The sequence below is a fragment of the Loxodonta africana genome, chromosome 1 (assembly GCF_030014295.1).
Source record: "Loxodonta africana isolate mLoxAfr1 chromosome 1, mLoxAfr1.hap2, whole genome shotgun sequence".
NCBI classification, from domain to species: domain Eukaryota; kingdom Metazoa; phylum Chordata; class Mammalia; order Proboscidea; family Elephantidae; genus Loxodonta; species Loxodonta africana.
In genome coordinates, this window is record NC_087342.1 from 98,461,435 (window position 1) to 98,605,613 (window position 144,179).

The window sequence follows — 144,179 nt, forward strand, 5'->3', positions numbered from 1 at the left end:
AAGCAAGTGAGGAACAATGACAGAAATGAAAGGTAGGTTAAGGTAAGGTGCAGTCCTGGCACGCACCCAGGAAACAGTGGGAGAGCCTCTTGCCCATTCCTTGGTCTCTAGGATTTTGCCCTCCTCCAGTCAACTGTCTGCTGGGCTTCCTCAGTGCGCTTAGCCTGGGAGCTTATTGGTAACAGTGACCACCTCAAAGGGTGCTAAAAGCCAACCTGCACCTCCCAAACAGGCCTCCCTTTATCAGACAGACAGCACAAGGGATAAGAACAACACATCCTGAAGACAGATGGCCTATGTTGAGTATTTTGTGCCAAGCATTGTTTGGCCACAGATACATGCCATCAGCTCCTCCTTCAAGGGTCTTTTATAATCATATGGAGCAGAAAGACATATGAACAGTCCAGGTCACTCAGGAAACCCAAAGGGATAACCAGTTTTTGCTGTGAGGAGTAGAATAGAGTTCACAGAAGGCTTCTAGAAGTTATGCATGAGCCAAACTGTGAAGGACAAATACTAGGCGGTTTGGTTCCACGGCGTGAGGGGAGATGTTCCAGGCAGACTATATGAGCAGTGATGTAAAAGTGACATGATTGCTTGGGTGACAAGGAGATAAGGCCATGCCAGAATAAGGAAGGACTCTTGCAGCTCAGACAAAGGTGTTCAGACTGTACTATGTAAACTGCTGGGAGCCCTAATGGGGAGAATGACATGATCAGACTTGAAATTTAAAAGAACTTCTTGGCAGCAGTGAGGAGGACACGCTTAAACAGGGAAAAAGACCAGAGATAAGATGGTCAGCTAAGAGACCACTGCAATGGACTCAGCAAGAAATGATGAAGGCACTGGTAGAAAGGATGGCCATACCCTGGAGTTTGATGGTACATGTAAGAAGGCACTAAGGTTTCTGCCTTGGACAACTGGGTAAAATGAGCTAGAAAAAAGGCTATGGGGGCAAGAGGAGTTCCATTTGGTCTTCAGTTTGAGCCTGTAGGAGGCCTTGTCCAGATGGTGATTTCTAGTAGGCACTTGGCTGTATGGAATCTAGAATTCAGGGAAGGGGTCGAGGTCGGTCAGAAGGACTTTGAAGACCTCACCACAGAAGTGATAGTTGAAGCCACCAAGAGATCACATAAGTGACAAGAGAGCAAAGGCAGAGAGCTCCAAGCAGCACCAGCATTTAGGTAGTGGACAGAGCAGTCATCAAGAAGGAAGTCAGAGAGGTGGGAGGACAGTATAAAAAGTCAACAGTGTCAAGTATAGCAGGTTAATCAAGTAAGATGAAGACTGAAGAGAATCTAGTGGATAAGGCAGTTAAGATACTGGTGACCAGAGGAATGATTATAAAAATTTACTATATACATGGGATAATGAATACTAACATGTTTCGCACATGGGAGAGATACTAGACTGGAGTGAGTTGTAGTGGGAGAGGGAAATGAGGAAGTAACAGAAGTGATTGCAGAGTGTTCCTTACCGCATTCTCCACAAAGTAATACTGTTATGGATTGAACTGTGTCGCCCAAAAATGTGTAACCATTTGGCTAGTCCATGATTCCCAGTACAGTGTGATTGTCTACCATTTTGTCACTTGGTGTGCTTTTCTTATGTGTTGTAAATTCTACCTCTATGATGTTAGTGAAGCAGGATTAGAGGCAGTTATCTTCAAGAGGCAGAACTCAATTTACAAGATTAGGTTGTATCTTGAATCAATCTCTTTCGAGATATGAGAGAGAGAAGTAAGCAGAGAAAAACGGGGACCTCCCACCACCAAGAAAGCAGAGCACGGAGCAAAGCGTGTCCTTTGGATCTGGGGTCCCTGCACTAAGAAGCTCCTAGACAAGGGGAAGACTGGTGACCATGACCTTCTGCCAGAGTTGGCAGAGAAAGCCTTCTCCTGGAGCTGGCACCCTGATTTCAGATTTCTAGCCTAAACTGTGAGAGAATAAAATTCTGCTAAAGCCACCCATTCGTGGCATTTCTGTTACAGCAGCACTAGATGACTAAGACAAATAGTTTTAACTCCACCCCCTTATCCACAGCACCAGGCCAGCCTCCAAAACTCTGGGCTCACTTTTTTTCCCTCTGCCAAATCACTGCTACTTAAATAAAAACATCCAGGAAGCTTCCTAAGCCCCTCACAACTCTGGATTGGCTTGTCAGTACACTAACACAGTAACTTGTCAGTTGGTGCTGCGTTCTATTAAGCCACTTGGTGGGTGTTCTCTCCTCAAACCTATCTGTAGTTCAGAGCCACAGCAGGCTCCCTAACGCATCCCAGAGCATGAGATATTGAGCTCAGTACATTATAGGTGCGTAAATGTCATTTGGGCAAGATGTTTTTGTCTGAAAAAGGATCTTGGAAGCTGTTCTGAAGTCAAAGTTGGCTTTGATATTTGATAGAGCAATCCAGAGATACAAATGCTACCTAAGAAATGAAAGTATCATTCACTGAATCCTTCTGAATTCAATTTAAAGTGTAATTTGAGTTATACACATAGGTCCAGGAAGGCCAAACGGGACAGGGTGATTCAGGAATGTGCTTTCCAAGGAAATGATTCAGAGAAAACGCATGAGAAGTTGACGGCAGGGGACTTCTATTGTGCCACAGGGATGAGTTCTGAAATTAGCAACCTGCCAGACTAGAACCTGAATATTTCGAATGTTTCAAACCTGAGCATGAGTCCTGAATAATATTCTAATGTAGTCCTGAGTCAGGAAGAGGCTGAGTGACACTCAGTACCCACTTCCATTTCAGTAAGTGCTAGTTTCAGTTCTATCACCTTCTAACTCCCCCAACTGGAGGAAGGAGTTATGTGTCAACAGTATCAACACTGAGCCTCTGTTTCTCAACATGTTTCTTGGGACCCATAAGCCTTGAAAAGACATTACCTACTCTGGCTAGATTTAGCTTCCCTCTGCCTGTGCCTCCTACCCTCTGTGGTCTTTGACACCCCTCTTCTTGCGTCTGAGGCTCCTCTCCCAGCCAGAAAAGGGGCTAAGTGGGACACAACAGGACTTCTCCATTACATACCTCAGAGACAGAACCCTGCTCTGGTGGGCTGGGAGGGCTGAGAAGTCCCAGCCTGTGAGCTCGTGAGATACCTACTTGACCCCAGGATGGGAAAAAAAGGGGGCTGGGCTGGAAACGGCTGTACAAAGAGTCCACCAGGTGACAGCACATGTCAGCTGTCTCCTCTTGGTCTTACTGCAAGGGCAAGGGGAGGGCCCACTGCCTCAAGCGTGTGGGACTAACATCAGTCTCTTTACATGGACAGCAGTCCAGAAGACTGGCTTCCTGGGAACAAAAGAGCCCAGTCCAGCTTGCCTGAGTCAGAAAAGAAGCACCTTCCATAAAGATAGTGATGCAGTGTGCCCCTGGTTTACAGACAATGGGGTTAAAAAAAAGCTACCAGCACGGTGCTCTTTGAATTACAAGCTAAATGGCTTTAAAAACACACTTCCACTACTGTTTTCATACAGTTTATTCAGAAGTTTTAAAGTTAAAATGCGGGCATTTTCCCCTAAAACAAATTATCCCTGCCACTCCCCCACACACAGACTTGACTACCACTCCAGCTACTTCTCTCTACCCATGCTTACCACACACTCTTGCAACACACCCAGAGGTCAAAACCTGACTATTTGGTAATACAAAAAGACTACAAAGTTACACAAAAGAATCCCATTTACTTCCTTTTCACTAAAAGGCAATGAATGAAAGATTAAGGGGCAAACACATTACCTTCATCCAGAGTTAACCTTCCCTACCATTCTTTTTTCTTCCTCTAAGATGTAAGCTAGGACATACTTTCCTTTCAAAGCTGACTTAACAACCTCAAGCCTGGCAGAAAGCAGTCTCCCAGCTGTCGCTTGGCCATGACTCTCTGCAACAGGCAAAGTTACCAACACAGGTGCAAATGATGCTTTAAGAGTTATCAAAACTTAAAAAAAAGTAATAATGCATTAAAAGGGAGCCTCCACACTTTCCTGACACAGCACAATTCCCCTAGAGGTGGTGGCAGCTGTGAAAGAGAAGGCACTTTGTGCTAAAATTCAGAGGGTCTTTGTGAAAGAACGCTGCAGCAGAGGCCCAAGCTGCAGGCGACCCCTTAGGGTGGGGAGGAGTATCCCCCAGGAAGGCATCTGCAAAGGAAAAAAAATTTCAATCATGATTCCAAGGCAAAATGGTTACTTAAAGTTAGGGGAGGAGAAATACCAAGAGAAGAGAAAACACAGTTGCACCAAGGATTAAGGACTCGGTGGCCGGCTCTGCACTTTGTACTGGGCTGGTTCCTTCACCGTGCCCAAGGAGGTGTGGGAGGCTTTGCAGAAGCAGGAGCAGCAAGCACCTCAGCCAAGTGTCCCAGGCTTCCTGCCTCTGCCTGGGCTCTCCTTGTGTGAGAAATGAGTTCTTGTTGGCAACGCTTGTGGGTACTGCTGGACCACAGCAACATTCGCCTTAGGGATTTTCCGATGCAGCCGTGAAGAAAAAGTTTGGGTTTTCCACATGGTCCAAGACTCCTTGGCAATACCCAGTGGCTTTTTGAGCCTTCTTGAGCAACAGTGCACCAAGCTAGTATCCTCCCCCCGCCCATCAACACTCAGAAAAGCAGCATGAGCATTTCAGATGGGAGAAGGGCATATATCAGTGGATTCAGGGTCTTTATCCTAGTACCATAAATAAAGTGCACCATGAAGGGAGGCTATAAAAAGAGCCACTCGCCAGAGGCCGAGGTATGGGGAGAAGCGACCATCGCCACCCCTTCAGAGGATGGAGGATCATTTCCTTCAGCCAGAATGCTGGCTGCTTTATCTCCTTAGTACTATTATTGCTTTATTTCCATAGTACTATGGGACTTTAACTATTAAAAAAAAAATACTCGGTAGGCTCGGCGGATAACACATCACAAAATCACAGGAACTGGCTGATATCTGACAAGTATACATTACAATCCCAATGATGCTGGATGATGGCTGTTTTTCCCCTTCATTCTGATGAACTTAGGAAAACATAAGTTTGTTTTTTGTTGTGTTTTGTTTTGAATACCTATCAAATTGGCTCATGAAGCTTCTAAAGAAGCAGACCAGCTATATATGGCTGATGTAGTAGAAATAGTTGTCTTTGTTCTTAAAGTTTTCAGATGCACCATGGAAGAGAATCCACTTACTATCACGTTTCAGGAGACTTTACCATGGCAACTGGTGAGTTTCATAAAACTTCTTGGAAGCTCTTTTAAAAGTGTGTAAGAGGAAAACTGTGACGTTGTACGAAGAACTCTGCTCAAGATCCCATGTCAAGAGTACTATTTTGCTGCTTTCATGTAGGAAGGTATTGCCCCCCGAGCAGTCAGGCCTTCAAAGCGCTTGTACGTGTAATTGATAAAGACCCAATCTTTGTTCTTGTAGTCACTCTCGGGGTGGTTACTTGTGGCCACTGGGAAAGAAACAGATGTGAGAGTTGATTTACTGTCTTACTCCAATGGTAAGAACGTACCACAGTTTCTATGTGGGGAAGGTTATTTTTCACCAAGAATTTTTTTTACATTTGCCTGCCTATATTTTTTGAATTTCGTATTTCTTCACAAATATTTTTTGAAGTTTTATTTTCCCATTCCTGTCATTTTGGGTTACCTAACGTTTAATTTAAAAAATAACAACAAACTGATCTTTGTGACTTACCGAACCAGCTGAGCAGTCTAAATATGGGGTTTTTATTCATTTTCCATTCAACAAGGTCTCACCACTACCCTGCATTAGCACTGGAAAAATACTAAAAGAATCCGAAGAAAAGAAGTTCCTCTTCGTGTTCTCCACCCTGATTGGGGGAAATAATGTGCTTAGAAGGCAACAGAAGGCGGTATTGGTGGTATTATTACCTGTTGGCTTAAGAATATCAGATTCTGGAAACTCATCGAAGTTTGAGGTATCATCAATGCTTTTGATTTCAATAGATATTGCAGCAGGTCTTTCTCTGCCAAGAACAGACACGCCAAAAATTACCATGGTTAATAAATATATGGATCATACTAATCAAGTCTATCTCCAGAAAGGATCTCTGGTTTGATGTGGGGAAGACTGTTCACCAGCAGGTAGCATTTCTTTTCTTGAAAAAGCTTGTGACTCTGACAAGCTGAGAGCCAACTGACTACACACAAACTAATAAAAGTAACTCAATCATGCATAGGTAGGAAGAAAAACAGGGATAATAATAAGAAACTAAAATTCAAAGTTACTATACTCCCCCGAATGCCTGCTCTGTCTGCTAAGAAGAGAAAATGGACCTCAAAGTGTTCCCTCGTCTATGGCTCTGCCCTTCCACTGGAGGTGCCAATGAGTAGGAGGGTAGCTAAAAAAGCAGCAGTAAGGATGCAAAGATAAAATCAACATGGTTATGAAATGAATGAAAACTTCATCTTCTGTTTAGCAACCAACAAATGCTGAGTGAGAAGGCCTAGGGCCACAGCCGGTGTCCAGGCTCTCACTGCCGTTGGCAGAACTCTACCACCGTAACAATTTTCTTTCTCCATGTCTCTATCTCCATTCTGCTCTACGCTGCCCCCAACCCCAATCCTTCTTCCACTCCTTTTCACCCTTCTCGATCTCCCAGTGACAGCCCCCAGCCTGTGGACAGGAAGAGTCTTGCTGAGGGTCCCCAGTGATAGAGAAGCTGTGGAGTTTTAGACAAAAGCAAGGGCAACAGGCTTCTTAGATGCTCCCTTCACTGTGAAACCCACATTCCATTTCACTTTGCAAACAGCTGCTGGCTTCAACTGACCCCAGAGCACATGGCTGACAGGAGTCCCAATTCCCAGTCCTGACCATGAATCAATGAGAATCAGGAAAAGACCTAAATGCCTAAGAAGCTTTCTTCCCTTACTTGGCTTGACAATAATGGTGCTTCCAAATTAGTATTAGCCAAACCATAGACTTTCTGAAATAATGCTGAAAGCTCTCATATGGATATACCTGATATGTTCCCAGTCAACACCTTCAAAAAAAGAATTACTTTTGATTTCCTCAACTCCAGGGGCTCCAATTCTATGTTCCCATTCACAGCAGAATCTGGAAAAGACAGGTCTTTCAGCAAACCTCAAACAGTCTCTTCAGGAAAAAAAAAAAGGAATAATACCTTTTAAAAGAGGGGAAAGGAGCCCTGGTGGTTCAGTGGTTAAGCAAAAGGTCAGTGGTTCGAACCCACCAGGAGCTCCATGGGAGACAGATGTGGCAGTCTGCTTCTGTAAAGATTCCAGCTTTGGAAACACCCTATGGGGCAGCTCTCCTCTGTCCAACAGGGTCACTATGAGTTGGAATTGACTCCACAGCAACAGGTCTTCGTTCTGTTTTTTTTTTTAAAGCAGGGGGAGCGGCGGGAATAGGAGGAAGGAGGGGCAGACTCAAGAGATAACTAAAACTTAGAGAAAAAAAACGATTCCTTCAAGTCAAAAAGGCTGGGTTGGGGGTATTCTCTGACTGATACCTCAAAATTAGATCCTTGGCTTTCTCAGAGATGGGAACTTCTGGAGGAAAAGTCAAAGTTTCTTTCCAGTTCATCACCTTCTTATATGTCTCTTGAGGGGTCTCAGAACAGAAAGGTGGGTAGCCTGTAATAAAGAAGGAACTTCGGAGCTTTTACACCCCAGAACTTTGACTGAGATTATTCTCCTGAATATAATTTTATAATCTTTTTAATGGCTGCTGGATACCTCTATATGGCCTTCCCTCCATGACAGGGACAGGATTTCCACTCATCCCAAAAAAACATCTAAACCAACCTTTTATTTTCCCCAAACTCCTAAACCCAAAGTGTGCCTCGGTACCACTACAGAGTCAGCTAACAGCTGGAGCTGGGGAGAGGAAGGAGAGCAGGAGTAGAGTTGCAGATGCAGGAATAAGTGTGCCCAAAGATTAGAAATGAAAGGATGAAACACCATCATTATGAAGACTCCATTCTAGGGATATCCTTATATGGGTAAAGTGCTAAACAAGTTGAGTCAGAAGAAAGTATAGGTTTTGAAAGAGACTACGACGCCTCTTTTTGACAACTCTAGGCAAGAGGATAAGCACTCACACACAGTATTACCCCATCTGCCTTCCACTCAGGGTACATCCACCTCCACAGGCATCCATCCAATGTTCCTGAAGACAACACAGCCAAATACCACACCCAGTCATCCACACAGGTTCACTCGGTACTACCATGGATATACTCATTTTAGTACTCGCTGGCCAATGGCCACCCCCACAGATATGTCCCCTAAATACACAGACACACCATCAAACAAGGAGGAGAGGGGTTAGAGGGTTCCATGCTTTGAAGGCTTTGAGAGAGGAAGGGGACAGCAAATTAGAAATGTAAACTGAAGAACGCAATGCCCAGTTAAAGTGTGTGGCATACAACGGATGTTTAAAAAATGCCAGTGACTAAAAGAATTGCTAGATGGAGAGGACAAAAGAGTAAATGAAAGAAAAACATTATAAATGATCGACAAAGCAACCACAGGATGCCAGTAAACCTGAGAATCTAGTGGGATACGTTTGATGACAAGAGTTGTCTACCTAAGAAACTTCACTTTTAAAGGCAAGGGAGAAAAAAATGCTTGGCCCACCCCCAGTTGAAACGGATCCTAACTATCAATTTTGGGGTCTTCCCTGGCTGCACAGAAAAGTCCTCGGAAAGCACGCAACTTACCGATCAGCATCTCATACATGATCACCCCAAGCGACCACCAATCACAGAGCTTGTTGTACCCGGTCTGCATGAACACCTCGGGAGCAATGTAGTCAGGAGTGCCTACTGTGGAGAAGGCCTGAAACATGTACCACACGTTAGAGAGGCCCAGGCAGGCAGAGGGTGCCCAGAGTCCTTTCAGAGGCTAAAGGCTGCCAAGACCACCTGGGGACACCCGCAACCTAAACAAGTACAACTGCCCGGTAGCTAACACCCAGCTGATCTGCCAGCGAACCTTCCTTTTCCGGCCTGAACAATGACGGTTTGTTACTGAGGTTTCTCCTAAGTACAGCCAAAGCCCATAGTTCACTGCGCCAAATCTCTATCATAACAACTAGTACCATAATTTACTGAGCACCCATTAAGTGCCACGCTCTGTTCTTGGATATGTGCATATAAGCCTATTTCATCCTGACAAAACTTCTGCAAGGAAGACCTTAGCAAGCCCAGCTTTGTAGATTAAAAAAAATGTGATGCCCAAAACGGCTACAGGATTTGCCCAAGGCCTCAGAACCAGTGATCAGAGCCATTCTGGAAATTAAATACCTTGCTCTCAATCATCCCTCTTTCTACCATATATACTCTTTAATTTGAGAAAATCCAAAAGGTAAGCTTTACTATTAAAAGCTAGGTCAAAGGTTTATAACTCACTTGAAGAAATGGCTCTGAGAGGCATACTTTCTACACTCCAGGAATTTACTCTCACAGACCAGGGCTACAAAACACTAGGAAGATGTACAATCAAAGCCCTCTAATGTGTTAAACATATGAGGTTTTACCACATGTAAGGCTCTCATCTAGGTGCTTTAAATGTTGTATGTTTTAAAATTAAAAATTAGGGCTGTGCTGTCTTTTTAAAAAATATTCTGAAATATTACAAACATACAGAAAAAAAGCACAGGCAATAAACACACCGAAAACAATTAAAGTTCTGCCCCATATGACCCCTCTTCCTTCTCCATGGAGGGGCACACACTCCCCTGAAGTTGCTGTGCTGGTCTCCTATGAACAGCTCATAATAACAGGCTCCTAAATAACATGTTACTTTGTATATATTTAAAGTTTTAATGAAGGGTTTCTTACTGTAATGCATGTCTATAATGCTATATTAGGATTTTGAGATTTATTCATATAGCTCTAGCTCACCCATTGCTCTTCTGTACTACACTATTCTGTTATATGAGGAAGTCACAATTTCATTATCCATTCTCCTGTAAATGGACACCTACATTGCTTCCATGTCTCACTATTACAAATAACACCTGAAAAAACATTTTTGTAATACCTCCTTGGAAGCAGTATTGCTGATCTTAAATTATGAGCATCTTCAACTTTATCAGATAATCTTCCAGTTCTCCTCCAAAGTGGTTATACCTATTTTAACTACCCTAGTGGGGGTGAGCTCCTAATGCTCTGTATCTTACCAACACTTGGTTTTGTCAGATTTTAAAGTTTTTACCAATCTGATGAATATGTAATGGAATCTCCTTGTTGTCTGAATGTGTACTCTCTTATTTCTAGGTTGAACAGTTTCATACGTTAATCAGCCATTCAGGTTTCTTTTTTGTGAATTCTCATTCAGATCCTTTGCCCATTAATTTTTTCAGTTGTACTTTTTGATTCATACAATTTCACTGTAAATTCGGAACACTAATCCTTTGAAGTTTTATATATTGCAAATATCTTCTTCTAGTCTGAGGCTTAGCATTTTTATTATGGTTCTTTAAATGATGTAATATTTGTCATATGCCAAAAAAATGTGTAATTTACGGAACTATGAAGTAGAAAAATGCAAATGAATACCCATGAGTTCAACTGAAGAGCAAAATATTGCCAATACCATTGAAGCTACACGTGTACTCCTCTCCAGTGCCTTCCCCTAGGCCGCTCTTCCTAGCCACTATGCTGAATTTCATCTTTATCATTTTCTGCTTTGAAAAAGAAATTTAATTTTGCCACCTCTCTCTAAATGATATATAATTTTGCTTATTCATGAACTTTAAAAAATGGTATCGTTCTATATAAAGGTTTCTGCTATTTGATTCTTCCCTTCAACATTACATTTCTAAATTTGATCCATGATGTCACGCGTACCTGTAGTTCAATTATTTTCACTGCTGTAAAATATTCTACTCCACAATGTAACCATTTTCCTGTTGACAGACACTGGGTCACTTCCAGGTTTTTGCTATTATAAAAAATGCAAGGAACATTCTCATACACGTCTCCTGGTGTACAACTGCAAACTTTCCAGGGCACACAAGGAGGAACAGAATTCCTGGGTTGTAGCATGCACCTGAACTCTGTAAGGCAATTCCAAAGTAGTCGCACCATGTGGTTGTCTTTTCATTTTGTCTTTTGACATACACAAGATTGTCTTCCTTCACAGTAGTGGCATAAATCAAGTTTTTGTTTTACAGTTTGTACTTTTTGTATCTTATTTAAGAAATCCTTCTTTATGCTGAGGTCACAAACATATTGCCTTATATTTTCTTCTAAAAATTTAGAAGTTTTATTGTCCACCTAGAATTAATTTTTGTGTACACTATGAGGTAGGAATCCATTTTTTTCCAGAGATAATTGTACATTGTTGTCTTTTAGATACAAATATTAACATAAACACGAGATTTTTTTTTTTAGATTTTTAGAGCTTTAAGGTCCAACACACGGATTAGGCCCTCCCTAAGACAAAGAAATATTTCCATTCTAATCGTAAATGTTAGGAACTACAGACACCCTTCAATTTAGAGACTAGACTTACTCCAGCAAAGCTGTGTGTTAAGTAAATCCTATTTGTTCAAAGACTTATATTACAAAACCAGGAAATCTATCTCCACAGGAAAATAATTCCTTCAAGATAACAAGATATTAAAAAACTCTCATACAAAACTGACTTGATTTGTAAATTTCCACTTAAAGCACAATTAAAAAAAAAAAACTCGCATACATATATAAAGTAAGCATGGTCAAAACTGGGATGTAAGAGTAGGCAGTGCTCTCACTCCGGGACCTGGGGTCCCTCCATAAGAGTGTACTTTCATTTGACTTCACTTTCAGGGCAAGGTGGTCCTTCCTAATCTAGGTACTCCCCCTCCCCAAACCTCTGTTTTCCATACCAGTGTTTCCTCCAACTCCAAGCTTTTAATGCCTCAAATCCTGTACCTTTCTTTTTCCTTTTGTTCTCTGGGTATTTACAGTATCTACTACAGCTGTACTCTAAAAGAGCTTTCCGGTTCGTTGACAGTCATTTCAACCCACGATGTGCTCTAGTCTTATCATTTTAGAGATTTAGGGGAAATAAAGCAATTTAATTCCTACTTAATCATCTTCTGTAATTCTACATTTTAAAAACAAACAAAAAAACTACATAAAATAATACTCGGGAAAAGTGTGCTTCTTAGTTCAAGTAGATATTCAAGACTAAATGGGCAGTTCCTGCCTGGAGGCAGGATGAGAAGGCAGAAAGGGATAGGAGCTGGATGAATGGACACAGAGTGGGAAGGGGAAGTGTGCTGTCACATTATAGGGATTGCAACTAGGGTCACATAACAATATGTGTATAAATTTTTGTTTGAGAAATTGAGTTGTAAACTTCCACCTAAAGCACAATTAAAAAAAGAAAAACCTAACAACGGTCGGATGCCTATGTGTACTTCATCCCTCACCTCTGTGGTTTAATAACTTAAAGCAGACTCATACCTATTTCCTAACCAATTACTGGGGCCTAAGGTTACTCCGGACCAGCAGCTATTTAAAACATTACAATATGATGTAAGCAGTCAAGGAATAAAGTTAAAGTCTCGACTTTTTCCAACGTTTCGCAACAGTCTGAAAAGTAATACGATAAATGAGCAACTACATAGGTTAGGCTTAACCCAGAGCAGTGAATATCTATTAAGCATTAACTAATTGTCAACTTTCATCTTGGTACCAGACAAATGAGATCACTTTTGAAAGGCCAAAGGAACACAGCTAACTTACTTTTTGAAGACTGATACCAAACCCATTGCCATCAAGTCAATTCCAATTCATAGTGACCGTATAGGACAGAGTAGAACTGCCCACAGGGTTTCCAAGGTTGTAAATCTTTATGGGAGCAGACTGTCACATCTTTCTACCATGAACCAGCTGATGGGTTCGAGCTGCCAACCTTTTGATTAGCAGCCAAGCACTTAACCACTGTGCCACCAGGGCTCCTTTGAATACTGACTAAGTGGCATTATTTTCTTCAAGTTTTATCAAAAGGGGTAATATGAGGATGACCTTAATATCTTTCCATGTCTAGTGGACAGAATAAAAAAGCAAGGGCCTTAATCACAGCATGAGGGTCTTAGCTTATTTAGATTTTTTTAAAAAAACCTTTTCAATTATTAAAGCCCATCTAGCTAACGCCAAACCTAGAAATGGTGAAATCTCCTTCCTCGTAGATCTATAGGCAGTTCCTAGTAAGCCTGACATGACTCTCTGATGCGTGTCAAAAAGCACAATGCTTGTCCCAGATTATGAGGATAATTTAAGGCACCTAAGCTTAATTACCTACAAAATAAATGTCAAACAGTAACCAAAGATTAAATCCTGGCCTGCTTTTAAAAAAAAAAAATCACAAAAGCTTTTCTTACCTTTCAAAACAGTCTCCCCAGTGGAGAGTCTCAACCTTGACAACGCAGGAGAATCACCCAGAGTCCTTTTAAAAGCCAGATGCCCAGATTATACCCCAGTCCAACTCAATCAGAATCTCTGGAGTTGGGACCCAGCTATCAGCCTTTTTTTTAAGTCCCCCAGGTGATTCTGATGTGCAACCAAGGTTGAGAGCTATTGTTCCATGGAGGGCCACACTAGAAGCATGTGACCAAATTTGCTTCCGACACTCCCTAACCCTCAACAAGCCATGTAAACAGGTTTTCGGTCACATACAGAATGTAGATGTCTGAACGGTATCAGAGGGCCTGAGGAAAGGAGACTGTGTTGTCACTAACTGTACCAAACGTAAGTATCCCCAAGTGAATTCTGGAAAAAGACATCAAAGATTCATTTCAGTTACTGCATCTCCAAAGGTGCCTGGTTTAACTTAGTGCTTCTCCCAGGGACCAGGTCTGACACAAAAATCCTAACACTCAAAGCACAGGGCTCAGGGCCACTGATGGGCCTCAAATAAATTTTAAAAAATACAAGCCCTTCCTTTGATTCTTTCTTAAACAATCTCACAGGCTTCCATTTCACACAGGAATGGCAGTTACTTACTAGCAACCTACTACTATGTGAGTTATTAAAGGCACTAACTCTTTATACTCTAAGTTAAAATTACCATGTTACTTGAGTTTATAGAAAACTCTCACTCAGTATTTTGGTAAGAAGTCTGGCTGAAGCACAGTATTTGGCAGACCTGCCAAGTTACTACTGTCTACGCAGACGAGACGTGCCACGGTCTACACGTAAGTTTTATCTGTGCATGACCGTCATTCTCAGTCACAGGTTCCCGCTGCTGCGCTTCTTGCTGTCTCACTGTCCTCTGTTAGTTTAGCTTTACCGCAATCAACTTCATTTGCTCTGGGTTTCTGGCAAAGCCGAAGTACGTAGTGATAAGCATTTTTATTATCTCTGGCCAGTAATTTGCCAACAACTAAATATCAGGAAATGTATGCTGTACTTCAGATATGAACCAACTAATCGGCTCTTGTTAAGAATAAGAGTCTGCCTAGATGGTGATACTTCACTGGTGAATTTGTACTGTTTAAATAACTTCCAATGTATTATCAAGGTAAGTGCAATAAAAGCACTTATTTTTAAGCTTGTGGGGCATAATTTTATATGTGTATATACTCAAAAACACTTATAAATAATAAGCATTTCCCTTATATTTCTCTCCAATTTTTATCACCAATTTCTTTATTCCACTGCAAAGTAGGGAAGTATGGGGCAGGAGAACTGAGTCTTGACTTGCCTAAGTGGATCAAACCTGTAAAAGTTTGAGAACCACCACCATCAAGCTCTAAGTAGGTATTTGTATTTAGTTTCATTCTGAGAGTCCTTCAGCTTAACTGTATAACCCCTTTATGATGATAAAAATAGAGAAAACGTCAAACAGGGAAGAAAAGAGTTGTCACCAATGTAAAAGGTCAGAGTGAAGTCATCCATTGAAAATGTCATGACCAAGGCAACTTAGTACCTGCTCTCCTTCAGGAGATCCCTTTTGGTGCTACCAACACAGTGACACTGTTCTATTAATCTCGCAAGAAGGGATACGCTACAAACACTCATCAAATACAAACTTACATACTTTTTTTAACTTATTTGGTTTGTAGTATTTCAGAAGCTACAGGTATTACTTACTAGCTGACGTCTATTTCTTTTCCAGGTTTCTGCTTTTCTTTTGGAATTCATGTTCTGGAAAGCTGAAAGTAAAGAAAACAAGTTGTAGTCCAAGTTCAGACAGGAATGGTTGACTATTTGTCCAGGCTCTGGTTCAAGCTACATGAAGTCTTGCTTTTCTGTCAGTAATTCTATCAGTAATTCATCATGACACATTTCCCAGCAAGTCAACAGGCCCAAATCACAGACTCCAAGCCTTAATTTAGAGAATCATACCACAGAGTTCTAATTAAATAGCACTTCCAAGTGGGTCATATAGCCTGACAGGAGATGGAAAAGCTTAATCAGAACTACAGGACATTCAGTCTATATCAGAAATAAAGGTCCCAAAGTTGACCTAAAATATTCATATTTCCTCAAACACAAATTTCAAAGAGTAGTAATTGTTGTATTTCCAGGACTGCTGAACTGATACGTTTTTTGACACAGGCTTCTCTAAGACGACCGGTAATGTTATTACAGTTTCTATAGTTTGATAGTGCTCAAGTTAAAGTATCTTTAAGAACGTTAAAGATAAGGTTCTTTCTGCCATGATAGAAAAACACCTACGGTAAATCTAGTCTGGAGCTGTTCCCCGGACTTCTACTTTTGCTCGCCCCATATTCATCCCAAGTAACCTTCCCAGCAGAGCTCCAAATAAAGCTTACTCTGACTTCTGCCTTAAACACACTCAGCAGCACTCATCTTGCCTCACCAGGCAACACAGGTCAGTCAAACCTGGGAAGGCATTTTTATTCTCTGAAGACACGTGCTTCTCCTAATCTGTCCTGCTTAGTTTGGTTACCAGGGGAATGGCTCTCCCAGGCCCACTTAAGGGACAAAAAGGCCAACACCACTGTCAACACTTACTGAAATCACTGGGGAGGCTGTGGTTCAGATTCCTATAAAATTCTGTCCTATGTGCTTTTTTCAGTCCTGTGCAAAGGCCGAAGTCCGAAAGTTTCACATGGCCCTACAGGGAAAAAGAAACAAGATGATGGGTGGGCGAACATTCACGAATGTGGAACAGTAGCTTTTCCAGGCTCCTCCCAGACTCCGTGACATTTCCACAGCCTAAGTATACTCCCCCTTTTTTCTTTTACTACAGGGAAACACAAGTAAGAGAAAATAAATTTTTCAAAGATCACCCCAAATCCTACCATACTAATAAAACTATTTTCATTTTTGCGTTATCTTTATCTTTGTCCAAATACACACTTTTAAAAATAGCTGGACGCTCCATAACATCTAGACATAAGTTTACTACCTCTTAAACTAATTCAATCAAATCGTCCTCTGTGTTTCTAGGTGTTCTTCAAAATTACAATTTTTAATGTTTTACACAATAGTCAATAAACTTAATACATTATTGTTTACCTACCCACCCCCCCAATCCTGGATGTTTACTCTATTTTCAATTCTTTGCTTTCACATCATGAATGTCAGCCTTGGGAACCCTATGGGGTAGTTCTATTCTGTCACATAGGATCGCTATGAGTCAGAATCCACTTGATGGCACACAACAACGTGGCTCTGATTGCCCCTGTGACAGAGTGGGCCTGTCTAACCACACCTGGCATAGAGGAAAATCTTCATAAATGCTATTAAATGACGAGTAACTTAACAAATCTTTGTTCATAAAGGTTTTTCTCCTTTTGAATTATTTCATTAGGATAAATTCCAAGGAGTAGACTACTTCAAAGACAAAGGGAATAAGCATTATTCTCTATTTTGTTAAATGCTGCCATACAGTATTCCAATTATAAGCCTCTGGCTTTATAGCTGTCTTTACAGAAAACTCACACCTCCTAGGAGTCAAGCACCACAGTCAGTGCTTCAAACCTGTTGCCTCATTTATAACTCTGAAGCCACAAATCGCAGGCTCAGAGAAGTTAAACAGCTTGCTAGTGAAATGGTAGAACCAAAGCCAGAAACCAGTCTATGCTCTTTCCCCCCAGGCCAGAATCACTTCTTCTCTCCAAACCTCCCTTCCCTTATCTGCAAATTGGGGATAATAACATCTTCCTAGCAGGAATGATGAGAATTAAGGCATGTGAGGCTCCTAACATAGTGCCTGGCACACAACTAGCCCTAAGTAAGAGGGAGGTGTCCTTGGGGTGCTGAAATCTGAAGTAGATGAGGTGGTGAAACAAAACAGAGAGAAGGAATCCTGATGTTTATGGATCTACATTGCTCGTAGTGGTGGTGTTGTTAGGTGCCGTTGAGTCAGTTCCGACTCATAGCGACCCTACGCACAACACAACGAAACACTGCCCAGTCCTGAGCCACCGTTACAATCATTGTAATGCTTGAGCTTATTGTTGCAGCCACTGGGGTACTCATCCCTCCAGACAACACGTCCAACGTATGTAAGACACAGTCTCGCCATCCTTGCCTCTAAGGAACATTCTGGTTGTACTTCTTCCAAGACAGATTTGTTCATTCTTTTGGCAGTCCATGGTATATTCAACATTCTTCACCAACGCCACAATTCAAAGGCATCAATTCTTCAGTCTTCCTTACTCATTGTCCAGCTTTCACATGCATATGATGCGATTGAAAATACCATGGCTTGGGTCAGGTGCACCTTTGTCTTCAAGGTGACATCTTTGTTCTGCAACACTTGAAAGAGGTTCTTTGCAGCAGATTTACCCAATGCAATGCATCTTCTGATTTCTTGACTGCTGCTTCCACAGCTGTTGATTGTGAATCCAAGTAAAATGAAATCCTTGACAACTTCAATCTTTTCTACCTTTATCATGATGTTGCTCACTGGTCCAGCTGTGAGGATTTTTGTTTTCTTTATGTTGAGGTGCAATCCATACTGAAGGCTGTGGTCTTTGATCTCCGTTAGTAAGTGCTTTATGTCCTCTTCACTTTCAGCAAGCAATGTTGTGTCACTTGTGTAACGCAGTTTGTTAACGAGTCTTCCTCCAATCCTGATGCCCCCTTCTTCTTCATATAGTCCAACTTCTCGTATTATTTGCTCAGCATACAGATTGAATAGGTATGGTGAAAGAATACAACCCTGACGCACACCTTTCCTGACTTTAAGCCACTCAGTATCCCCCTGTTCTGTCCGAACAACTGCCTCTTGATCTATGTACAGGTTCCTCATGAGCACAATTAAGTATTCTGGAATTCTCATTCTTCATAATGATAATTTATCATGAACCACACAGTCGAATGCCTTTGCATAGTCAATAAAACACAGGTAAACATCCTTCTGGTATTCTCTGCTTTCAGCCAGGATCCATCTGACATCAGCAATGATATCCCTGGTTCCACATCGTCTTCTGAAACCAGCCTGAATCTCTGGCAGTTCCCTATCAATATACTGCTGCAGCCGGTTTTGATGATCTTCAGCAAAATTTTGCTTGCATGTGGTATTAATGATATTTTTCTATAATTTCCACATTCAGTTGGATCACCTTTCTTGGGAATAGGCATAAATATGGATCGCTTCCAGTCAGTTGGCCAGGAAGCTGTCTTCCATATTTCTTGGCATAGACGAGTGAGCACCTCCAGTGCTGCATCTGTTTGTTAAAACATCTCAACTGATATTCCATCGATTCCTGGTGCCTTGTTTTTCACCAATGCCTTCAGAGCAGCTTGGACTTCTTCCTTCAGTATCATCGGTTCCTGATCACATGCCACCTCTTGAAATGGTTGAACATCGACTAATTCTTTTTGGTATAATGACTGTGTGTATTTCTTCCATCTTCTTTGGATGCTTCCTGCGTCATTTAATATTTTCCCCATGGAATCCTTCACTATTGCAACTCGAGGCCTGAATTTCTCCTTCAGTTCTTTCAGCTTGAGAAACACCAAGCATGTTCTTCCCTTTTGGTTTTCCATCACTCTTTGCACGTGTCATTATAATACTTTACTTTGTCTGCTCGAGAGGCCCTTTGAAATCTTCTGTTCAGTTCTTTACTTCATCAATTCTTCCTTTTGCTTTAGCTGCTCGAAGTTTGAGAGCAAGTATCAGAGTCTCCTCTGCCATCCATCTTGGTCTTTTCTTTCTTTCCTGTCTTTTCAGTGACCTCTTGCTTTCTTCATGGATGATGTCCTTGATGTCATTCCACAACTCGTCTGGTCTTCGGTCACTAGTGTTCAATGTGTCAAATCTATTCTTCAGATGGTCTCTAAAATCAGGTGGGATGTACTCAAGGTCATATTTTGGCTCTCATGGACTTGCTCTGATTTTCTTCAGTTTCAGCTTGAACTTGCATATGAGCAATTGATGGTCTGTTCCACAGTCGGCCCCTGGCCTCGTTCTGACTGATGATATTGAGCTTTTCCATCATCTCTTTCCACAGATGTAGTCAATTTGATTTCTGTGTGCTCCATCTGGCGAGGTCCATGTGTATAGTTGCTGTTTATGTTGGTGAAAGAAGGTATTTATAATGAAGAAGTCATTGGTCTTACAAAATTCTATCATTTGATCTCTGGCATTGTTTCTATCACCAAGGCCATATTTTCCAACTACTGATCCTTCTTCTTTGTTTCCAACTTTTGCATTCCAATCGCCAGTAATTATCAATGCATCTTGATTGCATGTTCGATCAATTTCAGACTGCAGCAGCTGATAAAAATCTTCTATTTCTTCATCTTTGGCCCTAGTGGTTGGTGCGTAAATTTGAATAATAGTCGTATTAACTGGTCTTCCTTGTAAGTGTATGGATATTATCCTATCACTGACAGCATTGTACTTCAGGATACATCTTGAAACATACTTTTTGACGATGAATGCAACACCATTCCTCTTGAAGTTGTCATTCCCAGCATAGTAGACTATATGATTGTCTGATTCAAAATGGCCAATACCAGTCCATTTCAGCTCACTAATGCCTAGGATATCGATGTTTATGTGTTCAATTTCATTTTTGATGATTTCCAATTTTCCTAGATTCAAACTTTGTACATTCCAGGTTCCGATTATTAATGGATGTCTGCAGCTGTTTCTTCTCATTTTGAGTGGTGCCACATCAGCAAATGAAGGTCCTGAAAGCTTTACTCCATCCACGTCATTAAGGTCAATTCTACTTTGGGGAGGCAGCTCTTTCCCAGTCATCTTTTGAGTGCCTTCCAACCTGGGGGCTCATCCTCCAGCACTACCTCAGACAATGTTCCACTGCTATTCATAAGGTTTTCACTGACTAATGCTTTTCAGACGTAACATAGACTGCCGGGTCCTTCTTCCTAGTCTGTCTCAGTCTGGAAGCTAAGCTGAAACCTGTCTTCCATGGGTAACCCTGCTGCTATCTGAATACCCGTGGCACAGCTTCCAGCACCATAGCAACACGGAAGCCCCCACAGTACGACAAACTGACAGACACATGGGGGCTACATTGCTCAAGGTTACACAATTACAAGTGGTGGGGCCCAGGCTTGAGCCCCAGTGACTTCACCATCTGTGGTCTTTCTGTGAAACCATACACACTGCCTCCTTCAGGAATCCTCAGGCTTTAATGAGCAGGGTACAGGAGCCCTGCTCAGATGCGTCAGGTGTTGTTTTGTTTTGAAAGAAATTCCATTAGGTTGGCTATATGTGTGCAGCAAGGTAAGCTGCCACACAAGGACAGTTTAGAGCTTACTAACTTGCTTATCATTTTTTCAGAATTTGCAAATAACTTGTTCTACAAGCCAAGAAGAGAGTTTAATTTACAGTTCTCATGATTATATATTTTACTTGGATATCTCTAAGAAAGGATTATGTCTTAAAAAACAGCCCCTGGAGCAAATGCTACTTAAAGTCTAGACTTTCAGGGAGTTCTGTAGTTATTCTGAGTAATCAGCAGGAACTCAACACTTATTCATTTTCACTTCTACAATCTATGTGATTGAACACATAAATGAGGTTGCTCGTGAAGAGAATTTTACTTTAAGTCTGGGTTAGCGTATTGAAAAGGGCAAATCTACAACTAACAGGGTCCCCCACTCCCCCTCAGCCATGTTGAGTCCCCAAATTCTTGGCCTTCAATATGTTTGTTGGACCAGAGCATAGACCACATTACGGCACCTAGGGCATCTAAACTCAAGACCACATAAAGTAGGGCTAGTGGTTTATTAAGATTATATTTAAAAAAAAAAAAAAAAGAATATATTGGGACTTAATGAACAGAAAAATATTCTTTTTATTTAGTATTCAGTTTTTAAAAGCAGAGTTGCTTTTAAAGCTATTTACTTTTTGGATGCTAATTTATATAAATTATTAACACAAAAAGTACGGATGCTATTATGACAAAGTCGTGGTTATCTTTGAGAGATGAGATTGTAGGTGATTTTTCTTCTTTATGACTGTTTATATTGTTCAAATTCTCTTTGTATATGCATTATTCTTATAATAAAGGAAAAAGCTATTAAACAGAAGAAACTGTCTGACAAGACTTCTGCCCTCTTGAAACAGAAAGATAAAGGTTTTCAAAAAAAGCAGGCAAAAGAATTCAGGTATTTGCCTATAGTTACCAAAAAGACAGCAGGAAAGAAAAACACCCTACAAATTAAATTTACTTTTCTATTAAAAAGAAAAATCCAGTCAAGACAACAAGTGTACATAACAGAACATTCTAGAATTTTGGTGTTGGAAGGGACTTCATAACATCTCTTGATCAATATATTCATTTTATAGATAAGATAGGTCCACTGGGTGAAGAGATTTGTCAAGTGCTATCCAGCAATTTAGTCTGCAGCACATGAATTCCCTACTAATTCACTATAAGCTTAGGAACCAAACAACTAAGCATACCTACATGTCTAAAGATAACTATAAACAGGCCATTACAGAGGCGGAGCTGACTCTTCTTTAAGCAAAGGGCATCGGATTTGGAATCTAAACTTTTTTTCTTTTTCTCTATTGAAAAATTGGGGGGCTATGTTTTTTTTTAAGCCTCACTTCCTGGTCCTCGGTTGGGTTCCTCACCCACTCAGGAGGTGGCCCAAGAGAGGGGCTCTCAACAGGCGATGCATTAGTAGTTAATTACACGCTAAGAGAAGATGACTATCTTTGGCTTTATTACAAAATAACCTTCTAAATCAATTTTGTTCTTGATCATTTTCAAGAATTTATTTTTAAGCGCAACGTTCAATCAAATCATAAAATCACAGTATATCATTCAAGCCTTTCAAAGAAAGGAAGTGAGAGCAAACTTACCTGTAGAAAAAGTAAAAAATATAAAAGGCAGCTTACAGCTCCACTCCTGTGATTACCAAAGGGGTGCAGGTATTAAAGCAGAGGGTGCTCTGTTCAGTAAATGCAAACTGTTCCTTCTTGCTACCCCTGCCCTCCCTGGGGATACCTTGCTGTCCAGGAGAAGGTTGTCTGGTTTGATGTCTCTGTGGATGAATCCAAGCTGGTGAATGGAGTCTATGGCTAATACTGTTTCTGCTATATAAAACTGAGTCTCCTCTTCGGTCAGGGTGTCTTTTTTCATCAATAGGGTCATCATGTCCCCTGGAGACAAAAAGATACAAAGCCACCACACACACACACACACACACACACACACACAAACAACCCATGAGTAAGTGCCAGTTTTCAGTTAAGTCTTCCCTAACTGCCAACATAAGACAGGACTAAGAAGCAGGCCTTTGCTGTGTTCCAGAGACTGACCCACACTGCCAATATGGAGGGAAATGGTAAGTGGCTTCTAACACTTGAGAGGTGAAAATCCAAGCCCTAGGAAGCAAAGCGCTTTCTCACACCTAAGCTGGCTGATGCTGACCACAGAGCTGTGATTTACATTTTACTTGTAGAAAAAAAGGAAATTTCTCTCATACCAGAAAAAAAAAATATATATATATATGCATATACATACATATATGTACATATGTGTATATGCAGGATATATATACGTGTGCAAGATTTGCTTCAGACTGGGGAAAAAGCTGCTTTTCATTTTCCACAAATATCTATAAACCTCTCTCTTCAGAGCTGGAACTAAATGGCACTTCTGAATAGGTTGTATTGCCATTGTTAGAGAGAGATGTTAAAACGTCAAACAAAAATGTAAACGTTTTAGGGTTGCTGAAAACAAGCTCTTCAATTTCTGTTTACAAAACACAAGAACACAAACAAACAAAAAAAAGATGGGAAATACATAGCAAAGTGTTAGTCAACAAAAGCTAAAATGAACTGAAAATGCTATATACTAGAATGTGTAATAGCTGTCTCCCAGAAGTGCACACTGATATCTCCCAAGATCAGTGTTCTTTTTCCTCCAGTGTTTTATTAAAGATATTTAAATGTACACAAGAATGTTTGATGTAACTTTTAGAACACAATATCAGTATTTTGGCAGTTAAAATTTAAACTCTTTAATTTTCTGCAAAGTCAAAATTTAGTTCTTTCTACTTAATACCAGCATATAAGATGGGAGAAAGATTCTGACCCTAACTCAACAGTTAATACAAAATTAAAGAACGCATTTATAAGTAGTTTAAAGCTAAGAGAACAGGAAAGATTTCACTTTAGACTATACATTTAGACTATACGAAGCATAGAGGCGCTTATGTTAGAAACAGGAAAAAGAGAAAAGAAACCTCAGATTTTAACAAAGCATCATGCTACTTTTTGAACTTCATTTCATCTATAACTTTGGGCGAATTTTGTATTCTTGGAGAAAAGTATTTTTCCCTCAGGCAAAAATTAAACCGTTCATTAAAATGCTCTCTTTTTTGGCCCAAGACTTGAATCACTCCTGGCAGCCACACATTCAATCTGGAGGCACACTGGGGAGTTGGGGACGGTGCACTCCACGGCTCTAAAGAGCTGTGTGGCATTAGTTCCGTGCCCAGGAGAGCAGCCAATGGCCTCACCTGTGAGCATTCCCAGATGATCAGAGAGCTCAGGACAGCTGGTCTCTGGCTCTGCAGGCCAGTTTCACCAAGTGCAAGGGGCAGGGTCCAGGAGACATGAGGAGAAGCTATAGAAGATGGTACAGGTAAGGCCTGAGGAGACACATGTCAAAGGGCTCGTGACCAAGCTGGCTCCTTCTCCTATTTAAGAAATGGCACCTAAATGTTAAAGGTTTCTCCTCGTTCTATCAGCTAGACTCTTTTCTAACCTTCATCAATTGTTACTAAAAAATTCCTTATGACCCTAAGTCTAATCTGAGGGTTATCACAAGGTCAAAATATTATACTACAATTATATTTGCTTTCCTTTAGAACCAAAAAAGAAGAAGTTGGGTTTTTTTTTCCCCCCTCTCCCCACCAGCGTTTGCTCAAAGTTCAACTGCATGCTGGGAAATAGACTGTGTTCCCCAGAACAGATGGTACGTAATGTTCTGGGTTTTCTCTGGAGCTTTCTTAGGAGATGCCCAAGCTGAGTTACGTAAAACTTGAAATCTCAGAAATGAGAAACTGACTGTGGCTACTACTATAAAAAAAATGAGAAATTCATTCCTTATTAATACAAGTTATAGAGAAACAAAAACGGTTGATGCAAAGAATGTGAGAGTTTCAATTTTGCCACTTGGGTAACTCATTATACATGATTCCCTCTGACAGGAGAGCAACAGAGTCTCCTAGTTCATTCCTCTATGTTGAAAAATGAACGTCCATCTGAATTCACGAGAGTGAATGAGAAGGTAACTTTTACAGCATTAAGATTGTAGAAAGGCACCCCAGCACAAGACACATGACTGACCTCCTTTACAGACCTAAAAAAGATATAGAAAGCAACTTTGTGAGCACAATCAAAAGTAGGAAGGAGGGTTAATTATTGATGTGAGAGAGAAACCACAGAACAAGAAGAAATAATGACCTTTCATCAGCAAGTAATTACCTCCAGGCAGGAACTCCATGATTAGGTAGAGGTTTAGCTTATCCTGAAAACTATAGAACATTTTCACAACCCACAAACTGTCTGCCTCCACTAGAATGTCACGCTCCGCACGAATGTGGCCAACCTGGAGGTATATGCATTTGATTAATGACAAGCCTTGCTCTGCTTTATTAGACTGTATATTTGTTTAAACAATTTAAGCACTGTTTTGAGTATTTAACTGTGAAGATGCAAAAGAGATCTAATTTCTGCTTAGGCAAACCTACTAACTCAAAACTAAAAACATTTGACTTGAAGGTCTTCGGTGATAAAAATTTTAATGAGAAAAGGCTAAAAAATTTCAAAATCAATGGCTTTAATGCAATGGCAACTTAACGGTGCTATAAATTGAACCTCTGATTAGCTAAAATTACCATTTTTTCATATTTTTTAATTATAATAAACTTTTATGATGAAAGTAAGTCCTCAAAATGAGATTCTCTAAACAAGTCCTATCTTGGGTCTGCAATGATAACTGCAATAACAGTGACCTAGCTTACAATTCTAGAAGACTATGATGCCACAGCACATAGTTCACTGCTGTGCAAAGTATGTCCTCAATCAGTTCTCACTGAATTGCAACAGAAGAGCACCAAAGAAAAGTTATAGGTACAAATTAACGATATTCCCAATTTTATATCTTTACTGAAATATCCAGCTCAGGAAGCCAAGCTATGTAAGGGGGGAACTGGCAAAATTACTTAATTAAAAGTTAAAATACTTCATTAAAATAATGTTTTGTAATAAAATTTACCATATTTACTCTAAATAAATATCAGTAATCAAAACATTGCTGCATATTATCAAATCCTGCTCTGTACTCCCTTTTTATGTGTCACAAGATCCCAAGTTGGGCCGAATCAGGTCTGAATTTAAGAAGACCTAGTCCACGCCCTGAAGAGAGGTTTTAGTCTTAACATATGCTACAGATCTTCAGCTTCACAATATGTTCTGAGGTAAAAGATGTACCAAGGTTCACAGACACTTCTGTTGGAAAATTCAGCCCATGGCTGTGCTCTGTTTGATACAATGTTGTGTGTGCTTATTTGCTTTTTTGGAATGTTTTTGGCAAAGCCAGGCACTCTTTCCGTTGAGACAAGGACCCCACCCCTCTCTCCTGTCTTACACCTAATCTGCTTCATTCTTCCTGCCAACTCCTGGCGCCTGGAGGCTTCTGAGTTTGCATATTTGAGTTTTCAATCTCTACCAAAATTGGTCTTTGGAGAATTTTTAATCGCTTCGATGTTGCAGAAAACTTACACCTCTGCGTATGACATGAGGGTGGGGAAAATGGAAGATAAGAGTGATAAGGTAAATGCTATGAAACTGCCAGGAAGCAGAGTACAGCATCTGCCTTTATTTCACCTTAACATAAATGTGAAGCCTTTGGGAAACACTCAGACATTAGCTGCTGCTAGCTGGACTGCAGCGTCAGCTATGACCTAGTCACTTCCAAACACTAAGACTATAGAAGGCAGAAGGCTGGCCTCCGTGCACCTCGGTTTCCCCCAGCTCCCTTCAGGCTCTACCTAATTCAGGGAGCCAAAGAAAAGGGAAGGCACTACTATTGCCACTTGTCACTCACACTGGAGGACAGAATGGTGGCTGCAACATTCCCTGTTTATCAACGGGGAAGCTACAATCAACTGTTGAGCACATCCTGCCCTTCTCTCCTGGAGCTGAAACAGCAGCTAGGAACCTCAAGATCTAGGAATGGAGTCACGTGAATATAGGGTAAGTGAGGGAGGAGCTAGAGGTGGAAGTCACACCAAAGGGTTCCCTCTCCCCGGTTCCACAAATATTTAATGAAGTCAGGGATTACATGCTTTTTGCTATCCTGGGCAATAGGAAAGAAGAGATAAAAGCCAGTCTTTTGTTCTACCGTAAGACTATACTAGCATCAGAACTGGAGGTTTTCCTTTTATACTGGAAGAGTAACATTAAGAAACTGGCTAAATGCTGCTCTCTTATCCTTTAATATTTTATTTTCTAAGTAGCAGAAATTTCACCCTGTGGGACAGGATAACAACCTGAACTCTCCATGCGTAGCTTTAATTCCTACTCAGTTTAATAAAAACAAACAAAACTCTTCCTCTGGATAAAGCAACTAAACCTACCAAATCTTAATATCTCTGAATCTAAATTTTGTTACCTCTACCCAAACATAAGAATGGATTTGTACTGATCTACTTCCAATTCCCACCTAGCACAAACCCACAGCATGCTTCCTCAAGATCGCCAACCCAGGTAAAGTCTGTGGCCAGAGACTTTAAATAGATCATACTGAGATCAAACCTACAGACAGCAAGGTGAGCTAAGCAATTAAGTCAGTCCATCATTTAAAATCCTAATTCTAACAGACATGTTCTTTACTTTCATTTAGAAAATTCTTACACATGTTCTTCACTTTCATTTAGAAAATTCTTAGAAATTGCTTTTGAGGAAGGCACAACATTTGAGAAAATGTTTTTACACAATATGTTCGGATCACTCTCCGTTACCATGCCAGGCACCTGGCATGTGCTACACAGGATAAATAACTGCGGATCATGATGTGTGCTTCTCTTCACAACTGTACTCTGCATGTTAATTATTTGACAAAGAGGGGTTTTGAGTCTTGGTTGAAAGTTGTGAGAAGCATGTCTCATAAAAATAAAGTTTATGGAATGCAAATATACTGACTACTCAATACAGAAGCTTTACCTTTTCCTTCTCAAGATAACTGACACTCTTTTAGTAACTACACACCCAGACCACATACTAAAGTTTAGATAACAGATAAATAGGGCCATTGTGCACTTTGAATAAGTTTAGTGTTGACAAACTATAGTGTTGAAAAATTTACAGATGGGGTATTTCACATTCTAAATCAAATTTCTTGAGAGTCTAAAGCGTCTAGGCAACACATGAAAATTAAAGAGAAAATAAAAATTCCAAATTTTGAAATGGCACTTAAATGAGGGCAGAGAAGACTTAGAGATTACACTTCCTTTCTAGAGGCAGAAAGTACTGGGTGTAGGGCCAGGCTCCACCCCCAGCTTTTGGGCTCCGTATCGGGTGCTCTCCTTGCCGCTGGGTGGGTTTCTTTGCCCTCCTGTAGCATCTGACCTTCTACAGGACATCTGCTGTCATCACCAATGCAGCCTGTTCTTAAGTAGCCAGCTAAATTAAATTATATTTATAGAAAACCTGCACTCTTCCCTTTTTTTAATATAAAGTCTAATACTTAAAATCTCATTTATTTTATATAAAGTACTTATGCTTATCATAAATTTATTTGCAAAGTGTGTTTGGGTTTTAGAAAAGTGTTCTTAATCATCAAAGGAGAATCTGCACTGCTCTGCCATTTGCATTATATTTTTCTCAAATTCATTCAGAAACTGAAAGACTGGTCTCTTTTAGGTAGTACTGAGCTACCTGGTTTGGTCTACAGGATGCAAACGTATTAAGGCACATTTTATATGTTAAATCCCAAATTCTAATTCCTGGGCCCCAGTTCCAATTTCTCTCTCTCAACATTCCATAAAGACCATGCTACCACAGTAAGTGTGACCTCAAAAAAGGCTTAGAATCAAGTGGGTGACACAAATGACAGATGCTTCTCTAATAGGCTGCCAACTTTAAAACGATTGCATATAAACCATCAGCATTATTTGTAGTTTTAAAACACATGTAAGTGCTTCTTTGTTGGGAAAAAAAAAGTAGTATCATACGTATAGTCATACATGACAGAGCTAAAGGAAACTGTAATAAGATTATAAATTTCAATTAAGCAAAAAGAACCATTTTAGGAGACAAAAAAAATTCAAAACTTGACTAAAAGCACTGCTACAGTTGGGCTTTACCTGCTCTTTTTCAAGCATATCTGCTTTACGGAGTATTTTCATTGCATACACATGTCCTGTATCTTTCTTCTGAACAAGCCGCACCTAAAAGTTATTTAAAAAATGCCCAGTCAGAAGTTCACACTGCCATGCTAATGCTTTCAGGGGTTACTGCAAGGGATACTTAAAGTGAAAAGGTGTTACAGTTTTAATATAAGCAGCTAGCAGTTAACAGAGCAGGAAAAATGCCTTTCAGTGTTCCAAAAGGAACACATTACACAAAGCAAAGTCAATGCTAGAAACATCCTCAAACATCTCCACATTTGCGTACCCTCGGATCCCTATCTGAACAAACCAATCTAGTTAAAAATCTTCAGTTTGAACGTAAGGACTCATTACACCCCCGGCACGCTCATTCAATCAGCGCAGAAAAAAGTTAAATCATTACAACAGCATTCGAAACAAAAGCAAAAGCTTACACATAGGAAAAATGCCTGGAAGGAAAAAAACCTAAAATGTCTAATTAGAGAAATGCAGTATGTATGTGTATAACGTGTAACTTGGAATATGCCGTTTTCCTTTCTGTTCTTTTATGTTCCAACATTTTTAAAGAAAAGAGATAATTTGATGATGCAAGCCCCCATACATCCTGCCCTCCTCTCCTAAGATAATTGGGTATCCTTCTCCCCACACAGGCTGTCTTCTTTTTTTCTCCTGAGTCCCACATGGCCCTTCCCCACTGAACAAGCAAAAGGTCGTACTGTACCTTTCCCTCTCTCTCCAGGGGCCAACCCAGGGATTCTCAACGCTGGGATCAATTTCATCTTTCACCTGTGCCTTTGAACATGTACTCATATTTCCCCTGACTACTGGTTTTTAATAACATGCTGCTCCTTTTATACAAAGATGACGCAACCATTGCATCAGTAGCTCCTTCGCTTGGGGAGCTTTCCCTCAGCGGGAATGACCCTGCGCGGGCTTATGCAAACCCTCCCCAACAGACTGCTCTCGTGACCGAACAAGATGCATTTGCAGAACTAGCTCAGACAAGGTGCAAATGCTTTCAACTCTCCACCACTACCTATATAACTCCCTTCTATAAATTCGGTCTCCTAGGGCCATCTTTTCAGAGCTATGCCAATCTGGTGGGAAGAAATAAAGGATGAGACATGCTGTTGGTTTGTTCGTGGAGAGGCAGTGTGGTACTGGAAAAGCAGGGCTTTAAGGTCAGGAAGGCCTGGGCCAACTCCTGATCTCACTTCTTAGTGGCTGTGTGACATTGGGACATTATACAGCCCCTCTTAGACTTCATTTCATCATCTGTAAATTAAATTATTGCCAGGATTATAGGAGAGGGGCACTCAGTAAATAATCAATGTTTGTTTTCTTCTACCTTTCAACTCTCCCTCTAAATCAATACTTAAAGCACCAACATCATCTCTCGCAAAACAGAGACAAGCAATCAGAGATCTGGGACAGTGGAAAACGGAAGAGAGGACGAGGACAGAAAGAGCAGTCAGGACGTGGGCCTGACATACCTGACCCCCCCAGCCCCCGTATTTTTAACTGTATCAATAACATGAGCTCATGGTATGTCAGAAGCTTCAGAGAGTTCTGTGGTATTTTGCATCTGATAAGTAGATCTGGTGGTTTTTACCTCACCAAATGCGCCTCTGCCTATTACTTTTAAGGACTCAAAATCTTCCAGTCCAAGTCTTGTTCTCTTCAGACGAAGAAATTCTGTTTCCTTCCGAGCATGTGCTGATCTCCTGAGTCGTTTCTACATGTTTAAACAAGGAGGGAAGGAGGAAGAAGGAGCTGAAATTCTGAAACTGCAACAAAGTCATATTTATGATTTGACCCAGCTAGAAATCGGGGTCACACTAAATGAGGCAAAATCCTTTCACCCATGAAAGCACCACAAAACCAAAAAAAATCAAACCTGTTGCTGTCGAATCGATTCCGACTCATAGTGACCCTATAGGACAGAGTAGAACTGCCCCACAGGGTTTCCAAGAAGCAGTAGGTACATCTGAACTGCTGACCTTTTGGTTAGCAGCTGAGCTCCTAACCACTGCACCACCAGGACTCCTACAAGGTCACTTCACCTTTCCTTGGCCTTCAGATGCAATAACCAAGCCTGAACAGATGGAGACCTCCTCTGAGGATTCTGATTAACCTACTTCAGTAATCCTTTAACTTTTCTAATGAAGGGGATAAACAATCAACATTTATTCTCCTTTAACCTTTTCTATAAAGTACGGCTTTCTATTGCCCTTTGAGTCTTTTACACATTGCAATTCATTTTATGCTCTACTATTCCTACAAATCCTGGGTATTTTTCACCATCTTCCTGGGTTCCGTGATTCATTCCTAAGGCACACTGCCACTACCATTTCAGCTCCTTACATAGTCCCTTGTTAACTATATCTTCTCCTACAACATCTGTGGGCACTGGGAGGAAGGGGTGAATCCACATGGGTATGTTGCCTTGATGCTGATTTCAGAAATTTCATTCAGAAATTTGCCCCACGTCTCATGGGGTCTTTTCAGTGAGTTCTCTAAGTATGCTACAATTTTCCCTTTTAAATTTTAATTTGATTTCACACCCCCCCTTTTTTTTCCCTTAAAATTCTAAATCTAATTAACTTATTGTAACTATGCCCAGAGAAGTCTTCCACTCCCAGGTAGCTAATAATTAACTTCTCCCTCTGCATGAGTGCCTGAATTCAGACGCGAGTAAGCCCTCGTAAATTCCTCTATCACAAAGCCAAAACTCTTCTCCTGGGCACCAAGGCTAACAACTTGCTGGACAAAACATGACCTGCCATGCTGGGTTTCAAGGAAAAATTTCCAATATTAATTACCTCTTCATCTTTTAAGCCTTCTTCTTCCATCACTTTTTCTAACTTCTTTTGTCTACAAAAAAAAAAATGCGGAATAACATTGGAATGATACCTTTCTGAAAATTCTATACCGGTATCTGATTGTTTTTTGAAAAATGAAAAAAAAAACAGTAAATCTCAAAATGTTTCATTACAACAAAATTACAATTACTAATACAAGTGAAAAGATTCCCATTCTTTGTTAGTTCTACATCTTGAAAAAGATTATATAAGATGTTAAGGCAATAAACAGTCTTGTTTTAAAATGAAAAGTTCTCTCTCTCCCTCCCTTTTTTCATTTTCTTCAGCATTTCCTCCTGACCAAACCACGAACAGCTGGTATTTGATAACCTCTTACATAGAATGTTTCTCTCCCTCTCTCTGGTTGAAATCTACTTCCTTTGTTTGTACATCTTACTCCCCCTGCTTGCCACAAGCAAAGGGCAATAAACAACAAAGGTAAAGGCAGAATCTGGAGATTCAAGGGGAAAAAATGATCAAAAAAGGTGACTGGCACCACTATCAAAACTTAGGACTCCACGTCCTTGGAAACATAGCTTTAGTTTAACAAACTTCATCCAAGAATATTTTTGATCTGCAGTCTCATACTGATTTGATATAACTAAAAGAAACAAGTAAAACGCTTCATTACAACCAGCTCCACAGGACCTTTGTGTATTCAGCATAATACAAATCCAAGTGCATGGGCTGGAATCTCCCCTGCACCACTTACCCGCATTCCAGACAGACAGAACAATGTGAGCAAGCCAGGGAAGAGTAAAAGCCTGTGGAACGCTGAAGCAACAGCATGGAGTCTCGTGTGGCTGTGGCACACGGCAGGAAGGTTAGATTAGCTCCAAACTATGGAGGACTTCAAATGCCACACCAAGAATGTTCATCTTATTCTGTAGACAACTGACAGCTAACATAGGCTTGTGTGCAAAGGAGCGATGTGATGAGATCTCTATTTTAGAATGATAAGCAGCAGTAACGAGGATTTGAGGGACTGGCAGGGAAAGCAAGTGAGAAAGAGCTGGGGCCAACTGAAAGTTACTGTAACAATTCACATATACAGCAAAGATCTGGAACTAAGGCTGGAAAACTGGAATGAAGTGAATGGAGCCATTGCAAAGATGAACAACTAGCAGTAGATGTCAAGGGGAAAGTCTCAGAATTTCTCGTCCAGGTAGATAATGATGCCAGTAACTAAGACAGGAAACATAGAGAGAGGAACATGGGAAAATAATGAGTTTCATTTTGGCCACTGAATATTTATTGAAATAATGTTGTTGTTAGATGCCACTGAGTCGATTTCGACTCACAGCGACCCCATGTGACAGAGCAGAACTGCCCCACAGTGTTGTCTAGGTTGTAATCTTTACAAGAAGAGATAGCCAGATCTTTCTACCACGAAGCGGCTGGGTGGGTCTGAACTGTCAACCTTCCAGTTAACAGCTGAGTACTTAACCACTGTGCCACCAAAAACTCATTGCCATTGAGTCTATTCTGACTCATAGCAATCCTATAGGAGAGAGTAGAACGGCCCCATAGGGTTTCCAAGGAGTGGCTCATGGACTAAACTGTCAACCTTTCGGTTAACAGCCAAGCTTTTAAATCACTGCACCACCAGGGTTCCACTGTACCACCAGTGCTTCTTATTACAATAATAGTATTTAGTTAAAACAAACATATTGTTAGAAATCATATTACAAATCCACAAGATCAGACAATGAATAAGAATTTGTGTCCAAACTCTCAAGTAATGAAAAGAACTACCCTGATTCTTATGGAAAGAAGAAAGCACCTACATGGCTCCCAGTCTCCCTGCTTTTCTTCTCCTAGTTCTAAGGATATTTTGGTATATGCATCCATGTGAGCACATGTATTAGAGGGAGAAGGCTGCACTGGTACTTTCAGGAGTTTACATTAATTCCCTTTCAGGTTTAGGATAGGTGAAACAGGGAAGAGTGGGATGAGCAAAAGCATAATATCATGGCAAAAACCAGTACAAAGAACTAAAGTATGGTCGGCTCTTTTTGTGCCTTTAGTCTCAAACGCTATCATACCTTCTGGCTACTTTTACGAGTGATCACACCAGGCTGGGCTAGAAGTCCATTGTGCCACAGAGATGTCTCATTCTGACTATATTTTAACTCTAAATATAAACAGAGAAGTTTCCCGCTACTTTACTGCAGGTATAATTAAGTTAGTTCCTGTAAAACACTTGTCTAGGAATGCAGTTATCAGAATTAATTTCCTGAATACAATCAGATTCTTTCATTACAGAAAATATTCAGGAAAAAACCTATCATGTAAAATTATCCATAGTAAGCAAAGGAGAATGAAGAACACTAAAGACAGAAGGAAAATATTAGCCCAAGAGACAAAAGGGCCACATAAACCAGAGACTCTATCAGCCCGAGACCAGAAGAACTAGATGGTGCCTGGCTACCACCAATGGCCACCTTGACAGGGAACACAGCAGACAGTCCCTGATGGAACAGGAGAAAAGTGGAGTGCAGAACTCAAATTCTAGTAAAAGGACCAGACTTAGTGGTCTGACTGAGACTGAAGGAACCCCAGAAGACATGCCCCCAGACTGTCAACCCAGAACTAAAACCATTCCCGCAGCCAACTCTTCAGACAAAGAACAGACTGGGCTATAAGACACAGAATGATACTCGTGAAGAGTGTGCTTCCCATTAGTTCAAGCAGACACACAGGACTAAATGGGCAGCTTCTGTTCAGAGGTGAGATGAGAAGGCAGAAAGGGACAGGAGCTGGTTGGACGGACACGGGAAATCCAGGGTGGGAAGGAGGAATGTGCAGTCACATTATGGGGATAGTAACTAGGGTCACATAACAATGTGGGTATAAATGTTTATATGAGAAACTAACCTGAGCTGTAAACTTTCACCTAAAGCATAATTAAAAAAAAAAAAAAATTATCTATGGTACCGATTTACTAGACCAGGTCAACAAAGACTTCAAGGGCACTAAAAATAACAATTACAATTTAATAAAAGTAAGCTTGGATAATACTTAAAAGTGACCCCCCCCCCCGATGAGATGACACCAAGGAATTACTGTTAATTTGGTTAGCTTCAAGATGGCACTGTGGGTATACAAGAAAACATCCATTCGCTTCATGTATAAACTATCACATGGGAAAGTCATTTGCTCTTAAACTTTCACCTAACACACAATAAAAAAGATTTTTTTAAAGAAAGAAAACATTCGTATTTTTAGAGATGCATACTAAAGCATATAGGATTGAAACAATGTTTGGAATTCGCTTTAAAACACAATAGCAAGGTAATTATGAGCCCAAGAGACAGAAAGGGCCACATGAGCCAGAGACTACATCATCCTGAGACCAGAAGAACTAGATGGTGCCCGGCCGCAACCGATGACTGCCCTGACAGGGAGCAGGAGAACAGTGGGATGCAGACCCCAAATTCTCATAAAAAGACCAGACTTAATGGTCTGACTAAGACTAGAAAAATCCTGGCGGTCATGGTCCCCAGACCTTCTGTCGTCCCAGGACAGGAACCATTCCCGAAGACAACTCATCAGACATGGACTGGACTGGACAATGGGTTGGAGAGGGATGCTGATGAGGAGTGAGCTACTTGCATCAGGTGGACACTTGAGGCTATGTTGGCATCTCCTGTCTGGAGAGGAGATGGGAGGAGAGAGGGGGTTAGAAACTGGCAAAACGGTCACGAAAGGGGAGACTGGAAGGAGGGAGAAGGCTAACTCATTAGGCGGAGAGTAAGTGGGAGTATGTAGTAAGCTGTATATAAGTTTATATGTGAGAGACTGGCTTGATTTGTAAACTTTCACTTAAAACAAAATAAAAATTATTTTTAAAAAACACAGTACCAAAAAAATAAAAATAGAATGAAAGAGATGAAGTAAATGTAGCAAAATCTTTGTAATTACTGAATCTGAGAAAGAAATGTATGGGAGTTCACTGTATTCTTGTTTCTACCTCTGTATGTGTTTAAAATTGCTCATACTGAAAAAGAAAAGCAGCCCCTGCATTTGGCGTGGTCTGCGGTCTCAGAGCCAGGTGAGCTAACACTCCAGCCTTTGGAGGAGGAACGCCTCCTTCCATTCAACTCCAGTGCATCAAACCAGAACCCTGGGGGACAGAGAGACACTTGTGTACTTAGAAAGCATACCCAGCCTCGACCCGCCAATGCCTCCCATTCACTCCAAGTAGTAGCTGCGTGTGTGCCCATTTTCCATATGAGATAGCAAGTTCTTCTGAAGGCAAGGCCCCATGTGAATCCCCCTTCTCCACTAGGCATAGTGCTTTGTACACAGCAAATGTGGAAAATATATGTTGCTAAAAAAAATTTAAAAACTCAATCCATCACAATGCGCAATGAATGTTCGTAACTACTGCTTATAATCAATCACCCACTTCCCCTTTCAAAGCCTAGTTTAGGCTCTCCCTCCCAGCACAGGCTGAGTCAGAGGCAGGCAGGATGAGAGAAAAGGTTAGTCCACTCTACAAGCCAGGTGAGTTGACAGTATTTCTACTTTCTATTATAGGCAGGGAAATCCTGGTGGCATAGTGGTTGAGGGCTACGGCTGCTAACCAAAAGGCTCGCAGTTTGAGTCCACCAAGCACTCCTTGGAAACCCCATGGAGCAGTTCTACTCTGCCCTATAGGGTCACTATGAGTTGGAAGTAACTCGAAGGCAATGGGTTTGGTTTTTGGGTTTTTATTAAGGCAGTCCCCAGGTTACGAATGTCCGACTTACATACAACCCGTAGTTATGAACCAACCCCTGTAAAGCCTATTATATTAAAAATTTGAGATACGTACAATGGTTCATAATAACAAACAGCGCTACTTTGTGTCATGCATCAAAACATCATTATTACTACATTATGTTAAAGATTTTCCAGTGTATCTGTGTTTCTTTAACATTTTTTATGCATAGAAAGGTACACTATATACTATATAAACATTTGACTAATATCAGATACTAACCATACCTAACTGTTCCGATTCACGTACAAATTTGACTTAAAGACAGGTTTAGGATGGAACTTGCTTGTAATCTGGGGACTGCCCATAATTAGACACTTACGTATCTATGAGGTTTCCACCTATCACATAAAAAAGCTTGAAAATCCTTGCTTTGACAGTTCCAGTTTTAGTTTACTTACTACTGAAGTGCTCTGTCAGTTACTGGGGGGTTTTTGCCTAGCAATAATAAAGCCTAAAATAGTCTTATCAAACTGCATTGAGAAACCAAAACAGAACTATCAACTCACATCTACAAGAAAGGGCACTATAGCTCCTGTCTGGAGGGGAGATGAGAAGGCAGAGGGGAACAGAAGCTGGTTGAATGGACATTGGAATACAGAGTAGACTGAAGGAGTGTACTGTCTTTTTTAGGGGGAGAGCAGCTAGGGGTATATAGCAAGGTGCGTGTAATTTTTGTATGAGAGACTGACTTGACTTGTAAACTTTCACTTAAAGCTCAATAAAAATTTTTTTTAATTAAAAAAAAAAGAGCACCATACAACTATGCCAGAAGCTCTGATATTGAGAGTAGCTGTATTTGAAAATAACTACAGATATTCCCTGATTCATGACCTATTCAAGTTATAACAAGCCACACTTATGACCCTCAGGGGTTGTTTTGTACATGTTACTGTTAGTAATATATACCACATACAATACTGCAGCTTGTAATTTCCTGATATTATCAATTTCATGATTTACTAAAAACACTGCCACATAGATTTAGTTTGCTAAACTAAATCAGGAGCTTCAGTTGCTTGAAAGCATGGACCCAAAAGCTGACCACTGTCCTAAAGTCAAGAGGCGGATTAGGGAAGCAGTGAGATTTTACCGCGTGTCTTAGTTATCTAGTGCTGCTGCTACAATAGAAAATACCACAAATGAATGCATGGCTTTAGCAAACAGAAATTTATTTTTTCACAGTTTAGGAGGCTAGAAGTTAGAACTAAGGGTGCCAGCTCTAGAAGAAGCCTTTCTTTGTCAGCTCTGGGGGAAGGTCCTTGCTCATCAGTTTCTGTTTCTTGGCTCCTTAGAGATCTCCTTGTGTCTTGGCATCAATCTTCTCCCATCTCTCGTCTTGCCTGCTTCCTTAAACTCTTTATATCTCAGAAGAGACTGACTCAAAATACATCCTACATTAACCCTGCCTCACTAACATATCAAAGACAACCCATTCCCAAAAGGGATTATAACCACGGGCAGAGAGGTTAGGATTTACAAGACATATTTTGGGGGGGACATAATTCAATCCATAATACTGTGAAATATATGAAGGAAAAAAGAAAAGGACCATACAGACAACTCTAATTTTCTGACTAGAAACACCATCCCCACTCCTAGGGATAATACAGAAATCCAGAACCTTCCACAAGCATAGTTATTACCGCAACTGACGAAATGCCAACATCGTCCAATTCTTTTTCATCCTTGAAGTAAATTTTCATGATTTGTATATTTTTTATGTATTAATTAAAATGTATTTGTAAGTTTATATATAATGTTTCCAGTCCCCAAAGACAAATAAAGATCGGATTTATAAAGATACTGATAATAAAGCACAATAATAATGAAAACTAAAAAAAAATTTTTAAAAACATGAGGTATTCAATGTACATCAAAACCAACCTACAACAGAGTTGTCAGAACCGAACTCCGTCGTAAGTTGGGGACTACCTGTATTCCCAACAGAGTTCACATTCCTGGAGGTATACTGTGCAATTTTATGTTTGAATTCCCATGGTCCTGACACAGGACACGGTGCAGTCAGTGAACAGCAGCTGGGCACCACCAGGTATAAAATGCCTTGCTATTCTGCATAAGCCCATTGCTGTGGAATGATTCTGACTCATGGTGACCCCACCACGTATGTCAGAGTAGAACTGTGCTCCATAGAGGTTTCCATGGCTGATTTTTTAGAAACAGATTGCCAGATCTTTGTTTCAAGGCACCTCCGGTTGGACTTGAATCTCTCAACTTCCTGTTAGCCGCTGAGCGCGTTACTGTTTGCACCACCCAGGGAATCCATGTTTAAGTTCAAATTATATCTCTCATGCAAATTATGATTTACACCCTCATGAGGAATGTGGATGCAAAAGCCCTAACAAAATATTGTCATACTGAATCCAGCAATAATAAAAAAGTTAATGCATTATGACCAAGAGGGTTTTATTCTAGAATTGTAAGGTTAGTTTGGAAACCCTGGTGGCGTAGTGGTTTAGTGCTACGGCTGCTAACCAAAGGGTCGGCAGTTCGAATCTGCCAGGCGCTCCCTGGAAACTCCATGGGGCAGTTCTACTCTGTCCTATAGGGTCGCTATGAGTCGGAATCGACTCAACAGCACTGGGTTTGGTTTGGTTTGGGTTAAGGTTAGTTTAACATTAAAAAATCAGTTCAGGTAATTCATCACACTAACAGAATAAAGGAGAAAAAAACCTATGTTCGTTTCAATAGGTGCAGAAAAAGCATCTGACAAATTCAGCACCCGCTCATGATAAAAACTTGCAGTAAAATGGGAACATTAGAGAACTTCCTCAACTTGACAAAGGGCATCTTTGAAAAACCTACAGCTAACATTATAACTAATAGTGAAATAGTGAGAATTTCCCCCCTTAAACTGGGAATAACTACTAGCACTTCTATTCAACATTGTACTAGAAGTCCCAATCAGTACAATAAGGCAAGAAAAAGTGAAAAAAGGAAAGGAAGAAGTATAGCTATCTCTATTTGAGTATGACATGATTGTCTACATAGAAAATCCTAAGACATCTACAAAACAACTACTAGAATAAGTAAATTGCCAAGCTGCAGGATACACCGTCAATATACAAAAATCAACCGTATTTCTATATACTAGCAAGAATCAACTGGAAAATGGCATTTTAAATATTCATTTACAATAGCATCCAAAAATAGTTAGGGGGAACCTAAGGACAAGAAGGAAGAGTGCTGACATTTCATGGGGTTATTAACCAGTGTCATAAAACAATATGTGTACTAGCTGTTTAATGAGAAACTAGTTTGCTCCGTAAGCCTTCAACTAAAGTACAATAAAAAAAAAAAAAAAGGAATAAATGAACAAAAGACACGATACTATTACAAAGTCCATCCTTCCCAAGTTAATGTATAGATTCAACGCAATCCCAGTAATAATTCCATCAGGCTTTTCCATAAAAACTGAAAACTGATTCTAAAATTTATATGGAAATGCAAAGAGCCTGGAATACAAAAAGCAATCTTGAAAAAAAAGAACAAAGTTGGACGACTTACTCTACCTGATTCAAGACCGACTTACAAAGCTTTCAAGACAGTGTGACATGTCATAAAGACAGACAAATAGATCAATGGGACAGACCAGAGTCCAGAAACAGATTACCACATACCATCGCTTGATTCTGACAAAAGTGCTTACGCAATCTAATGCAGAAGGGAAAATGGTACAAATGGTACAGGAACAACTGGTATCTATAGGAAAAAAAGCAATCTCAACCTCCACCTAATGCCACATGCACTTATTAATTCAAGATGGATCACAGAAATAAACATAAAAATTAAATCGATAAAACTTCTAGAAGAAAACATAGAAAAATATCTTTGTGACGTGGGGGAGGCAAAGGTTTTTTAGAGAGGTGACAGAGTGTAAAAACTTTAAAGAAAAAAATGCTAAATTAGGTTTCATCAAAATTAAAAATTTCTGCTCATTTAAAGACACAATTAAAAAAATAAATAGGAAACCCACATGCTAGGTGAAATTATTTGTAATGAATATATACGACAAAAGACTGATACCTACAATATACAAAGAACTACTCAATAATAAAGATAACTCAATTTTTTTTAATGTTCAAAAAAACTGAATAAACTCTTCAGGAGTTTAACATTTTTTATGCATAGAAAGATGTACAAATAGCCAATTAACACAGTAAAAAAAAAAAGTCAACAACACTAATCATCAGGGAAATGCAAATTAAAACCACAGTGAGATACCACAAAGCATCCACAAAAACAGCTGAGGTTAAAAGGCTGACAAAACAAATGTTAGCAAAGATGTAAAGCAACTAGAACACGCATACATTGTTCCCAAGACTGTGGAAAAAACGTCTGGCAGTTTCCTATAAAATTAAAAATATGTCTATATAATACTGTAATGGTAGACACATGGCATTAAGCATTTGTCAAAATCCATAGGGCTGTACAAGACAAAGATTGACCTAATGCAAACGATTGACTTTATTTAATAAAAACGTATCAATGTTGGTTCACCAACTGTAACAAATGTACCACAGGAACACAAGATGTTAATAGAAAGAACTTGTTGGGGGGAGGTAGTATATGGCAATTCAGTGTACTTTCTGCACAATATTTCTGTAAACCTAAAACTGCTCTAAAAAATAAAATCTATTAAAAAAATATACACCCCAAATAAGCAAAGCACTACTGAAGAAGAACAAAATAGGAGGCTTTCCACTTCCTGATCTCAGAACCCACAATATGGTTATGGTAGTCAAAACCGCCTGGTACAACAACGGACACACAGACCAATGGAACAGAATTGAGAGCCCAAAAGTAAGTCCATCCACCTACGGAGAACTGATCTTTGACAACTGGCGGAAATTCATAAAATGGGTAAGAGACAGTCTCTTTAACAAACGGTGCTGGCAAAACTGAACATCCATTTGCAGAAAAATGAAACAGGATCTATATCTCACACCATATATAAAAACTAACTCAAGATGGATCAAAGATCTAAATGCAAAATCTAAAAGTATAAAGATCGTGGAAGAAAAAACAGAGGCAAACCTAGGAGCCTTAATTTATGACATAAATAGACTATCAAACATAACTAAAAATGCACAAACAGCAAAAGATAAACTAGGCAACTGAAACCCTAAAAGTTAAACACCTACGTGTATCAAAAGACTTCACCAAAAAAGTAAAAGAGAACCTACAGACTAGGAAAAAATTTTTGGCTATGACACATCTCACAAGGGACTAATCTCTAAACTTTATAGAAAACTTCAACACCTCAACAATGAAAAGACAAACAATCCAATTAAAAAATGGGCAAAGGGTATGAACAGGTACTTCACCAAAGAAGACATTCAGGTGGCCAACAAATACATGAAGAGATGCTTGCAATCATTAACCATTAGATTGATGGGAATCAAAACAACTATAAGGCACAATCTCTCCCTGGCAACAACCGCAATGATCAAAAAAAAACAGAAAATAACAAATGTTGGAGAGGTTGCAGGGATACTGGAACACTTATACACTGCTGGTGGGATTGTAAAATGGCAAAACCACTATGGAAAACGATACGGCATTTCCTTAAAAAGTTAGAAATATATGGAGATACCAGATGATCCAGCAATTCCACTACTAGGTATATGGATCCTAGAGAAATAAGAGTGGTGATATAAATAGATACATGTACACCCATGTTCCTTGCAGCACTATTCACAACAGCAAAAAGACGGAAACAACCTAAGTGCCCACCAACAGATGAAAGGATAAACAAATTATGGTACATACACACAATGGAATATTAACAAAAAAAAAACCGAAACCCACTGCCGTCAAGTCAATTTTGACTCACGGCAACCTTACAGGACAGAGTAGAACTGCCCCACAGGGTTTCCAAGGAGCACCCAGTGGATTCGAACTGTGGCCTTCCGCTTAGCAGCCATAGCTCTTAAGGACTACGCCAACAGCGTTTCCAATAGACTACACAATGATAAAGAACAAAGATGATTCCGCAAAACAACATGGATGAATCTGGAGGGCATTATGCTGAGTGAAGTAGGTCAATCACAAAAGGACAAATACTATGAGACCACTATTATAAAAACTCATGAAAAGGTTTACACACAGAAAAAAAAAAAAACAAACTTTGATGGTTACGGGTGGGGTGGGGGGGAAATCATTAACTAGGTAGTAGACAAGTGTTAACTTTGATGAAAGACAACACACAATGTAGGGGAAGTCAGCATAACTTGACCAAAGTAAAGCCACAGAAGCTTCCTAGACATATCCAAATACCTTGAGGGACCGAGTTACCAGGGAGGAGGGATAGGGAAACTCGGGGAACATCTAAGTCAACTGGCATAACATAGTTCATAAAGAAAATGTTCTACATCCTACTTTGGTGAGTAACATCTGGGGTCTTAAAAATTTGTGAGCAGTCATCTAAAATGTATCTATTGGTCCCGTCACATTCAAAGCAAAGAAGAATGAAGAAATCCAAAGACAAAAGGAAAATATCAGTCCAAAGGACTAATGGACCACATAAACCTGAGCCTCTACCAGCTTGAATCCAGAAGAACCAGGTGGTGCCCAGCTACCACCACCAACTCCTCTGACAGGGATCACAATAGAGGGTTTCACACACAGAAAAGAAAAATGTAGAACAAAATTCAAATTTACAAAAAAAAAACAGACCAGACTTGCTGGTCTGACAGACACTGGAAGGACCCCTGAAACTATGGCTCCTGGAAACCCTGCTAATACAGAACTGAAGCCACTCCCAAAGTTCATCTTTCAGCCAAAAATCAGAAAGGCCTATAAGACAACACACCAGTGAGGAACATGCTTCTTAGTTCAATCAAGTATAGGAGACCTAATGTGCTACACCTGCTCAAAAGCAAGGAGGAGAAGGCAGGAAGGAACAGGAAATCTGGACAAATGGACACAGGAAACTTGGAGTATAAAGGGAAAGGGGGAGAGTGCTGACACACTGCAGAGATTGCAACCAATGTCATAAAACAATTTGTGTGTACATTTTTGAATGAGAAACTAATTTGCACCGTAAACTTTCAGCTAAAATAAAATTTAAAAAATGCTGGCGAGGGTGTAGGGAGACTAGAACTCTCTTATATTGCCGGAGGGATTGTAAAATGTTAAAACCACTATGGAAAACAGTATAGCGCTTCCTTAAAAATTTAGAAATACACAGAGATACCAGATGATCCAGCAATCCCACTACTAGGTATATGGATCCTAGAGAAATAAAAGCAGTGACATAAATAGATACATGTACACCCATGTTTGCTGCAGCATTATTCACAACAGCAAAAAGATGGGAACAACCTAAGTGCCCAGCAACAAATGAATGGATAAACAAATTATTACATACACACAGTGGAATACTATGCAGTGTTAAAGAATTATGACAAATCTGTAAAACATCTCACAATATGGATGATCCTGGAGGACATTCTGCTGAGTGTAGTAAGTCAATCACAAAAGGACAAATATTGTATGAGACTACTATTATAAAAAGTCAAGAAAAGGTTTACACACAGAAACATTCTTTGATGTTATCAGGAACGGGAGGGAAAATCACTAACTATATAGTGGACGCATTAACTTGGGCAAAGGAAAGGGCAACACACAGTAAAGAAGTCAGCACACCATGACCAAGGCAAGACGACAATGGGAGGTATGCAAGAGTAAAAAGTAACAAGGGTAAATACTATTGCACACACAATTCTGCAATAACAGTAACAAACAGTAATTTATGACTGGATACAAAGGTAGATATGTAAGCTGAACAGGTGTGGGACAGCGTATGGGAGTACACCCACAAGCATATTGTAAGTCTGGCAGAGGCATTTCCATATGCATATCTGCATATGCTGCAAGATATCCATGTATATAGTAGAGAACACAGGATAGGAAGTTGGAAAAGCTTCTTAGGCATAACCAAACACCTTGAGGGACTGAGTCACTGGGCTTGAGGGCTTAGGACCATAGTCTCAGGAGAGATCTAGGTCAATCGGCATAACCTAGACCATAAAGACAATATTCTACATCCTACTTTGGTGGGTAGCGACTGGGGTCTTAATAGTTCATGAGCAGCCGTACAACTACGGCCTCTTCCGGTCCTCAGCAAAGATGAGTGAAGAAAATCAAAAACTCAAGGCATCAATTAGTCCAAAGGACTAACAGACTACACGAACCACAGCCTCCACAAGCCTGAGACCAGAAGAACTAGATGGTGCCTGGCTACCACTACTGCTGGAGATCATAACAGAAGTCCTGGACAGAGTAGGAGAAAAATGTACAACAAAATTGAAATTCATAAAAAAGACCAGACATATTGGTCTGATAGAGACTGGTGGAACCCCCAAGACTATGGCCCACAGACACCCTTCAAATCTGGAACTGAACCCACTCCCGGAGATCACCTCTCAGCCAAATAATAGACAGGCCTATAAAGTGAACGGTAACACCCGAGGAACGTGCTCCTCAAAACAATCAAACGTACAAGACCAAAAGGGCAGCACTTGCCCAAAAGCAAAGTTCAGAACACAGGAAGGGGCAGGAAAAGATGGGCAAATGGAAATGGGGGACCCAGGTGGGAAGTGGGCAGAGTGCTGTCACATTGCAGGGGTTGCAACTAATGTCATGAAACAAAATGTGTATAAACTGTTGAATGGACTAATCTGCTATGTAAACTCTCACCCAAACCACAATAAAATGTTCAAAATAATAATAATATACAAAAATTAAAATATGGTATACTTCTCCAAATGCAAAGATGTCACTTGAAGGACTAAGGTGTGCTTGACCAAAGTCATGGTGTTTTCAATCGCCTGATACGCATATGAAAGCTAGACAATGAATAAGGAAGACCGAAGGAGAATCAATGTCTTTGAATTATGCTGTTGGTGAAGAACATACCATGGACTATTCCAACAAACAAATCTCTCTGGGAAGAAGTACAGCCAGAATGTTCAATAGAAGCAAGGATGCCGAGACATTGTCTCACAGACTTTGGACAGGTTATCAGGGAGACCAGTCCATGAAGAAGGACATCATGCTTGGCAGAGCTGAGGGTCAGCGAAAAAGAGGAAAACCTCAACAAGATGGACTGACACAGTGGCTGCAACAATGGGGATAGCTTCCAAAAAACAACCCTACAGCAAACATTATACATGATGTTAAAATACCGACTTTTTTTCCCTTATCAATCAGAAACCATATGGAATCAGAGAACTACTGTGACCATCTCTTTTCACCACTGTGATGGCGCTCTTGGACAGTACAGAAAGGCAAGAAAAAGAAACAAAATGTCTAAGAAGTGAAAATGAAAAATGAATACTATAATTATTTACAGACTTCACTTTATGCATCTCTTCATTTGTATCCTTTCTTCTATAACAAAACTGTAACAGAAGAAAATATATATACACACACACACACATACACGTACATACCTAACTATGTATGTTTATGATCCAGCAATTCCACTCCTAGGTATTTACCCAAGGGAAAAGATTTGTACATAAATGTTCATAGAAACTTTACTCAAAATAGCTAAAAACTAAAAAAGCCCAGATGTTTATCTACAGAACAGATAAACTGAGGGACAGTCATAAAACAAAATACTACTAAGCAGTAAAAGGGAACTAATGATAAACACAATAACATGGATGAGCCTCAGAAACATTATCCTGAGTGAAAGATGCCTTACTCAAAACAGTACTTACTATACGATTCCATTTACATGTTTCATTTATATGCAATAAGCAAGACTAATCTATGATAGAAAAAAATCACAACACTGGTTGCCTGGGGTTAGGAAGTAAGAGACAAGAAAGAACTTTCTGGGATGATGGTAATGTTCTATGTCTTGATAAGGGTTTGAGTTGTACAGGTGTGTGCTTTTCTAAATGCTCATCAAATGGTACCCTTAAAATCATGCGCTTCATTGTATGTAAATTTTACCCCCCATCATGGACTACGGCCCTGGTGGTGCAGTGGTTAAGAGCTCAGCTGCTAACCAAGAGGTCATCAGTTCAAATCCACCAGCCACTCCTTGGAAACCCTATGGGGCAGTTCTACTCTGTCCCACAGGGTCACTACGAGTCGGAATAGGCTCGACGGCAACGGGTTTTTATTTTGTCATGGATTGCATTGTGTCAAGCAAAAATGTAAGTCAACCTGGCTAGGCCATGATTCCCAGTATTGTGTGGTGGTACTCCATTTGGTGAACTGATCTATTTATCCTGTTATGTTGTAAATCCTAACCTCTATGATGTTAATGAGGCAGGATTAGAGGCAGTTATATTAATGAGGCAAGACACAATCCACAGGATTAGGTTGTATCTCGAGTCAACCTCTTTTCAGATATAAAAGAGAGAAGTCAGCCAAGAGGAGAGGGCCCTCATACCATCAAGACAGAAGAACCGAGAGCAGAGCACACCCTTTGGACCCGGGATCCCTGCGCTGAGAAGCTCCTAGTCAGGGGAAAATTGATGACAAGGACCTTCCCCCAGAGCTGACGGAGAGAAAAAGCCTGTAGCTGGCATCCTGAATTTGGACTTCCAGCCTCCTAAACTATGAGAATAAATTTCTGTTTGTTAAAGCCATCCACTTGTGGTATTTCTGTTATAGTAGCATTAGCTATCTAAGACACCCTGCCAGAAGAATTTACAAATATTGAACTAATTAATGTTATACAAGCGAAAATACTCAGAAGTGTACTGATGTTTGTAACATACTTTGAAATACTGTAAAAAATTAAGATGAATTAATGAGCGGGTAGGTAGATATGTGATAAAATGGTAAGTACAGAATCTGGACGATATGCACATGGATGTTTAGGCTGTACAAGTCTTTGAACTTTTCAGTATTTTCTAATGAAATGTTAAAAGACGTTGTAATTATGAGTTACTACATGAGTGGTATACACCAGGTCAATAACACTAACAACAGCTGCCAATAGCACCATTAACTAAGCTATCGCCATCTGTGAAGCACCACGGTAGATACTCAGGTATGTTATATCTAATCGCCACAGCAATCCTGCAAAGTAAGTATCATTATCCCCATTTTCCAGATTGGGCAACTGGAAAGTAATTTGTCCAACCTCATTCAACTAGTAAGTGGTAAAGGGAGAATTCTAAACCCAAGACTGACTGCAAAGGAGGTGCTCATTCCATCACACCATGCTACCTTAACAATGGCCTAGTTATTACACCGGAATGGAATTCTGCGCTACCGGCTAGTAATAGAAATAGTAAGCTAAGGGTAGGGGCTTTAGAAATCCATTATACTGTCATTCCATTGTAATGGAATATGCTACAACACAGCTGCTATTCTTGTCTCCGTCTCCTGTCGACAAAATTATGAATGTTTTGGGATGTTAGACATAAATACCACAACCATGACACAACTCTCTCAAACTGAATCCTTTACCTCATTTCTCGTTCTTCATGTTGAGCAATAAGGTTGCTATAAAAATTCTCCAGTGTCACTTTGGTCATAGTCACCCTTTCCTTTGTGTGGTTACTCATGGATGAGCAAGGTGTTGAGCCTGTCATTGCCATGGCTGCTAGAATCAAAGACAAGGAGAGGTATTAGTTTTGCAATTAGAATCCACCAGTTACATACTCTCCTACCTTACTCTAGTGACAGGGATGTAAGCTAGTACATGTTTTCTGGAGGACAAACAGGTAGTATATAGCAAAAATCAAACTGAATTCTAGTACTTAGAGAAAATGGCTATACATTACGTCCTCTGACCCAGAAATCCCAGCCCCGTGTACAAAATCTAGAGAAACTGTCACACAGGCCCATAAAGAGACGTGTACAAAGATGTGCATTAGAGAAAGGATGCTCCTTATGCCATCACTGGTGGTATGGGGAGCTGGAGACAATTCAGTAAGGAAATGAATAAATAAAATGTTGTAAACGCAGCGGTCAGGAGCAACTATGCCTACCTACAAACAACATGAACATATCTTTAAAATAAAGTGTTGCCTTTTGAAAAAGGAAGAGAACGAGGTCACCATACCATATGTGTACATTAAGAATATATAAAAAAAAAAAAATTTTTTTTTATTTTATTATAATATAGTATAATTCTAGGAATCTACCCTGAAGAAATCAGAGGCCCACAAGTATTTATACACAGGGGGTTCAAGGCAGCATTGTTAATGACAAAGGAAAACTGGAAATAATTTGAATATATAACAACAGAGGACTGACTAAACATGAAACAGTCCTACAATGAAATACTGAGCAGACAATTAAAATACGTTAAAATTTTTAATGTCAGGAGAAATTTCCAATTTAAGTAACAAAATCAGATTGCAAACCAGAATGTACACCATGATCTCAATTTTATGTGTGTACTATATGTGTATGATATCAGAATTAGAAATATATATATCAAAATGTTATTAGTGGCTTAACTCTAGGCAGTGAGAAGGCAATAGATAATTTTATTCTTGTTTGTGCTTTTTCATGTTTTCTATATTTTCTTCGTTGAGCAAGTGCTATACCAATAAGTTACCAATAACTTCTAACTTCAAAATTTCTGTTAAAAAAAAAAAAAACACGACAAAAATGCTGATCTACAGGTACATATGTGTTCTAACACAGGCCTATGGTATTTGATATATGTTTACTGTTTATTCTAAGTTACAAGTTCAAATAAAGACCTATAATGGAAACAATATCACAAAGAAAAAACCTGAATCATAATTCTAGTGATGGATGAAAGCAGAAAAGCAAAGAGGCCCAAATGAAATCCTGATAAAAGCTACAACATGGATGAACCTTTAAAACATGCTGAGTGAAATAAATCAATCACAAAAGAACAAATATTACATGATCCCACTTATATGAAATATCCACAGAATAGGCAAATGTGTAGAGACCAAAGTTTGTTAGTGGGAAGAATGGGGAAAGCAGTCATTGCTTAGGGGGCACTGAACTTCTGTCAAGCATAAAGACAAAATATAGAAAAAGTGCTGATGGCTGGACAACATGATGAATGAATTAATGTCACTGAATTGTACATGTTAAAAAAAATACTGAAATGGCATATGTTTTGTTAATTGTATACCTAACCAGTTGCTGTCAAGTCGATTCTGACTCACAGACCCCATGTGTGTCAGAGTAGAACTGTAGAGTTTTCAATTGCTGACTTTTAGGAAGCAGATCGCCAGGCCTTTCTTCCAAGGTATCTGTGGGTGAACTTGAACTGCCAACCTTGCAGTCTGCAGCTGAGCGCATGAGCCATTTGTACCACCCAGGGACTCCCATATTTATATACTCACCATAATGAAATAAAAAACAAGGGACCCTAACTCTCTTATTTTACATATGAAAAAACTGATAGCAAAGAGTTTAGGTTGCTTATTGTTTTTTCCCTAAATGTAACACCTCATTTTTGCCCAGGTATTTTTGCCAACCTATATTGTCACACTTGACCAAACTGTTCATCAACCCTGACTTCCTCCAGCATTGGCAATAAAAACTAAACCACACCCATTGACATAGAGTCAATTTCAACCCAGAGTGACCCTACCGGACAGAGTAGAACTGCCCCATAGGGTTCCTAGGCTGTAATCTTTAAGGGAGCAGACTGCCACATCTTTCCCCCATGAGGCGCTGGTGGGTCAGATCTGCCAACCTTTCGGTTAGCAGCCAAGTACTTAACCACTGCGCCACCAAGATATTCAGGCAAAAAAAATCCCTGCAAAAAAAAAAAAAAAGAAATAATCCCTTCAAAGCAAAGAGAGTCAATATCAAGGCTCTGCTTCAGAATCAAGCATTTTGATTCATGATATGCCAAAATGATTCATAATGACAAATTCAAGACATTGCATTTGAAGCTATCTTACTATAAAATATCGTTATTTTTTATGAGGAAGTTTCTAGTGATACCAACGCAAACTCAAATGTTTTTAGAGTATCAGTAGACGGAAGAATTTTTTTAAAAAAACTCTGGTTTATGAAGCTTGGGTGTGGTTCCTTATTTGTCAGCCTGTACCCCCTCCACCCACAATGAAAACCACATGCACTTTAAATGCGTTTGATGAAGAAATTTTCAACCCAAATTTAAAAACAAGTCAGAGGCAAGTGAGGGCTTTGTATTCCTCCCCTGGATGATAATTTCTGGAGACCCTTTACATATACATATATATATACTCCAGTTGTTAAAATGTAATTTCAGCTTTAAAATGTAAATACATGTATTTACAAAAACTAAAATTACTTCAACATAAAAATACAACAACAAAATGAGATCATTTGCACCATATATCAAGCCAACAAATATTCTAAAAGAGTGGTTTTCAGCCTTCACATACAGGCTCTAATGTGCAAAGATTGCACTGTCCTTCCCTTTGACCTTTCTTCAAACTTCCTACTCCTCCTCTCATAAAATGTTTAATCTAATTCTAATATCCTTTAATCAAAACACACAATTACTATTGCCCTGTAGTGATTCACAGGTTTGCTGGACCAACAAAGTACTTCTTATGTCAGGGCTTTTGATAATTCAAGCCTTCACACCGTGACCTACACATTACTGGAGGCCATTAACCTATTGGTTTCATTCTCCTTCAACTCTGCAGAATTAGGAAATAATAGGTGAGAAATGTTTAAAACTTTAAAAATTTAACAAAAGGAGGTGGATGTGATCCCCATAAAAGTCAGGGGTAGGGATCACGAACACAAAAGTAGGTCAAATGAAACCATTGTTTTATTCATTCTGGTAGTTGTGACTGGTCGTCTGCTTGGCTTTATGATGGTACTCTGTTATCTCAATAAACATGCTTTCCCTCACCAATATTTTATTTCTTTGTAACTGACAATCTAATACTTCTTTTGGACAATTCGACACTGGAGCCAAGACTCAAGAGTCACAATCTCCTCTACCGGGCTATAAACCACTGGAAAGCAAGCACTCTGTCTTAGACTCTTTTTAATATCCTTATCCCAACTCATGCTCAGTGCCATGCACTTAATAAGCACCTTAGAAAATATATTTACTCGGGAAAAAACTCATTTTTGATCTCCATTGTAGGAATTGAGAGTACGTATGTGTGATGAGGTGTAGGGTTGTACAAAGTTGGAGAAAAGTCCTTTTCCTCTTATTAGGAAGCTGATAAGTAATGTTTGGGGTAAGAAGAGGAGCCTGTAATTGTGGCTGTTGTTTTATGCTTGGGGAAACCACATCTACTGCTTAGCTAAATCAGAGGCAATTGAGCTGAAAGGGAGAGGAGGCACAGGGACTACTTCATTCCAACCTTCCTCTGTACATTTGAAAAAGAACAAGTTTCTCTTCGTATCTTTCAGTTATTTCACAAGTGCAATTGAGATATGTGGTCTCTCTGCTAGCCGTTCTGCGAACTACCTGTGACACTGACTTTCCTCTAAATCCTTATGGACTTTTCCCTTTCCTCTAGCTATGTTCCTTCTCCACTCCCTTCTTAAGAGTCTGCACTGCACTTTCCTGAGATCTTAAGACTATCTGAAGCCCAGTATCCTAAGACTAACCGGGGGAGGGAGGAACACTCAAAAGTACCAGACCCCATGTGCGCTTTCCACCTTTCTGCCTGGCTCCCAGATTCCTGGCATCTCTGCTCCCAGGTTCCTAAATCCCAGGAAAAGGAAAAGGAGGTGCAAATTGGTGATGACTGTGTTCCCGGAGGGGTCGGAGCGGTGAAAGTGAGCAAACAAAGCTGGCAACACAGAAAGGAGAGGCTGGCTCCCCGCCCCAACTGCACGGAGGAAGAGAAAGGACTGGGTGGGAAAGCGTGGAGAGGCCCGACAAAGGGCCTCTGGAGGCCGAAAGGAGGGAAAAAGACAGGAGGCTGAGGAGATGGGCTGCGGGGACAAGAGGACACGGCTAAAAAGAGGGCGCCATCGAGAAGGGTCATAAGGTCGCTAGGAGTCGGAATCGACTCAACGGCAACGGGTTTGCTTTTTGTTTTGTTTTGTTTTTTAGCGAGAAGAGGAGATGAAAAAGCCTGGGGTGGAGTGGAGGCAGCCGCAGCAAGACACTCACCAGATCCCCGGGCAGAGGCCGGGCTGCGGGCGGCGGGAAGCCCAGACGCCGGTCCCGCCAGCGGTCTCGACGTGCGGACAGGCGAAGCCCCAGCGGCTGCAGCAGCGCGCTGGAGGAGAAGGAACGCGCGAGGGACTCTAAGACAACACCCGAGGAACGGTTGCAAGTGAGGACAACAGGAAGCGCCTCAACTGCCGGAAAAGACGGCAAGGCGGAGGGTCCAAGGCAGCCCTGTCCCCCGCTGCGGAGAGGGGCTGCCGCGGCGGCCAGGAGCCGGGGCTGCGCATGCGCGACTTCCCGGCGGCACAGCCCGGATTGCCGGCCTGCGCGTGCGCGGCCTCGCCCAACCCATCCAGGCAACCTCCCCTCTGTCCCCCTGCAGATGAGGTGTGAAGTATGGGGCGGTCACCGGCTGCGATGGGCTGGGAAGACGTTCCTCTTGATTTCTGTTTTTAAACTTTTTATTTTGAAATAATTATAGACTCACAGGAACTTGCAAGTTTAGTAAAGACCTCAAACCCATCACCCACCCAGCTTCTCTTTATATCTTATGTAACTATGCTACCTTCTCAAAACAGGAAATTGGAACAATTAACCAAAATACAACTAACTAGATTATCCCCTCCCTCGGACTTAACCAGTTTTTCGTGCATTCATTTGTGTGTGGGTGTGTATGTGTATAAGTCTGTAAAATTTTATCACATGCGTAGTTTGTTACCCCCCTTGATTTTTGGCTATTGTAGCAACTGGTCTGCTGAAGACCTTGGCCCCACCTACTCTATCTAAAAGTAAGGATTAACACACTACCTGGGATCAGGTGAGCTCTCATATGTTTGGACGTCTGTCACCTTGAGGGTGTCCCAGTGTGCATAAAAGAGCTTGCTTTTCAAGGCCTCCCAACAGCTTAGTATGTACTATCTTTAGGGGTAGAAAGGTCCTCAAGTTGACTAGCCTTTGAGTGCTCACCCATTCCTTAAAAATGGAGCACAGTGCCACAGACGTGGAAGTGTCAGGTTCCTGGAAACAAAGATGAGTAAGACATGATCCCTGTCTGCCTTAAAAGGGGCCGAGTAGAGAAAAAAATAAGCTTCTGCACAAATCATTTGGGTATTCTGTGATGCTGTGGTGCCTCATGGAAACCCTCGTGGCATAGTGGTTAAGAACCATGGCTACTAACCAAAAGGTTGGCAGTTCAAATCCACCAGGAGCTCCTTGGGAACCATGTGGGGCAGTTCTACTCTGTCCTATAGTGTCACTATGAGTCTGAATAGACTTATAAAAATAGACTCATAGCAATAGATTTTTTGTTTTAATGGTGCTTCATGCTCTTGTAACTGTGTGTGAAACCACAGGGCTTGATTTTTATCCATCGAGTTTGGAGTCCAGGCTTTGTTTCTTTAGTGATCTTAAAACAGAGGCCTGCCTTGACTGCTTTCGTCTTTCTAGACTTCAAAGCCCCAGTTTCCTTTTGTTTAGCCTCATATAGTAAACTCTTCACCTTTCATTCTCTCTATCCAGAGGCCCTTCTCCCCCAAGGCCTTTTGACAAAGTCCTACCATCCTTAACAACTGAATAACAGTGTGAGATGTTTGCATAGTGATTTACAGTTTGCAAACCCTTTTCACTTGTTTAATCTCAGCTCTTTGGCAGGTCACAGGTGATGAGATTTTAGAGATAAAGTAACCAACACTCAGAGAAGCTAAGTGACTTACACGGCTAGTAAGCTGAGTAAGAGTGGAGTACTGATGGCACAGTGGTTAAGACCTCAGCTGCTAACCAAAAGGCTGGTGGTGGTCAAATCCACCAGCCGCTCATTGGAAACCGTATGGGGCAGTTCAGATGGCAATGGGTTTGGGTTTTGGTTTTTTGGGGTTTTTTTTCCTCCATTGGTAACCAAGCAGGGAACTCCATTTCCTGATTGCAAATCCAATGTTTTTTCTGCTTTTCCTGGATTCTTCCAAAGCCCAGCTCAAACCTTATCTTTTCCTGGGATTCTCTGCAGTTTCAGAAGAAGCGTTTCACTCTCTCCCCTCGAGACTACTAACCCAAAGATTGGCAGTTCAGCCCCATCCGTTCACATCACAGAAGAAAGGCCTGATGATCTACTTCCATAAAGATTACAGCCAAGATAACCCTATGGAACAGTCCTACTCTGTAACACATGAGTCTTCATGAGTCAGAATCAAATAGAAGGCAATATTTTGTTTTTTCTTTATACTCAAATTGTCTGTACCCTACTCTCATAAACACCGAGGTTTTCTTCAAAATAGCTCAACCAGAATATAGTGGACCCAAAGGGTGACATTTGACTATGATTCCAGTAAATGGACTGGACATTTCTCACTGTTTTTGGCCACCCAATATTTGAATCCCCTTCATGTGTGTAGGGGATCTACTTACGAAGTAGAGCCCACTTTCTATTAACAAAACCTCCAGATATCCTCTCTCGTAGACTCCCTCGCAGCCTGGTTGTGGGCACAAAACCTAGGTGCTACCGATCCCTTACACCCACTCCAGACTCTGAGGTGGAAATGAGGATGATCCAACCATGCACTGGTACAATTCGCCCTCATTTGCCTCTGCCTACTCTTGGTCCTGTAGGATCCTGCCTTTATTTTAAACTTGAATATTTCGAAATAGATTTTTTGCATTAATTTTACTTTTTTGAAATATTGCTCTAAAATATTGTTTGATTACCGAGTTGTTTGGTGCCTCCTTAAATCTCACACCCAAGATGAGTGTCTTGCTTCCCTCACTGATGTCTCCGCCTGGAAGGACTACTCTGAATTCATTCTGGAAAGGTTGGTGGCTGTTCCATACACTTTCTAGAAGCTGATATGGCTATGGCTTTTTTTTTTTTTTTTTTGGCTGGAGCTTCCACCGTCAGTGGTATTGACTACACCAGTTTCAAGGTCTGGACCCAGAGGTGGGTACAGTAGTTCCTTCATTGGACCAGGCTCTACAATGTGACTTCAGGCCTTGTTCCTGCATGCTTTGTCGCTTAGCCTGGCTCTCTGGCTATCCCCAGCACTTTTTTCTTCTTCTTCTTCTTCTTTTTTTTCAATATCCTTTTAATTGGAGTCCCTGGATGGTGCAAAAAGTTAATGCACTGTGCCACCACCCCGAACGGTCTCAGAAAAAGGGCCTGGAGATCTACTTCTGGAAAAACAGCCATTAAAAACCCTATGGAGCACAGTTCTACCCTAACACATAAGAAAGCTAACTCAAAAAGGGTCCCCATAAATTGGAATAAACTTGAAAGCAACTGGTTTTATCCTTTTAATAATTTTTTTTCTGCATAAATTGGCCAGAGTTGGTTTCTGTGATGTGCATTAAAAACTCTAACCAATGCAATATACTCTCGTTACCTTTGCCCCAGGGATTCTGAAGGTAAAAATGTATAATAGGAGGCAAGGTGATTGTCTTAGTTACCTAATGCTGCTATAACAGAAATATCACAAGTGGGTGGCTTTAACAAGCATTTATTTTCCCCAGTTTAGGCAGGGTGCCAGCTCTAGGGGAAGGCTTTGTTCTTCTGTGGGCTCTGGGGAAAGGTCCCTGTTCCTTGGTTCCTGGTTATCTTCGTGTGGTGTGGCATCTGTCTTCCCCCATCCCTTCTGGCCTTTTTATGCCTAATCTGCTCTTTTTATATCTCAAAGGTGATTGGCTTAAAACACATCCTATACTGACATAGTCTGTTAACATAACAAAGAAAACCCGTTTGTAAATGGGATTATAACCGCAGGTATAAAACCAAAACCCATTGCCACTGAGTCAATTCCAACACACACCGTATAGGGGTTAGGATTTACAATGCATTTTTTGGGGGGACACAATTCAATTCCTGACAGTAATATTGCTTTATTTTTATTCATTGTACAGATTGTATGATAAAGACATGCAGACTTCAAGACTTCACTTCAGTGCTGTCGCCAGGAGTTACAGCCATAGACTCACCAAACTGTGCATAGAATTTCACCACTCTAAAATTCCCACACTGACAGGGAGCACAACAGAGAACCCCTGAGGGAGCAGGAGATCAGTGGGATGCAGACCCCAAATTCTCATAAAAAGACCAGACTTAATGGTCTGACTGAGACGAGAAGAATCCCGGCGGTCATGGTCCCCAAACCTTCTGTTGGCCCAGGACAGGAACCATTCCTGAAGACAACTCATCAGACATGGAAGGGACTGGACAATGGGTTGGAGAGAGATGCTGATGAAGAGTGAGCTACTTGTATCAGGTGGACACTTGAGACTGTGTTGGCATCTCCTGTCTGGAGCAGGGGTGGGAGGATGGAGAGAGTTGGAAGCTGGCAAAATTGTCACGAAAGGAGAGACTGGAAGGAGGGAGCGGGCTGACTCATTAGGGGGAGAGTAAATGGGAGTATGTAGTAAGGTGTATATAAGCTTATATGTGACAGACCAACTTGATTTGTAAACTTTCACTTAAAGCACAATAAAAATTATTTCAAAAAAAAAATTTCCACAGAATTACCCATCAGAGAAAACCCTGGTATCATTTAACATAAAGGACTGCCCGCTACGCATCAGTAGTTATATCATTTGGAAATGCATTTCCATGCAAGCAACGGATAACTTATAGTGACTTAAACAAATAAGGATTTGTTTTTCACAAATACCAAGAATTTTGGAGGTATATGGCTCAATGCCACAATAGTTAAGAGCTCGGCTCTGTCCTATACAGTTGCTATAAATTAGAATGGACTTGATGGCAACAGGTTTGGGTTTGTTTGTTTTTGTTTTATGTGTCAACGGTATCAGGGTTATCTTTTCTGTGATTTTCTTGGCCTTTGTCTCATGAACACAAGTTAGCAGCCTCAGCTGCAGGCATCATGTTTGCCTTCAGTGAAAGGGATTAGGGCAGCACCAGCTTTGTCTTTCCCTTAAATCAATACACCAAAACCAAATAGGACAGAGTAGAACTGCCCTATAGGGTATCCAAGGAGCAGCTGGTAGATTTGAACTGTGGACGTTTTGGTTAGCAGCCAAGCTCATAACCATTACGTCCCCAGGGCTAGCAAGTGCTTTTTCAGAAGATACCAGTACACTTCCACTGAAGTCTCATTGGCCAGAACTGTGTTACATGACCATCTGTCATGGATTGAATTGTGTCCCCCCAAAATATCTGTCAACGTGGCTAGGCCATGATTCCCAGTATTGTGTGATTGTCTACCATTTTGTCACATGATGTGATTTTCCTATGTGTTGTAAATCCTGTCTCTATGATGTTATGAGATGCGATTAGTGACAGTTATGTTAATGAGCCAGTACTCAATCTACAAGATTAGATTGTATCTTAGTCTCTTTTTAGATATAAAAGAGAGAAGCAAGCAGAGAAACAGGACCTCATACCACCAAGAAACAAGCGCCAGGAGAATAGCACATCCTTTGGACCCTGGGACCCTGTACAGGGAAGTTCCTCGACTGGGGAATACTGATGACAAGGACTTTCCTCCAGAGCTGACAGAGAGAGAAAGCCTTCTCCTGGAGCTGACACCCTGAATTTGGACTTCTAGCCTACTAGACTGTGAGAGAATAAACTCGTGTTTGTTGAAGACGTCCACTTGTGGTATTTCTGTTATAGCAGCACTAGATGACTAAGACACCATCCTTGCTGGGAAAGCAAGTACAGTACTCCCCTTTTTTATCCTCTGTAATGGAAGCAGGCAGAGAAGAAAGGGGTTGAATATGGTTGCTGAGTTATTTGGCCAATAATATCTGCCACAATCATATGTATTACTTTGCTGTTCTCTTTTAGTTAATCTAACTAACCTATGTGGAGAACTGACATGTAGCAGGACCCTTATTAATTGGACTTCTGATTAATCAGGACACTGAACAAAGGCTGTCCCTTTGTATTTTCTATTCTGTATTGTTTCTGTCCTTATATAATTACAACATAACTCACCTAATCTGAGCTTCTCTGTTTTATAACAGTTTTCTCTAAGGTCTTGGTTAAAAAAAAAAAAACAACTTATACTGTACAAGGTTATTCTTCATTCCCATGGGACTTGAGTTACTTGAATATAGCATTTTTTGTCCTGCTCTCTTCCCCAGGTCCAGACCCAATAACCTTTCCCTTCTCTTCAGATGTTGCCCCAAATTGTTCTTTGTCCCAAGGGAATCACCTGCTTCTCCATCAGGCTGACTTGCAATTCCTTCAAAGAGTTGAGGCTCAGGCTCTTGGCAAGGACCACAACCTTCCAATGCACAAGCATCTTACCCCTTGGCAGTGTGTGCCCCATCCACTCGGGGCAACCACATCAGTTGCATCACACGCTGAATACTCTTCCATACAAGGACAGGAACTGTACTTGGTGCCTGCCAGCCCAGCGGGCCTTTAATCTTAACATGCATACAAATCCACTCAGATTCTGCTAAAATACAGACTCTCATTCAGAACATGGAGCTGAGATTATGCATTTCAAACAAGCTCCCAGGTGATACTAAAGCTGCTAGTCCAGATACTACATTTAGAGTAGCAAGGAACTTGAACATTTATCTAAATGAAAAATAAGAAGGGAAAAGCTCCCATAATCCAGCAAGCATGGGTTCTTCGGAGCACCTAGACTAGGAGGAGGCAAGCGAGGCACCTAGGGCGTAGAATTTAAGGTGTCTCCATCTCTCAGGGGCCTCCCCTACACTTGCATGACCGCCAAAATTAGTGCCTCCTTAAATTGTGCCTCACTAGGTGCCTCACTTGCTTCACCCTAGTTCCAGCATTGGTCACTACTAACATTTTGGTGGGTATCCCTCCAGACTACTCTCTAATACACATATAAACACATAATGGGATCATACTAAATATGAATAGACTATATGTAATTAAGCTTTATATTTTTAAATCTTCAAACTCTCACAATTTAATCTCAATCAACAAATTCATTGAATAATACTGCCCCTCCAAACTGTGCACAGTGGCTTTCTCTGAGTGGAAGAATTATGAGTGGTTATTATTTTCTCCTTTTATTTGTTGTACTTTCCAAATTTTTCACCTTGGGCACACATAACTTGTTCATTTTATTTTTATCAAACTAATGCATGTACTACTTGAAAAGATCAAACGATCTACAAGACATAAACACCCTGCCCCACCCATTCCCACTGGATTTACTCAGCAAAAGCAGCTGCTTTCAACACTTTATTTGTGTCTTCTGCTACTTACCTAATTTTGAAATAACATTGCTATCTCTTAAATTTTCTGTTTTAGATTTTTTTAAATTCCTAAATGAAGATGAGGATTTAACTCTCTTACTCCATGACTTGCACATAAAGTCTTCCATCACTGCCATCCTTCCAGTATACCTATTATCTTCTGTAAGACAATACTCCGAATCTGTGTGGCACTCACAGGTTGTATCCAATTTCTAGAGAGCCAGGAAGCCATTAGAAAAAGGGCATCAATAACTAACATGGTTTGCTCCATAAAAATCGCATCCTTCTGATGATGTTAGCACATGGAATGCGGGGCTTCCCATCAGTTCAGTCATGACCTACAAAGCAAAACTGGAACAGACCCAAATTGTTATTAATTTGGGGAGCCTGGAAAGATAACCAGAATGGGAAAAATTACACGTTAAAGCCCTGGAATGGGAAACTAGGAAGAGGCGTAGTGAGCCCTTTTAGGAGCCTGATGAGTGAGGTTGAATTCCTGGCAGGCCTGTAGAGAACGACATACATTCAAAACCGAGCATCAGCCACCACCTTTGAGGGGGTACTGCTATTTCGGACTCTGCTCAAAATCCTGTGGAAAAGAGATTTGGTTGCTATGCAATGCCTATGCTGCCCTTGTTTTCTAAGAGGGAGATTTAAGTTTCTAGCAGGGCTTCTACCTGTAATTTTTCCTGTTCGGTGATCTTTCCAGATCACCCAAATTTTAACAGTTCAAGTGTGTTCCAGTTTCACTTCCTCAGCCTTTACTGGACCGGGAAGAACCGGTCCAAAGCCCTGATGGAAAGTAGTTTTCATTACTTACAAGAATCAAACAACATACAACTTGAAAAGTTCCGTAATGAGCAGTCCCGCCTAAAAAGCTGTGTGGGTGGTGTGACCCTAATACCTCGCGGAACGTTTTCTCCTTTTCAAGGTGGGCGATTGAAAGCTTGACGTAACTAACACTGTAATGATATTCTAAGTAACCTATAAGTTTTTTTTAACTGCATCAGCTGGGTGTGGGGTCTTCTCGGCTCTTGTGGCCTTGGTCTCCCTCCTCTTCTTTGTTCTCTTGGGAGATGGCCTTCGCCTGCAAGATGGCGGCTAGGAAGGCTGGCTACCTGGAGCCTTTGGTCTGTAACTTCCTTCCTGCTGCTTATCTCAGTCAGACCAAACTTGGCAGGCCAGTTCTGAAGCCGCCTTGGAGGCTTCCCCGCTCCACCGCGGGAACCGCCTCCCGCCCCCCGCCCAGTTCTCCCGACCCTCGCCCGGTAGTCAGGCAAGCCGAGGTTTCTAACCCTAACCAGCTTTGAATTTGGAGCCAGAATCCCGCACAGGCTGGAGCCAGGATCTTGGCGCATGCGCACAGGACCTGAGGAACCATGGCCCTGAACTTGACCCCAGACTTGAACATTGCAGGAAAGGAAGATATTTTCCACCACATCGCAGTGCCCCAGCCCATGTGAAAAGCGAAAAGCCCTTTCCTTTGCAACAGGAGGACTCAGCACCTGAATCTCCTAATTTGGGCATGGCAAGGTTCTGAGTTTCGGATTTCAGGCGCCAATGCCTGCCCCTGGGGACTTGAAAACATAAAAGCTCCCAGGTCCCCTGGGTTGGGGAGCTCGTGGTCTTTCGGCCATGGGACCCCGACGTTGCTCCTAATTTGCACAAACAATACATTTCCACTGTTTCCCTTGCAGCTGGTCACGTGGCATCCTTCTCATTTTGATCGACTAATAAGACAGGACAAGAGCCCATGTTTGGTTACACTTCCACTAGTGAGAGATTTTTATATAAGTTTTTTTTTTTGCCTCTTACAAACATACAGATTTAAGTCCAGATGTCTAGCATGCATATCTTTAGTTTAATAAAAGTTTCTTTTAATCATTTTGTGATGTAAACTCATCCAACCATCTGTGGGCTACGTAATCCTTGCAAAAATGATACGTAAACTCTGATGTAGAAATTGCTTTTCTAGACTCCATAAAGATAGCTTGCTTTGCTGCAGTACTCTCCATTGGTGTCATCTCCTAATAAAGTTTCTCTTTCTGACTTGGAGTATGTTTCATTGGTTCGACTGCCCCGGGGCACGGACCCCAATCAGGTAACAGTAAAAATGATGACTCTTCCTCACATACCTCATATTGTGCTATGGGCTTAAATGGGACCCTAACTACTGCTGGTCTTTCCCTGGCCAGGTAGGTCCACATAGGTGAACCATAAACTTACAGTGCCCTACCTACACCATAGCTGAGGAGACCAAAGAAGACGTCCTCTCCCAGCTGTTTTATATCCCCAGCCTAAGTGACTAATTGTATCTTGTTAACCCCTGCTAACAACAATCCTACTGCAACATGCCCCCTGACTTCCAGAGGAGGGGACAACAATCCTACTGCAACATGCTCCCTGACTTCCAGAGGAGGGGAGGTGGTTAGTCCAGAATTGTATCTTTTTAACCTTGCTAACAAATATCGGGCCTCAGTGGGAGTGGTGATTTGTTCTGAGGCCTAAAGATGCCCCAGGGAGAGGTTCAGAGAAAACCTTGGCTGCGTGGCTTGTCCGAAGGATTTGTACCTCACACCTTCCAGGAAGAAAATCAGGTTCCATTCCTGACCAATCCGCCCCATGCACAGCCACCAACCATCCCTCAGTGGAAGCTTGCGTGTTGCTATGATTCTGAACTGGCTTCAGCGGCACTTTCGCGCTAAGACAGACTAGCACAAAAGGCCTAGCAGTCAGCCGGTGAAAACCCTGTGGATCCCAATAGTCAGATCCACAAGTGAACAGGGAATGGTGCAGGCCTGGGCAGCAGTTCATTCTGTTGTGCATGGGGGCTGACTACCAACAACAATACAGTTAAGCCAAGTGGGACAACATAATTACACTCTACCACATTTTATTTTCCTTGGAGTTCACAATTGCTTTGATTTTTTTTCTTTGCATAGTTCTGTTTTAAAATGCTTATAATTCATTTATCTCCAGGCTGTCTGCCAAAGCCGGAAAACTTCTTTCAGTATGGTCAAACTCGGTTAGTCTATCAGCTACGTTTTTTTCTCTGGGGTCATTCCTCCTGGAGCCCCCCTCCCTATTCTCCTAAGTAATAGGATCTGCTTGTTTATCACTCACCCACCCTGTCCTCCTCCTCTTTAGTGTCCTCTTTCTATTTTACTCTGTGGCCCTCCCTTTAAACATCAACCATTGTTGTTGTTGCATGCTGTGGAGAGTGGAGTCCAACTGAGAGTGACCCCATATGACAGAGCAGAATTGCCCCATAGGGTTTTCTAAGCTGTAAAGCAGATGCCAGGCCTTTCTTCCACAGAGCCGCTGGGTGGATTTGAACCACCAGGGCTACTTAAATATCAACCATTGCATTCAGCAAATATTTCCCAGATGAATTAGGCAACCCATCAGGGAATTGTGCTAGGGTTTTTAAAGTGTTAAAAGAGCCATACAGTGGATGGAAGGGTCAGCAGGTACCTCCTCCACCCCCATCCAGCTGCCTTCTCATTGCCATTTCTTTCCTATTGTCACAGGGGAGCAGGAGGGGTGCTGAGTCCAGGCAGCATATATTCCCATGGCAACTGCCAACAGCCTAGCTAAAAAAGACTCTATTTGCAGTTCCAGTCCTTCAGGGGAAGCATTAGTATAATTAGCTGGGCCTGCAACAGCTGTCTGGCTGGTCATTTTTATCCTAATCCTTAGGCCACAAGCCTAAAAATCTCAAAGTAAAGAAAACTCTAAATGTAAAAGTAGCTTTTCCTATTGTCTCTCGGGTTCGGATTTACAAATATGCCAATACATAGCACAAAGATAGCTTTGATGGGGCAGTTCTACTCTGTCCTACAGGGTTGCTATGAGGCCATATGTGTTTTTGCCTACTTAGAGCTTTTTTATTTTCTTTAAGCTGCAAGCTTAACAATAGGACCAAAATAATTGGGAAGTCTTATGAGACACAGATTTAAAATTAATTTTTTCCAAATGACTGCGTTTGTGTGTCATGATGAGTCAATGTCTCTTTGGGAATCGAGGGTGAAAAATCTCAAAAACTAATGAGGGATGTGAAACGTGGCAGGTCAGTACCCAAATGACGCATAAATTTTTCCCACCTACTCGTTTGGGAGTGAAAACATGAGGAGGGAGGGAATTATACAAGCAAATGTGGTCTGAAGGTCTCATGGAGGGAGGAGGAAAAGAGAACTATAATTTCTGAATAAAAAGAGTGATTTAAAAAAAAGTTTCCAAAAGCAAAAATAAATCTGAAACCCAGAAGTGGAAGAAATTTAGAAAAGAAAGTGGAAGGAATAAGAAGTCCACTGATCTCATTGTGCTTAGATGAGAGCCTTTCTGTAAAATAAGGCAGTTTCTAAGGCTTTCAAGTTTCTTGCCGGTGTTTTGTCAACTTTTTTTCAACTGGTGGGGTGGGGCGCTGCGTGAATCACAAGTCACTCTGAGGCTCCCTCAGGAATGTGCTAAATCTTCCCATATTTGCAGAGGCTCCAGAACTGTCCTGTCTGCCAGCTGATAGCTGACCTCAGAAATTCCCTAAAAACTGAGGCCCCTGAATACTATTTGTTCTAAATAGAGGTAGTGGGACACACACGTGCATACACACACACCCGGAAGTGTTCTGTATAATACATTTGGAAAATGCTGGGTTGCATAAAGGTATATGGGTTTCTTTATTGCAGAACTTCATAAACCCAAACCAAACCCACTGCTGACATGTCGATTTTTACACATAACAACCCTGGAGGACAGAGTAGAATTGCCCCATAGGGTTTCTAAGGCTGTAATCTTTATGAACGCAGACTGCCACATTTCTCCCACGGAGTGGCTGGTAGGTTCGAACCACTGACATTTTGGTTAGCAGCCAAGTACTTAACCACTGCACCACCAGGGCTCCTAGGAGTCTTAATAGCTTGTAATGTTCTATAAGGAACATCTATTATGCAGGGTTTCCCAAATTTATTTGAGATGCTTCATGAAGCACTGCTTAACATCTCCCAAAAGTAGTTGTCATGGATTGAACTGTCCCCCCAAAATGTGTGTCAACTTGGCTTGGCTATGATTCCCAGTATTGTGTGGTTGTCCACCATTTCGTGATCTGATGTGATTATCCTATGCATTGTAAATCCTAACCTCTATGATGTTAATGCCCCCAAGTGTCTGTCAGTTTGTCGTACTGTGGGGGCTTGTGTGTTGCTGTGATGCTGGAAGCTATGCCACCGGTATTCAGACACCAGCAGGGTCACCCATGGAGGACAGGTTTCAGCTGAGCTTCCAGGCTAAGACAGACTGGGAAGAAGGACCCGGCAGTCTACTTCTGAAAAGCATTAGCCAGTGAAAACCTTACAAATAGCAGCGGAACATTGTCTGATACAGTGCTGGAAGATGAGGCCCCCAGGTTGGAAGGCACTCAAAAGATGACTGGGAAAGAGCTGCCTCCTCAAAGTAGAGTCGACCTTAATAACATGGATGGAGTAAAGCTTTCGGGACCTTCATTTGCTGATATGGCAAGACTCAAAATGAGAAGAAACAGCTGCAAATACCCATTAATACTAGGAACCTAGAATGTATGAAGTATGAACCCTGGAAAACTGGAAATTGTCAAAAATGAAATGGAACGCATAAACATACATATCCTAGGCATTAGTGAGCTGAAATGGACTGGTATTGGCCATTTTGAATCAGACAATCATATAGTCTACTATGCTGGGAATGACAACTTCAAGAGGAATGGTGTTGCATTCATCGTCAAAAAGTATGTTTCAAGATGTATCCTGAAGTACAACACTGTCAGTGATAAGATAATATCCATATGCCTACAAGGAAGACCAGTTAATACGACTATTATTCAAATTTACGCAGAACCACTAGGGTCAAAGATGAAGAAATAGAAGATTTTTATCAGCTGCTGCAGTCTGAAATTGATCGAACATGCAATCAAGATGCATTGATAATTACTGGCGATTGGAATGCAAAAGTTGGAAACAAAGAAGAAGGATCAGTAGTTGGAAAAAATGGCCTTGGTGATAGAAACAATGCCGGAGATGGAATGATAGAATTTTATAAGACCAACAACTTCTTCATTGCAAATACCTTCTTTCACCAACATAAACAGTGACTATACACATGGACCTCGCCAGAGGGAACACACAGAAGTCAAATTGACTACATCTGTGGAAAGAGATGATGGAAAAGCTCAATATCATCAGTCAGAACGAGGCCAGGGGCCGACTGTGGAACAGACCATCAATTGCTCATATGCAAGTTCAAGCTGAAACTGAAGAAAATCAGAGCAAGTCCATGAGAGCCAAAATATGACCTTGAGTACATCCCACCTGATTTTAGAGACCATCTGAAGAATAGATTTGACACATTGAACACTAGTGACCGAAGACCAGACGAGTTGTGGAATGACATCAAGGACATCATCCATGAAGAAAGCAAGAGGTCACTGAAAAGACAGGAAAGAAAGAAAAGACCAAGATGGATGGCAGAGGAGACTCTGAAACTTGCTCTTGAGCATCGAGCAGCTAAAGCAAAAGGAAGAGTTGACAAAGTAAAAGAACTGAACAGAAGATTTCAAAGGGCCTCGCGAGAAGACAAAGTAAAGTTTTATAATGACATGTGCAAAGAGCTGGAGATGGAAAACCAGAAGGGAAGAACACGCTCGGCATTTCTCAAGCTGAAAGAACTGAAGAAAAAATTCAAGCCTCGAGCTGCAATAGTGAAGGATTCCATGGGGAAAATAGTAAAGGATGCAGGAACCATCAAAAGAAGATGGAAGGAATACAGAGTCGTTATACCAAAAAGAATCAGTCGATATTCAACCATTTCAAGAGGTGGCATATGATCAGGAACCGATGGTACTGAAGGAAGAAGTCCAAGCTGCTCTGAAGGCATTGGTGAAAAACAAGGCTCCAGGAATTGATGGAATATCAATTGAGATGTTTCAACAAACAGATGCAGCACTGGAGGTGCTCATTTGTCTATGCCAAGAAATATGGAAGACAGCTTCCTGGCCAACTAACTGGAAGAGATCCATATTTATGCCTATTCCCAAGAAAGGTGATCCAACCGAATGTGGAAATTATAGAACAATAACAGACGCAAGCGAAATTCTGCTGAAGATCATTCAAAAACGGCTTCAGGAGTATATCAACAGGGAACTGCCAAAAGTTCAGGCCGGTTTCAGAAGAGGACGTGGAACCAGGGATATCATAGCTGATGTTAGATGGATCCTGGCTGAAAGCAGAGAATACCAGAAGGATGTTTACCTGTGTTTTATTGATTATTCAAAGGCATTCAACTGTGTGGATCATAACAAACTATGGATAACACTGCGAAAAATGGGAATCCCAGAACACTTAATTGTGCTCATGAGGACCCTTTACATAGATCAAGAGGCAGTTGTTCAGACAGAACAAGGGGCTACTGATTGGTTTAAAGTCAGGAAAGGTGTGCGTCAGGGTTATATTCTTTTACCATACCTATTTAATCTGTATGCTGAACAAATAATACAAGAAGCTGGACTATATGAAGAAGAATGGGGGCATCAGGATTGGAGCAAGGCTCATCAACAACCTGCGTTATGCAGATGACACAACCTTGCTTGCTGGAAGTGACGAGGACTTGAAGCACTTACTAATGAAGATCAAAGACCATAGCCTTCAGTATGGATTACACCTCAACATAAAGAAAACAAAAATCCTCACAACTGGACCAATGAGCAACATCATGGTAAATGGAGAAAAGATTGAAGTTGCGAAGGATTTCATTTTACTTTGATCCTCAATCAACAGCCATGGAAGCAGCAGTCAAGAAATCAAAAGACGCATTGCATTGGGCAAATCTGCTGCAAAGGACCTCTTCAAAGTGTTGAAGAGCAAAATGTCACCTTGAAGACAAAGGTGCACCTGACCCAAGCCATGGTATTTTCAATAGCATCGTATGCATGTCAAAGCTGGACAATGAGCAAGGAAGACCGAAGAATTGACGCCTTTGAATTGCGGTGTTGGCAAAGAATATTGAATATACCATGGACTGCAGAAAGAATGAACAAATCTTGTCCTGGGACAAGTACAACCAGAATGCTCCTTAGAAGCAAGGATGGTGAGAGTGTCTTACATACTTTGGACATGTTGTCAGGAGGGATCAGTCCCTGGAGAAGGACATCATGCTTGGTAAAGTACAGAGTCAGCAGAAAAGAGGAAGTCCCTCAATGAGATGGATTGACACAGTGGCTGCAACAATGAGCTCAAGCATAACAATGATTGTAAGGATGGTGGAGGACCGGGCAGTGTTCTGTTCTGTTGTGCGTAGGGTCGCTATGAGTCAGAACCGACTCGACGGCACCTAACAATAACAAACAATGTTAATGAGGCAGGATCAGAGGCAGTTACGTTAATGAGGTAGGATTCTATCTACAGGATTAGATTGTAACTTGAGTCAACCTCTTTTGAAATATGGAAGAAAGAAGTGAGCAGAGAGGAGAGGGACCTCATACCACTAACGAGAAGAGCCCAGAGCAGAGTATGTTCTTTGGACCCGGGGTCCCTGCACTGAAAAGCTCCTAGAACGGGGGAAGATTGATGGGAAGGAATTCCTCCCAGAGCTGACAGAGAAAGCACTCCCCTGAAGCTAGCTGTCACCCTGAATTAGGACTTCTAACCTCCTAGACTGTGAGATAATAAATTTCTGCTTGTAAAGCCATCCACGTGTGGTATTTCTGTTATGGCAATAGTGGATAACTAAGACACTAGTGTTCTGAGGAACAGTGATCTAGATGACCACAATCAAGAAATGAGTTTAGGAAAGGAGCCAAGAAGATCACTTGTTAGTTTCTATGTCGCTTCAGGTAAAAGGAACAAAAGGAGGCCCAACAGCCCATTACTGTCTCCTGGAGTTAAAAAGGAAACCCTGGTGGCGTAATGGATAAGTGCTACAGCTGCTACCCAAAGGGTTGGCAGTTCAAATCCTCCAGGCGCTCTTCGGAAACTCTATGGGGCAGTTCTACCCTGTCTTATAAGGTCGCCATGAGTCGGAATTGACTCGATGGCACTGGGTTTGGTTTTTCTTTGGGCTGGAGTTGAAAAATGCTAAATTAAATGATCTCATAAATTTCCCTCTATTTCTAAATTACTAATAACTATTTCAGAATCCAATACTATCAGAGCAAGAAGGACCCAGAGATCAGTTCATCAAATCCTTTCATTTTCCAGATGTGGAAACTGACCTAAGTTGCCCAAAGTCACAAAGTTAATTAGATGGCAAAGTTCAGTTAGAACCAGGTTTCCAAACTTCCTGTCCACTGATCTTTCTCCTCCACTGGGATACCTCTCCACGGACTAAATCCAGAGACTGTCAATGGGCTGTTATCTTGCATTTTTTAAAATTTTGCTTTAGGTTAATTTACAGCTCAGGTTAATTTCTCATTCAAAAATTTGTATACATATTGTTATGTGACATTAGTTGAAATCCCTACAATGTGACAGCACCCTCCCCCTTTCCACCCCAGTTTCCCGTGTCCATTCAACCAGTTCCAGTCCCTTCCTGTCTTCTCATCCTGCTTTCGGACAGGAGTTGCCCATTTGGTCTTGTTTATCTGATTGAACTAAGAAGCACATTCTTAGTATTGCTTTTTGTTTTGTAGTCCTAGCTAATCTTTGTCTGAAGAGTGGGTTTCAGGAATGGTTTCAGTTCTGGGTTAACAGGGCTTCCGGAGGCCATAGTTTCGGGGGTTCCTTCAGTATCTGTCAGACCAGTAAGTCTGGTCTTTTTACGTGAATCTGAATTCTGCTCCACAATTTTCTCCTGCTCTGTTCGAGACTCTGTTGTGTTCCCTGTCAGGATGTTATCACACAATTTTGACAAATCTGTCTACCACCAAAAAAAACGAGACCTAAGCCTAGCTGATACCCCATGTTACCTCAAACAAATCTCAATGTGATGTAACTTCGGTATGGTAGAACTCAGCCATTGGCATTGGAAGCAACAGGATTTGATCCGAGGTTTCAACACTGGATTCTTAATTTATCTCTGAACCCACAGCCTCATGAAAACTGAATTGCAGGTCCACCTTTCTTTGTAAATTTTTTGAGTAAGTTTGTTTGGTTCACAAAATATACCAAGGGATATAAAAGATTCAAAGTGAATCTCATTCTTACCTGTCTCCATCCTCCTATGTCTCACCGTCCTTGTCCATACTGTTAGCCATTTGTATTAGTGTTTTGTGTGTCCTTCCAGAGTTTCTTTGTGCAAATGGAACAAATATGGATACAGAGACTGATTTTTTTTCCCCTTTTTTTTTTTTTTAAACAAAATGACATGGTCATAATTTTATTAGGCAATTCACTTTCCCTTTCGGCCTTTCCTCATTTACATAGAGATGGGATTGCCCCAAACTCTCTCACATTCTCAGATGTTATGTATCCATCAAGTCCCCTGCCATCCTTTCTGTCTCTCTTGGCAATGTTTAGCTTTTTGGAAAGTCACTCTTGTTTGGCTGGTTTTGTCAGTGACCTCAAATTCAGAGTACTCAGGGTGTGGCTTGCAAATGCTGGTACACAAATGTCAATATTTCCCAAGCAAATTAGGGAGTGGCTATTTGTATTACAAATGAACTTTGCAAAATGATTCACCAAAGGCATCTTTTATGCATTTACACACATTTATTTATTAAATAAATAATACACATGGCACCAAATTCAAAATGTGTTAAGGGTATACAATGAAACTCTCCACTCTGATTCCTAACCACTGAACCTCCCTCCTCATGGACCTCCTCTGTTACCAGTTTCTCGTGTATCTTCCCATCTGCATTCTTTGCATAGACAATCAATATACAGTCTTTTTTAAAAAAATAGCATTCTAAAAGCACTGTCTTGTTCTTTGTTTTTTTTCACTGACAAGTATATCTTGGAAATCCTTCCACATCAAGACAAATAACATGTCTCATTCTTTTTAAAGGCTCCATAATTTTCTGTTGGTGGATATACCAAAATGAATTTAGCCCGAGTTGTTTTGTTTTTTAATTAAATGACTCTACCAGTTGCCGTCGAGTCAGTTATAACTCATGGTGACCCCATGTGTGTACAGTAGAGCTGCAATTTATAGGGCTTTCGATGGCTGTGACCTTTTGGAAGCAGATCACTAGGGCTTTCTTCAGAGGTACCTCTGGGTGGATTTGAACCACCAACCTTCCAATTAGCAGCCAAGTGCTTAACTATTTGCACTGCTCAGGAACTTAAAGGGGTTCTTTTTAATAGCGGCTCCTCTACTTTTTTTTTTTTTCCTCTACTGCACTGACAATCTGATGAAATCCTAGTTTCAAGTGCACTCTGTTTCAGGAAACAAGAACCTCTCAGGGCACTTCCCTTCGTGTACAGCATACAATGGCACCAGGCAAACCACGCAAAACAGAAACTCACGGATGTTTTCACCTCCGAAATCTTAACAATGAATCTCAGTTTGGATCAAGATCCTCAAAGCTTAACCTTCCTAATTTTTAAAATAAATTTTCTCTCTTCCTAATTTTTAGAATATACTTTACTCTCTCCACATTAGTCAAAATTAAAGAACTTAATCTAACAATTTTTTTCTTTTCTTTTTTGAAGCAAGGCACTCAAAATACGCAGTGGCTTCAGCTATGGACTCAAGCATGCCAAAGGGCTTAGGAATGGCATAGGGCAGGACAAAGTTTCCTTGTATTGTGCATGGGATCCTCATGAGTAGTAGCCAACTCTACAGCACTAACTGCAGGCTTACCTAATGTAGGAATAGGAGGAACTTTTATTAGGGTAAGGAATGACAAGATATTGATCTCCCAATCTGCAGGGTGGCCAAGAAGCTCCAGACTGCCTTGAGTAGCTTCATCATCCGTTTACCCCAATGGATGCACAAATGTTATCATTTTTTATTCCTAACAATGAAAAAGATTGAGAAGCCCTAATGAGTGCCGTGAGTCAAAATAGTGCCATTAGCTTAGTGTTTGGCACATGGTGTGTTCTCAGTTAATGTTTTTCCTTTTTTGCATTTTAAATATTATTTTTTTTTATTGCGCTTTAGGTGAAAGTTTAAAGATCGAGTTAATTTCTCATTCAAAAATATATACATATCTTGTTTTGTGACATTGGTTGCAATCGCCACGATGTGACGGCACCCTCCCCCTTTCCACCCTCGGTGCCCTGTGTCCTTACGACCAGTTCCTATCCCTTCCTGCCTTCTTACCCTGCTTTTGGACAGGAGCTGTCCATTTAGTCTCGTATATCTGACTGAACTAAGAAGCAGGGTCTTAGTATTGTTTTTTGTTTTATGTTGCTGTTGTCAGGTGTGGTCAAGTCAGTTCCAGCTCATAGCGACCCTATGCACAGCAGAAAGAAATACTGCCCGGTCCTGCGCAATCGTTACAATCGCTGTTATGCTTGAGTTCATTGTTGTAGCCACTGTGTCAATCCATCTCATTGAGGGACTTCCTCTTTTCTGCTGACTCTGTACTTTACCAAGCATGATGCCCTTCTCCAGGGACTGATCCCTCCTGACAACGTGTCCAAAGTATGTAAGACACTCTCACCATCCTTTCTTCTAAGGAGCATTCTGGTTGTACTTGTCCCAAGACAAGATTTGTTCATTCTTTTGGCCGTCCATGGTATATTTAATATTCTTTGCCAACACTGCAATTCAAAGGCGTCAATTCTTCGGTCTTCCTTGCTCATTGTCCAGCTTTGATATGCATACGATGCTATTGAAAATACCATGGCTTGGGTCAGGAGCACCTTAGTCTTCAAGGTGACATTTTTGCTCTTCAACACTTTGAAGAGGTCCTTTGCAGCAGATTTGCCCAATGCAATATGTCTTTTGATTTCTTGATTGCTGCTTCCATGGGTGTTGATTGTGGATCCAAGCAAAATGAAATCCTTGACAACTTCTATTTTTCTCTGTTTATCATGATGTTGTCTACTGGTCCAGTTGTGAGAATTTTTTTTTTCTTTATGTTAAGGTGTAATCCATGCTGAAGGCTATAGTCTTTGATCTTTATCAGTAAATGCTTCAAGTTCTCTTCAGTTTCAACAAGCAAGGTTGTATCATCTGTGTAACCTAGGTTGTTAATGAGTCTTCCTCCAATCTTGATGCCCTGTTCTTCTTCATATAGTCCAGCTTCTCAAATTATTTGCTCAGCATACAGATTGAATAGGTATGCTGAAAGAATATAACCCTGAGGCACACCTTTCCCGACTTTAACCCAATCAGTACCCCCTTGTTCTGTCCGAACAACTGCCTCTTGATCTATGTGCAGGTTCCTCTTGAGCACAATTAAGTGCTCTGGAATTCCCATTCTTTTTGTTTTATAGTACTGTCTAATCTTTGTCTGAAGTGTCGGCTTCGGGGACGGTTTCTGTTCTAGGTTAACAAAGCGTCTGGGGGCCATAGTTTTGGGGGTTCCTCCAGGCTCTGTCGGACCATTAAGTCTGATCTTTTTACATGAATTTGAATTCTGTTCTGTTTTTTCTCCTGCTCTGTCCAAGACTCTTTGTTATTTTCCCTGCCAGGGCGATCATTGATGGTAGCCAAGCACCATCTAGTTCTTCAGGTCTCAAGCTGGTGAAGCCTCTAATTCATTTGGTTCTTTACCCCTTTGGGCTAGTATTTTCCTTGTCTTTGGTTTTCGTCATTGTCCTTTGCTCGGAATGGAATGAGACCAATAGATGTATCTTAGATGGCTGCTCGAAACCTTTTAAGATCCCTCTCAGTTAACATTTGATTGATCAGTTGGTTGGTGGATTGGTTGATGGATATAATTAGGCAATGTGCACTCAATAAATAGTTGATACAATATTATTATGACATCTTCTCACTGTTCTTTGTGCTTGAACCCAAAGAAAGAGGAATATATGGCATCCAATGGATATTTTATAATTCCAAATGACCTCTTACTTCCACCTACTTAAAATATTTGTTTTCCTTAGTTCTGTAGCATGACACTGTCGTGTTTTTCCTCCTACCTTCTGAGTCTCCTTTCCTAATTTTTCTTCCTCCTCCCAGCCTTGAAATGTTGGCGTTTTTCCAGGTTTGGATTTTTAGCCTCTTCTGTCTCCCTGATCCAAGTGAAGACCTTCTGAGATGTCAAAGACAAACTAACCTCATTGTCTTAGTCTTCTAGTGCTCCTATAACAGAAATACCACAAATGGATGGCTTTAACAAAGAGAAATTTATTTTCTCACAGCCTAGTAGGCTAGAACTCCAAATTCAGGGTGTCAGCTCCAGGGGAAGGCTTTCTCTCTCTTGGCTCTTGAGGAAGGTCCTTCTCATCAATCTTCCTCTGGACTAGGAGCTTCCCCGCACAGGAACCCCAGGTGCAAAGGATGTGTTCTGTTCCCGGCGCTGCTTTCGTAGTGGTATGAGGTCCCCCTGTCTCTCTGCTTGCTTCTCTCTTTTATATCTCAAAAGAAATTGGCTTAAGACACTAACTAATCTTTTAGATCTCATCAATATAACTGCCACTAAGCCATGTTATTAACATCGTAGTGATCAGATTTACAACACATAGGAAAATCTCATCAAATGACAAAATGGTGGACAATCACACAATACTGGGAATCATGATCTAGCCAAATTAATACACATATTTTTGGCAGACACAATTCAATCCATGACACTGATGAATCCCAAATTGACGTTTTCAGCCCATACCTTCTGAGCTCTAGACCTGTCATCTCTTCCTGAACTGACTGAGATGAAGCTTCTGCCACCTAGAGGAATGAGAAATGAAGAATATAAAGTTGTTTTTCTTATACACATGTAATTTGTATCCATTTTAGTAACTGTTGCAAATTTTTTCCACCTTCTTTAACTCTTCCATTTTCCCAATCCTTCCTACCCATCCACTCACTCCAATTAGTAGATCCCATCACCTTCCACCTCACAGAGACAATAGAGGCCATTGGAGAGCTCCCTCATCTTCTGTCACCAAACCTACAGACATCTGCATCCACTCCCATCCTTTTTTCCTCCTTCTTAGGCCAATTTTCTACCTGGGCTTTGGCTCGTGTTGCTTCCTGACTCCTCAGGGGCCCCTTGCCAACAAGTGGCCACCTCTCTTGTCCACTTTTACCTGCCCTCTCTACTTGCTGCTTCCCATGAGCATTTATACATATTCAGGGGATTCTCATCTTAAAAGCCTCTTACTTTGACCTCAGGTGCAGCTCCAGCTACTGTTGCTGTTGTTAGCTGGCCTTGAGTCAGCCCCCAACTCATGGCAACACCCACACGCAGCAGGATTGGACTGTTGTGCTCCACAGGGTTTTCATTGGCTAATTTTCAGATGTAGGTGGCCAGGCCTTTCCTTCTAGTCATTCTTACTCTGGAAAAAAAAAAATGCCCTAAAACATGTTCAGCATCACAGCAACACACAAGTCTACATGGATAGACAGGTGGTAGCTGCGGTTGAGGTGTGGGGAATTGAACCTGGGTGTCCTACATGGAAGGCAAGCTTTACTATTGATTTCAGCTCCCAATTTCTTGAAAGAGTTATCTCTGTTTACTGCCTCTATTTCTACACCTCTCACATGTCCTGCAACTTCACTTTCTTCCCATAGTCTGCTTAACCTTCTTAAGGTCAACATCAACGTCCTCCATATTATTTAATCCAAAGGACACTTCTTGGTATTTATTTTGCTTGACCTCTCTGCAGCATTTGCCACTATTGACCAGTTCCTTCTCCCTTTTTTTTTTAATAATTTATTTTATTTTTGTGGTTGTTGTTGAGAATATACACAGCAGAACACACACCAACTCAACAGTTTCTACACATACAATTCAGTGACATTGATTACTTTCCTCAAGCTGTGCAATCATTCTCACCCCTCTTTTCTGAGTTTTCCTCCTCCATTACAGTGCCTTCTCCTTGAAGCACTCTGTTTCCTTGCCGTCTTCCTCAGGACAATATTTTGTAAATGGTTCCCGGTGGCTCAATTGGTAATTGCCAGCCAAGGGATGGTATTTTCTTTCTACGTTCATAAACACCTAGTTATCTCTAACTCATCGTCCAGGCCTCAGCTCAAGGGGCCCCTCCCTGTCCCCCTAGACTGGTCCGCATTGCTTCCTGTGCTTTGCCCAAGCAGCAATTATCACAGATTGCAATTATATGTGTTAAGGTCATTCTATTCCCCCAGGTTTTCCCCTAGGTTGTATCTAATTTGCAGGGACTTCTGTGGTGGCATGACTCAGGAGAGGGTGGCTTTCTGGTTCTAAATATCACCTGCTACGCCAGCCTGATTAAAATGGACTAAGAGAGCACACAGTCCTCATGCATGGTAGTTTAAGGTGATCTGGATGCTTCCCTTCGTTCTCCTCACAATTTTAATTTTTTTTCCTATATTTTTCTAGACATTATTCGAAACAGTCCTTGAGGGTGGCCTGATAGTGGCCATATAGCCCTTTTGTGTGAGATTTCACCTAACAACCATTGAAGACACCAGAACAGTTATTACCAGGGGATTCCTCTCATCCCATTCCTGACTCCCACCTAAGAGGACCTGGCTCAGTAATGGGGGCACAGCACAGGGCCTGGAAGACACAAGCTTCTGAGTTCTCCAGTTCCCTTCCCCTCAGTTCCGGGAGCCTGATCTCATATGGAGGTAGAGTGCATTCTTTCAAGCCTGTGTGTTGTCTCTACACAAGGGTTCATTTTGTTTCCCACAGAGTCCTGGCTCAAAAGCAGTAAAAGACTCCTTCCTCTCTCAGCTGGGAGTCCCTTGGTGATGCAAACAGTTGACAGGGTTTGGCTGCTAACTGAAAGTTTAAAGATTTGAGCCCACCCAGAGGCACCTTGGAAGAAAGGCTGGTGATCTTTTGGATGCAAACGATCTGCCATTGAAAGCCCTATGGAGTACAGTTCTACTCCGACACAAATGGGGTCACCATGAGTTAGAACTGACTCTATGCTATCGGTGATCTTTCAGCTGGATCCACCCTTCTCAGAGATGAGTCAACAAAGATTTTATTCACTGAATGAGGGTTAAGGCCACAGAGAAAGAAAATCCTGGGGACAGAGCCATTAGTTAATTTTCTAAAATAGCAGCCTGCCACAATACTGTGGACATTGAGAGTCTAGGAAACTGTATATAAGGTTGCTACGAGTCAGAATTGGCTTGATGGCAATGGGTAGGAAAACATGGGAGGATGCCAGGCAGTGTGTAAGACATCTTGGGCTTAAAGACAATTAAAAAAAAAAAAAAAAAAACCAAAAGGCAATAGATGAATCTGAATTGCCTGATGGCCTTTGTGAGGTAGACAACTTATGCTGACCCAATGTGTGTCAGACTAGAATTCTGCTTTGTAGGGTTTTCAATGGCTGATTTTTGGAAGTAAAGTGCCAGGCCTTTCTTCTGAGGTGCTTCTGGGTGGACTCGAACCTCTCACCTCAGTTAGCAAATGAGTTTCTTAACTGCACCACCCAAGGACTCCAAATAGGTTTGGGTGGGGGGGGGGTGATTTTGCTAGACAGTAGGAAAAGAAGGGCTGTTTCATCCCCGGCATTACACAGAAGAATTTCTGAGGGAAAATGTGAAGATTTTTGTGATTGTTGAATATCAAAGGGTATGAGTTGTTTGTAAATATTAAGAAAAATAAGACACGTACTAGTGCCTAAATGTGGCTAACAACAAAGTTAATAATCACCCACATATCTTCCTTTAATTACTTCATTGATCCAATTACCTCCTACCATCTTTGACCTTTCTCTTCCCACATATCTGTATTCATTGTTTATCACTTAAAAGAAACAACACAGTCTTGCCCCCCCCAAAAGACCCTCTTGCTTGAGAAAGACTTCCATCATATTTTCTTATAAATCTGTATTAAGATATTCTTTTTTTAGAATCTCAAACCCAGCAAGGAGAATCTAAGATGCAAGTGGAAGGCAAAGTGATCTCATCCTTTCCTACAAATACTCCTGGTTCTCCAGGGGACAGGAAGGAAATTTAGCCTTCAGGGTCCCTACAGAGGGCTCTTTGTTTTTTGGGTGCTCTGCTTTCTTATCCTTATTTAGACTTCTCTTTGGGGAGATTGCTTTGGAGAAACTGAAGTAATTGGGCTCTAGGGAGAGCTGAGTTGCAAAGCTGAGGCTTAAATGATCTGACAGAGATTATTTTTCCCATACTATGTTTTTATTTCAAAACTCTGCTTTGAAAATTGCTTCTAATTATTTCTACATATTCCAAGTAGTCTATTATTATTATTATCAATCACTTATTGAGTGCCTACTCAATAATGAACATTGTCCTAGGCCTTTCAGTTGTTTGTTTTATTGTTGTAAAAATGCATATAACACTATTTGCCAATTCAACATTTTTCAGGTGTACGATTTAGTGATATCAATTACATTAATCGTGTTGTGCAACCATCACTCATAATTGTTGCCAAATTCCCCATCACCATAAACAGAAACTCCTTTAGGTTCTTTTTTTTTTTTTTTCCAGTTAGGTTCTTCTGATGACTTCCCTGACAACCATGAAAAGCAGGAATTATTACTCCTGTTTCAGAGACTAGAAAGCTGAGTTTCAGAAATGAAGGACTAATGAAGGGCTGCTGTTAGCTGCCATCCAGTTGGCCCCTACTCATGGCGACCCCATGTGTTACAGACTAGAACTGCTCCATAGGGTTTTCTTTATAGAAGCAGATTGCTAAGCCTTTTTTCTTCCGTGGCGCCACTGGGTGGGTTGGAATCGCTCATCTTTCGGTTAGTAGCCGAGTGTAAACCATTTGTGCCACTGGGGATCTTTAATAAAAGCAGAGAGGCATTTTAACCAAGAAGCCAATGAAGCTCATGCCTCAGGGGCCTTCACTTATATAGGCCCCTCTCAAGGACCCATACCTAATTCAGTATCCAGAATTTTTATTTTATTTATTTTATTTTTTTATTTTTTTATTAACTTTTATTAAGCTTCAAGTGAACGTTTACAAATCCAATCAGTCTGTCACATATAAGTTTACATACATCTTACTCCCTACTACCACTTGCTCTCCCCCTATTGAGTCAGCCCTTTCAGTCTCTCCTTTCGTGACAATTTTGCCAGCTTTCCTCTCTCTCTATCCTCCCATCCCCCCTCCAGACAAGAGTTGCCAACACACTCTCAAGTGTCCACCTGATTTAATTAGCTCACTCTTCATCAGCATCTCTCTCCCCCCTGCTGACCAGTCCCTTCCATGTCTGATGAGTTGTCTTCGGGGATGGTTCCTGTCCTGTGCCAACAGAAGGTCTGGGGACCATGGCCGCCGGGATTCCTCTAGTCTCAGTCAGACCATCAAGTCTGGTCTTTTTATGAGAATTTGGGGTCTGCATCCCACTAATCTCCTGCTCCCTCAGGAGTTCTCTGTTGCACACCCTGTCAGGGCAGTCATCGATTGTGGCCGGGCACCAACTAGTTCTTCTGGTCTCAGGATGATGTAGGTCTCTGGTTCATGTGGCCCTTTCTGTCTCTTGGGCTCTTAGTTGTCATGTGACCTTGGTGTTCTTTAGTTTCCTTTGCTCCAGGTGGGTTGAGACCAATTGATGCATCTTAGATGGCTGCTTGTTAGCGTTCAAGACCCAAGACACCACATTTCAAAGTGGGATGCAGAATGTTTTCATAATAGAATTATTTTGCCAATTGACTTAGAAGTCCCCTCAAACCATGTTCCCCAGACCCCTGCCCCTGCTCCGCTGACCTTTGAAGCATTCATTTTATCCTGGAAACTTCTTTGCTTTTGGTCCAGTCCAATTGAGCTGACCTTCCATGTATTGAGTGTTGTCTTTCCCTTCACCCAAAGCAGTTCTTATCTACTGATTAATCAATAAAAAACCCTCTCCCTCCCTCCCTCCCCGCTTCGTAATCACAAAAGTATGTGTTCTTCTCAGTTTTTACTATTTCTCAAGATCTTATAATAGTAGTATCCAGAATTTTTAATATTCTTTTTCAAAAGAGTTTTCGAAATTACATTACCTCCTGTCCCCACAAAAACCTGGATCTGCTCCTGGTGTTTAGTCAGTGTTTGAACCCAGAAATACCTGACTTTGAAGTATTTGCATGGTACGATTGTGCTTTATGGAGTCCTATAGAGTTTTTTTTTTTTTTTATAGAATTGCTATGAGTTGGAATCGACTGGACAGCAGTGGCTTTGGTTTCTGTTTGGGTTGTACATCATAAAATACAAGAGTCAGAAAATACGACCCCTACTTCCTAAACTCCCTGTGACCTTGAATGCCCCAATAACTTTAATAGAGCTGTCTGTTAAGGTAACACTTGAATCACCCCTTTGGAGGGTGAGAAGCATGTATCAGCAGATACTCATTTATCACTGTGCAGCTAGAGGGACAAGAGGGAGGCCCTGTGACAGAGTGGTTCAAAGTCCTTATTCCTCCACTTCTTTCTTAGCCGCGTGAGTTGAGGCAAGTTATTTAACCTCTCTGTGCCAGAATTTCCTCTTCTGGAAAATGGGTATTATAATAATAGTTCCTACCTCACAGATGTGTGTTAAATGAGCTAAAGGTTTTTTTCAAACTGCAAGTCAGGGCATGTTATAGGGTCATGAAATCAATTTAATGTGTTGGGTTAGCTAGTATATTTTTAAAAATGAAATAGAATCAGATGGAATAAAATCAAACACAGGATATCAGAATGCATTGCACACACTCAGAATAGATAACTGTTTTCTGGATGATTTTGTTTTCATTGACTATAGCATGCAAAGACGTATGTATGAGTATACGACATTGCTCTGTAAAATGTTATTTCTTATTGTGAGTTGTCATCAAAAAGATTTGAAAACCACTGAAGGAATACTTGTAAAGCAATCAGAGGTATGTTAGGCACCTTGTGAAATACTCAGTAAATGTTAGCTATTATTACAGTGCTAGTCCCTGTGGAGGAGCCCCGGTGGCACAATGGTTAAGTGCTCAGCAGCTGTCATGGATTGAATTGTGTCCTCCCAAAATATCTGCCAACTGGGCTAGGTCATGATTCCCCTGTATGATTGTCTACCATTTTATCTTCTGATGTGATTTCCCTACGTGTTGTAAATGCTATCACTATGATGTAAGAAGAAGAAGATGGATTAGCAGCGATTATATTGATGAGGTCTACAAGATTAGTGTCTTAAGCCAATCTTTTTGAGACATAAAAGAGAGAAGGAGAAGAGAGACAGGGGAACCTTACACCACCAAGAAAGCAGCACCAGGAGCAGAGCACATCCTTTGGACCTGAGGTTCCTGAGCTGAGATGCTCCCAGACCAAGGGAAGACTGATGACAAGAACCTTCCTCCAGAGCCGACAAAGAGATAAAGCCTTCCCCTGGAGCGGGCACCCTGAATTCAGACTTCTAGCCTACTGGACTGTGAGAGAATAAACTTCTCTTTGTTGAAGCCATCCACTTGTGGTATCTCTGTGACAGCAGCACTAGATGACTAAGACAGCAGCTCACTAAAATGTTGGCAGTTCAAACCCACCAGCCGCTCCACAGGAGAAAAGTCCTGGTGATCTGTTCCCATAAAGATTGCAGTCTAAGGAAACCTATGGGGCAGTTCTACTCTGTCCTATAGGGTTGTTAAGAGTTGAAATTGACTCGATTGCACACAACAAGAAGACCCTGTGGAGTAGCCAGAGCTGTGCTTGATAGAGTCCAAATGCTTAGTTTGTATTCTATGTTGCCTTATGTAACCTGAACATATTTTTCGAAATAATGTTTTATTATTGTAAAAGCATGCATGTGCAGTGTAGAAAGTTAGAAGATAAAAAAAAAAAAAAAGACAGGCACGCAAAGGTTAGAAAATATCACGGTCTCGTTACCAGAGATTACAGTATTAACATTTTAGTGTATATCATCCTGGGTTTCTCCTATATACGTATTTTTTTTAACCCAAATAAAACCATACCCTTCACATTATTTTGTAACCTTTCTTTAAGTCAACAATCTCTTCCTTTTCACTTCTCTTCCCCTCCTTCTCCCCCCCATATAAATGTACAAACACACACACATATGTATGTATATAACATGAAGCTATCACCACAATCAAGATAATGAACGTACCCATCACCCTCAAGGTTTCTCATGCCCTGCGATAATCCCTCCCTTCTATCCCTTCCTGCCCCACATACCCAAGCGACCAGTGAGTTGCTTTCTGTCATTATAAATTAGTATACATTTTCTAGAGAGATATATAAATGCAATCATGAATTCTTTTTTGGGGGGAGGTCTGGCTTCTTTCATTCAACACATTTTAATTATTTAAATATTATTTTTAACAATTATTTCAAGATTAATTTATGTTGTACTTATATCAGTAATTTGTTCCTTTTTATTGCTGAGTATTATTCCATTGTATGGATATACCAAATTTGTTTATCTATTCATCTACTGACGAACATTTGGGTTGTTTTCAGTTTTGGGCTATACGAACAAAGCTGCTATGAACAGTCATGTATAAATCTTTGTACTGACATATGCTTTCATTTCTCTTGGGTAAATACCTAGGAACCGAATAGCTGAGCCGTACGGTGGGTATATGTTTAACTTTTAAAGAAATTACCTAACTGTTTTCCAAAGTGGTTGTACAATTTTACATTCTCACCATCACTGTGTCAGAGTTCCAATTCCTCTGTATCTTTTCCAACATTTAGTATGGTCAGTGTGGTCAATAGGGTATGATTTCAAGACAAGTTGACAATCCTTGCTTGAATCAATTTCATTACAGCTTGCAAGTATTCATTCTAACATTATTTCTACATCGATTTGTGGACATCCTTCAGTAAAATAAAGCTTTCTCTTTCATCAACTGAGATTATGTGGTTACCCTGAATATAGTTCCCACTGAAAGGCAGAGTAGATGTTTAGTTCTTTTCCTCTAATTACCAATTTTCAAAATAAAAGCCTTGTTTTAATCCTCATGCACCTTTTTGATTCAGGTAGGTCTTTGTCATTTTCCCATTTTGCAATATGAAAGTGAGATTCGAAAAAGCTTCAGGAAGTTGCTCAAGGTCTCAATCCCAGCCAACAATTAAGAATCCTTACAAGAGTCTGCTTCTGAAATAAAAGCTCATGGCCGCCAAAGTACTTTGAAGATTTGCCATGGTACGCTGTACGGGGAGCCTGCCTCCTAGTGATACGGTCAGAGGTTAGTGAGAAACATCTCTTCTCTCTGCCATTAACCCCCTTACTGGTGGCGAGGTCATTACTGTCTTGGGTTTCACAGGCTGTCGTACTGCCTTTTTCCAGAACCTTCTGATATGAGGCAGGAGCTCAACACTGTGGCTCAACAGGCCTCTGAAACACTCCACTGCCATGAAACCTCCCTTTATTGGCTTCTGTCAGGGTGGACTGCTTTTCTTTCAGAAATTAGGGATGACCTCCAGGGCTCTTTCCCTAGCAAGGACAGGGACAGAAAGTAGCAAGTAGCAGAAAAGTCAGGAATCTAAAAGGGGGGATTAGATGGTGGAGTCAGAGAGGGACACGGAAGCTAAGGATTGATCAGAGTTCAACTGGGAGGCTCTGGTATAGAGGCAGCAGTTGTTAGAATATTCCCAATGCTTCCATGTTTGTTAGTGAATAGCTTCTCCCTACCCCCACTCCCAGGGTCAAGGCCCTCGTCTTGCCACCCTCCCATCATTGTTTTGATTGGTTAGGGCCCAGGCTGAACTATGGTTAAATGTTTTAAATAAGTCCTCTGGGTGTGGATACAAACTGGGTTGGAATTCTAACTGGTGTGGCCTTGCACCCACATGCTGTCTTGAATATGGTGTTGTCAGCCACGATCTGAGACCACTGGGACACAGCCTAGACTCTGCCCAGACTTGAGTGATGTACTCCTTAGTACTGGGTTGTGATGTCACATATATTTCTTGCTGTTAGGGTCAAAGGTTTGAAAAATCCAGGCTAGGGGTTTGTGGACAATGATGACTGAAGTACATGGCTCGTTCCTGGAAGAGAAGTACGAGATGACCAGGTGGTGGACAGGGGCCAGATATAAGGACACAGGACTCATGGTAGTCAATAGTGGCCTGGAGACAGTGAGGCTCAGATTTGGAGCACAGGAGGGAAGAAGCATGTGTGTTTGGAAGCATGGTTCGGGGTGGAGGAACAAGTGCCCAGCCAGATCAGGCAAACTACTGAAGTCCTGATAGTAGATGAGGTCTCTCACAGAGTGGGGAGTGGGGAAGAGGCCCAGGATGGGAGGTGGTAACAAGTGGTAGAAGAAGCAGCACGCTGAAGTTCACTGAGAAAGAGGAACCAGAGAAGTGGGAACTTGGAAAACTGAGAGGGAGAGGACAGAGATTCAAAAGGAAGAGAATCAACAGGATGAAATGTGATTGGCTGTGTAAAATAAGGACTCCACACAATATCCGCTGGACCTCAGAGGCAGTGTGAACACACTTAGGTATTCTGACTGCAGGGGTCAAATCTGGCTCTGGTAATTCTGAGCTCTGCAATTGTGGTCAAGTCACTTAACCTCTTGTGCCTCATCTCAGTTTTTCATTCATAAAATGGGAATAATAAGACTATTAAACTAAAATTCCAAGGATTAAATAAGGAGGGGTGGATGTGCGCACACGTGCATGCACGCGTGGTGAGAGAGGTTCTGATGCGTTTACAAGGTAACAAGTGCTACGTGAAAGCATGTACTAAATTAGACAACTATGGCACACAACTATTTCACACTTTCTGGGCCTGGGTTTCCTTGGCTATAAACTAGAGATTGGTGTGTAAAGTCTAGGAACTCTTTCAGCAAAGAAAACAAGGAAGGAAAGAAAATAGTGAAGGAAGGATGATAGTCATGCCGGAACCGAATAAAGACAAATCTTTTTCAAAACACAGAACTGAGTATACACTAAAAATTGTGACATCTTGACATCTCCACTCTGCCCTCTTCAGTTGCTTTTGGGGCCAAACTTATTTTCCCCTGTATTTGTGATTCCAGACGCAAGGTGTGGTTGCCGAAATAAAGATTTCTCATCCTCCAGCTCTCCACGGGAAGTCCTTTAATTCCGGCCTGGGGTTCTTTTCCAGACCTCTTTGTAGGTCTGAGAACCAAATAAGGTAACACACACAGAGGCAGGCATTAAAGTTCAGGCGCCATCAAAGGAGAAAGTGGATGGAGCTGAAATGAAAAAGGCAGGAGCAGAGCTGGGGGCGGGTCTTGGGAGGTACAGGAATTGCCCTGCCTCAGGGGGCTGGTTACAGCGAGGAAAGACATCTGCTCTTGTTACAAGTTGTTCTTTGGGGTTCCGGGAGGAACAGGAGAGTCCAAAACAAACATACACACCCAGAGACACCAAAGACAGCTTTTCCAATGGTCACAACTCCTCAGCATTGCTGCTTTCCACTTCCTAAAGGGCTGACTCTCTCAGCAGCCCTCCACACCTGCATCTCTCTCATACACACACACCCCCACACACACACACACACGTGCACACACGCACACACACACCCCAGCTCCAGAACCAGACTGTGGGGTTTGCATCCTGTCTTCACACCTTAAAAGCTGTGTGACCTTGACCAATTTACTGAATTTCTCTGTATCTTAATTTCCACTTGTTTCAAGTAGTACAATTGCATTTTATACATCAAGTAAATTCTAGGAAAAACCACGGAGCGAACATCATTTGGGGGAGAGAGATTGCTGCATGCGGAGGAATATATTTGGTGAGAGACAGCAGTGTCAGGAAAATGGAATTTCCCAGATACCCTCAGATAACTCACAAACTTCAGTGATCATGTGACACTTTCCAGGCTTGGAGACATCAGGTAATAACTGGTGATTTTTGGAAATTGATCGTGGACCAGTTAAAATGAAAGCTGTACCGCCAAATCATATTTCAGATATTTTGTCTGTCCACTCTAGTAGAAAGTACTTATTCATTTTCATTGAGATATAAATAAATATAGAAAAATTAGACCACACAGAAAAAACAGTTAAAAAAAAAAAAAAAAAAAGATCCTCAACCATCTCACCATGTAGAGGTAAATATGATCATATTGGTATATAACCTTCTCTAAATTTTTAATCTGTGTGTCTCTCTTTTTCTATATATATACGTATTGAAACTTAGTGGTTAAGTGGTACGGCTGCTAACTAAGAGGTCGGCAGTTCAAATCCACCAGGTGTTCCTTGGAAACTCTATGGGGCAGTTCTACTCTGTCCTATAGGGTCGCTATGAGTTGGAATCGACTCGACGGCAGTAGGTTTTTTGGTTTTATATACATACATATGTACATATCCATATGTGTCCGTCAGTTTGTCATACTGCGGTGGTTTGTATGTTGCTGTGATGCTGGAAGCTATGCCACCAGTACTTCAAATACCAGCAGGGTCACCCAACGTGGACAGGTTTCAGTGATGCTTTTAGACTAAGACAGGCTAGAAATAGAGACCAGCAGTCTACTTCTGAAAAAACTGGCCAGTAAAAACCTTATGAATAGCAGCGGAACATTGTCTGATATAGCACTGGAAGATGAGCCCCTCAGCCTGGAAGGCACTCAAAATATGACCGAGAAAGAGCTGCCTCTTCAAAGTAGAGTCTACCTTAGTAACGTGGATGGAGTAAAGCTTTCGGGACCTTCATTTACTGATGTAACACAACCCAAAATGAGAAGAAACAGCTGCAAACATCCATTAGCATTCAGAACATGGAATGTACGAAGTATGAATCCAGGAAAATTGGAAGTCATCAAAATGTAATGGAACGTATAAACATCGAAGTCCTAGGGATTAGTGAGCTGAAATGGACTGGTATTCGCCATTTTGAGTTAGACGACCTATGGTCTACTATGCCAGAAATTAAAGAGGAATGGCATTTCATTTATTGTCAAAAAGAACATTTCAAGTTCTATCCTGAGTTACGCTGTCAGTGATAGGATAATATCCATACGCCTACAAGGAAGACCAGTTAATACGACTATTACTCACATTTACACACCAACCGCTAATGGCCAAAGATGAGAGGAAATTGAAGATTTTTACCAACTTTTGCAGTCTAAAATTGATCAAACATGCAATCAAGATGCATTGATAATTACTGATGATTGGAATGCAAAAGTTGGAAACAAGGAAGAAGCTCTGTAGTTGGAAAATACGGCCTTGGTGATGGGTCACGTGATAGAATTTTGCGAGACCAAGGTATTTTGCAAATACCTTTTTTCAACAACGTAAACAGTGACTCTACACTTGGACCTCACCAGGTGGAAAACAGAGGAATCAGATTGACTACATCTGTGAAAACAGATGATGGAAAAGCTCAATACCATCAGTTAGAATGTTACTGAACCCCAGAAGGTGGGTCCTTGTGCTGCGTGTTCCGACTTCCAATTATCTGGACACCTGTCTTTGAGAAAAAGAAAGTAACTTTATTGCAATGCGCAGAGCAAGGAACAGGGAGGAAGTCCCTCAGATCCGGCTCACGAAGCTGCTGGGAAGCAGGGCTTACATGCGATTTGGGCAGCAAGATGGCAGCCACGCAGGCATATGGGAAGGAAAAATTCTAGAAGGTGGCCAGGAACCAGGAGGTGATGAGGCTTTTGTCAGACTTCTCACTTTGGAATAGAGTCTGGGTGATGATTTTCCTTTTGATTCATTCCACCTGTTGCTGCATCTTCTACTGAAGTCAACTGGCAGTTACAGCTGGCCTTTCTGGACATGTAAAAAAAGGTGAGCCAAATCTGGCTTGGGCTAGTTTAAGGACTAATGGAAATTTACTGGCATTCCTAGGGTCAGGCTACAAGAACAAGGCCAAAGGCCAACTTCTGAACAGAACATCAATTGCTCATATGTGAGTTGTAGTTGAAGTTGAAGAAAATTAAAACAAGTCTGTGAGAAACAAAATTTGACCCTGAGTATATTCCATCTGATTTGGAGACCATCTCAAAAATAGATTTGACACAGTGAACACTAATGACCAAAGACCAGGCGAGTTGTGGGATGACATCAAGGACATCATATATAAAGAAAGCAAAAGTTCATTAAAAAGATGGGAAAGAAAGAAAATACCTAAATGTATGTCAGAAGAGACTCTGAAACTCACTCTTGAACGTAGAGTAGCTAAATCAATTGGAAGAAATGACAAAGTAAAAGCCGAACAGATAATTTCAAAGGTTGGCTTGATAAGACAAAGTACAGTATTATAATGAAATGTGCAAAAACCTGGAGTTAGAAAACTAAAAGGGAAGTGAGACAGAGCCCCCACAGTGTTGTATTAAAAACTCTGTTTCCTTTGCTGGATTTCCTCCTCTTCCCCTGCCCCCAGCTTTGCGTTTGAATCCTACTTTTGCTTGGAGGTTCTATGTAAACCCCATTGCACCTGCATAGTATCATTAAGAATGTTGCTAGTGTCACTTGTATGAACTCCCTACTTGTACACCCCTTTAAAAGTAACTTGCCTCCTGCCCTTGGCAAGCAGTCTTGGCGGCAGCAGCTCCAACCGACTCCTTTCCTTGTACAATGAAATAAAAGTGTTTTTCCTGTTCTCCCACCTTGGTCTCTTGCTTATTGGCCAATACGAGTCATGCTGAGCAAAAGCCTGGGGTAACAGAAGAACACACACAGCATTTCTCAAGCCGGAAGACCTGAAGAAAAAATTTAAGCCTAGAGTTGCAATATTGAAGGATTCTCTGGGGAGAAAATATTGAAGGCCACAGGAAGCATCAAAAGAAGATGGAAGAAATACACAGAGTCACTGTACCAAAAAGAATTGGTCGACATTCAACTATCTCAGGAGGTAGCATATGATCAAGAACCGAATGCATTGGTGAAAAACAAGGCTCCAGGAAATGACAAAATACCAATCAAGACGTTTCAACAAACGCATGCAGCACTGGCATTGATCACTTGTCTAGGCAAGAAATTTGGAAGATAGATACCTGGCCAATTGACTGAAAGAGATCCGTTATATGTGCCCATCCCAAAGAAAAGTGATTCAACGGAATGTGGAAATTATCCAACAATATCATTAATATCACACACATGTAAAATTTTGCTAAAGATCATCCAAAAATGGTTGCAGCAGTACATTGACAGGGAACTGCCAGAAATTCAAGCTGGACTTAGAAAAGGATGTGGAATGAGGGATGTCATTGCTGATGTCACATGGATATAGACTGAGAGCAGAGAATACTAGAAAGATGTTTACCTGTGTTTTGACTATGCAAAGGCATTCAACTGTGTGCATCTTAACAAGTTATGGATAACATTTTGAAGAATGAGAATTCCAGAATACTTAATCATACCCACGAGGAACCTGTACATAGACTAAGGGGCAGTTGTTGGATCAGATGGAGGGGATACTGGGCGGTTCAAAATCAGGAAAGATGTGCATCAGACTTGTATCCTTTCATCATACTTATTCAATCTGTATGCTGAACAATCAGAGAAACTGGACTACATGAAGAACATGCCATAAGGATTGGTGGAAGGCTCAACAACCTGCGATATGCAGATGACACTATGCTGTTTGCTGAAAGCAAATAAGACTTGAAGTACTTCCTGATGAAGATCAAAGACCACAGCCTTCAGTATGGATTACACCTCAACATAAAGAACACAAAAATCCTCACAACTGACCAATAAGCAACATCATGATAAATGGAGAAGAGATTGAAGTTGTCAAGGATTTCATTTTACTTGGAGCCACAATCAGCACCCATGGAAGCCGCAGGCAAGAAATCAAACGACGTATTGCATTGGGCAAATCTGCTGCAAAAGACCTCTTTAAAGTGTTGAGAAGCAAGGATGTCACGTTGAGGGCTAAAGTGTGCCTGACCCAAGGCATGATATTTTCAGTCACCTCATATACATGCAAAAGATGGACAATGAATAAGGAAGACCAAAGAAGAATTGACGTCTTTGAATTATGGTGTTGGCGAAGAATATTGAATATACCATGAACTGCCAGAGGAATGAACAAATCTGTCTTGGAAGAAGTGTAACCAGAACACTCCTTAGAAGTGAGGATGGCGAGACTTTGTCTCATGTATTTTGGACATGTTATCAGCAGGGATCAGTTCCTGGAGAATGACATCATGCTTGGCAAGGTAGAGGGTCATTGAAAAAGAGGAAGACCTTGATGATATGGATTGACGCAGTAGCTGCAACAATGAGCTCAAACATAGCAACAATTGTGAGGATGATGCAGGACTGGGCAGTGTTTTGTTCTGTTGTGCATAAGGTCACAACGAGTCAGAAATGACCAGACAGCAGCTAACAACAACATGCTTATGTAGATACCTGTATATGGCTGGCAGGGAAGGGGTTTTGGAACAATCTGGAAGCTAATCTTTCCCTTCTGAAATACTGCACGTAAAATGTTCTGTAATCTATGAAATGCTATGCTATTGTGACATCGGCAGCAATGTAACTATTCTTTTTCTCCATCCCTTTCTCCCCTCCTCTTCTCTCTCTCTTTTTTTTTTTAACCCTTATCATGGAAGTTTTCAAACATATACAAAAGTGGGCAGGAGAGTATAATGAACCCCTGTACACATTACCCGGCTGCAATAATTATCACCTGACAGTCAGTCTTGCGTTATCTGCAGCCCCAGTTTATGTCCCCGCTGCCCATATTACCTCAAAGCAAATTGAGAACTTCATTCCATCTGTTAAGGCTTCGTGTGTGTATCTCTAAAAGACAGGGACTGAAAACATCATAAGCATCATATAATTATAATTGTTTAAAATTAATCATAATTCCTTCTGTCATCTAATATTTAGTCAGTGTTTACATCCCATATCTTGGTGAAGAATCAGAAAATCTGATGTGCCAGAAAACCCGTATGTTCGATTAATTTGATTTATAATAGTTGCTTAGAAGCTTAGAACACTTTTGCTTGTTAGGATGCTAAGTCTGCCATGACAGAGCTTTGACGTGTTTTAGGAAAATCAAATATATTAAATGTGTAAATGTAGCCATAAATGTTTAACCCTTTCATGATGGAATTATTTTATGTTTGTAAGAAATTACATTAGTCAAGTATGTAAATAGAGTCAATTATTTAGGGGAATTCTGCTTTACTTCCAAGTTAACTAAAGATTCATCTAAGGATAGTATAAATTATTGATCTTATTTTGACAAAACACTAGATTTTTAGAAAATAAAATAGCATTGATTGGAAGTTTAGCTTAAAAGTACAAAAATAACTGCATTTAAGAATTTGAAATGTTGATAAATTTAATATTAACCAAACCACCAGAATTAATAATTATTCCTTTCCAGGTGCAAGAGAAAAATCCCCTTGGCTTCTTGGTGCACATACTTCTAACATGTCTTCGTAGCAGCTCTCTAGGAGCTTTCTGGGGAGAAACATAGTAAGTGCTCAGTAAATGTTTATTGGCTGAACAAATGTGACTGATTCATATTTACTTCACTGAAAGTACTTAGTAGGCACTCGGTAAGTGCTTGTTGATATGTGAATAAATATACATATAAAATGAATATTTTAAATCTCATTGAGAAAGTCTCAAATATACTTCTCACTGTCTGCTTCAGCCACACTCTTGTTTTAATTCCTCTAACTCACCACAGGGATTTTATACATTCTGGACTCTCTTCCAGGGACACTGGAACTCTGTCTTAGTTACCTAGTGCTGCTATAACAGAAATACCACAAGTGGGTGGCTTTAACAAGCAGAAACTTATTTTCTCACAGTTTAAGAGGCTAGAATTCTGAAATCAGGGCACCAGCTCTAAGAGAAGGCTTCCTCTTTCTGTCAGCTCTGGGGGATGGTCTTTGTCTCTTCAGTGCCTATTCCTTGGCTCTTTGGTGATCTTCATGTGACATGGCATCTATCTTCCCCCAGTTATGCTTCCTTGCTTAGTCTGATCCTTTATATCTCAAAAGAGATCAACGCAAGACATACTCTACACTAACACAATCTCATTAACATAACAAAGAAAAGCCATTCCCAAAGGGAATTGTAACCATAGGTTCAGAGGTTAGGATTTACAACGCATAATTTTGGGGGACGCAATTCAATTCATAATGCATTCCTTTCTTCTACATACCTTACCTATTAACTCGTAATTTTGCTCAATCATCACTTCTTCTGGGGAGCCTTCCTCAGTCTATCTAATCAGGCCAATCTCCCCTACGATATATTCTTGAAGGACCATTTTGCTGTGCTTCAGACCATTTTTCACGTAAATAACTTCACAGTTGTTTGTGTAATTCTTTCATTAATTCTTTTCTACTGGAAAGTAAGCCCCATGATGGCAGTCTGAGTCTCTGTTTTGGCTTACTATGTTATCCTCCACATTTGAGTGTGCCAACTGCTTCCTGCCAGGACCTTGGCTGAATCAAATAGTTAATTAACTATTGCTATGGCCCAGTCTCTTACTGGATTTTTCTTCACTGATAGGTACTTTAAGTCAATCATAGTATTTAAAACATTAAATTTTATATGTAGATATTAGTGCTTGGCCACCAGTGACTTTTTTTCTTAAATTAAAAAAAAAGGACTTAATGAATTAGTAACAAGTGAATTTTAGAAATGGAAGATAACTTAGTGCCATAGGTCTCAACTTGATGTAAGGAGAAGTCTATGTCAGAGTAATTTCTGTATTAGGAATCTTCCTATTTGCAAGTGACGGGGAAAAAACAATTCAAAGTGGCTCAAGCAAGTGGGGGGAAAAGGTAGGAAATTTATATGTTTAAATAACCGGGAATTCCAAAAGTGGAAACAAGTTTAGGGATTCAGGGCTTCTTAAACAAGAGTCACCCCCCATTAAAAAAAAAAAAAAATCACCATGAGTCGATTTCCACACATTGTGATTCCATGGAGACTCCATGTGTTACAGTTAAGAACATTCTTGGCTGTAATCTTCATAGAAGGAGATCACCAGGCCTTTGACAGCACTCTGAAGTGGGTTAGAACTGACAACCTTTAGGTTAGTGGTGGAATGCAAACCATTTAGGCCACCCAGAGACTTTGTCTCCTTATTTCCCATCTTTCAGCCCTCCTTTCCTCTAGGTTGGGTTCACTGCAGGCTACTTCTTTTCTCCTGGAGACAATATGGCTGCCCTGGCTCAGTACCTCTTTACTCAGAGTAAATGAGCACACCCCTCACTGGTAGGTCTAGCAGTAGTGCCGAAATTAGCAACTGACTGGTCTGAATGGATTACTCATTCATTCCCAAAATCGTGAAGAGGCTTAGGAACTGCGATGACTTAAATAACCAGGGTGGTCATACCTCCACCCCTATACCTCTATCACACCTGAAGCAATAACATGAACTCCAGTGAGAAGGGTGGATCCCCTGTCCCCCAAAAAATCAAGGGATGTTCACTACAACATATGATCCCCATTCTCTGTCCCTACCAGGAAATTCTGACATTCTTTGAAGTTTCATGTGGCTCAAGCATCTAGACAAGAGTGATAGTTGGTTACACTTACAGAAATATTAAAATACTCCATAGCATAACGCACTTGGATAATGGATAATTCACTTGGCTTCAGTCTCAAAAAAGAGCCCTAAGGCGCTTCGATGCTAACCGAAAGGTCAGTGGTTTGAACCCACCAACTGCTCTGTGGGAGAAAGATGTAGCAGTCTGCCTCTGTCAATATTACAGTCTTGAAAACCCTGTGGGGCAGTTCTACTTTTTCCTATAGGATGGCTATGAGTTGGAACCCACTTGATGGCAACAGGTTTTTTTTTTGTTTGTTTTCTCTTTTAAGGAGATGGCAAGTATGCATGGTTGGCTGAAGGAGATTGGGAATGTATTTGTGAATAGAGTTACAGGGATTAAGAGTACTCTATTGAAAGAGGCTTCATGACAAGCATTAACACACACAAACATGGGAAAAGTGGTGGGAAAGAATGGGATAATGAGAAATGGCTTTAGATAGGAAGTGAACATTTAAAAAGAGCCAGTATAATTTCAAGCAGAGACTTACTGGGTGATTTACATACATCGCTTTAAAAAATTAAGTGATTAAATAAATATGTATTCATTGGCTGCTATGTGCCAATACTATTATGATTCCAGGTCTGGGGAGGAAGGAATGTATGCAATAGACAAAGGCTGACATTCCTGAGGGGAGTGACAGTAAATAACAACCTTATAATGTTGGTTTTATTATCCCATTTTCCAAAGAGGAAACTAAAATTGAGAGATTTCTCTTAAGACATTTTAGCAGTAAGTAGCAGCTGGATTGTGGTCCAAATTCAGGACTGACTGACCTCAAAGTCTTTGCATTGGATAGGAAAAAAAAAACAAACAACAAAACCAAACCTGTTGCCATCAAGTCAATTCCTACTTATTGTGACCCTATAAGATAGCATGGAAACCGTGGTGGTGTAGTGGTTAAGTGCTACAGCTGTTAACCAAGAGGTCGGCAGTTCGAATCCACCAGGCGCTCCTTGGAAACTCTACAGGACAGTTCTACTCTGTCCTATAGGGTTGCTAGGAGTCGGAATCAACTCAACGGCAGTGGGTTTGCTTTGGTTTGGGTTAAGATAGTGTAGAATAGCTCCATAGGGTTTCCAAGGCCGGTGACGTCACCCGCTGTAGTAACTCATGGTGTCACTCTCCATGCTAACTACCATAATATTGAAGTTAAACACAAAAAAATTTGACAAAATAAGCGACTATGAAAATGTTACCGGAATAAGGTTCTTGCCTCTCACTGGGCAAGAATGATCAGGTAAGGCACGTAGTTTTCCACACGAGCAAAGCTTTATTGAAGAGGCTTGCAAGCGGAGATAAGCCTAGAGCAAGGCTTACCCTCATCTCGCAGAACAAAAGACAGGCTTGAGTTTTTAAAAGTTCTTGGGTGGGAAAAGATTCATGTTTATTCACAGACACAGGCGGGGATATGTTAACTAAGGTGCACATGCAGCAGCTTTCCAAGATGGCTTCTGTCTTGGAGGCCTCTGGGATTCATAGCAGGACTTATTATGGGGTGTCATGCTTGAGCAGTCTCTTGCTCCCTGGGTTTGATACCCTGGCTGGGGCTGTAGCCCTTCACTGTCCGTGGAGGAAGGTCACACAGAGGTCACAGGTGGATGTTCTGTGCATGTCTGTGGGCCTGGTCTTCTCCAACTGTTTCTGAAAGAGAACTTTAAAGAAGTTTGCGTGCTATTTTTAGATACCCTGCCCCATTGTTCTGGGGAATGGCTTTGTTCCTGCACCCTGGCCCATTTTTTGGTTATTTTGTTTACAGATTTGGGGGCCCCTCTGTTCCTTGTCTTACTAAGTCCCTAGGTTCCACACTCAACCCCCTATTACCTCCCTGATAAAAAAAAAAAGGTTAGTGGAGAAACAAGTAAAAGAGAAATTTTTTATTTCTCTTTTACTTGTTTCTCCACTAACCACAGCAGTCCCTTCACTATTTCTCAGACAGACACCCTCCGATCTCAGGGCCTTTGCTCCACGTCTTAAAGACACTGGCAGCAACGGAAAGAGCAATGCATGATTATAGCGTGTGCAGACAAAGGCACGAGATTCGAGATTCGAAGTGTCATTGTAACTGGGTAATGATGACTGATCTGACCAAAGCACGTTCGTTAGAAGGCTCCAAAAGTAAATTAGCATGGAGTTTTAGCCTTGCAGATATATCGATAAATGTAAGCTGGGCTTACAAAAAAATTTTTTTGTTAGTTATAACTATACCGATACTTTTATAAAAAATAATAAATTTCTACTGAAACACTGCACAAAAATTTTATGGACAGTCATTTTGGTGTCAGTCCCACTGACAGTGTCACCCAGTGCCGTCTGCACCCTGGCATCCCTTTCGTAACTCCACCATCCAAGGCTGTAGTCTTTATGGAAGCAGACAGAAGGAAATAAAAAGAAGAGAAAGCTTAGACAGAGAAAGGGATCAAATCAAGGCAAACTAAGTCAGCCAGAGGAGAAAAACATCTAGAGAAGGATAAAGAAAGAAGAAAAGGTGAAAAAGTTTGCTAAGAAACCCCTCCCCCCCACCTGCCTCAGGGTGGAAACTGCCTGGGTAAGGCCAGCACAAGGCCTGCCTCAGCAGTTATAGTTCGAAGTCCCCTCTCTTTCGCAGTAGAGAGGAACCCTGGTGGAGAAGTGGCTAAAGTTCGAGCCCACCAGCCACTCTTTGGGAGAAATATGTGGTAGCCTGCTTGCGTAAAGATTTACAGCCTTGGAAATCCTATGGGGCAGTTCTACTCCGTTCTGTAGGGTTGCTATGAGTCGGAATCCACTAGGTGGCAACGGATTTGACTTGCAGTATGAAATTGCTCAGAGCGATTAATTTTTTTTATTTTTTTTCCACTAAGGACAAACCTTTTAGAACCACAATAAGCAGTAAGACTTTAAAAGAAAACATCCAAGAGAGATAAAACATAAGGAATGATCCGCAAATCTTTCAGCTAAGAGGGAGTGCTCTTGTTGCCCAGGAGGTGGCTCTTGGAGACCTTATGCGTAAAAGAAAGAAACGTTGCCCAGCGCTGTGCTATCCTCATGATCTTTGGTATGTTTGAGTCCATTGTTGTAAATGACTGAAAACACTGATTGTTAATTGTTGTTGTTTTTCTTTTCTTTTGAGAGCAGATTTAAATAAATTTTAGCCTTAAGTCAAACTTGACTGAAAGGGAGTAAGTGGGTAAACTTGGGAGCACAAGAGACAAAACTCCTAGCTGAACTCACTGTTCAGGAGAGGTAGGTCTTGGTGATTTTTCTAACACAATCGCAGTATTTCTCCCCGAAGAGTTAATTATTCCTGTGGCTCTTTCTTCCTGTGGTAAGTGGAAAATAAAGGAAGGAGTGTGAATGGTCTTCAGCACCCACCCACTCCAGGTAAATACAGCGGCCTTAGCCAGGCAGCGCAAGGACATCAGGAGAAAAGGCCAGAGGTACCCCTCCTGGAATTTATTTGAGGGCTCATAGTTTAAATTCAGTCTTTAGAAACTTCCTTTTCCTGTTATTTGCTAAAGGCGATTGTTTTTAGGTGACCAGACCGGTCTCATTTGCTGATGAGTTTCTGTTAAACATTCTAAGAATCCAGGACGTTGGCGCCAACCGTCGCGGCCAGTTCTTCCAGTTTGATTGTGAGGCGGGAAGCCAGACAGTTGGGTGAAACGTTTCTGGAAGTCTAGAACCTGGGCACAAATCTGGTGCCAACTCACAAACAGCTAAGCTTCTGACCTTGGGAACAACCCTGAACCACGTTTGTAAACGCGATTATTTCAGTTCCAGCCTAAACGCTCACAAGAACAAATTAATGAATTCATCTAATCACTCAATCTTGTTAAGAAGAAAGAGCTGTATTAATGTTCGGGAGTGACGGGGATGGTGTTTCTTAAACTCCAGTCTACATGGAGTTGAAGGCGAAAGGGGAGAGAGTAACACGGGGGCCGACAAGGGAGGAATACCCGAGGGAGTTCCAGGCCAGCGGTGACGAGAGCGCGCTAGCGCACGCCTCTAAGGACAAGGCGGTGCTGCTCGAGCGCGCTCCCGGCAGCCGCGGCTCTTGCTGCGTTTGTAACCGCTTCGTCACTACTTCTTCCCTCTCTCATTGGGCGAGCCCATCCAATCATGTGACTCCAGCTTGGCATATAAATAAGGGCGAGGAGAAGGCGGTAGTCCGCCATTTCGTGGACGCCGAGGAAGCGATATCGTCTGTTGGAGCCGAACCGGAGGAGAGCCAGAAGCCCCATTGGAGCGTGTGATTTGAGGCTTCTGCGTTTCTAACCCAAGATTTCGGTAAGAAACCAGAGAGGAAAAGAGTGAAATGGGGGCAGAATTTTAACAGTCTCGAGGTGGGGCCGGGCCCAATGGCGGCGCCAGACTGAGACAAAGAAGCGCCGCCGCCATTTTGTGACGTTCAAGCTGAGGTGGTGGCGGGGGCTCCCGGCTCATCCGAGGATTTTTTTTGGCGTTGGAGTGGAGGTGTTTGTTCTTCTTCGCTGGGGGGAACTGGGTGGTGCGTTATCTGACAGTTGTGACGAAAGGGGAGCTAGTAGCCGAATTAGGTTCCAGGAAGCGCGGGGCCTTTCAGCTTGTGGCGCCTTTTTTTGGCTCCTCATTTTCTTAGAACAGCCTTTACGATTTTTTTCTCAAGACACTAATATCGGACCTTTGAATTCTTATTAAATGATGTCTCCATTCATCTTTTTTTCACACCTTTCCAAAGTTTTCACGATACCTGTATTTTCGTGATATTTTAACTCCACTTTTTGCAGGTTGAACTTATTTTTATTAAATTGGACTATGTTCCTTAGAGTTGAGCTGCTGCATTCTTGCAGCTGCTTCCCATTAATAATGTAGGTCTGAAATTGGTCACAGCAAAGTTTTTTTTTTTTTTTTTTAATCAATTTTCTCCGATGGTTTGGATTTGCAACTCCGGGCACAGGGTGGAGTCGGAGTAAATAGGATGTGTCTGGACTGGGTTTTTTTTATTACATAGGCTTAGAGTGAGAAGAACGTCATGTTTATGAAAGGTTTTTCAAATGAGTTACAGGGTAGGCTTTTACGTCATTGAAGCTGGTTTACCAGTTGATTGGATTCAATGCCAGAGTGAGTTTTATAATTCAGTTATTTTATTGAAGCGAAATTTACAGAACAGAAAATCAGTCATTTTAAAGCGTAATTCATTGGCATGTTGTACATTCACCGTTGTGCAAGGATCGTCTAGTTCCAAAGCGTTTTTGTCTTACCCAAAGAAGGACTCATACCCATTAAGCAGTAACTCCCATTCTGCTGTCGTCCCATGTCTTGTTTCTTGTTATGGAGTGGATAGTCTGACTCAAGGCGACCCCACCTGTGCAGAGTAGAGCTGTGCATCTAGGGCATTCAATGGCTGTGATCTTTTGGAAGTGGATTGGCAGGCCTGACTTCCAAGGTGCCTCTGAGTGGGTTTAAACTGCCAACCTTTTGGCTAGTAGTTGAGAGCTCTTGATCCGGGAATTCCTCCCAGGCCCTAGCAATCATTAATTGCTTTCTATGTATTTATCTATGAAAGATATTTTATATAAATAGAATTACAATGTTTCATTTTGTGTAGCTTTCATTTAGTGTGTTGTTAAGTACTTTGTAGTATGTATCACTACATTTTTTTTGCAATTGCTAAATATTGCATTGTATGTGTGCGCCACATTTGGTTATCAGTTTATCCATGGGTGGACATTTGGATTGTTACCACCTTTTGGCTATTGTAAGTAGGGCTGCTGTGAGCTTTTATTTGTATATATAAACACACGTCTAAATCTTACACTTGGCTGCTAGCTGTTTAAGGAATTTTAACTGTGACATTGATCTGTTCGATGATATGTGTCATTAGCATTGTTTCCTGCGGATAAGGAAGTTTCTGTAGTAGTCCAAGGATGCCATTTTTTAAAGTAAAAATATTTGGCCTTATTAAACCCAGTTATTTTTGGTTTTTGAAAGATTTATATAATTCATCTGGTGGTTTAACATTAAGTATTGGCTCTTTCTGGACTGGACTAATTTTTTAATAGTCTATTAGAGCAAGGGTAGATTTACAGAAAAATTATGCAGCAACTATAGAGTGCCCATGTACTCCCTCCGCCTTGTACACTGTTTCTCCTATTAATAAGGCCTTCGGATTCCTGTAGTACATTTGTTAGAGTTGAATTCAAATTGGGTTTCGAGTGGGACAAAATTGGTTTGCTCCTGAGCAGGTTACAGTTTTCTAAAACCTTGTTTTGGGGATTAAATGAGATAACTGGCAGTCCCTAAGTCAGTGCCCAGATCTTAGCAAATGCTTCTCCTGTGTTCTCTTACTTCCCAAGTAGGCTTCTCCTCCCTTGTTTTGTACTGGCTTCCTGGTGGTGGTGGTGGTGGAGGAATAGGTGTTTTGATGCAGGGAAGGTTAGGGGGTGTTTCAAGGGTTGTGTGTGGTTTTTTTTTTTTTTTTTTAAGGAGCTTTGATGTTTTCAGTAACTATTTGTGTGTAACATACATAGCTGAGGTTGTTTTATCGTGGTAAAATAACATAACAAAACACTAGTGAGTTCGTTTTGTGCAATTATGATTCATGTTTATGTATTTCATATAAATGGGATCATACAGTATTTGTTTTTTGACTGACTTGACTTCACTCAGCATGTTTTAAGGAATCTTCTGTTTATGGCTGAGTGATATTGTATGTATGTATCACGTTTAGTTCCATTCATCTGTTGACAGGCATTGGGTTGTTTCAAGAGTGATAAACTTTTTTTTTAAGCATTTTTTAATTTCTCCCTAGTGATTTGTGTGGATTGTTTGGATTAATAAATATTTTTGGCTCTTTTTTACTTTGTTTTTACAGAAATGCATCGTGATTCCTGTCCACTGGACTGTAAGGTTTATGTAGGTAATCTTGGAAACAATGGCAACAAGACCGAATTGGAACGGGCTTTTGGATATTATGGCCCACTCCGAAGTGTGTGGGTTGCTAGAAACCCTCCCGGCTTTGCTTTTGTTGAATTTGAAGATCCTCGGGATGCAGCTGATGCTGTTCGAGAGCTAGATGGAAGGTAATTTAACGATGGGAAAAGTGTTACTTGTGTTTAGTATTGAGAATCTGTCTGTTTTATATGGCTTTTTGCTGCATGCACCATCAAACGAAAATTCATGTATTGGAGATATACATAAGCCTTTTCTGCAATCAAAAAAAAACTAAGGAATTTTAGTGGAAACGTAGGAAAACGTCATTTTCATTCAGCTGGCCATTGAAGAAAGCGCATTAAGAGATTGATAAATTCAAGTTCTTGATGGGTTTTAAATAACTGGGGGGGGGGCAATAACAGCATGCAGCCCATAAGCCTACTGGTAATTGCTGTAGCTTTATGATGGTTAGTTACATGGGGATTATTGAACTGTTACTTTTTTTAATTTATGTTTGAACTGTTTCCCCCAAGAAATGTGGATTCATTGAAGTCTGTATTTTGTATCTTCTGTTGTGTTTATAGTGTTCTGTTAGCTGACTAATAAGTAGCCCCTAATCTCTGGTGGTGTAGTGGTTAAGAGCTCGGCTGCTACCCAGAAGGTCAGCAGTTTGAATCTACCAGCTGCTCCTTGGAAACCCCGGGGGGCAGTTCTAGTCTGTAGTATAGGGTGCCTATGAGTCTGAATCAACTTGAGGGCAACTGGTTCGGGGGGTTTTTTTTTTTTTTTAGGTGTTAATAGTAACAGGAGTTGCCCTTCTTCCCCTCCTTCCTGGCATTTGAAAATAATTGGCTTCCCAGAAACCAAGAAAAACTGATAATTTGTTTCAGAGTTTTGGTCCTTAAGTAGGTTCATAGAACCCAAAATTGGTCTCTTTCTCATTTGCTATATTATGAAAAAGGGTCTGAGGGCTAGCTGTAAGGCTCTATGAAAGATCATTGTTTATCCAAACATTGCAAAAATAGTAATGTTTCCCAGTTACTGTCCGAATATAGTGGCTTATCTGAGCTTAATGGTCATGGACCAATGGAAGGAAGGTGATTGACTTTTTTTTCTAGTATTCCCAGCTATAATTTTGTTATACAAGTATTGAAGGATGAGGGTGATACAAAATGACCAAAATGGTTCTTCTGGTCCTTGTCTTGGAGGAGCTCTGTTGATGAGGGCCGGGGAGGCAGAAATACAGTGCAATAAAATAGGTAACTGAAAACATTGCTGGGACTCGAGGTCACATGGAGGTAACATGTGAACTAGTGTCAAGTTCACACATAGCAACAGATTTGACATTGAACTCCTTAACCAAACTGTCTTTAACGTTTAAGTGATTATAAGGAGGCTGGTTTCCTTTACTTGTGAGTTAGTAATTTAAAATCATTTATCTGTTCAACTTGATTTGAAATTAAACTGAAGAATCAGCTCAATTGTTTATGTATTAGAAATAAGTAAAACTTGGTTTGGTATTAAAAGGATTCACGAGTCTGAATTGATTCAGTGACAGCTATCGTTTAGATGTGTTTGCTGTACATTTCTTAGAAAGCTTGGTTGCTTTAGGTTTAATAAACTTACATAATTTTCCCTCCTAGAACACTGTGTGGCTGCCGTGTAAGAGTGGAACTGTCAAATGGTGAAAAAAGGAGTCGGAACCGTGGTCCACCTCCCTCTTGGGGTCGTCGCCCTCGGGACGATTATCGTAGAAGAAGTCCTCCGCCTCGTCGCAGGTACTTGAGAGAGTGTTTAAAGATACTGGTGTAAAGGAATAGGTAGTAGGAGCAGCTATTTCTCTTGAAGTATGTTAATGGGTTTTAAACTTACATTGTGAAGAATCGGAGGTTTTCATGAAACGTTTGCTGGGCAGTAGTTTGGGGTATGTGAGTTGTGCTGAGTGTTGGCTTTTGTCTTTAGGTCACTGTTCATGTTGGTAGTTAGTAACTTCTATCTTGGATCTGTCTTCTAGTTCATCTTCTAGTTGCATCTTTCCAAGTCTTCCCTTATACTTCAATTTAGGCCTTTTTCCATTTCTTGACTCCATAATGACAAACATTACATTCAACTCCAGTTCTTCACAAAAATGTGTTTTCTACTGTTAGCACGATTGTAATATTTATCAAACAGGCAGCTGTTTTAATGTTACAACTGGTAAAGTAGAAATCATTTTGAAACTAAAGTCACTGACCAATAAAGGGGGCTGAAAAGGAAGTAATCCCAGTTCATCTGTTCTTCAAACCCAAATAGGAGAGGATTCGGTTTTTTGGTTTTTTTTTTTTTTTTTTTGTAATTGAAAATGGCATCGTTCTTGGACCAGGCAGTATTGTCTGGATGCTAACTCCACATCTCCTCAAACCTCCAAAATAGTTTCTACAGGACTGAGTTTACCTCTTACAGGTGAGTGCAGTCCTTCTAGGAGAAAGGAGTTCAAAATCTTGCCCCTTTTGCTGTTTTGGAAAACAAAACACACTGTTGCCCATCATAATAAAGAGTATTTGTTAGCTAATAGATGGTTGTACTGATGGCTTGTTTTTCATTTTTTTTTGTGCTTTTTGGTCCATCTATTAATAAAAATGAACCCCGTTACAGAGTCACCATCATGTCTCTTCTCACCACCCTCTGAGTCTGCATTAGCCAGTCAACTAGCCCTTTCAGCGTCATGTGACCAGCGCGCCCCATTCAGCTTGGCTGGTGTCGTTTCACATGACCCAGGCATGGCCAGTCGCCAGGTTGCACCGCCCTTTGGTTCCCGAGCATGCTGTTTTCTCTCAGCCTTCTCTCCAACCTTAACCAAATCGGCAGCAGCCACCTCGACCGCCCACACATTCCTGGCCAATCAGCTCAGCTGTTTATTTACCAAATGTCTTCACAACAACTACAGCAGCAGCCTTCGGCTAACAAAAAAGCAGGAAAAATCCACAACACCCCCTTCGCCAACCAACTAAATCCAACGCAACATCTGGCAAAACCTTTTCAGCAAATTCTTCCTGGCCGTCAGTCCGGCAGCCTCACCTCACCATTTCTAGCTTGTTGAAACCCAAAACTAGTAAGTTTTTCCTGCTTATACAGTTTACTGCTGGTTAAAATAAGGAGTAAGCGGCTTAAAGTAATTCTTTTTTCTGGATCAAAGGCTGGCTGTGCATAATTGAATGGTAACGTACATATATATTGCTTGAATAAAACTTTTAAGGGTGATAGGGAACTCATAATGTAACTAGACCTTCAAGTGGAACTTATTTGCATGTGTGAGATGCCAAACTAAAAATTTTAATATCTCTAACAGATTTAGCTTTCCATTCTAGCAAAAAATTTGTTGAATCCTTATCACCTTTAAATGGTTTTACTAACCGTTTTCAAAATTTAAAAACAATTTTTGGGGTGAAGTGGGCCAAGCTAAGGTAATTTGATAAGCCTAAACACTCTTAAATGTGACGATCACAAATGCAGTTCTAATGTAGCACTTAATGGCATCAGTATTTACACCTAGCGCGTTTTCACAAAATGACACTATCCACCTGGTACCTAAGTCTTGTCATGGACTTCTAGGTTTGCATGGGTTCCAAATACTGGTTTATGGTACTGTTTTTGGAACTACTTGTGGGACTACATTTTGGTGTGGTGTTTGGGTAGTGAAGTTAGCTTGACATGAAGTTTTGCATTGGACAGATCTGCTGTGAAGCATTCTTTGTTAAAGTGAGTCCATGGTTGGAATACCTGCATTTCACTTGAGCTTTTTGTTCCTTAATCCTTCTGTGCCTATATTTATTTTTTCTTTCTTTTCTTTTTGTTTTTTTGTTTTGTTTTTTTTTTTTGGACGATGGGTGCCAGTTCTTTGGCACATTCACTGGGCCCAACAGTGAGATTGAAAAGTTGGGAGATGCCTCACGCCATCGATAGTAATTGACAGTGAGTCTAATTTTCCTATTTCTGCTTTTAGATCTCCAAGAAGGAGAAGCTTCTCTCGCAGCCGGAGCAGGTAAATAACTAAAATGCCTCTGCTTGGGGCCAGGTCTCAAAAACAACCTGTTATTTTCCAAATGATGGGGCTAGCTAATGGTAATAAACCTTGTGCTAGTGATCAGTCAAGTGGTATATAAAGCCAGCTTGTACATTTTAAGAATGAACCAGCTTTGAGTTTTCAAAGACTCATTAGAAAACATTTTCATTATGTATAATTATACCTGATTGGCCTTGATTTTTTTTTTTTTCCTTGTTCAGGTCCCTATCTAGAGACAGGAGAAGAGAGCGATCTCTGTCTCGGGAGAGAAATCACAAGCCGTCCCGATCCTTCTCTAGGTCTCGTAGGTAAGTGAGATCTTTTAAGGACTTGAATCATTAAGACCTCGGAGACATGATATACTAAATACAGGAAATATGTCTTTTTTAAGCCATTTCGATAACCTCTTACTTTAAAAAGAATTTTTGAAGTTATGTCATTAATACAGTTACAGATAAGAGTAAAAAAAAAATTTTTTTTTTCTTTTTCAGCCGATCTAGGTCAAATGAAAGGAAATAGACCAGTTTGCAAGAGGAGTAGTGGTGTACAGGAAATAACTTCATTTGACAGGAGTATGTACAGAAAATTCAAGTTTTGTTTGAGACTTCATAAGCTGGGTGCATTTTTAAGATGTTAGCTGTTCGAATTTGTTTATTGTCTCGTAACAGTGGCACACATGAAGATGTAATTCTCTATGGTTTGAAGTGGATCATATGAGGCACGTGATACCAAGAATTTATTACCTTACAGTGTCCCCTTAAGCAAAATTGAACGTTTTGAACTGTAGTCTTGGGTAGACCAATAATAAACCTCTAAATCTTGCCCAGCTAAAGTGTGATGTTTTAATATTATGGTGACAAAACTGGCAAAAATTGAACTAGGAACTCTGTCTATAGCTGGGATATAGGATGCAGCTGTAGTTGACTAAGCAGTCTTTAAAAGCTGCACCATGTAACTAGATTAGAGGTTTTTAAGGAAAAAAAAAAAAATTCAACGAAGTCTTCACAATGTGCGGAGGTTGCCCAGTTGATGTAGAATCTGATAGGTTTCAAGAGTTTTTTATTTTTTGCTTTAGGTAATAAATTCCTTATGTGATTGCTGTATATGAGTAGATAACCATTTGTAACATCATTTCTTTGGAAATTTGAGACTATTCAAGATACCAATGTCCTGCCGGTTTAAGGGTACATTGTAGAGATGAACTTTGAGTTACTGTGCAAGGTTTTTTTTTTTTTTTTCATGCTGTCATTTTGTAATGTTTTTTGTGAGATTCCTTGGGATTAAAGTTTTGGTTATAAATTGTTGTTTAACTTGAAAGCCTGTTTTTCTTTGCAAAACTGAATCTGAGCTTGGTACCAAGTCCAGGTATAACATTCCTATTGGAAGCCATACTTATATTTTCTTGTAAAGTGCTTTTGAAGTAATAAAATATTAGCATAATTGTGTCATATAGTCAGTTGAATCCACTGTTACCGCAGTTCTTGACCCATGAAAAAGTTGGTTACACAATTCTTTCCTAAGAAACAAAATTGAGAAGCACTACGGATTAATCTTTTGAAGTGAATTTTAGTTGTCACCCCAAGTGTGTGTGTTAATATCAATTTATTAGTAGGTGCCAGTTCAGGGTCTTTGATACTCAGTGACCATCATTTCAAAATAACAGCAATCTCCAGTACATTGTAACACAAAGTTGCACATAAAAGGCTTTCTTTATTAGCATGAGAACTTTTCAGAGTTTAAAAAAATTGTTTCCATTTTACATAATTTGAGGTGTTGCATGAAAATTCTAAACTGATCCACCATGATGTAAAATTTCACATGGTTCAAATGTAACGGTGAAGAATAATATAGAGGCATGCATAACTTTCCTTTTAGGATCAGGAGTTGTAATATTTCAAATTTGTGTGCAATTAGATTAAATCATAATGCAACAGTCTTGTGGCTTAGCTTCCTTAAATGTGCTCTTTATAATAGTTTGATTAATGCCGTTTTGACTTTGTCTTTAAATGAAAGATAAGTCATTGCATTGAGTTCAGTTTATAAAGGACCTTCTTAAACGATACAGCTTATTTCCAGTGGTCCTCTTAACCTTCCTCTGAGAGGTAGAGGAGATTGAGTGTTGACCACGTTCAGTAGGAACTTCGTTAAAGTTGCACATGTTCCAGAAAGACACTTTTAAGACTGTTGATGGGTTGGGAGCTCTGGCTTTGGGCCTTTTGTCTTGGAACATTTTTCCATAGCCCATACGTGCCTGTTCATTTTAGGAAAAAGCCAGGGTAGGTGAGAAGTAGTATGGTATCTCAGTCAGTAAATTACTTTCTACAAATGCACATTAATACGAGTGTCTAGTTCTCCATAAAAAGGACTGCATTGAATGTGATAACTGAAAGCAATCACAAAGCCAAGCTTTGACCTGTGGTGTAATGATGGTAGGTATTCAGTTGAGGTCGCTATTAATAAAATGATTAAACTGAATTGGTGATCATTTTTAAAAAACAAGCAAGATTATATTTGGTTTGTATGCTGTCAAGAGTATTTCATCTATGGTTCTCAGCTCCTTGTGGGTTTCTTATGCTCTCCGTGTGCTAAGTAGAAAAGGGAGTGAAAACATAAGCTGACTGGGGAAAATTTATTGTGAAATAGACACCAGTCCTTAAAACCAACCACGTGAGCAATAGATGGTGTCTCTACTGTTTTTAGTTAGACAGCAGTTGCTAGCGTTTCAGATGCAAAACCCATACCTGGATGGAAAATCCTGGTTGTTTTCTATTGGAGAGTTCTGGCTCATTTTACCGCAGTGCTTAATGTGCTTTTATTTTCAGAATCCTGAATATGATTGAGTCATCAAGAGTTGGTGGTGTCTTCTGTTTGTATGTTTTTTTGCACTACTAGACTGCTGCTTTCTGGAGGGTTTTTTTTTTTTTTTTTGAGAACATGACTGAAATGGTTTTTGTAATTAAAGTAGCTGAAGGAAAACTGGGTTGGAGTATATTTTTATCAAAACAATCCTGTAGTGGTATATTAGATTTTATGTATCCATAAAATTTCTCTTGATCTGTTTTTCTAAGGATTCATTGGATACTTAGAAGGAATTTCAGCTATAGCACACTTGGGAGGATCTGAAAAAGGAAAACCTTAATGCGTAAAGTGGTTTTGTGATACTGCTTAATTTTGTCATGCACTTTTCCCCTTGAGATTGCAGACATTCAAGATAGGATATTTACACGCAACGTTTAGTAGTCTAGCCTAGTTACTTCTCTGTATCTGCATCATTGCACAGTAGCTTGAATGTTTCCCAAACTCGAACACATGGATACAGGTAGTCCCCATGCTTAGTGACTGTCTTTTTTTTTTTTTTTTAAGTACATCTTACTGTTAGTGATGTGTACATATAATGTTCCAGTGCGTAATTGCTTATGTCATCATACCTGTAAGTTTATATATGTAACCCACCCGCCAAAGATGAAGATAAGATTTGTAAATACGGATAATAATGAAAACTTAAAAAAAAAAATTGGTATCAGAACTGACTGAGGATGTAACCGCTGAGACGGAACCTTGTCATGAAGTCGGGGACTACCTATTATATTACGCTTTACTTCCCAAGCAATATTAAGTCTTCCAGAAAAGTAGTTTATAGGCTGGGAGGCTTCCGGCTTTTAAAACTCAGCAGTTATGAATGGGCAGCTTTGTTTTCAGTTACATGTCTTACTCAGATTTCACGGGGTCGAATTAATGTTCTTTAGTGGTTTTTATTGCAGGCAAGCCCAAAAACCTCACATCAGAGCCAAGGGGAGAAGGTGCTGAACCTAAATTGCTGAATGCTGTTCTTCTAAAGTGTTTCCTTGTTTGGTGGGGGAGGTGCGTTATTTGCTGTTTGCATTGATCACTTGAAACAGCAATGGGAATTGTGAGTATAAAAAAAAACTTGCATAAGTGATGGGATTTGAAGTTGGGCTTTTTTTTTTTTAACTCAGGAAATGATTTTCTAAATCTTTAAGTTCATGCAGCTGGTAGTTTTTTTTTTTCTCTTATTCCAGCTGGTTCTCTGCCACCAGAATTTGTTTATAGTGAGGAAAGTTATATTCAGTTTAGATAAAACCACCCATGTTAAGTTTTCCGTGAGTAATTTACAAATAAATACAAATTGGAATGTTGATTTGTCAATCATTTTTGTGTTACACCCTCCCCACATGGCAAACAGCCCCAGCTATTTTTTAAGGGGAAGACTCTTGGACTTAGAGTGAGGTAATCTTCATTGGAGGGTCTTTTTAAAGGGCTGTTAGAGTTCAGGAGCAAAAGAGAATGAGTTGTAAGTCAGATGGCAAGGTGTTAAAGAGGGGAACTGAAGAAGGCAGAGGTCACATTTAGGTAAGGAAAGGCTATGTGAATTTGAGGTGAAAAGTGGAGAGATACCTTAATTGTAAAGTAGAAGTTAAGAGGGCAGGAGAAATTGAGTACAATTTATTGCAGTAGGATTATTTGACCACGAGTGAAGTGGATCCAGGTATCCAGTCAGAAGGTTTGTGGTTTTCCAAGCAAGCAGATGCGGTGTATCCTGTCCCGCTTCAGTACTAGAAGAAAATCCAAGAAGTTGGGAGTGTTTGCATGGAAATGAAATGGCTGGCTTGTGTCCCAGCTCTTCAGGGTTTAATGGGGACAAGTAAGTTACTGATTTTGTAGCCCTAGGTATAGACAGCAGTTGCCAGTGCATAGCAGTCCACTTGACGTGAAATTGGTGTGTAAGAGTGCGGTTGAAACTAGAAGTCATCCACTTCGTAAGGAGTTGGAGGAGGATCTTCGAAAGGGCTAAGAACTGAATTTTTGGAAGTAGCTTTCTTTTTCTTTTAAGGTGCTGGAATCTTTAGGCAAGGCACTTGGAGTGCATGGGAAAGAAATTCAGGGTTTTCAAGCACCTTTCTGCCAAACATTTTGCTGAGTCCTTTTCAGATGACATTTAACCACTTGAGGGTTGAGTATCACTGTTAAGAGGGAGGGGGAAAAGTCCGCATTTATCACATCCTGCTGAAGAGTATTCAAAACCCAGGCCAGCCTTGACTGCTAAGCCCATGACATTTTTACTTTCCCAGCCCAGTGGTCAGATGTTGTATTATTACCATTCAGTTATTGTCAGGATTTGGGGCGGGCGGGGGGGGAGATTTTTAAATGAAAGTAAAACATGCTTATGGTATTAAATGTAAATCATACATTGGAAAATGCCTCCAGTCTCACTTCCTAAAGGTGTTCAGGTTTTTCTAGAATGTTTTATGTACATATGAGGAAGTATTTTAACAGATGACAGCTCTTCCTAAGCATGGTCTTAAACATTTTTCCTCTGTTTTACAATCTGAGACATGTATGTTTCTGAGTATGCTACATGGATCTTAGTCTTTGACACAAAGGCCCACTTTGCTTTGACCTGAGGATACTCAGTGATGGTTTAACCCCTGGTGTCGTAATTGTTAAGTGCTGCTAACAAACAGGTAGGTGGTTCATACCCGCTGGTTCAGTGATAGAAATGCCTGGCAAATACCTTCCATAAAGATGAAACAATCCATTGCTCTCGAGTCTGTTCCAACTCAGCTACCTTATAAGCTAGAACTGCCCCATAGGGTTTCCAGGGGAGCAGCTGAACTGTCGCATTCTTTGGTTAACAGCCAGTCTCTTAACCACTGCGCCACCAGGGCTCCTCCATGAAGACTACAGCCCAGGAAATCCATTGGGGGCGGTTCTACTTCTGCGGAGTCAAGATTGGCTCAGTGGCACCTACCAACAGCAACGAACGTTGTTGCCGTTGTGAAGTAGGATGAAGCTGCGTCATGTTGGATGGGTTGGCGTTAAACCACGATTGGAGGCTGTGACTAGTTAACTGTGGCTGCATTTCTGGTTTTGGCACCACCTGCAGTTTTAACCCTTATAGGAATGTAATGGACAGTATTGAGGATGAGGGCTGGTAGTACAGAATTTGGCTTTTAAAAAACTTACAACTTGCTTAAAGTGTACAACCCTTTTTTAGTGGAATCTTAACACCTCAGGAGACTCGTGTGGTCAGGCAAGATTACTGCAGGGATTGAGGAAAGCACTTCCTTGTGGTTTAAAAACAACACTGGATGGCCCAATTTAGGAGCCGATTGAGCAACCTTTTCAACTTGCTGGGGGTTGGGGGAGGAATGATGGTTTAGTCCAAGTAGGCACGTGTAAGTGATCACTTGGATTCTCAAAGGGGACCTGGAGATTAAATCTCCACTCCTTTACTCACATGATTTTGATGAGAGGTGGATGGAGACAAATTTGAAGTCTGTACCATGTGCCTTGTCCAAGATTGTTTCCTGAGCCAGGGCCAACTTAATTAGCACGACTGCAGTTCATGGACGAAAATGATGCAAAAGGTAGAGGTGAGTGGGTGGGTTTATCTGAGGTCCCACGGGGGCTCTGGCACAGCTGGGACAAGGACTCAGGTGCTTCAACAGTGCCTGTTGCGGGGAGTAATGAAATGTTTAGATCTGAGGGCTTGGAAGCAGCAGCCAGGGTTTAAATCCTGGTTTCCTCACTTAAAGCTGTGTAAGTTTGGACCAGCTACATCATCTGCAGTTCTCTCATCTGTAAAACGGGGGTAATCAGAACCAACTACTTATCCTGTGAGGGTTCAGTGACGTGATGGATATGTACAGCTCACTGCCCAGTCAATGGCTGTTCGCTGGTTAGGTCAGTGACATGCAGTAGGCCCTTGGATGCCTCTTTAAACAGAATTGACTCTGATGATAGGCAGACAGGAAGTGCCTCTGATTTGCGTACTGGGGGGGGCATTGAGGTGAGGGGTCAATGTCAAGAGAAAACCAAACCCGTTGCTGTTGCGTGGATTCCGACTCATAGTGACCCTATAGGACAGAGTAGAACTGCCCCATAGAGTTTCCAAGGAGCGCCTGGCGGATTATGAACTGCCGACCCTTTGGTTAGCAGCCGTAGCACTTAACCGCTACGCCACCATGGTTTCCGGCTAAAGAAGTCTGACATTTCAAGAAAGGGGCTTCTGAAGCCACAGGTTAGGCAAGTAGGAGAGATGTAAATAAGGATTAAAACAGCATTAGATGACTTAAAGGATTTTCAAAGTAGACCATCCTGGATTCAGTATCCAGCATTTTAGCTATATGTTGCTGGGCAAGTCATCTCCTTACCAGTTCTGTTGAGGTGGAACTGGGTGTCTAAAAGTTTGTCAGGTTTAAGATTTGTTTATGCCGTCCCCTCCCCAACCCTCCCCAGTTGCTCTAGGTCTCACTGTAAATGGGACAGGCTTGCCCTTAGCCTGGGACTCTTCCCACTGGACAGACACTTTGCCCAGCCCTGTTCTTGCTCGTTAACCTTGTCGGGACAGGCAGCCCTGGCTCTGTTTCACTAGAAGCTGTGGAGTTGAAAGGACAAGACAACTTACCCAGGCTTTCCCTCTGAGTTTGGAGGGCCTTTTCTTTCTCAGACAGCTGACAAAGGTTTGGAAGGCTGGGGAAGAGTAGGGAGCCGCTGGCTCAGAGGCTCCTGGCATTCCCTGGGTATCTTGGTGTCACTGAGCAGCTGAGTGAGACTATCGCCAAAAAATGGTTTCCTTGGCTTCTTCAATACATTCGCAGTGCACTTTTGGGACGGAAGGTAGACAACTAGATAGGAAGGGAACTAATCCACATGCTGGTCACAGGGGAGGTGCTTTTTCATTATCAACCCTGTCATATGGGGGGTATCACCTGTTTACTCAAGAAGCTCAGAGAAGGGGTGTGTGGTCTCTGCCCTGTTAGAGTTGGGCCCCCTCTTTAACAAATAGTTTATAATGGCCCTTGAATATTCTCAGGTGAAAGTCATGTTCATGTTTAAAAAAAAGCCATTAATACAAAAGCAATGTATAAAACAGGTATTTCAGTATGTAAATGTCAAGTATGACTGCTAGAGACACAGATGATTGAACCCATTTGAAGCCATTATAAAAACTACAGACAGGAAGTAATAATAGACCAGACTTACTGGAATATGGTAAGGGAGGTGAAATAAGCTTTAATGGAAATAGGGGTGGCATGCCAAGACGAGGAACAGACTGCCGAATTGGAGAAAATGAGGGCGGATATTCTCACCGAGAGCTGCACCTTGTAATGTCAGAATAACTCCCGTTATGAAAAGGGGCAGAGTGGTGACAAAGGACAGTGTCTATCCCATGAGGTGGTTGTGAGAGGTTAAGTGATTTAATACATGAATTGTGGTCAAAATAGTTCTGGCACTTAAGTACTGACTGGTATTAAACAGTATGTATCCTAAGACGGAAGGGGTATGGCTGGGATTCCAACTACCAAGCTTTTGGTTAGCAGCTGCCCTCTTAACCACTGTGCCACCAGGGCTCCAAGACTGCCTTTATTCCGTTTCAACTCTTCTATAATGGTCTTATCCTAAATTAGCGGGCTTTTGCAAAACATAAAAGCGCTTTACTCTGTGGGGGATGGGGGTGGGGGAGGTGGGCTCAGTCCCATGGCCGTGAGTAGTTGTGTCTAGATGCTCATTAACATCTATGCCCCCTTCCGCTAAAGCCAGTTATGGCTCCCTGGCCAGTGTGACAACCAAAAAGCCCCATCGTTTTCTCAACCACCCACTAGGAGGCAGTACTGCCCCATTGAGAAATCACTGGGTCAAAATCTTTGCCAGAGGTCCCACATCTATCTTTAGTAGAATTGAGTCTGTTTTGACCTCACAGAGTCGTCTCTACTGTGAGAACAATAATAGTAACAAAGATAGTAACTACTGTTCCTTGAGCTCTTGTGTGCACACACTTTGCTAAGCTTTTTACATGTATGTATACCACCGGCTCATTTAAACCTCACCACTTGAGGAAGGTTCTGTTACCCATTTGCACATGAAGAAAACTAGACCTAGGTCCAAGAACCGTATTAGGTGTTTTGTGTGGAAGAGGTTACCCTTGAGCTCAGTGCTGAAGAACGGGGTTTGGTTAGAAAGCCGGAAGATTATAAAGAGAAGAGCCACGTGCTTATAGAAGCACAAAGGCAGAAAAGGACAAGGCTTTATGTGGAGTGACAAGTTTAAAAACCTATGGATTTGTTAAGGGTTTAGAATTGTAGATGAGTAGAATGTCAGAGAAGACCACAGAGGTGTAGGTCACCAGTGACAGTGACTTTAAAACTTTAAAGTAGCCAAGCCCAAGGTCTCTGGGTGGTGCAAAGGGTTTGTACTTGGCTGGTAACCAAAAGGTTGGTGGTTCAAACCTACCCTGGGGGCACCAGGGAAGAAACAGGCCTGGTTCTGTTTCTGTAAAGATTGTTGTGTGGCCATGTCGATTCTAGCTCTTAGCATACCTGAGCACAGAACAGAACTGCCCCATAGGGCTTCCAAGGCTGCTGATCTTTACAGGAGCAGGTTGTCAGGTCTTTTCTTCCACAGAGCTGATGGTGGGTTTGAATCGCCGACCCTTAGCTTCACAGCTGAGCGCGTCACCGTTGCACCACCAAGGCTCCTTTTTGTAAAAATTATAGCTAAGAATACCCTTTGGAGCAGTTCTACTCTGTAACACGTGGAATTTCCTAAATCACAAATCAACAAACAAATGTAGCTAAACTTTTTTTTTTTTCGAATGAAATGTCTGTATTTTGGTTGTACAGAGAAGTAAATGGTGATTCTTTTTTTTTAGCAATTCATTTTGCAATCCCAGGATAGGAAGGTCTGCCCTAAAATAGCCTAGTGGCACAAATTCACACCAGCACGTTAATATGCCTATGATCGAATATGTCTTATGTTAAAAAAAAAAAAAAAAAACTTTTAAAAATTGCTAAGTATATGTATTTTTAAATGCAAGTGTCTGAGAAACTCCTGCAGCCTGGTTATGAAGCTCCTAAAGCCGCCAACAGAGGAAGAGCCTCAGGCTCAGGGAGGTGGAATGAGCTGCTCATTAACAGAGCCCAGCTGGGGCAGTCTCCGGGCGCTCGGCCTCCTGACTCCTGGTCCAGTGCTCCTTGTGCGTGACCAGCCGTGGCATGTGGTATGGCAGTGTGCCCCAGCCTGGCTGGTAAACCCCTCATCCTGAGAGGGCCCTGGCCTCTTGTCCATCTCGCCAGCAGATAAAGCCTCAGACAATGACAAATAATTCTTGGCTCAGGGAGTTCACGCAGGTCTGATTCACCCAGCAGCTTGTGGCTGTGCCAGCCCGAGAGCCTGTCCCCTTGTGCTCTGCTTTTTTTTTTTTTTATCACTCCCCTCACTGGCCAGACTGGGACTCTTATTTTTTTTTTTTTTATTATTTTTATTATGCTTTAAGTGAAAGTTTACAAATTAAGTCAGTCTCTCATACAAAAATTTATATACACCTTGCTATATACTCCTGGTTGCTCTCCCCTTAATGAGACGGCCCACTCCCCCTCTCCACTCTGTATTTTCGCATCCCTTCGGCCAGCTTCTGACCCCCTCTGCCCTCTCATCTCCCTTCCAGACAGCTGCCCACATAGTCTCATGTGTCTACTTGATCCAAGAAGCTCACTCTTGGTCAGTATCATTTTCTATCCCATAGTCCAGTCCAATCCCTCATACTGGGACTCTTGAGCAAGAGCAGACACCTGTGAGCGTGAGAATGGCGGCTGCTCTTTCAAGGAAGGTTTTCCAGGCCGCAAAGGAACTTGTCCGCTCCCTTCAGCTGGGTGGCTCAGCATTGCCCCATCAGCCTCAGTTTCAGTATCAGGGTGGGGCAGCGTGGGGTGTGGCACTGTGTTACCAGGGCAGGCCCTTATTGGCCACAGACATGTTGGCAACAGGTGGTGGCTCGGGGCACGGGAGAACAGATGGGCTACCCACTCACGGAATTTCAGAAATACCATGTATCTGCATTTGTCTTTTGAAAGAATCTGCTTGTAAGTGGCAGGACATTTTAAAATTTACCTTGCCCTTTTTTCCTTCTTCGAGACAAGCACTCCTAGTAATCATTGTTAGATGTTTCTTATTATAGTATACTTAGAATATTTGTTTAAAGAATGAGTTGTGTTGTTGCAGAATAGAAGACTACAACTTGAAAACGGTGTTTGTTATACAGAAACAAGGTTTTTTAAATTGTGGTGAGAATATATATATATATAACAAAGTATTTGCCGTTTCAACATTTTTTATGTGTACAATTCAGTGGCATTATGTTCATTATGTTGTGCCACCACCACCACTATCATTTTCACATTTTTCCATCATCCTTAACAGAAGCTCAGTGCCCCTAAACAATGACTCACAAGCAAATATTCTACAAGTAAGTTTGTATGTTGAAATCTTTCTGGCCATATTACCCAAAGCCATTATTTAATAATAGCCTAGTCTTAAATGAACCCAGAGTTGGTCCCCCTGAAGCAGGTTCCTGGAATATTGCTCTGATAAGGAAAGCTTTTCTCAGGGAGTTTGTGGTAATGTTTCAGGAGAAGGAGAAGATTCTGTTTTCCCTAGAGTTGGAGTCCTGACCTCGATAGCACTGTCAAACATTAGTATAGCCCCTCCTGGCGCATCAGGTAGGCTTTGATTGCGGCGCAGCTGCGACTTTTTCAGGAACCTCAGTCTCCTCAGCTGTGAAGTGGGAGCCACACTGCTTCCCTTCCAGGCTTGTTGGGACAAAAAGATGAGGTAACGAATGTAAAAGACCAACAACTGCACCTGGCACAGAGGCCCTGGAAGATACCAAGGTCAGCTTTTTCCTACCCTACTCCCTTTAATTACTCATTTTAAACTCAGAAGTAATTTATGCTGCAGAAAAATGTAGAACAAAATTTTAACACAAACGAAAGACCAGACCTGCTGGTCTGACAGAGATTGGAGAAACCGTGAGAGTATGGCCCCTGGATACCCTTATAGCTCAGTACTGAGATCACTCCTGAGGTTCACCCTTCAGCCGAAGATTAGACAGGCCCATAAAACAAAATGACTAAATGGGCACACCAGCCTAGAGGCAAGGTCAGAAAGCAGGAGGAGATAATGAAAGCTGGTAATGGTAAACCCAAGGTTGAGAACAGGAGAGAGATGACACATTTTGGGGTTGACAACCATTGTCACAAAACAATGTGTATTAATTATTTAATGAGAAACTAACTTGCTCTGTAAACCTTGATCTGAAGTACAATAAAAGAAAAAAACCTTATATAAAAAAAAAAGTAACCTATGACCCTGGTAGCAAAATTACAGTGCAGATAAAACAGGAAGAAAATGACCCAATAGCTTCTGGTTTTCTTAAGTAGTTTTTCTCCATCGTGGTATTTTTTTTTTATTCTGTGCGCTTAGGGTGGGAAATTTCTGCTTAGGTGGTGTCAGGGAGGTGATATCATGGACCCACACTGCAAATGAGGAAACTGAATTCCAGAAAGAGGAAGTGCCGTCCTCAAGGTCATGCAGATAAGAGGCCTGAGCCTGGCTTGAAACCCATAGCTTCCTGAGTCCAAGCCCAGCACTTGTGTCAGGACCACAAGGGGACCTGGAGATGCTTCTTATTGTACCCAGGTGACTCTCAGACGCCTGCCCTGAAACACTCATGTGTGTTGGGAGCTTTGTGGCCATAATACCATATTTCTGTCGTGAGACCTTGTGAAGTAGTGGCCACTCCCCACTGAACACAAACAACTGCTTCGTGGTCTGCCCTGACCTAGAGTCCTGGGACTGGATAGGTTGTGAATGAACAACCTGATAGGTTTGGGGTTTTGGGGCCCCTTAGTTTTGATTCTACAGGAATACTGGGTCAGCACCACCCTTAGGGCACTGCGTCTGTGGCCCTGGCCTGCCAGCACACAAGTGCTGTCATTCTGGATTCTTCCTTTGCATTAAGGGATGCTCTTTAATCTGTTTTGTCATTAACACTGGTTTTCAGAATGGCTGTCTTGGGATTCCCAGCAAATATTTTCATTGTTTTCCAAAAGAGAAACAAATATGGGATCGTTTCGATGGCTAGAGTACACTCCCATGTTACAATTATGCATTGAAGTGGGCAAGGTCAAGTGGATTGTGGGCTATGCTCCAGCCTTCATGAAATCTATTAGAATAATTTCAAAGAGTGCCAAGAAGATAAATACATCAGGCCATGAACCCTAATTTTGTGATGAGTGTGAGCAATCACTTGTGATCCCCATAAGGGCCCTACCATATACTGGTCCAGTTGGTGTTCCCACCCATCCTGTGCCCGCGGGGTGTGCCTGTGAAATGTCAGATCTGGTGGGCCTGAGGTGAAGAAAGAAGGGGTCTTCGTTTACTCAGTTTGCCCGTCTGTAGAAGGGGCAGTTGGGCTAAGGGTGGCACAGGCCTTGCATGAGAGCCTGCCCGCTTCTCCATGCTGTGCCCCTGGACCGAATGACCACGGCGTCCTTCCAGCCCAGCTAACATGGCCTCAAACCACTGCTTCAGGCAGAACCAGCCCGTGACAGGAAAAGAATTTGCTACATCAAGTCCCCATGGTCTCCGAGGTCCTTTCTAGCATTGACATTCCAGGATTCTGTGACTCCAGGAAAAAACAAGGCTGTTTCTTTCTGACAGTGGTAAGTATAGATGGTCATCTTACTGGGAGGGAAAGGAAAAACGGTAAGTGCATTCCAAAACTCCAAACCTGTTGCCATCGAGTAGATTACGACTCATAGTTCAGTGTAGAACTGTCCCATCGGGTTTCTGAGGCTGTAATCTTTACAGAAGCAGACTGCCACATATTTCTCCCGAGGGGTGGCTGGTGGGTTTGAACCTCCAACCTTGTGGTTAGCAACCGAGCCCTTGACCACTGCACCGCCAGGGCTCCTGTAAGCGCGTAAACACAAGAAAACCCATTGCCATCAAGTCGATGTTAACTCACAGCAACTTTATAGGACAGAGTAGAACTACCCCATAGGGTTTCCAAGGCTGAAATCTTGACAGAAGCAGATTGCTACATCTTTCTTGAACTGCTGACCTTCCAGTTAGCACCTGAGCACTTAACCCCTGCACCACCAGGGCTCCTTGCAAGTGCATACCAAAAACCAAAAAAACAAACCTGTTGCTGTCGAGTCAATTCTGACTCATAGTGACCCTATAGGACAGAATAGAACTGCCCCATAGTTTCCAAGGAGCGCTCTGGTGAATTCGAACTGCTGACCCTAAGGCCTGAGTAATTCATCGGGCCTGTGCCCTTCCAGGCATTTGTGTGCTTAGGGCTATCAGCAGGCCTGACGTTGGGATTCACACTGGCTCAGAGGTTGCTTGGTGAACGTGGGCACCCAAGGGGTTGGGTTCTTTCTCAGAAAGGACTGGTGGGTATAAAGGTCCTGGTACAGATGGATGCCGACGAGGACTTGAAGACCACCAGGGCCAGGGTTACTTCTCATTATTCAGCTCAGCAGCAGGAAGGTTTGGAATAAAGTCTCCAGGGAGCACAGCAGGCAACCAGGTCGGGAGTCTGGTGGAAGAGCTCAGCTCTCAGAGTCAGCTTTTGCTCCTGGGAACATCATCACGCAAGTCTGGGCAAGTTACTTTGCTCCCTGAGCCTTGATCTCTTCATCTGTAAAATTAATACTATTCATTGAGCTATTTGGAGACTACATGGAAAAACAATAACCTTTACTAAGCACTTGGTAGGTGCCAGGGACTGTTTGCAGGTATTACTGTAATTTCTTTAATCTTCACAGCAACCCTCAGCATAGGTGCTAGTACTGTCTCTGTTTTAGGAAACAGGCACAGACAAGTAACTTGCCCAGAGTCACACAACAGCAAGTAGGGGAGCTGGGATTGGAAGCTAGATGCTCTGGCTTCAGAGCAGGTGTTTGATAAGAACCTATTAGATAAATAATCAATTCTAGGGCTGGTGGTAGAGAATCCTAGACAACAACCCGAGGGTCACGGGCTATTCAAAGTAGACAGGCTTAGAAAGGCCTTAATGTAACCCGCTGTTCGATGTGTGAGAACCCCAGGGGTTAGAGGGGAAGGGCCTGCTGACAGTCCTTGTCAGTTGGTGGCAGAACTGAGGTGAAGGCTCAGGTCTCTGGACGGCCATGCCTAGTTAAGGGCACCCAGATTCCACAATCCTGAGCTGTGTTCTAGGAAACACAACTCATGGCTAAAAAGTGCCATCCCTTCCATAAGCATTAACAGAGTCTAAACTCCAATCCCTTCCACCCTCTGACATGTTTTATCCATTAACTCTGCTCCCAGGTACATCCACAACACATTCAGTGTGTGACATAAATGGTAATGAAAAAAACCGGTCTTGAAATAAGATACTATGCAATGCTGTGCGGCAGTTAGAAAAAAGTGAGCTGGATTTAGATGCAGCTCAGAGCTTGAAAATGGCGCCGAGTGGAAAGAGAGGTATCTGCAGCTTGGTGCCACTTACGCAAACAAAGACACATGCCCACAAAGCACTGCGCTTTAGAACACAAACAAACAGAAGTATTTTGAATGGCTGCCTGTGGGGCAGAGGAGCGGGACTAACTCCCTCTTCTGTACCTAGGGCCGAAAATGAAATTAAGTAAAAACAAGAGACCTGACAGAATCATTCTGCCTGAAACACCCTGACCCTGGGCTCAAGGAGGAAAGATAGGCACACTTCCTGGGCTACCTCACCAAAGGCAGGGACCTGAGTGTCACAGGTGGGGTGAGTGAAGTCGAGGGGAGGGTCAGCCACACCTACCTCCATGAACCCCAGCTGCAGGCCAAGGGCCACAGGCAGACCCACCAAGGCTTTGGGGAAGGGGAGTCTCTTGGCTAGTTAGTATCAGAGGCCACGCAGCGTAGCCAAGTCCACTGTTAGAATGATCCTAAGGATGTCAAGAAGATACAGATTTGGCCAATAATTCCATGATAATAGGTCATCAATCACAATGTGGGCTTGATTGCTGTGAGGACCCTGCCATGTGCTGGTCCAGTTGCCAAACCTGCGGGATGTGCCTGTGAAATGTCTGATCTTTTGGTGGTCCTGAGGGTCAGGTGAAGAAAAGGGGGTCTTCATTTACTTAGTTTGCCCATCTGTTGAAGAGGGGCAGTTGGATGCAGACCTCACCTAACCGCCCACTTGGCTTCCAGGACCTTCCTGGGAAGTGGTTAACCCCTAGGTGCAGAGCCTGCCATTCTGAGCTCAAGCCACAAGGTGGCAGTGTGGTCAGTGCAGGCACCTGGAATCCAGCTGGGGAAGAAAGCCACTTCTCAACTCCAGGCCAACTGTGTGTCCAGGTTTGCCGGCAGTTACAGGAAGGGGCGACTGTGGTCCTTGGAGAGAGGCTCATTGATTTATTAGGCCTGAGATGGGCTAAAAATAAAAAAAAGTAATTCCAGTGGTTTGGGACAGACGTCAGGAGAGGCCAATGTGATTTTCTAGAAAGTGTATCTCCAAGCCTGGTAGTCTTCTGAATCCACACCCCAGAGATGGGTGAGAGTGTGTGTGAATGTGTCTATGTGAATGTGTGAGTGTGGATGTTGCTGTTTGTGTGTCTGAGAGTGACTGTGACTGGCTGTGTGGGGTTGTGACTGTGAGCATGAGTGTGTGAGTGTGTGTAGGGGAGGGAAAGGTAAGTGGCGGGCTCAGGTGTCGCCAGAGAGGCTGGGAGGAAACAATAAACCTGGGCGATGTCCTTCTTATCAGCAAGCCCTTCTTCTGGGTCCACAGGGCTAGAGAGCAAAGTTCACGTGATAGCAGTGTCTGGGAGGCAAGAAGCATGGTGGTGGAATTGGAGACTCTAGTGGGAAACAGCCACAGTGAACTGCACAGAGCCCAGACTCAGAGCATGGCCCTCACCCAGCACAGCTGGTTCCAACCAGCCTGACCAGTTTTCAGGTTGGGTGGGGGTGGAGAATTAGCCTCTCTGAACCTCAGTTTTTTCATCTGTAAAATGGCAAAAATCATCAGACCTACCTCCCCGGCTGCAGGCAAGGATTAAGAGAGCTATGTATGTAAAGCACTTAGAAGAAGACCTAGCATCTAATTAGTGCTCAGATGGTGGGTGCGAGGGAAATACAAAATCAAGCTATGCAGAGAGCCCCGCGGGACCTAGTCTATAGCAGGCACTCATAAAGGTCAGTGCCTTGTCCTTCCCTGCCCCAGCCTTCCAGGAAGACCTTTCTTAAGAAGCGGTGCGTATCTGGTCCCTGGAGGGGTATGTGTAGAGGCATGCCTGCCTGGAGTGGGCTGTTAGGCTGTTGACCTTAGAGATCCCAATGATTTTTGCCATTTTACAGATGAAGAAACTGAGGTTCAGAGAGACTAATTCTCTACCCCACACAACTTGAAAACTGGTCGGGCTGGTTGGAACCCAGCTCTGCTGGGTGAGGGCCCATGCTGTGAGTCTGGGGCTCTGTGGAGTTCAGTGTGGCTTATTCCCGTTCCCCCGAGGGGTGTGCGCAGAGGCATGCCTGCCTGGAGTGGGCTATTGACTGCTGACCTTTGAGATCCACTGCAGCTTCCGCCACTCTCTGCAGGACACCAAGCCATTTATAGTACTGACTCATGCCTACTCCTGCTCAAGTTTCTCCCTTGTTTTCTTTTTTGTTTTTATTGAGGACTGGGTGGAGAACGTTTGGTGTCATCAGGGATTACTTTTAAACCACTGTCTCACATTGAGAGCTGGCTTGAGTCAACTGGTCACCATGGAATTTCTTTTTTTAGTGTGTAAACAGCCAAGTTTTCGGCAGCTGTTGCCCCCATCCAGAGCGGAAAGCAGCCTGTTGATGTAGAGCTGCCTGGCTCCTATTTCTTGGGCAAACAGATGCCTTGTCTCTCAACTTGTCAATTAGGAAGCCCAAAAAGGTGACTGGGAAACCACATGTCTGGTTATTCAGGTGGCCACACCTGGGAAGCCTCTCTGAATGTCAAAGCCACAAGATAAAGGACATAAATAGAGGAAACACTGTTTCGGAGCCAAAGTATAAAAACTCCCAGCCAATCCACAAACCGCGGAGCCTTCCCTGAGTGCCTGTTTCGTGCAGGTTCTGAGCCTGGGGTGGGGTTCCCGAGGGGAGGGGGGCTGGAGCTGTAACTTGAGGTACTGGTAGGAATTACACGAGCTGGGGTAAGGGCCCTTCAGGAGGGGGTGGTGTGAGCAAGAGCGTAGAGGTAGGAACGTACAGTCCTGGGAAAGTTTGGTTGGAACAGAGAGTTTACAACAATAAATTCAACCAACATTAATTGAGCATCTAGTATGTGCTAGACACTGTTCTAGCCACCGGGATACAGATGTAACCAAAACAGAAATTCCTCCTCTGTGGATATCCTAGTGAATAACAACAGTATAAATAATAACAGCTAACATTTATTGAAAGCTCATTGCATGCCAAGCACTGTTTCAAGCACTTTGTATTTATTTACTTATTTAATCCTCAAAATACCCATGTGAAGTTGGTATTGCTATTATCCCCATTTCACAGATGAGGAAGTAAAGGCACTGAGTGGTGGAGCCAGGGTTCAAACCTGGAGCCCGTGCTCTGAACCATGACACTCCAAGCCTCTACAACTGGCAATAATGAAGTGGTGAGAGGTCAGGCTGGCCAGGTAACGTCGGTGAGTCTGGAGGGTGGCAAATTTGAGCAGGGTGGCAAATTTGAGCAGGGGGAGGAGGGAGCCAGGGCTTTAGGAAGATGAATCTGGGGTGGTGTGTGGAGTTGAGCAGGGGCAGACGAATGGACTTTTGTGGGTTCAGGGGGGTGGTGCAGGCCCACAGCCTCACTGGGCAGGGGAGAGGGGTGAATGAAGACAAAATAATCAGTCAGATAGGGCTTGGAAGATTCGTCAGGCCTGGAATTACTGGACTTGGCATAAATCATTCCTTCCTTGGTGAAAGAGGACTGACTGACCAGGTTCATTGTGGATTATTGTTTTTATTATCATTAACTGCAATTTCAAGGGGTGACGGAGCCTTTCTGGGGCATTGGGCCCTTAGCCCACAATGAGGAGCTCCAAGGGCCTCCCAGGCTCAGCTGGAAGACATACTGTCTGTTCTTGGTCCTTCTCTCTGGATTCCAACAGCCAATCCCCAAATTCAGGGTTCAGGTGAGTCCCAGGCCACTCCCACTCCCCATCGCCCCTCTCCCCATTGCCCCTCTCCCCATCGCCCCTCTCCCCAGGTGGGATTGCAGGACCCTTCACATTTCTTCATCGGTGGCCAGCCTGCAGGCCCCTGTGCACAGCTGGAGCCATGCTTTTGTGTGTGTGGTGGGGGTGTAGCTCTACTGCCATTGTCCCCCTGCCTCCAACCAGGGCCACACCCTCTCCAGACTCCCAGAAACCCACACCAGGTCCCTGTTTCAACCTCTTCCAGTGTTCATCTGTGTTTTCTGAATGGATGTAGGCTCTCGGGGCCAACTTGAGTTTTTGGCGGCCACTGCCCGGCTGCTGCCGGTCCAGCTCGTAAAGTGCCCCTCCCTACACCTGCACACTCCTTTCTCACCAGGGGCTTGGCCAGGCCTCCTCCTCCTTCTGCCTGGAGAGAAGGTCCAGACCCTCAGGCACCTTCTGCCCCCAACCGGCAGGCTCATTCTCCCCTCCATCCCCCTACCCCAGCCCTGCTCTGACCCCCAGAACTCAACTCCAAAACATGCTTCTCTCTGGAACAGGGCAGGAACGCAGGCCAGGGGCCTCCATGAGGTGGGAACAATGTCAAGAATGAATTTCAAGGTTTTTCTTTAAGAACTTCCTCAGCCTGGCAGCCCTTGAGGGCTGGGAATTCCCGCCTGGGGAATTTTTCCAATATTCTGCCAGCTGTTTCTTCTGTTTCAGTGGTTTTATTATTTTTTCTGTCTGTTCCAACTCCTTTCGCTTTCAGTACAGCAGCTCAGGCAGAGTGGCAGTGGAGGGTGGGGTCCTGGCATTTGCTGAGTTGGGACCTGTGGCCATGGCCAGCTGTGCCAAGGGAGTGGATGGGATGAAGGAGGAAAATAGGGGTGGAATAGAGGAAGTGAGACAGCACCAGGGTGGCTTCTTTGTTTTCCTGGGGATCTTTGCGTCACTCAGCTCTGGGCACGGGCCTTGTCTCCAGAAGGCCCCCATCAGAAAAGCACATCTGTGACTCGTGAGGGTGACACATTAACCCAGTAACATGAATTCACTTGTCAGACGTGTGAGCTGGTGTGGAATAGAGAACAGGGACCAAAGGAAGAGCGCATGGAACAGGTCAGTTTTGAAGACAAGCGTAGGAAGGGTCTGCGCACAGAGGACTTGCCTGTGGAGGTGCTGTGCAGAGTGAGTCTGAGCAGCTGGAGGACAGCAAGGGGTGCCCGAAAGAAAAACAGCTGCCTTGACTCAATTCCGACTCATGGGGACCCCATGTGTGTCAGAGTAGAACTGTGCTCCACAGGGTTTTCTTTCATTTTATTTATTTTGTTGTTGTCAAAAATACACGCAGGAAAACGTATGCCAATTCAAGTTTCTACGCGTATAATTCAGTGGCATTGATTACATTCTTCGAGTTGTGCAGCCATTTTCACCCTCCTTTTCTGAGTTGTTCCTCCTCCATTAACATAAATTCACTGCCCCCCTAAGGTTTCGATCCAATCTTTCAAATTGCTGCTGTCAATTTGATCCCATATAGATAGTTCTTAAAAGAGCATAACGCTCAATCAAGGCAGACCTTTTTTACTAGTTGAGCTAAACTATTGTTTGGTTTTAAGGAGACTTCAAGGGATATTTTTGGTTTAAGGTTTAAAGATTAACTCAGGGCAGTAGTCAGAGGTCCATCCAGGCTTCATGGCTCCAGGAAGCCTGGGGTCATGAGAATTCGAAATTCTGTTCTGCATTTCCCCATTTGGATCAGGATTTTTTTTTTACAGAATCTTTGATCAAAACATCCAGTAACGGAAGCCGGGCACCATCCATCTCTTCTGGTCTCATGGCCAAGGAGGCAGCTGTTCATGGAGGAAGTTAGTCACACGTTCCATACCCTCCTTCTATTCCTGACTCCCTTTCTTCTGCTGTTGCTCCAGGCAAATGGACACTAATTGTTGTGACTTGGAAGCCCGCTTGCAAGCTTTTAAGACCCCAGGCTCTACCCAGTGAACTGGAGGTAGGACAGAAGCTCTAAACACCTCATTAGACCAATTAACTGGAAGTTTCCGTGAAACCATGACCCTAAACCGCCAAAGCAAGAAACCAAATTCCATGAAGTTTTTCTTGTACATGAGCAGCCTCAGCAGCTACTCTTTTTTTTTTTTTTGTCATTGTTGTAAATATATCTATTACACAACTTTTGCCGATTCAACTTTTTACAGGTGTATAACTTATTGACAACAATTACAGTAATCGGCTGTGCAACCCTACCCTTAATCAATGTGATTTTTCCATCACCATTAGCCTGCTTTTACCCCTCTCTCCCACCCCCGGTAACAACTAATGAACTTTAGTGTCTATGTATTTGCCTTTTCCGGTCTTTTTATCTAAGTGAGGTCATGCAATATTTGTCCTTTTGTCATTGACATTTCACTCAGCATATAATGTCTTCAAACTCCATCCGTACTGTAGCATGTATCAAGACTTCATTTCTCTTACTGGCTGAGTAATATCCCATTGTACGTATGGACCACATTTCTTTATCTATTCATCTGTTGATAGGCATTTAGGTTGTTTCCACATTTTGGCTGTTGTGAGTAGTGCTGCAATGAACGTTGGTGTACAAGTCTCTTTTTGAGTCACTGCTTTCAAGTCTTTGGGTATATACCTAGGAGTGGAATTGCTGGGTCAGATGGTAGTTCTCGACGGCACTGGGTATGGTAGTTCTATTTTTAGTTTTTTGAGGAGCCTCCACACTGTTTTCCGTAACAGCTGGACCATTTTGGATTCCCACCAGCAGTGGATAAGGGTTTCAATTTCCCCACACCCTCGCCAACATTTGTTAGTTTCTGGGTTTTTTTTTTTTTATCTGAGCCATCTTAGTGGTATCTCATGGCGGTTTTGATTTGCATCTCTCTGATGGCTAATGATGTTGAGCATCTTTTCATGTGTTTGGTGGCCATTTGAATGTCTTCTTTAGTGAAATGTCTATTCCTTTGCCCATTTTATGATGGGGTTATTTGTCTTTTTGTTGTTCAGTTGTTGAAGTTTTATGTATATTTGGCTATTAGATTCTTATTGGATATATGGTTTCTGAAGATATTCTTTCTCCCAGTTGGTAGCTTGTCTTTTCACTTTTTTGGGTAAAATCTTTTGATGAACAGAAGCTTTTAATTTTTATGAGGTCCTATTTATTTATTTTCTTTTTTGCTGTCTGTGTTTTTGTTATTATATTAGATAATCCATTGTAAAAAGCTAGGCCTGAGAGCATTGCCTCTGCATTTTCTTCTGAGAATTTTATGGTTTCAGTTTGCACATTTAGGTCCTTAATCTATTTTGAGTTTGTTTTTGTGTATGGTGTGAGGCACGGATCCTGTTTCATCTCCCCACATGTGGATCCACAGAATTTTCAATGGATCGCCAGGCCTTTCTTCTGAGGTGCCTCTCAGTAGACTCGAACCTCCTACCTTTTGGTTACCAGCCAAGTGCGTTAACCATTTGCACCACCCAGGGACACCAGACACCTGGGGATTTGGTTGAAAAGAACAAACCTGTACCCAAGATGGCTTTTTTCACTGCATAATTAGGCTTGAAGAATGTAAGCTGAGTAAGGTCCCTTGGTGAGATGTTTCCCAGATGTGACACTGGCACCATAATGCCTGTCTGTGACGTTGGGTCACCAAGATTGGTCCCTCGGACAATTCCTGATGAGAAAGTCACTGGCCTCCAGCTTCAGATAAGGATTAAATTCAGCAGTGTGTAACAGAAAAGCAAAATAAATGGCTTAAATAAGAGAGGGTTTCACTTCTGTGTAAGAAGAATTCCAGAGGCAGATAGTCCTGGAAATTTTAAAAGCAAGACTTAAAGGAATAGAGACACCTAGGTACCTGGGTAGCACATACCTTTCTGAGTCTAGTTCAAGGCACTTTCTCAGCATATGGCTCACTCTGAGAGAAGCTTGATGAATGCACCCTTCAAGGACTTCCTTCCTTCCCTGGCTAACTTTCCCACACCCCCACCTATGCTTCCGGGGCTCATGGCCCGGATCCTTGCCTTGGGGTCTGCTTCTGGGGAAACCCAAACCAACATGCTGCCATTATGGAGCACTGACTGCATGCTGGGCACCTCACAGGCTCTCTCTCATTTCTTCCCTCACCCTGGGTTCAGGATGTGGTTATTAAGCACCATTTTAAGGGTAAGGCCATAACTTGTCCAAAGTCACCCAGCACTGATGCCAAGGCTCAACCCAGGCTGATCACTGTGATATTTCCTCAGGACAGATTCCTCAATATGAACCTCTGGGTCAGAGTATGTACATTTTTAGGGCTCTTGACCTGTTTTGAGGGCCAAATGCCCCTCAGTAAAGTCAAACCTGAGCGCCCCTCACACCAGCAGTGCTGGGAGGGGCCTACTTCTCATATCCTCACTGCCAAGGACATCGCAGTGCCAAGCACACTCAGCTCTTTCGACCTCAGCCCTTTGGAGGGCATTCCTCCCAAATATGTATTTTTTAAAATACAAAAATCATTAATATTAGCTAGCGTGGGAGCCTGATGCTAGCAGACCTGCAATATATACCTGAGGTGAGCTGAACAGGGTTGTAAACCAGCCTCACTTGAGCGCAACAACTGTTTCCTACTGCCCTCTCGGGTTTCCTGGGAGTGCAGCTTTTACCAGACTCCTCTCCCCAGACCCCAGCGAGGTGTGTGGGTGGGCAGGCGGATGGGGGGGGCGTGTGAATGAGGATCAAGGAGGAAGGACGCTGGGGGTGGGAAATGTGTGGCAAGGTCCTCGGAGGAAGTCTTTGATTTCACAACTTTGGTCACTTCCCTCCACTCTCCCTGCCCCCCCACCCCAGAAATATTGGTGGGGCTTTTGGTGGGGGAATGGGAGGTGGGGAACCCCCTATCTCTTCCCTATAGATGTTTGAAGAGCCAACCAGCCACTCCCCCAGCTCAGGCATGCCAACTTGGCATTCCAAATGCCTGAGGGCAGCAGAGAAGCCCGCAGGCAGCTGGAGGGAGGGAGCGTCGGAATTTCCTCCTCCACAGAATGTGAAGATGTCTTCCTAGAGCAGAAGAGTAGGAAATCCTACTTGGTGGCTCCAGGATGGGGACACACCTGTCTGACCCCTTTCTAGTAAAATTCCCCCTATTAAGCTTTGCAGTTTTCAAAACACTTTGATCTTTCCACAGCTGGTGAAGTGGGCTGAGCCAGGGTATCATTATCCCCATTTTACAGATGGGGAAGCTGAGGCATTGATTAAACTGATGGGTCAGAGACGCATGTTGTAACTCAAGATTTCTGGAGCCTGGCCTGGTCCTGAGGAGCCCTCGTGGCATAGTGGTTAAAAGCTATGGCAAGCTACAGCTGCTAACCAAAAGGCTGGCATTTCGAATCCACCAGCCGATCCTTGGAAACCCTATGCGGCAGTTCTACTCTGTTCTACAGGGTCACTATGAGTTGGAATCGACTTCTTAGCAACAAGTTTGGTTTGGTTGGGGCTGGTCCTATCTTCTGCTAATACACGTAACAGTACTGGTAATTTAACGTTCATTGACCTGATAACATGCCAGGCATCCTGTGAGACTGTTTGTTCAAGCTGTCCAAGTCTTTTAGTCCTCATAAAACCCTCTCAGGTGGATAAAAAAACCCAAAAAACCAAACCCACTGCCGTCGAGTCCATTCTGACTCATAGCGACCCTATAGGACAGAGCAGAACTGCCCCGTAGAGTTTCCAAGGAGCGCCTGTCGGATCTGAACTGCCAACCTGTTGGTTAGCAGCCATAGCACTTAACCACTTCACCACCATAGTCGCCTGCATTTTAGAGGCGAGGAATGAAGGCCCTGAGCTGTTAAATCATTTGAGTTCACTCAGCTAGCACTGGCTGAGCTGGGATTTTGGCCCGTCCTGTCCTACTCTATACCCGTCGGCTCTCAAAGTGGGGTCTGGACCAGGAGCACCAGCATTATCTGGGAACTTGTGAGAAATACCTACTGACTCAGACATTCAGAGCTTCACACAGCGTTCAGGTGATTCTGTTGCACCTTCAAGTTTGAGAACTGTCATAACCTTCTACTTCTTTTGTTGTTTTTTTTTTTTTAATTGTGCCTTAGGTAAAAATTTACAGCTCAAGTTAGCTTCTCATACAAAAATTTATACCCACATTGTTATGTGACCCTAGTTGCTCTCCCTGTAATGTGACTGCACATTCTTTCTTTCCACCCGGGTTTCTTGTGTCCATTCAGCCAGCTCCTGTCCCTTTCTGCCTTCTCATCCTGCCTCCAGACAGGAGCTGCCCGTTTAGTCTCAGGTATCTGCTCGAGCTAAGCACACTCTTCACGAGTATCATTTTATGTCTTATAGTCCAGTCTATTCTTTGTCTGAAGAGTTGGCTTCGGGAGTGGTTTTACCTATGGGTTAACAGAGAGTTGGGGGGCCATGTCTCTTGGGGTTCATGACACATTCTATTAACTGAGTGGATTTCAATCCTGACTGCACAGTGCAATCATAGGAAGAGCTTTAATAATACCAATGCTGGGCTGGGGGTGGCGCCCAGGCGTCAGTGTTCCTGAAAGATGCCGATGAATCTAACGTGCATTCCACTGCCTCCGATGTGCATGGAGGGGGCAAGCCCTTCAAGGCTTCAAGGTTGACCAGAAGGTTCTCAAGTAGAGGGAAGGGCAACCGGTTCCCGAGAACCCTGAAGAGACTGAAGGTGCTGATCACTGAGGGGCATCAAGGAAGGAGAGACTCTGGGGGGTGGAAGGCCAGGAAGCCTGCAGCCCTGGTCAGGCCCACAGCGCCACAGCTGTTTGTCTTGGCATTTGCCCAAGCAGGCGGCTCCGTGTGAGGCTGGGCTCCTTTGTTTCTGTGGTTTAACTGCTAGCCCTGTTTTGTCCAGGGCTGGTTAGATACTCCTGCTGCAGCACATCCATCTCTAGGACAAAGGGTGGCCATTCAGGCTCTGAAGAGGCTGTTTCCCAGAGAGTCGAGGCAAGTGTGTGCGGGGGGCCTGCCTCCTGCTTCTAACTGTATCCCCCTGAGCCTCAGGTTTCAGGGTTCCATGACTATCAGTCAGGGTCCAGTCAGGAGACAGAAACCACCCCAGTTATTTTAGCAGAGAGAAGCTATTATAAATAATTGCTAATTATAAGAAATGAAAAAGCAAAAAGACACTGAGAGTATCATGGAGGTCACAACCACAGGAAGCAGCTACCACACCACTCGGTCTGGAGGAACGAAGGTTGGAATTACAGTATTAAAACGTGGCAGCTTGGAGGAGGGCTCTGTGGAGCTGAAACCCAGACCTTTGAGGAGGGGGTGCCAACTGGTGGTCTAGTGTCTCTGAGGGGAAACCATGACATGTATCGGAACAAATTGCAAATGGGGATGTTTACAAATACTCCCAGAATGAACTGCTTCTGTCAAACAGAAGTGTTGCTAGGGTAGGAGGATATCAGGAGCAGCTGGGTTTCTGGTTGTCTAACACCTCCTCGCCCTGGGGACCCTCCATCCTCACCTGCAGGTTCATACTCTGCCCTTTCCTAGTTTTCTTATCCCCATAACCCCACCCTAAACTCTCTGCTGTTCCAATCATAAGCATTTATTGAGCAACTATTATTCCGCAGCTCCAGGGATCTGGGTGCTGGAGCTACGGATATAGTAATAGCACCAACATTGGAGCACTTGCGTGCCTGCCCCTGCTCCAAGCATGTCACATGCAGTAACTCATTTCCTATTATCCTCCTTTTTGGGAAAACTGAGGCAAGAGAAACTTAGTAACTCTTCCAAGGTTATTACTTAGCTACTGGCAGAGCCTGAATATGAGCCCGGGCAGTCTGGCTCCACTACCTACATTCTGCAGCATGTCACCCTGATGCCTCAAGTCCTAGGGAGACAGACATGTAAACAGCTCACTACAGCTCTCTGGGTGGAAAATGCCATGAGAGGAAGGCTCACAGAGGTGGCAACTCATTTAATTCACTCAATGAATGGTGACCAAAAATAGACATTCTATCTGTTCCTGGCATAGAACATTAACTAATTTTCTTGTCCCAAAAAAGTAAGTTGCAACTGTGACAAGTGCTCCAATAAACAGGCTTCCTTTGCTATGAAGGAATCCCTGAGTGATGCAAATGGTTAATGTACTTGGCTGCTAACTGAAAGGCTGGAGGTTCGAGTCCACCCAGAGGTACCTTGGAAAAAAGGCCTGGTGATCTGCTTCCAAAAAATTAGCCATTGGAAACTCTATGGAGCACAGTTCTACTCTGACACACACTGGTTGCCATGGGTGGGAGCTGACTCGGACAGCAACTGTTTTTTTTTTCCTTCTTTGTTATGGAAACCGTAATCACAGAGATTTGTTGTAAACATGGAAATTGGAGAAGGTTGCTTCCTGGAGGAATTGATAATTGGGCTGGGACAGGACGGATGAATAGGAGTTAATCAAATGAAAAAAAGAAAGAGGAGAATGCCTCAGACAGAGAGAACAGCATGTGTAAGGGCCCTGTGGTGGGGAACAGCATGGTGAGTATAAGGGACTTCAAGTCCTGCTCCCAAATTCTGGCTAGGTGAACTTTGTCAGCCTTCCCAGGCAGATGGCCCATCTGTTGGAACCTCCATCCCCCCAGCTTGGAGCCCTGTGGCCAACCCTTCCTGAGTAATACTGAAGGTTGGCCATCACCTGCTAGTAGATCCCAGCCTCCCCCAGCTCCAAGTCACAGGTGGGGCTCACCAGACCCCTGAGAGAGGGAGGCCTGAAAAAGCCCCGAAGCTGGAGGATGGTCTGCGGTCCTTCAAGGAGAGCCACATGGGATAGAGAGTGGGATCAAGGAGTCTTTGGAGAGTGAGGGGATGATTGCACCCTATAAAGTGACCATTGTAAAAAGCAGCCTTACCTCATAAAACAGAGACTACGTCAGCCTGAGACCAGAAGAATTAGATGGTGCTTGGCTAAAACTGATGACTGTCCTGACAGGGAACATAATAAAGAACTTCTGAGGGATCAGGAGAGCAGTGGCCTACAGACCCCAAATTCTCGTAAAAAGGCCAGACTTAATGGTCAGACTGGAACTAGAATGACCCAGAGGTCATGGTCCCCAGACCTTCTGTTAGCCTGAGACAAAAACCATTCCTAAAGCCAACTCTTCAGACAGGGATTGGACTGGACTATGGGGTAGATAATGATACTGGTGAAGAGTGAGCTTCTTGGACCAAGTAGACACATGAGACTATGTTGGCATCTCCTGCCAGGAGGGGAGATGAGAGGGCAGAGGGGGTCAGAAGCTGGCCGAATGGACATGAAAAAAGAGAGTGGAGGGAAGGAGTGTGCTGTGCCATCATGGGGAGGATGCCTTGCCTATATAAGCAAGGTGTCTATAAATTTTTGTATGAGAGTCTGACTTGATTTGTAAACTTTCGCTTAAAGCACAATAAAAAGTAAAAAACAAAAAACGGAGCCTCAGTGGAGATAGGTGCACAAATGGGCATTGCCCTCCCCAACCTCCAGAGCCTTAACTGGGAGTCTTGGAGCCCTCAGCACGCACCAGTTAACTCCCACTCCTTCACTGCGTGGAAAGGCAATGATTAAGCCCATTTTTCAGGGCAGGGAAAGGGAAAGGCTAGGCTGGAGTGGAGTGTTGTTGTTTGGGCGACTTCTCAGCCTGACCTTTTTGGGAGGCAGCTGGGCTTTTGTGGAATAAGGCTCTGAGGAGCCATGCTGGCCTTTTGTAAGGGATCCAGGCAAGACCCTGGCCTCCTAATGGATCAGGAAATAGAGACAGAGACCAGAGAGGAAGAAAGGGAGCCACCTCTTCACAGATCCCTCCAGCCTCCTCTGCGCCGTTTACAGAAAATAAAGTGTCTTTGGCTGAGTCTGGGCTGGTCGCCTCCAAAGCAGTTACAGTAACCACCGTCAGTGCCCTAGGAGAAGGGCTCCTCCCCATTCTGCCCTGCTGAGCCCCCACCCTACCAACTAAAGGCACCATGCTGTTGGGTTCTGCATGCCTGGCCTGTTCTCAACCTCCTCCCCCACTCCAGCCAGCACTGAAGGGGCCCCCAAAGGCCGTCCAAGTTTTCACGAGCCTAGCCTAATCAAGCACCAAGGGCCATGTCATCCTCGTCATTCTCCCTGGGAAATCTCATTAGGAGGTATCACTAAACGGGCCCTCTGATTCCCTGAGGTGGGCCTTTCAACAGAAAGCACCCATGTGGGTGACTGTCTGACCAGAGGCTCTGGACAAAGATGTTCTGGATTCTCTGAGCTTCCCTTCTGGGGCAAGGATGAGGGTATGTGCACAAAGCCCTGTTACACCCTGTTGGGTGTGGGGGGGATTTCCTGTAGGATGCCGCCACCACCCCCATCTACCACCCTAACCAGACCTGGGGCTCCTGGAGGGCAGAGGAAACCCCAAAGGGAAGGATGACATGGCCCAGGGATGAGGGCCTTGGGTGGGGACTAAGTGGCTGACAGAGGGGTTGGCCCCCATTGATTTGTTGGGGGCCCAGAAGACTCTCCTTCTCCCTCCAGCACACCCACCCATGCTGTCTTTTCTACCAGCCGATGTACTGTTTGGGTGACTGAGGGGATTTCTCTCTTCCTCCTCCGCTTTGTTCCCACTCTCCTCACCCCAACTGGGGCAGGTCTGGGGGTGTGCTAGAGCTGGCTCATACAGTTTTGTGCAAGCATTTTGTCACTTCCCCTCTCCAGGCCTCAGTTTTCTCACCAATGAAATGGCAGACGTAGACTGGAGGCTCTTCCAGCTATCACCGTCCTTGCCTTCCTGGAAAGCTGTCTGCTCTCCCTTCCCTCTGAACTAAACGAGGCCCGGCCTGCGTACTTCCTCCTCTCGCTTGTCCAGACAAGATGACCTTGTTGACCTTCACTCATCTCATCACCCATCCACCCAGCAGGACAGCGTTTCCAAACTCAGCCCAGCTCCATCTGCTTCACCCGTGAAGGGCAATCGGGCAGTGGGTCGAGCATGAACTCGGGTCAGGGATTCTCAATTCAAATGCCGCACCAGCTGGCAGACTGGGAAGTATTACCAGCCTATGAAACACTAGCCTTCTCATCTTTAAAACAGGAATAAGGCCCACAGTGCCCTACCTGGGGTAAAGATGCATGTGCTAATGTGCTGTGCACATATTGGTTACCATTGAGTCGATTCCAACTGATAGCGACCCTAGAGGGCAGAGTAGAACTGCCCCAAGGGTTCCAAAGAGCTCCTTTTGGTTAGCAGCCATAACTCTTAACCACTGCGCCACCAGGGCTCTGCTGTGCACATAGTAGGTCCTTAATAGACAGAAATTCTTTCTGCCTTTTATTTGCTTCAGCCTTGTTTTGTGTCTGCGAAGTCTTGTTCCTCTGCTTGTAAATGCCTTGAAGGAGAGATCCAGGCAGGTGTATCTTTCCCTGTGCACCCCCCAGTCCTTACTGGTAGCTTCCACTCACCTGCAGACAGGGCGTGGGGAGCCCAAGCTGCTAGCCACCCAGGTGCTCTTCAAACTGCCAGTCTCTACCCGTTAGTGGGCCCTGCAATCAATTTAGTGAGTCACATGAGCACTTTTTAAAAAATAATTGGCACAGAAAAGCAGAGAATAGAAAATGCCAGAGTGCGTCTCAGGCAGAGTGACTTCACAAAACTTGGGTTTTGGTTTTGCATATTTGTAAATAAATAAAATAATTACAAATTATATAAGTGCTTTGAATTGTGTTTGTGTGTGTCTGGTTACTGCATTGTGATGTTAAATGCATTTCTTACTGTGAATTACAGTCTAAAACATTTGAAAAACACTGGAGTGATGGTTCGGCAGTAGAATTCTCATCTCCCATGTGAGGGACCTGGATCTGATTTCCAGCCAAGGCACCTCAGGCGCAGCCATCACCTGTCAGTGGAGGCCTGCATGTTGCTACGATGAGGAACAGTTTTCAGTGGAGCTTCCAGACTAGGAAGAAAGGCCTGGTGATCTACTTCCAAAAAATCAGTCAGTGAAAACCTTACGGGTCATAACGGTCCAATCTCGTTGTGCACGGGGTCACCATGAGCAGAGGTGACTCAATGGCAGTTAACAGCAACAACAACTTGTGTTTTTCAGTTTCTCTTTGAGTAAGTTTATGGTTGAGAAACCGGCCAGGCTTAGAGTGGAGTGGGGGTGGGGTTAGGCCCTCAGGCGAGAACCTGAAATGGACAGGAGTCGCTTGGTCCAGGTAAACAGCCACAGTGCCCTGGCCTTGGGGTCTTTCCTCTCTGTGTCCTGGGGCAAGTGACATGACTTCTCTGGCCTTAGTGTGCCCATCTGTAAAAGTGGAATTAGAAAATTTACTCACAGGGGTGCTGTGAGGATTACTAGGAGCCAAGGAACCTGAAAGCACCCGCTGATGTAAGAGGCGGTTTGTTATTTCATCAGTTCGTTCAGGTCTGTCTGCTCCAGTAGGCCGACTGTTTTCTTCCTCCTCCGCCCCAAGAGAAACACCTGTGCTCCTCACTCGACAGGAATCCCTGGCAAGGAGTGGGCCAGGGATTCAGGAATACCCAGGAAAAGTTATTTCAGAGGCTAAATCCCAAAGGAGTCTCTCCTAAGGATTTTATGCAGGTAAAACTAAGTTCCAGTAAACTCTCAAAGCAGCTTCTAAACGGAAGTCAAAGTAGTAGTTCCCTACCTTTTGTCCAAGGAACAGGTGGGTCTGGGCCAGCTGCCACCCCTTCCCACTCTGGCTGGGTTCCCAGGAACATTACCCACAAGCCTTGGGTCACTGCCCAGCTGATGGCTAGAAGCTACCCTGGGCCTCTGGGAGCACAGAGCTGGGACAGCTCCAAGGCGGCCTCCTGGGCTGGTGGCTCAGCGACCTCCTCCTTCAGCCAGGCTGTTCCTCTATGCCACATGCCTCACTTCTTCCAGCTGGTGCCTCTCTGAAACCCATACTGGCCAACCTATTTCCAAGTAGGGAACTTGGACATGAGTGGAATATCAGGAATTCCTGGAGGGTTTATAACCCAGCAACAGTGACAGATGTAGGTAGATGGCCCTCCCCCTACTCGCTCACCTGCCGTCCATCCCCCTCTGACCCTGGCTCCAGTTGTGGCATTGTTCTCCCTTTTCTGGCTCCCTTCCCAGAGCCACGTCTAGGTCACCATACTGAGAACCCTGGATTCAGAGACAGGAGCCCTGTTCTAGACCTAGCACTGACTCTCACTCTTGTGTGACCTCTGTCTGACTACACTCTGGGCCTCAGTTTCCTTTTCTGTAAAGCAGGGTGGGTTGGTGGGGAATGAGTTAGTACTTGATTTTCTGTAAAAGTCAAATCTTTTGCTGTTCTGTCTTTCTAAAATTTTAGGAAATGAACCAGAAGAGCTGAAACCATGCTGGTTTCCTTCCCCCAACAGAGAAATGGGCACCTGCATTCCTGGGGATGCAGCCAGGAGCTTCCAAGCCATCAGACCGGTTTCAGGCGTTTGGAATCCGGTTGGTGGGGCATAGGGTGGGCACTCTTTCTGAAGCCTACACCAGGAGGGAGGGGACTCTGGGCTGCTCAGGGTGCCCTGGAATCCGGGGCGGCCGGTAGGCAGGGCAGTCATTCCCCACTCCAAGGCTGGGTTCGCACCAGAGTGGAAAATGGGGAACTTTCTCTTTGGCAGCCTTCACTATCCATCTGCCCTTCTCCTCCTTTGTCTCACCTCAGAGACCCTCTGCTGAATTCAGGAGGTGTGCATTGTCCAGGGCTGATCAGAGGGACTGCCAGCCTCCATCCACTCAGATCTGCCCTCGATCATTCCTAACACTCACCCTCCCTTGCCAATCAAACTGCCTGTCATGGATTAAATTGTGTCTTCCAAAAATATCTGTCAGCTTGGCTAGGTCATGATTCCCAGCACTATACCATTTTGTCTTCTGATTTGTTTCCTTATGTGTTGTAAATCCTATCTCCATGATGGAAAGAGAGGGCTTAGTAGCAGTTATACTGATGAGATCTTCAAGATTAGGTAGTGTCTTAAGCCAATCTCTTTTGAGACATAAAAGAGAGAAGGGAGCAGAGAGACAGGGGACCTCATACCACCAAGAAAGCAGCGTTAGGAGAAGAGTGTGTCCTTTGGACCTGGGGTTCCTGGTCGAGAAGCTCTTAGGCCAGGGAAGGACTGATGACATGGACCTTCCTCCAGAGCCAACAAAGGGAGAAGGCCTTCCCCTGGAGCTAAAGCCCTGAATTTGGACTTGTAGCCTACTAGACTATGAGAGAATAGATTTCTTTCTTAAGGCCATCCACTTGTGGTATTTCTGTTATAGCAGCACTAGATGACTAAGACACTGTCCTTTGTGAGTCAGGAGGCCAAGAAATATCCTGGGTCCCTCTGACCCAGAATTTCACTTTGAGAAATCAATCCTCAACAAATAGTCCCTCAAATGCTGTTCCTGCTATGTGAAACCTGCCCTGACCAATGCTCCCCTGCCCCTGCCCCCTCCCTCCATACCAGACATTCAGTTATTTGATCATTCATCCATTCAGTGTGTAGGAGGGCCTGCTACATGCCCTGTGCTCTAGCAGCTGCTGGGATACAGAGAGAAAAACAGGCCCTGGCCCTCCTCTAAGGGCCTGGTGGGCAGAGTCAGGGGCTCTTCCTTGGCCCACTCACACGGGCATGCCCTGCATATGTCTGCTTATATAGCCCTCTTTCCCCAGCCCCACCCCAGCACCTCTGTCTTACGCATCTTTGTTTCCCAGCACCCAGCACAGTGCCAGCCATCAAATAGGCCTTCTATGCACGGCAGATTACAGTGGACAGAAAGGGAAATTGGGTTTTTCCTAAAGCTGGTTTTAACTTTGTTATTTAGGGATAACAAAAGATGAAGAAAGTCAACTAAGACATAGACACTGGGTTAAAGAGTCTGCTGCTGTTAGAATGAGCTATTTTACAGAGGATAATTTGGCCATCTCTATCAAAATTACAAATGCATTTACTTTTCGACCCAGCAATTCCGCTTTCAGGAATTTATCTAGCAGGTGGATGCTCACGCATGTGAAATGATCTATGTACAAGGCTATTCACTGCAGCATTGTTTGCAGCTGATTGGAAACAACTTAAATATTCATCTAGAACATTTTTTTAAAACAAAAAAACCTGCTGCCATAGATGATTCTGGCTTATGAGAACTCCATGTTTTAAAGAATAGAACTGCTCCACAGGGTTTTCTTGGCTGTAATCTTTACAGAAACAGATCACCAGGCCTTTTTTCCATGGTGCTGCTGGGTGGGTCCAAACCACCAATCCTTACTAGTTGAGCACAAACCATTTGTACCACCCAGGAGCCTCAACTATAGGGACCTAGTTTAATAAGTTGTGGTACACCTATATAGAATAGAATCCTATGCTGTTATGGAAAAAACAAAAAAACAAGAATGAGGAAGCTCTCTTTGACTATAAATAGGACAATCTCCCTGGCTTAGAGTTAAAAAGGAAGAATGGGAATAGTTCATTACTTTTTGTGTAAAAAATGGAGAGGGCATGGGGAGGGGTGAAGATACATTTAAATATATGTTTGTTTAGATATGTGTAGAAAGATCCTTCGGTAAGGAAATACAAGAAAGTGGTAACAGTAGATGCCTGTGAGAGGAGAAACGGACAAATTGGGGATGGGGTGGGAGGAAATCCCAAAATATTGTGCCATGTAAATGTGTTACCTATTAAAAATTAGGAAGACTATGTGACAACATGGAAAATGCTTATAATGTTAGCTTTAGGTGGGAAAAAAAGATAAAAATTGTATATTCAGTAGGATGGCAACTATGTAAAATAAATGATTGTTAAAATTCCCATCTATAGAAAGAACATTCTTGGTAATTTTCATTTCCTCCTTATTTTGTAGTTATTTCCCAGAATTTTCTATAATAAATATATATTGCTTTCATAATTAGAAAAAAATTAATGATATAAGAAAATGCTTATATACTCTAAGAGAATTGTATGTTCTACGTAATCTCAACTGTGTACACAAGACATTGAGAAAGACTGGAAGAAAATATGCAAAATGTTCGCAGTGGTTGTCTCTGGATGTGGGATAATAGGTGATTCTTAAAATATTACAATGACCTTGTGTTAGTCTCATGACTAGAGGAAAGAAAGGAAGGAAAGAGAAGGAAGGAAAAAAATCTAGCAGGAAAGAATTCTTGAAAATAGCAGTTGTGTAAGGTGGTAAGGGAGCCCTGGTGGCATATTGGTTAAGAGATCGCCTGCTAACCAAAAGGTTGGCAGTTTGAATCCACCAGCTGCTCCTTGGAAACCCTGTGGGGCAGTCCTACATTGTCCTATAGGGTTGCTATGAGTCGGAATCGACTTGACGGCGACAGGTTTGGTTTTTGGCTTTAGGATGGTAAGATTAGGGGTGATTTTGATTTCTTTGTTCAGTTTTCCAAACTTTTCATAATGTGGTTTTGTTGTTATTTTAGTGGGAACAAGACCCTCACTGCTATAGAGCGGGAGTCCACTCCCCCAAAACCTGCTGTTTGTCCTAAAGAGCTAGAGTTCCTAATTGCTTATTATTCATTCCAAGTAACGAGGTCCAAGGAGTTGCTTGGATGGTGGGAGATCTGTACTGGAGACATGTTGCTGTGGAGAGAGAGTGAGGCTTCAGGGCATCCTTAGACTCTTAAAATGTCTTAGAGAACATCTCTGGAGCCCTAACTCTGCGAGGCATGGTGCTGGGTAGTACAAGGATGTCAAGCCCCAGTACATGCCCTCCCTGGGCTCCAGCCTCCTACGGCACTCCAGGGCAAGGGGATTCATGTGGAGATTGAGAGGGAGACTTCAAATGGGTTTAAGCAGGGGTCTGTTAAAGTCCAACACCTATTCCTGATAAAAACTCTCAGTAAAATAGGTATAGAAGGGAAATTCCTCAACATAATAAAGGTCATCTATACAAAATCAATAGCCGACATCATTCTTAAATATTCCCCCTGAGAAAAGGAATAAGACAGGGATGCCGTTTATCACTACTTCTATTTAACATTGTGCTGGAAGTCCTAGCTAGAGCAATAAAAGCAATAAGGCAAGAAAAAGAAATAAGGGGCGTCCAAATTGGTAAGGAAAAGTAAAACTATCCCCATTTGCAGATGATATGATACTATACATAGAGAACCCAAAAGACTCCACGAGAAAACTACTGGAACTAATAGACTCAGCAGAGGAGCAGGATATAAGATAAACATACAAAAATCAGTTGGATTCCTATGCACCAAAAAAGAGAACTATGAAAAGGAAATCAGGAAAGCAATACCATTTATAATAGCCCCTAAAAAATAATAAAATGCTTAGGAATAAATCTAACCAGGGACGTAAAAGACCTATGCAAAGAAAACTACAAAACATTGCTGCAAGAAACCAAAAGAGACGTTGTTGCTGCTGAAAAACATACTATGCTGATGGATAGGTAGACTCAACATTGTGTAAATGTCAATACTACACAAAGCAATCTACAGATGCAAGGCAATCTCCATCCAAATACCAACAGCATTCTTTAACAAGATGGAAAAACTAATCGTAAAATTTATATGGAAAGGAAAGAGGCCCTGGATAAGTAAAGCACTACTGAGTAGGAGGACTCGCACTACCTGACCTCAGAACCTACTATACAGCTACAGTAGTCAAAACAGCCTGGTACTGGTACGACAGACACATTGACCAATAGAACAGAATCTAGAACCTAGATGTAAATCCATCCACCTACAGTCACCTAATCTTCAACAAAGGCCCAAAGTCCATTAAATGGGGGAGAAGACAGCCTTTTGTTAACAAATGGTTCTGGCAAAACTAGATGTCCACCTGTAAAAAAATGAAACAGGACGCATACCTCACAACATACACAAAAACTAATTCGAAATGGATCAAAGACTTAAATACAAGAACCAAAAGCTATAAAGATCATAGAAGAAAAAATAAGGTCAACGCTAGAGGCCCTAATATATGGCATAAATATGATACAGACCATAACTAACAATACACAAGTACCAGAAGATAAGCTAGATAACTAGGATCTTCTAAAAATTAAACAATGCTCATCAAAAGACTTTACCAAAAGAGTGAAAAGGGAGCCTACAGACTGGGAAAAAATTTTTTGACTATGACAAATCCGGCACAGATCTAATCTCTAAAATCTACAAGAAAATCCAACACCTCTAAACAAAAAGACAAATAATCCAATTAAAAAATGGGCAAAGGATATGAAAAGACACTTCACCAAAGAAGACATTCAGGTGGTTAACAGACACATGAGGAAATGCTCGTGGTCACTCACCATTAGAGAAATGTAAATCAAAACTACAATGAGATACCATCTCACCCTGACATTACTGGCACGAATAAAAAAAAAACAGAAAATGATAAATATTGGTGAGGCTGTGGAGAGATTGGAACTCATGCATTTCACTGCTGGTGGGAATGCAAAATGGTACAACCATTTTGGAAAACGATGTGATGCTTCCTTAAAAAGCTAGAAATAGAAATACCATATGATCCAGCTATCCCATTCCTAGGAATATATCCTAGAGAAATAAGAGCTATCACACGAATAGACATATGCACACCCGTGTTCATTGCAGCATTATTCACAGTATCAAAAAGATAGAAACAACCTAAGTGCCCATCAATAGATGAATGGATAAATAAACTATGGTACATACACACAATGGAATACTACCCAACAATAAAGAACAACGATGAATCTGTGAAACATCTCATAACATGGATGAATCTGGAAGGCATTATGCTGAGTGAAATAAGTCAATCACAAAAGGACAAATACTGTATGAGATCATTATAAAAACTCATGAAAAGGTTTACACACAGAAAGAAACAATCTTTGATGGTTACAAGGGAGGGAAGAGATGGGGAGGGAAAAACACTAGACAATAGATAAGTGGTAACTTTGATGAAGGATAAGACAGTACACAATACAGTACACAATTTGACCAAGGCAAGATCATGGACGCTCCATAGACACATCCAAATTCCCTGAGGACCTAATTACTGGGATGAGATCTGTCTCAGGGGACATCTATCTCAATTGGCATAACATAGTTCATAAAGAAAATGTTCTATATTCCACTGTGGTGGGGAGCACATGGGGTCTTAAAAGCCTGTGAACAGCCATCTAAGATCTTCCACTTGCCCCTCTGCGTCTGAAGCAAGGGAGAAAGAAAAAAACCAAAGACACAAGGGAATGATTAGTTCAATAGACTAATGGGCCACACCTACCACAGCCTCCACCAGACTGAGTCCGGCACAAGTAGATGGTGCCTGGCTACCACCACTGACTACTCTGATAGGGATCACAATAGAGGGTCCCGGACAGAGCTGGAGAAAAATGTAGAACAAAATTCTAACTCACACAAAAAAAGACCAGACTTACTGGTCTGACAGACACTGGAGAAATACTGAGAGTACGGCCCCCGGACATGCTTCTAACTTAGTACTGAAGTCACTCCTGAGGTTCACCCTTCAACCGAAGATTAAACAGGCCCATAAAACAAAACGAGACTAAATGGATATACCAGCCCAGGGGCAAGGACAAGAAGGCAGGAGGGGACAGGAAAGCTGGTAATGGGGAACCCAAGGTCGAGAAGGGGAGAGTGTTGACACATGCTGGAATTGGCAATCAATGTCAAAAAACAATATGTGTGTTAATTGTTTAATGGGAAACTAATTTGCCCTGTAAACCTTCATCTAAAGCGCGCGCGCGCGCGCACACACACACACACACACACAATATTAGGCCTTGAAGGCAGAAGTCAACTTCACCAATGGACAAACGTAGACCTGTGCAAGGGTTGAATTCTCACAGTCTCCACCTGCTTTGCCATAGTGAGCTCATGTCCACAAAGAATCTTCTTAGTGGAGGGACACCACTCACAATTACAAAGCAAAGTGCCGAACAAGGATTTTATTTACCCAAACTCTAGAACCCTGGGTTCTGGTTCTGGGTGGGTCTGCTATTGTCTAGCTGTGGAAACTTGGACAAGCCATCCCACCTTTCTAACCTTCAGTCTCTTCATCTGAAATATGGGAAGAATCACCATAATAAAAATGAATAGTGCCTCCCTGACTACCTCCCACTTTTTATGAGGATCAGGTGACATAATATATGTAAAAGCACTTTAAAAGTATAGAGGACATCAACTGATGAATGGATGAACAAAATATTATATATTCATACAATGGAGTATTATTCAGCCATAAAAAGGAATAAAGTTTTGATACATGCTACAACATGGATGAACCCTGAGAATATCATGCTAAATGAAAGAAGAAAAAAAAAAAACCCAAACCTGTTGCCATCAACTCAATTCCAACTCATAGCAACCCTTTAAGATAGAGTACGACTGCTCCATAGAGTATCCAAGAGCACCTGGTGGATGTGAACTGTTGACTTTTTCGTTAGCAGCTGCAGCTCTTAACCATTATACCATCAGGGTTTCCAAGTGAAAGAAGTCAGTCACAAAATGATATATATTGTAAAAGTCCATTTATATTAAATATTCAGAATAGGGAAATTCAGAGACAGAAAACTGATTAGTGGCTGTCCGGGGCTGGGGGGAAGGGTAGACAGGCAGTGACTGGCGAATAGGTCTGGGGCTTCCTTTTGGGGTGAAGACAATGTTTGGGGACTAGATGGTGGTGATAGTTGCACAAAATGTGAACATACTAAATGCTACTGAGTGTACACTTTAAAATGATCAATTTTATGTTATGTATGCCACACACACACACACACACACACATACACAACCCCTGAAAAAAAGTCTAAAGGACAATTCAAATAACAGTTTATTTTTATGATTATTACTTTCACAGTAATTTTAAGAACTAGATGCCCAGAATTTCAGAGTTCTTCATCTGTACCAGGGAGGGCTGAGAAGTGACTAGAAAAAGAAAGGGAAATCCCACGCAGAAAGAGTGCAGAGCCCCAGGAACACGTACCCTTCAGCCCAGGAGCAGTGTGACCAGAGGGGAAATCCAAATGATAAAGCCAGGGGACCACACCGACCTGAAAGTTTCCAGATCAATCTGTGTGGGGTCACCCTTTAATTTAGTGATTGTTTGATGCCTTAGGGGAAGATTTAATCCCTAGCGTCCTGTTGCACACTGTTTCCCAGCCAGGCTGGAAAAGCACTACCTGGTCCCTGCCCTGAGGAAGAAGGGCAGCTT

The 144,179-nt window shown here is 42.2% G+C and overlaps 2 protein-coding genes and 1 long non-coding RNA gene across 11 annotated transcripts; 2 read left to right on the forward strand and 1 right to left on the reverse strand.

Annotated features, from left to right (window-relative positions):
- Positions 1–3,467: 3,467 nt before the first annotated feature.
- On the reverse strand, positions 3,468–69,928 carry STK38 (serine/threonine kinase 38). Of its 9 annotated transcripts, none has more exons than XM_023546287.2 (14): positions 69,818–69,928; positions 47,867–47,999; positions 31,600–31,651; positions 30,390–30,512; positions 28,754–28,837; positions 24,870–24,993; positions 22,381–22,535; positions 15,950–16,052; positions 15,062–15,123; positions 8,693–8,810; positions 7,481–7,604; positions 6,970–7,065; positions 5,880–5,974; positions 3,468–5,437 (listed from the first exon to the last, which is right to left on the reverse strand). In XM_023546287.2, exons 1-14 carry the CDS (start codon positions 69,825–69,827, stop codon positions 5,307–5,309), a joined length of 1,410 nt encoding a protein of 469 aa, XP_023402055.1. In that variant the 5' UTR covers positions 69,828–69,928; the 3' UTR covers positions 3,468–5,306. The 9 variants fall into 9 exon arrangements, 8 of the variants coding, with proteins under 8 accessions (XP_023402055.1, XP_064141352.1, XP_023402053.1 ...); XM_064285282.1 differs by having other exon boundaries at positions 7,010–7,065; positions 47,867–48,002; positions 69,818–69,927; XM_023546285.2 differs by having other exon boundaries at positions 47,867–48,002; positions 69,818–69,927.
- Positions 69,929–97,204: 27,276 nt separating this feature from the next.
- On the forward strand, positions 97,205–105,457 carry SRSF3 (serine and arginine rich splicing factor 3). The gene is made up of 6 exons (XM_003403941.4): positions 97,205–97,338; positions 99,905–100,112; positions 101,607–101,741; positions 103,946–103,984; positions 104,227–104,313; positions 104,497–105,457. The coding sequence occupies exons 2-6, from the start codon at positions 99,907–99,909 to the stop codon at positions 104,522–104,524; spliced, it is 495 nt and encodes a 164-aa protein (XP_003403989.1). The 5' UTR covers positions 97,205–97,338; positions 99,905–99,906; the 3' UTR covers positions 104,525–105,457.
- A 3,702-nt stretch (positions 105,458–109,159) lies between these two features.
- Positions 109,160–143,261, forward strand: LOC135231406 (uncharacterized). Its single transcript, XR_010322000.1, has 3 exons — positions 109,160–124,998; positions 134,760–135,092; positions 136,322–143,261. It is a non-coding gene; the product is annotated as an uncharacterized LOC135231406 (long non-coding RNA).
- The last annotated feature ends 918 nt before the right edge of the window (positions 143,262–144,179 follow it).

Excerpts from the sequence above, each read along its gene's own strand:
- STK38 (XM_023546285.2), bottom strand. Across the intron at positions 8,811-15,061 it reads AAAGAAATAGACGTCAGCTA|GCCTTCTCCACAGTAGGCAC; the intron begins GTAAGTAATACC and ends TACATGTTTCAG. Across the intron at positions 7,066-7,480 it reads GCCAAGGATCTAATTTTGAG|ATTCTGCTGTGAATGGGAAC; the intron begins GTATCAGTCAGA and ends TGTCTTTTCCAG.
- SRSF3 (XM_003403941.4), top strand. The coding sequence starts at position 99,907 with ATGCATCGTGATTCCTGTCCACTGGACTGTAAGGTTTATGTAGGTAAT. Across the intron at positions 100,113-101,606 it reads GTTCGAGAGCTAGATGGAAG|AACACTGTGTGGCTGCCGTG; the intron begins GTAATTTAACGA and ends TTTCCCTCCTAG. Across the intron at positions 104,314-104,496 it reads TCCTTCTCTAGGTCTCGTAG|CCGATCTAGGTCAAATGAAA; the intron begins GTAAGTGAGATC and ends TTTCTTTTTCAG.